This window comes from Microplitis demolitor, chromosome 2 (assembly GCF_026212275.2).
Source record: "Microplitis demolitor isolate Queensland-Clemson2020A chromosome 2, iyMicDemo2.1a, whole genome shotgun sequence".
Lineage (NCBI taxonomy): Eukaryota > Metazoa > Arthropoda > Insecta > Hymenoptera > Braconidae > Microplitis > Microplitis demolitor.
Window position 1 is genome coordinate 3,519,234 of NC_068546.1, and position 126,196 is coordinate 3,645,429.

General features: G+C 26.9%; 12 protein-coding genes and 1 long non-coding RNA gene across 20 annotated transcripts in view; 7 read left to right on the forward strand and 6 right to left on the reverse strand.

The window, feature by feature from the left end:
• Nucleotides 1-2,530: 2,530 nt before the first annotated feature.
• On the forward strand, nt 2,531-6,839 carry LOC103579982 (ankyrin-2). The gene is made up of 3 exons (XM_008561564.2): nt 2,531-2,617; nt 3,931-4,023; nt 4,217-6,839. The coding sequence occupies exon 3, from the start codon at nt 4,316-4,318 to the stop codon at nt 6,446-6,448; it is 2,133 nt and encodes a 710-aa protein (XP_008559786.1). The 5' UTR covers nt 2,531-2,617; nt 3,931-4,023; nt 4,217-4,315; the 3' UTR covers nt 6,449-6,839.
• Nucleotides 6,840-8,624: 1,785 nt separating this feature from the next.
• Nucleotides 8,625-10,955, forward strand: LOC103579984 (aristaless homeobox protein-like). Its single transcript, XM_008561565.1, has 3 exons — nt 8,625-8,832; nt 9,423-9,631; nt 10,593-10,955. The coding sequence occupies exons 1-3, from the start codon at nt 8,625-8,627 to the stop codon at nt 10,953-10,955; spliced, it is 780 nt and encodes a 259-aa protein (XP_008559787.1).
• Nucleotides 10,956-12,359: 1,404 nt separating this feature from the next.
• LOC103579985 (cullin-2) lies at nt 12,360-18,784 on the reverse strand. Of its 3 annotated transcripts, none has more exons than XM_014439711.2 (4): nt 18,402-18,784; nt 17,430-17,575; nt 14,037-16,041; nt 12,360-12,971 (listed from the first exon to the last, which is right to left on the reverse strand). In XM_014439711.2, the coding sequence occupies exons 2-4, from the start codon at nt 17,546-17,548 to the stop codon at nt 12,840-12,842; spliced, it is 2,256 nt and encodes a 751-aa protein (XP_014295197.1). In that variant the 5' UTR covers nt 17,549-17,575; nt 18,402-18,784; the 3' UTR covers nt 12,360-12,839. The 3 variants fall into 3 exon arrangements, with proteins under 3 accessions (XP_014295197.1, XP_014295196.1, XP_014295198.1); XM_014439710.2 differs by having other exon boundaries at nt 18,329-18,783; XM_014439712.2 differs by lacking the exon at nt 18,402-18,784 and adding an exon at nt 18,156-18,227.
• Nucleotides 18,785-19,704: 920 nt separating this feature from the next.
• Nucleotides 19,705-22,326, forward strand: LOC103579986 (proteasome subunit beta type-3). Its single transcript, XM_008561567.1, has 3 exons — nt 19,705-19,811; nt 20,065-20,630; nt 22,194-22,326. Exons 1-3 carry the CDS (start codon nt 19,809-19,811, stop codon nt 22,240-22,242), a joined length of 618 nt encoding a protein of 205 aa, XP_008559789.1. The 5' UTR covers nt 19,705-19,808; the 3' UTR covers nt 22,243-22,326.
• Nucleotides 22,327-26,212: 3,886 nt separating this feature from the next.
• On the forward strand, nt 26,213-27,259 carry LOC103579987 (uncharacterized). The gene is made up of 2 exons (XM_008561569.1): nt 26,213-26,382; nt 26,485-27,259. The coding sequence occupies exons 1-2, from the start codon at nt 26,328-26,330 to the stop codon at nt 27,174-27,176; spliced, it is 747 nt and encodes a 248-aa protein (XP_008559791.1). The 5' UTR covers nt 26,213-26,327; the 3' UTR covers nt 27,177-27,259.
• Nucleotides 27,260-27,350: 91 nt separating this feature from the next.
• On the reverse strand, nt 27,351-35,321 carry LOC103579988 (facilitated trehalose transporter Tret1). The gene is made up of 3 exons (XM_008561570.3): nt 34,995-35,321; nt 30,913-31,211; nt 27,351-29,851 (listed from the first exon to the last, which is right to left on the reverse strand). The coding sequence occupies exons 1-3, from the start codon at nt 35,000-35,002 to the stop codon at nt 28,554-28,556; spliced, it is 1,605 nt and encodes a 534-aa protein (XP_008559792.1). The 5' UTR covers nt 35,003-35,321; the 3' UTR covers nt 27,351-28,553.
• A 7,158-nt stretch (nt 35,322-42,479) lies between these two features.
• On the forward strand, nt 42,480-50,502 carry LOC103579989 (carotenoid isomerooxygenase). Its single transcript, XM_008561572.3, has 8 exons — nt 42,480-42,864; nt 45,214-45,458; nt 46,169-46,315; nt 46,399-46,691; nt 47,750-47,958; nt 48,157-48,750; nt 48,836-48,934; nt 50,213-50,502. Exons 1-8 carry the CDS (start codon nt 42,733-42,735, stop codon nt 50,384-50,386), a joined length of 1,893 nt encoding a protein of 630 aa, XP_008559794.1. The 5' UTR covers nt 42,480-42,732; the 3' UTR covers nt 50,387-50,502.
• LOC103579991 (chloride channel protein 2) lies at nt 50,494-82,630 on the reverse strand. Of its 3 annotated transcripts, XM_008561574.3 has the most exons (9): nt 68,773-69,151; nt 68,601-68,685; nt 62,049-62,334; nt 59,913-61,043; nt 58,117-58,347; nt 56,581-56,804; nt 56,000-56,503; nt 53,947-54,174; nt 50,494-53,182 (listed from the first exon to the last, which is right to left on the reverse strand). In XM_008561574.3, the coding sequence occupies exons 1-9, from the start codon at nt 68,943-68,945 to the stop codon at nt 52,994-52,996; spliced, it is 3,051 nt and encodes a 1,016-aa protein (XP_008559796.1). In that variant the 5' UTR covers nt 68,946-69,151; the 3' UTR covers nt 50,494-52,993. The 3 variants fall into 3 exon arrangements, with proteins under 3 accessions (XP_008559796.1, XP_053592875.1, XP_008559797.1); XM_053736900.1 differs by lacking the exons at nt 68,601-68,685; nt 68,773-69,151 and adding an exon at nt 82,405-82,630 and having other exon boundaries at nt 50,500-53,182; XM_008561575.2 differs by lacking the exon at nt 68,601-68,685 and having other exon boundaries at nt 50,500-53,182; nt 68,773-68,846.
• Nucleotides 71,801-76,251, reverse strand: LOC103579990 (uncharacterized oxidoreductase YjmC). Its single transcript, XM_008561573.3, has 2 exons — nt 75,385-76,251; nt 71,801-74,527 (listed from the first exon to the last, which is right to left on the reverse strand). The coding sequence occupies exons 1-2, from the start codon at nt 75,730-75,732 to the stop codon at nt 73,673-73,675; spliced, it is 1,203 nt and encodes a 400-aa protein (XP_008559795.1). The 5' UTR covers nt 75,733-76,251; the 3' UTR covers nt 71,801-73,672.
• A 9,285-nt stretch (nt 82,631-91,915) lies between the features above and the next one.
• Nucleotides 91,916-95,341, reverse strand: LOC103579994 (vesicle-associated membrane protein 2). The gene is made up of 3 exons (XM_008561579.3): nt 95,173-95,341; nt 94,544-94,872; nt 91,916-92,069 (listed from the first exon to the last, which is right to left on the reverse strand). Exons 2-3 carry the CDS (start codon nt 94,854-94,856, stop codon nt 92,020-92,022), a joined length of 363 nt encoding a protein of 120 aa, XP_008559801.1. The 5' UTR covers nt 94,857-94,872; nt 95,173-95,341; the 3' UTR covers nt 91,916-92,019.
• LOC103579993 (vesicle-associated membrane protein 2) lies at nt 94,830-108,891 on the forward strand. 2 transcript variants are annotated; one of them, XM_008561576.2, is made up of 5 exons: nt 94,830-94,910; nt 101,071-101,282; nt 101,366-101,445; nt 101,514-101,565; nt 108,442-108,891. In XM_008561576.2, exons 1-5 carry the CDS (start codon nt 94,900-94,902, stop codon nt 108,624-108,626), a joined length of 540 nt encoding a protein of 179 aa, XP_008559798.1. In that variant the 5' UTR covers nt 94,830-94,899; the 3' UTR covers nt 108,627-108,891. The 2 variants fall into 2 exon arrangements, with proteins under 2 accessions (XP_008559798.1, XP_008559799.1); XM_008561577.3 differs by lacking the exon at nt 94,830-94,910 and adding an exon at nt 97,847-98,145 and having other exon boundaries at nt 108,442-108,888.
• A 1,699-nt stretch (nt 108,892-110,590) lies between these two features.
• LOC103579995 (transmembrane ascorbate-dependent reductase CYB561) lies at nt 110,591-113,598 on the forward strand. 2 transcript variants are annotated; one of them, XM_008561581.2, is made up of 4 exons: nt 110,591-110,789; nt 111,282-111,497; nt 112,166-112,374; nt 113,062-113,598. In XM_008561581.2, exons 2-4 carry the CDS (start codon nt 111,284-111,286, stop codon nt 113,377-113,379), a joined length of 741 nt encoding a protein of 246 aa, XP_008559803.1. In that variant the 5' UTR covers nt 110,591-110,789; nt 111,282-111,283; the 3' UTR covers nt 113,380-113,598. The 2 variants fall into 2 exon arrangements, with proteins under 2 accessions (XP_008559803.1, XP_008559804.2); XM_008561582.2 differs by lacking the exon at nt 110,591-110,789 and adding an exon at nt 110,979-111,148.
• A 12,170-nt stretch (nt 113,599-125,768) lies between these two features.
• Nucleotides 125,769-126,196, reverse strand: part of LOC128668981 (uncharacterized) — a 1,942-nt gene continuing 1,514 nt past the window's right edge. For both annotated transcript variants that reach the window (XR_008404532.1, XR_008404531.1), the window contains one exon: nt 125,769-126,196. This exon is cut by the window's right edge and continues 35 nt beyond it. This is a non-coding gene — a long non-coding RNA (uncharacterized LOC128668981).

The following is a 126,196-nucleotide window of genomic DNA, read 5'->3' on the forward strand; positions in this document are numbered from 1 at the left end:
GACATCGTAAAGCAGTCATTCCGACTTAAATGCTGTCTGGATTAGCTTCAATTTCCGGTAAAAAAAAATTTTTAAAATTAAACTTCAAGATAAAGATTATATTCTCATAATTTGAAATTAAAAATTCTAAATTTATTACAGTTATGATGAAAATGAGTTATACAAAGTTGCAGTAAATTATAATTTATAAATTTTCTACGAACAATGTTCTTATCAATTTTCTTATAAACTCAATAGATGATAATTTAAAGCAGTAATTTAATAATAAATCCTTGAATGTTAATTTTTCTGCTCTTTTTATCTTTAACTTGTATAATTTAAATTTTTATTTATTAATAAATAGTAAACTTTTATTGGACGGATCAAAGTGTCAAGGGATCAAGATTTCGCAACAAAATCAGCGTTTTATATTTTTAGTTGCTGTAAAATTTAAAAAATGCACAAGTCGCGGAAGGTCATGACAGATTGCACTCATTATAAATTAAATGGGAGCTTATTTAAAGTTCAGTACTGTCTTGCAACGTTGATACATTACTTTAAGGTATCACTATCAATTTTTAAATTTAAAATTTCTAAAATAAAATATTTGTAATTTTATTTATTCAGTTTGAATTTAAACTCAAATAACTTTCAAACTTTTTAGTAAAAGAATTTGAAATTTTTCGTAGGAAATTTTATTCTTCATAAAATTATTTCAGTGCATTTTTGACGTTTCTTTAATAGTTGACTCAGAAATTTAAATTTAAATACCAAAAATATCAAATTGGTAGAAATTACTAGTATTCAAATATTTTGGCGTTTAAATTTAAATTGCGGTGAAAATAATAGAGATACGATAAAAATACTTTCAATGAATTTTATTGGAAATTGAATTTTCTACAAAAAAGACCTTAGTAATTTTTCACATAAACTTGATAGTTGAGCCAGAATATTAAATTTAAATAATTATTCTATTTTGCAGAGAAAAAAAATAAAAATGTCAAAAGTAATATTATTATTATCAATGTTATTATTTATTGGCATCTATATCAATACAGTTGAAGGATGCCAAGACGGCTGGGTAAGTAGTCATCATAATACAGTAAATAAAAAATTTCTAACTTTAAACTTTGACCAGTAATTTAAAATTTCAATAAAACCGACAATTAAATTTAATTTTTTTAATTTAAAAAAATTTTTCTTGTCGGAAATTTAATTTCCTACAAAATGTCTCTTGAAAATTCAGACCATAAGTCGGATATTCAAATAACTGCCTGTTATTTTTAAAACTCGCGAAATTATAATATTTTTCTTTTCACTTTTGGCCCCATACTTTTGAATTTAAAATTTACGATCTTGCAGACAGATTTTTTTTTGTAGGGATTTTAATTTTCAATAAAATTTTTTCTTGATTTTATAGATAAAAAATTAAAAAATTTTTACTTAAAAATGAAAAATTTTAATCGATTAATAAAATTAATTTTTGTTTTTTTATTCTAGTGCCATCCTAGTCAAGGTTACAAGTGTTGCAAGGGTTATTCATGTGATTCATACTATTTTCAAGGTACTTGTCAAAATAGTGAATATTTTGACTCACCAAGACGTTAACAAAAAGTATGGAAAACAATTAATCCTGCGGATCAGCTTTGAAATTTTCCGCTGTCAATTGTTATACTCAAAAACCCATATACCAGACTCTAAAATCGAGTCCCATTCTCTACACACTATACATCACCTTAATAAACACTTTCGACAAAGGTCTAATAATTCCGAATGATTCCTCGGAGCTCAAAACATTTACATTTATTGAAAATTCAAAAATCAATCAGTTTCAAAAATCCAACTAAAGTCAATTATTTTTTTTTATTACTAATTTTCATACGAAAAGTTAAAAAATAATTAGTAAATAAAATATGAGTACATTTTTTTCTTATTAATATTTATAAGAATTTAAAATATAGAATAAATAGGTTCGATTAAACTGTAATGTAAATAGATAATTAATATAAATATTTAAAATAAATAAACGCTATGTAATATTATATTTATTAAATCTCGCACATTTGCAACTATCCCTTATCTATAATCTTAATTTAAAGAATCAAGATTTTGCATTAAAATCAGTGTTCCGTAATTTTTTGTCGCGATACAATTTGAAAAATGCGCGGGTTGTGGAAAGTCAACAAATATGTGACAGCCTATATCTATTCATGTTTGTTAAATTTGATTACCATAATAGTGGTTTGCTTTTCAGCTGACTGCACTATTCAGAAAATCTCATAGAATCTAATAGATTCTCGTAAATCCCATAAAAATTTTATAAGAATGAAAGTAGTTCGAATTCGCAAGAATAAGAAGTGAGAAAATATCGTCTGAAAAATTATAGTTGTCCTGAAGAAAGCTTGGGATTTGTTCTTACCAATTATTATAATATTCTGAAAACGATATTCTGCGCATGCGCAAAAAAGTGGTAGGGCAAAATCCCAAACTTTCGTTAGGTCTATACTGTAAATATTTTTTGTAAATATATATTCTGTTTAAATTTTACGATGAACTCTCTAAAAATGATTATTTTCTTCGAAAAAACTCTAAATCACTCATAAAGCGGACGAATTTTCTGGATAATTAGATATTACTGGTGAGCATAATTTTTTGATTATTACACTGTAATGTCATATATCAACACTAGAATATTTAGAATTAATTAATTTAATTATATTTGTTATAAAATAATTTTTAACAGTACTTTTCTTATAAGTTGTGTGCATTTTTTTTTTTTTTTTACGTTTAAACATAATACTGCAAAGTTTAAATTTTTGTGTTAAATTCAACAGATTGCATTTGTGTTAATCTTTAACACAAATTTTATGTTAAATAATTGAACATATAAAATTTGTTGTTTTGACAGAAAATTAGTGTAAATTTAATACTCCTCGTGTTAAGGAGTTACGCTACCGGACCTTTTTCTCACACAAAAAAATAAACGGGACTGTCTTTGTTGCACTCGTAGAGTAAATGAGAATTTTAAAACAATTTTTTTCGGAGACGAATTAGAATTTTTGAAAATACGAAATTTCTAACCCTTTGTTAAGGTTTGAAAAAACGCTAAAGACTCTTTATTTGAGGTTTTCAATGTTTGTCCGTGAATGAAATTGGTTTGAAAATCAGTTACCGTTAACCCTTGAGATAAGCTATTAAATACAAGCATACAACCTAACCAATTCAAGTATACTAATCTAACCTTAGTACAACTTATGTAATTTGAACACACACCCTAATAGCCACTTTAGCTTAAAATTGACAGTAATTTGACAATTAAAATTACCGAAATTCGTCAGCAAAAGTTGGAAAGAAAAATTTGCGGTTGATTTTTCCTTAATTTAGGAGTAACTTATGTTACTAGAAAAAAACCTAATAAAAGTTTCTTGGATTTTTTCGTTAAATGTCCGTCAACTTCGGGCTTTTCCGTTTTCGATGAAAATATGTATACAACTTTGCAGTGAATTTGCATTCTAATTCGGGTTGTAAATTTACGTTAAATTCACTAGCAAGTTGCTTACGAATTGTCATCAAAAACGGAAAAATCTCAAGTTGACGGACATTTGACAAAAAATTTCAGGAAACTTTTGTCAAGTAAATTTTTGCTAACCAAACTGTGCTATTAGGGTACAGTAAAATTAATTCATAAAAAATAAATTTATTAACTCAGGAATATGAGAAGGAATGAAAATAATAACAAATGTAATTGCAAATTTGAATAATTACTTGAAATATAGAGAAGTCACAAAAAAAATTCGTTGATAAAAATGTCTTTCAAATTCTGAGTTCTATTAAATATAATATATTGAAAAAGTCAAACAAATTTTATGTTATATGTTAGTCAGGTTATAGGTACAAATATTGTTGAAAATTTAAAGTAAGATTTTTTTTTACTATTTCTTGTAAATACAGAATAAGATAAACTTCAAAATTTATTTTTTCTTCGGAACAACTGTTGACCGCACACGTGAACTATACCATTTTCAAAATCATTACATATTACTGGTAAGCATTCATTTTAATTACTACATTGTAATTTAATGTCAAATTACACAATTATAATAGCGTTTTGAGTTTGCATTATAAATTTGGCAATTTTAACTCATATTTTTGAGTAAAGTTCCCTATATTTGTTTCTATGTGCAAATGCAGTATTATTAATGCTAAATAACTATTTATATTATTTGCTTTATTTTAGCTTGTTAGGTTATTTGAAAAGAAAGGCAAATTTTCGAAACCGACTATCCAGGCCGGCCAAGTTACAGTTGTAATAACTGTGGAAGAGAAAGGCAAAAAAATGGATAATAGTGATGTATTTATTGATAGCACAAGTAAAACACCATTACATGTCGCAATAGATGAGGACGACATAGAACGAGTTAAAAATCTAGTAAATAGTGGGGTCTGTGTAAACACCACTTTTGAAAATGGAACTACACCGTTAGCGCTAGCGATACAAAACAATAGAAATGAGATTGTTAAATATTTGATAGATGAAGGTGCTGATGTAAATGGTGTTTGTGACCATGAAACACCCCTGATTCTGGCTATTAAAACGCATGGGAATAAAATGATTCAGCCTATGAGTATAGACTCGCTTACAGATTTTTGTGAAAGAAGCAATGAAATAATCGATTATCTGATTGATAAAGATGCTGATGTAAATATTTCTTATAAAAATGAATCGCCATTATGTCTGGCTTTTATTCATTGGGGTCGGGATGAATTGGTACAAAATCTAATAGATAAAGGTGCTGATGTAAATTTTGTTTATAAAAATAAAACACCTTTAATTCTGGCGATTAAATACTGTAGAAATAACATTGCTAAATATTTAATAGATAGAGGTGCTGAGATAAACTTTGTTTGTGACCATAAGACGCCCCTATTCGTCGCTATTCAAAATTGGCAAAATGAACTTGCTAAATATCTGATAGATAAAGGTGCTGATGTTAATATTGTTTGTACAAATAAATCGACATTATATTTGGCTATACATTACCGTGCAACTGAATTACCTGAATATTCAATAGATCAAAATTCGGATGCAAATTTTATACCGGAAAATTTCATGATGAGATATGCCTGGAGAAAGAAATTTCCAAAGAAGCTACCGCTATTACATCTAGCAATTGAGAAGGGAGATAAAGAAATAGATAAATATTTAATAGATAGAGGTATTGATGTCAACGATGTTTGTATAAAAATATCGCCTTTATTTGAAGCCATTATGACAGGAAAAATGGAAATAGCCAGATATTTAATAGATGAAAATAATAACGTAGATTTTATTTCAAACGATTCAACGCTATTACGTTTAGCCAGCAAGAGAGAAGGCGATGAAATAGAGGAACATTTAATAGATAAAGGTACCGATGTAATAGCGAAATATTTAATAGATAAAAGTGCCGATGTAAATAGTCTTTATCAAAGTGAATCACCATTATATCGAGCTATTTCTCTCGGTCAAACCGATTTAGTTATATATTTAATAGATAGAGATGCTGACATAAACGCAATTTCGATGAACTCAACGCCACTACATTTAGCTATTCATAGAGGAGACTATATACAAACGCAATATTTAGTAGATAAAGGTGCCAATGTCAATCGTGTTTGTGACGATACATCACCATTATATTTAGCTATTGATAAGTATGAAACGGAATTAGCTAAATATTTAATTGATAATGGAGCTGATGTCAACGGCATTTTCAACAATAGACGAGCGCTTGGTATTAATTATACTGATGAAATTACTGAATATTTACTTATAGCTGGTTTTGATGTCAATGCAAAAGATGAGCATGGAAATGTTGCTGCTGATTATTTCAATTACTCTAATCGATTTACTACTGATACTGTTAAAAGACATCTTGTCAAATTGATTGCTGCTAATTTTTATATATGTCAAAAAAATAAGATGTCCGTTACTCATGAAAAATATGATTCATTACGTGATTCATGTGCAAAAGAAGTTGAATTGATGAAACAGAATTCATTTAGAGTACGTACTCTAACGTATTATGAGTTACTGCGTAATCCGCTTCATAAATCTGCTTTGAAACTAAAACGTTTGTTTCAATATGATCATGAAACAGAATACATATCGTCCGACTCAAATATTTTATTACAGATTCCGTCTTATGAAAATATTATTCAGTACCGTATGGACAGAGCAGTAGAAAGAGCTGAATTATTGGTTCAAGTTGATTACTTCGTTAATTATCTTTCTCAAGATTTATTATTAGCTCCAGAAGTTATAAGAGAAGTTCTTCAATATTTAACAAATAGGGACCTAAAATTACTTTGTAATTTCTCTAAGATGTATTACCAGTTCGACTGCCCAATTTCAAAATACAGTAAGAGACATATTTTTCCAAAACGATTTCTTAGTAATTTTAGTTACAGTAGAATCTTGAGGACATGATTCGATGTATATTTCAAAAATTTTATTTTTATCAGTTACTGTGTTGTGAAATTGGGCAGCCGTATTCTCTAGTAATTTATTCCCAATATTTGATCCTTAACTAGTTTTTTATTTTGATAGCTAATTTTAAAATGAAAAACGAAAATAAAAAGAAAACTAAGCTTTAAAATTTGTTTAAACAAACTCTTGTGAATAAAAAAAATTATTACTGGATCAAAATATAATGCTGACTAGATCCCTGATTAAGAAAAATGATATAATCTATGCTAAGTATATGTCTATATATTAATCGATTTAAATTGTTTTAAATCATTCCAAATTGTTTTGAATCATTTCAAATTATTTTTTTAAATCAGGGATGTTAGTATAATTGTAATACAAATGTATATATTTTAAAACTGTTTTCGCTATATGAATAAAGAATTAATATCGAATTGGGATGATATATTATTTTCATTGTTAAACAATTTATATTTAATTAAATTTCTATAGTATTGATATAAATATATAAAATTATTGATTAGAAAATATTAAAAAATTCTCAAAAGAAAAGTAATTGCAAAATTTAGTAACTCAGGTTAGACTTCTCTAATTTTAATCGTAAAATAATCGAAAGAAATCTATTATTTTCTAATTTAAATCTGATCAAGTTTAAATTGGAGTTTTTTGTCAGGGTTATCTTATTGCAATTTTTTCAAATATAAGATTTTCAGGTAAGAATTTATTGGAATTATTTTCAAGCAACATTAGTTTCTTGATCATTATAAGCCAAAAACTAATAAGAGACATTAAAAAGTGTAAACTTTGTACATATTTTGATTATCAACATTCAATAAAATGTAAATTGTTAATTTCTTAACTCGATGAAATTAATTCGATAGTTTTTTTTTTTTTTATCACATTTAATCATTTTTGCCATATCACTGATAGTTCGATTCCAATTTTCGGCTTAAATATTTAAAGTTTTTAAACTCCATTAAAAATTAATCGTTTCATAATTTGAAAAGTCCAAATAATTATGAATATATATATAAATTTCGCGCCAAAAGATGTCGATATAATTTTATAAAATTACTGACATAAAAATTTTTAAATATTTTGAGATTAGATACTGAATTTTTTTGTATCAACGAAAGACATCAGCCCTCTGATAAATCCTCAAAATTTAATGTTTTTTGTATCTTTCATCGTGGTTGAGACATTTTAGAAAAAAAAATATATTAGACGACTAATAAAAAAAATTTGACCGTGTGTAGATTTTTTTTAAAGAACCCCATGATTAGACAATTATCGAAATCAATAAGTTTGCGAATTAATGATAAGATTTGTCTTATTAAACTTCAATACTAATAAAAATAAACAAAATTTCTGAGAGTAAATTGGTAAGACTTTAACAAACAATTAAATTTGAATCATATTTCATAAATTTGGTACCAATACTCGGTTATTACTCAGTGACTGCAGGTTGTTCGTATTTATTTTTTCATATCCTTGTCATAAGTATACAATTAATAAAAAATTCAATAAAATCTCAGAATTTACTGATTTCAATTAAAAGTAATAAGCGGCAAATTTTTTTTTGTACTTCCAAAATTTTCAATATGTAAATAAATAATAAAAATCCACGATAACACAATTCATATCGATTTGTCAGCACTGATAAGGTTTCAGGGCAGCCCCTGGACACATCATGAAGCCTATTTGTAAGAACTTCTAGACTCAGTGTGTCATATCAACCCCCCGTGTTCCCCTCGCGTTTTTTTACACTGTCCGTAGTACAGGTGAGAAAGGTAAGCGTAAAATAAATAAAAAAAAAAGTAAAAGAGAAAACGTAAGTTAGAAAGAAATAATAAATATTCACTCTCATAGGGAGAGGCCGACAAAATGTATATGAAGAAAAAAGAAGAAAAAAAATTTACCGAGCATTTGAACGATGGCTACGAGTAGTGCGTTACCAACTCGTCATTCAATTACTTATAACTATTTACTTTCGGGTATTTTAATTTAATTAGTCACGTTTTTGCACTTGAGTTATTGTTCTTATAATTCATTTTTTTGTTAATAAGCGAGGGTAATTTTTATTTAAATTAATTACCGGTTGAAAACCGGTAGTAAAAATTGAAAAACGGATCATCAAGAGCAAGATAGTAGTCTCGGAGAAGACTTTTTTCCGGCGATGGACCTCAAGGCTGAAGATGATGAGAATGTCGTCGAAACACGTGAACTTTATTTAGTAAACGCAAATAATCCGCGAGATTCTTTAGTGTCGACGGACGTTATTGTCAGTGATAACGGTAATGAAGACATTAATAATGACTTGACATCGAGTACTATCGCGGGTCTGATGGCTGGACAATCGGCCGTTTGTTTCCCCACTAAATTCAGTAAGTTGATAATAATATTGTATTTAATTTATTGCTTATTGTATTAGCTTTTATTTTATTTTGTTTTTCTTCATAAACTATACGTCAGACGTGTAGGTGGTTTTAAAACCGTCTAACTTGTTATGTTTTATCTAATTAACTAACTTTCTCCTTTACCTCTCGGCTTGATGGTACCCCAAGTTGCTGACACTACCCCACTCAAATTACGTATAACGTAATTTAGGGATTCAATTAAATTATTGTTAAATACATTAACTTATTGAGAAGACGTTGGATGTTTTTTTTTTTTTTTATTTTACTTAAACTTCAATGCTTTGACCAAAGAATTTTTTTACTGTTCGTACGTCAGCGGGTGCGTGTGATTAATTTTTTTTTTTAAATTTGTAAAGTAGTGGTGTAAAAATAATTCGTAAAAAAAGTGGAAATTTGAAAATTTTTTTTAATTTTAAATAAAGGAAATTTTTTTGTGAGTTTAAAATTTTTTTTTTACACACAAGTAATTTGTTTGTCGAATTAAAAATTTTTGTTAATTTTTTTTTGGATATTGAATAAAAAATCAAATTGAACTAATATTTTTTTTTACATTAAAGCATATGATTTTTCGCCGAGTCCTGGTAGTGAAGAACGTCATCAAATAACAATTGGCGTTGGGAAAAGAAAACAACGAAGATATCGTACAACATTTACAAATTTTCAATTAGAAGAACTAGAGCGCGCATTTCAAAAAACACATTATCCAGATGTTTTTTTTCGAGAAGAACTTGCATTGAGAATACAATTAACTGAAGCTAGAGTTCAGGTAAATAATTAAATCCATACTTGTTACTTATCTTTATTTTTACTTCTTACACAGTAAAAAATGAATCGTCAAAGTGTAAAAAAAAGCGTATGTTAAAATTCTGAGTGTTGAATTTTCAACACTTTTGTGTGTTAATTTAACATACAATATTTATCTTGTTTCAACTGTCATAATCGATTGATTTATTAACACACAAAAATGATATTTTATACGAAAGTAACACTTTTTATATGTTACTGTGAAATCATTACACAAAATATGTTAAAAATAATCTCGATCGAAACAAAAGAATTCTCGGATAATTTCAAGTAAAAAGTTAACACTATTGCCCCGGTTGTTTTTCTGGGGGGGAAGTACGACGTGCTACCCATCGTGTAGCCACACTATTGTAATGATCGGCTGGCATTATTCATTATTCATTTCATTTTATAATTTTATTGGATTAATTTTAAGAACATTTTAAGAAAATAATAATAAATGATTGTATGTATATATATATTGAATAATACATGATATTATTATTTTTTATTATTTTTACTAATATTATCGTTATTTTTAATATTTCACTGCTGAAGAATCAATTATCTACAGTTGTTTCATTGATTTTATCTTTACATTAAATAATGTAAAAAATACTTTTGAGAAGTATCCATCAGCACAAAAGCGTATGTCAAATTCAACACTCTTCGAGGGTTGCAAATAACATATGAGTGTGTTAAAACTGAAGGTTACGTTTTCGAAAATTTTGACACTCATGACGTGTTACTTTTAACATACACGAGTGTAACATTTTCAAAACAAACGACGTACGTTGAAATAACATATAAATAAGTGTCAATCGATCGTTTTACACACGAAAGTGTCAATTTTGACGAATCCTTTTTTACTGTAGTTTCAAACGTTTGCTTTATAGTACAGTGTGGGTATTAATATAATTAATTGATTGATAAAATATCAATAGGTATGGTTTCAAAATCGTCGAGCTAAATGGCGCAAACAAGAGAAACAATGCAAAGTTGGTATGTCATCACATATAACGGAAACTTGTCAAGAAGTACAGCAACATCATCAACAGGCACATCATCATCACCATCACCATCATCACCACCAGCAGCCACAGGGCACTGATCAGTTATTGTTGGAAGCTCCACTAGGTAGTCCTCCGCCAATTTATTTGGGTATGGAGTGGGCGGGTTTTTCTCCATTTACAAATGTCACCACAACATCACCGCTCATTATTAATGGGTTAAATAAACCACCAGAAAATGATGATAACCCGCTTTTAGATCCTGATTTATTGCAACTAAAAACACCGCGATCATAAGTGCACTTTTTTTTACTTATTAATAATTTTATTTATTTATTTATTTAAAATAGTTTAATCGTTGATATTGAGGTTTAAGTAGAACTAAGACTCAAGTCAAAATAATTTTATTTTAAGAAATTTGTTTAGTGTACAAAAGAAGGTGAGATATAATAGAGCACTACGTAAATTTTAAAAAATGACATAATTTGTGTACAAAAGTATCAGGTTTCAGAAAAAAAATTATTTAAATTTATTAAAAATTTGCGGTAAGGCCAGAAATTTTTTTTTTTGTATTTCAAGAGCTTTCGGTTATTGAAAATAAAAAAATTAATATTTTTATCTAAAAGCATTTAATAAAGAAATTATTCTTTTTAAAATGACTCAATAAATTATAATAAAAATAAAAATATTTTATGTAACTCATGCTGAAAAATACGCCGTTAACTGACTATAGAGCCTCATAAAATTTTCTATTAAAATACAGTCCTTTCTGATTGGTCAAAAGAGTGGCTTAATATATATTAAAACACTGATTTTTATATTAAACCACTAAATTTTAGTGAAATAGGCCGAGTATATCCCTACTCAATAATTCAAGCCAATGACTTATCTATCACTTTTATCTCTTATGACGTCACTTTGAAGTTGGCTGCCTTATTAACATGACCAAAATCTCTAGACTGCACATGCGCATTTGATTAATCAGTTCACGCATGTGTAGATCAAGGCAACGTCAGCTGAATTTTATAACCTTACATATCTCTATTAATTGATACAACATAACACTAAAGATTACTTTTTTTTATTGAGTTAAGTTTTTTTAAGTGAATAGTACTAAACAAAGTATTCAATTTCCGGAAGTATAAATCTTTTTTAATAATAATAAAGTTAATTATTTTCATAACTCTGACTGCATGACGCTGACTTTAGACATTCAATGGCGTTTTTCTTCGTGCATTCATTACATAAACTATTGTATACATCTAGTGACATCGAGTATTATACTCTCGTGTGTTGGCAACACTCGTGCCACAAAACTCACACTCGAGTATAATACCGATTTCACTAGATGTATAAGATACTATTTATTACTTAACGATAAAAATAGTATATTACACACCAAGGGAACAAAGTATGACGTTTAAAACCCCGTGTATAATTGCCTAGAGCCAAAGACGAGTAGGATGGCGCATGCGCTGATTTTTATAATTTGTTTTCTTATAAAAGAAAAAAAAAACTTTCTTCCTTCTAAACAGGGCAGGAATTTAAACTTTCGGTGCAAATATGGTGAGAAATATTAAAAAATTTTCTCTTCACTGGCTCCGTAATACGTCACCTTCTTCTATATAAATAATAATAATAAAATAATATAAATATAAATATATAATAGATAAACAAATAGAATAAAATAGTAACGTTTTCTTTATTTCAATGTGCATATATTACATTTTTTAAATTGTTTATTTTATTTTAATTATTTATTATAATTAATTAATTAATCAACCGATTAATCAATTAAATATTGTTAACCAATCAATTTGTAATATAAAATTAATTAATTAACATTAACTTTATTTGTCTCCTTTCACACATTAACTTACGAACAATCAAGCAATTTGAAGTACTCCTTAAATGTTATTATTAATTTTTTTTTTTTTTTTTATAATCACGAAGAAGAAACTGATTATTTCCCTGAACTTTCGTTATCTTTATAGGATTTTAATGAATGGCAGGAGTGTGTGATGATATTATCCAAATTAAAAATTTTTTACAAAAAAAAAAAAAATATATAATAAAATAAAAATAAAATTAATAACAGATGAGAAGAAATAAATTTTACCGAAAATGATTTGAGATGCATAATAAATACCAATTTACTTTAAATAAAAAAATAATCCATTATTATGCAACGTATGAATATTCATCGGCACTATTTTGCGTACGTTCGATGTATTGTTTGTCAATAAGTGCTTCAATACATTTTTTAATCATGCTAATTGTTGGAGCGAATGTTACTTTTGATTGCCCTAGTACCTGAAATAATAAAATTTTATTATTTATTAATCATTTAGTGTTCATTAATCAAAAAGATACCGCGTTATAGATCTCATAATAGTCCAGATTAAAAAAAAAAAAAAAAAGTGGGTGCGTGTTTATGTACGCGCGGTAAAAATTATACTTCTTTGACGTGACTAAAAAAATTTCGTAATGAATTCTAATAATATATGTAGAGAAATGTTCATACTTTTTATTAAAATTAGAAAAAAATTTTAAAATCATAAAAATGACAGCAATTTATTATTAGATAACTCAGTCAAACCCTTTTTCTTTTAATTTTTATACTCAACCCTCAAAGCCAAGCTAACGACAGTCTACTGACATCACAATTATCATAATTGTAACAACATCTTACAATAATATAATTCTTGATTAAACGTTAATTTGTGACCAAAAATTTAATGGCGAACTCTGGTCGAGAAATTTGTAACGATCATTTCGCATTCAAACAGGCTCGTCATTTAGAACCTTCTTATGACTGAACCTCAACATGACGGTCATTTCACATTACTAGCTACGATCAAATTGACAACAACTTCCGGCTTTTGTAACTGTTGACTACAAATTGTTACCGACTTTCCCAGAAACTTGACGACAATCTATTGTCACAGCCTGTCATCTTTCTGAGAGAATTGACAGCAACTTTCTGTCAACTAATAAAATGCTAATTTTTGCTATCAACTTTCTCAGAAAGTTGGCAACCAGTTGCCGTTAACTTACGAAAATCTAGATTTATGCGGTCAATTTGATGAAAAGTTGTTGCAGTAAGTTGTCGCTAGCTTGACCATCAGGGTATACAAAAAATTCAATTATCTTAGACGGCCAACTTTATGCTGTCAAATTTTCGTTCTCGGCGCGCGCGCACCCGTTATTTAAAATGTAACTCTCAACGCGCCAAAAAAAGTATAATTTAAAAAAATACGTACAGTCGAGTCGCGTTATAAGTCCTATTAGTATCTCTCTCATATTAACGTGAGTCTGGTTAAAAGAAAAAGATACAAGTCGGACTTATAACGCGACTCGACTGTATTAAAAATTTACCTCTTGAACCAGCTGATTATGTCTCAGCATTTTCCGACTCTTCAAAATCCTCACAATAGCCGCTTGTATATATAATTTACGATCATCATCAACACTTCGTCTCGTAGCTTCCATTTCCGCGGGTACGTCTTTCTGCAATGCGCCAGTAACCCGGAACTTGGTGCGTTTATTGTAATACTCTAAATTTAAAGTCAACACAGTATCTTCCTCGAGCTCTCCCTCGTCCCCAGATCTTTTAAGGATCTTGCAGTCGACCAAACTCGCCGCATGTTTTACCAATTGATCATGAGACAATCTCAGTGATGCCGCAGCTTCGCGACAGGGCATAGAATCGCATTGTTCGAACAACAGCAGCAATGCCATCTGGTAAGTCTGCACCGTAACTAAGTACGGCTTCTTTAAGTAATTAAATTTTAATTCACCCTGGCATAGCGGATGAAGCCACGTTAATTTACGTCCGCTAAATTGGGCATGATAAAAGCTTTCGAAAGCCTGAATCGACCTTTCTAGTTGCTGCGGAACATGGAAAGGTCCTAAGGAAGCGGGCAAACTGAGCGGCCAAGCACCAGCCTGTAGCACGTAGACAACAAAGCCGATTCCCAGTTGATTTTCGGCATTGCGTTCGCGTAAACTCGTAGTAAATTTAGTATTGAGATCCATCGACACCGACATGTCAGTGAACATACGATGTAATTTATTTGTAAATTCGTAACCACACGTTTGTTTCAATCTATCAATCATCGTTTCTTCAGCGTCCATCGACTGGGACTGCTGGTGAATCAATCTCTTGGCTAGCATACGGGCGTAGAATTTTTGAAATACGTCTTTGTCATCGACGTATTTAAATACAATTATAGATTTGGCTAATTTGTCATCGATCTCCGACTCCGAGATACCTTTCGCTGACTTTTTTAATAAAGAATCGCAGTACTTGGCTAGTAGTTCAGGTGCACGGGCTGGTTGACGTTCGGGACGATGATTTACTGCCGCTGAACAAGCTTTGTCTAGAGCAGCAATGAATGCTTGGTCGCGTTTGAAAACTTCTTCGATCATCGCTGAATATTTTGAGTGAACGTCAAGCATTCCCTCGACGAATTGTATGTGAATTGTATCACCCTGCAGGTGTCCTATGGCATTCAAGCCCTGCTGGGTTATATGCTGGGTAAGTTTTTGTATCACTGGGGTCAGAGCACCGGGAAGAGGACGCAGAAGAGGATACAGAAGCGACAAATTACGTCGGTGCTCTTGTTCTACCATCGACTCAGCTTCTGTATGGAGCCAGGTAACGTGCGCTGCGATCATTTTTTCTTCACAGCACTGGCGGACTTTGCTCACGGAGCTGTGGTGTAAAAATTTACGGGCACGGAGTTCTTCTTGGCCTAGTCTCCAGGTAACGCGTTCCATGTAAACGGTAACGTCGGCTTTCTGAAGATACTCCGCAGCTTCGCGGACAAAAAATTCACCTGAAGCTTCAAGGAACGGAGTCTCGAAAATCTCTTGGTACATATTCAGCTCTCCTTTCATTTTGTACGCCTCCACGCTGACAAATGATTGTATCACTCCGCATATTACGTCAGATGTTGTCAACTCTGCTTTGCCAATTCTGTCCGCGTGGATGCCCTCCAAGAGCAGCGTCACCAGGGACTTACGTAAGGGGGTTATCATTTTCTTCTTCCAGATATCGAGACCCAGTTCGCCGATCTCCATTTGCTCTTGATACTCGGGGGAGTTCGTTGAAGACGAGCCGTAGATTATTTCAGCCTCAGTCAACTTTTGCTTCTTTATGTGCTGCTGGTTTAAATACAAGTAGAGACGATGGAGGTAATTTATTCCTTGCGAGTATTCGTTCCAGGCTTTGTGGTAAGCTTGCAGTAGTCCTGTCTCTCCTTGACTTTTCACTTCGGTCAGGATTTCCGACACGTGGATTTCGAGAAATCTTTTTGTTTCATTGTATAGACGGTCTGCTAATGGCTCTGGATACGCAACGCACAGCGAGTACACGTCGCTGTTAATAAATGTAAAGATATTATTGATATTAATTTGTGGTACTGTAATATCGTAAAAATTATTTTGATGAGTTTGCTAGAGTTTTAGTTTATGCAGAGAATTATTTTGTTTTAAGTCTAAAGCAGGATAAAAATATGATGAAGTTAGCAGACAATTAACAATATTGGGGTTTTTTTTTTAATTGATTACGAAAAAAAAAAAAAAAACTAAAAATATGCACATGTAGAAAATTAAAGAAATGGTAGGTACAATTTTTTAAAATATTTTTTTTTTATAATTTATGGTTTTTAAAAAAATTAAATTATTGGATGTCGGCTAATTTCAGTACTGTATAAAAATCTGTAAATTATTTTATTTTTTAGCTCTTATACAGAAAAAAAGGATTTCTCGGCTCAAGAAAATTTCCGTTTTTATTCCACAGTGCAAAAAATTTCTTAGGACAAGTAAAAAATTTTAGCGCCAAAAAATATTTTTTTCTGTGTATTTTTAAAAAGTAAAAATTTCAAGTTAAATTAATTTTTCTTTGTTATGTGTCGAAAATTTTCAATTGTTCTGTTAAAAATACGTATAAAAAAATATTTTATCCTGGGATATTTAGTCTAGTGATATTTTATGCTTACCTATCTAATGAATTTTAAATCTTAATCTTCAGTAATTTAAACTGGTAAAGTTAAAATTTTTAAATTTTAACTTGAAATATTTATTGACAAATTATTCATCTTTTTTCAGGCAATTTATGTTTGTAAAAGTTAAAAAAATTTTAATTAAAATATAAATAATTATCTAAAGTAAATTTATAAGCAAAATTTTTGTCTTTATTCAGAAAATTTATAAGCTGTCAACTTCTTGAAAAAATTTTAAATTAAAAGTCCATGGAGAACCAAATTTTCAAGTTCATTTTTCCAAAGGTCATTAATGAGGACACTCTTAGGAATTGCCGCCTTCCCCTTTTTTTTAAATATCTCCCACAACTTTGAATAATAACCATTAAATTCATTACTAATTAATTAATTAATTAAAATATTTTTGTCCTATTTTACAACTAAACGTCAGTAAATTAATAATCGTAAGTTTACTGATGCTGTCAATTTTTTGTCAGCTTGTCAGCAACTCAACTTTTACTGTTCTGATCCTATAAATTTAAAATTTTGTCTGCTAATTTACTGCTCTGGAAATTTAATCAAAAAATCACCGAAGTTCAAATTTAAATTCAAACTTTCTGTTCAGTCTCGAATTTTTTTCACTGACTTGCAACTTTAAAAAAAATTACTACACGTTTCTTTTTTAAAAAATCGTTCTTAAGTTCCAGTGAATTAAATTTGGTAAATTTTTTAACAAACTCATCAATTTTTAAATTGATCTAAAAAATTATCATTAAATTCATACCTAAAGCGATCGTTCCAAGTTGATCTCGGTACATCACCTAGTGTAATAACACCTTTTACAGTTTCTTGTAAAACTCCCCACGTTTGCTTGAAATCAACTTTCCTCGGTTTCAAAGACATCTTTATTTTTTTGTTTATCAATTCCAACTGAAACAAAATTACAATAAATAAATATAATTGCAAATGTAGCAGACAAAATTTTTTAATTACATATAAAAAAAATTAAATAATTAAAATAATAAAATTTTAAAAAATGTATGTACTGTATTTTAAATTTTCTACCCATGCATTTTTTTAATTTTTAATTTATTATTTAAATTTTTAAAAATTATCAGAAGCCCGCTAATTTTACTATCGATGAATAAATTAATTAATTAATAATTAAAATTTGTAACCTTCAATTTTTTTAAAATTATAAATTAATATTAATAAATGTTATTTTTTTTTAACTTGACTTGGCATTGAAGAAATTGGCAACAATCCAAATCTTCAATTTTATACAAATCATCGTGTTATTTAATTCAAATAATAAATAATTATTTAAATAATTAATCAAACAAATAAATAATTAAATTAATTAATAAACTAAATATTTAATTGCAAAAAAAAATTACAGAGATGTTTTTTCTTTTAAAATTTTATTTAAATAATTTTTTATAATTAATAATAATAATTGATGTAAAAAAAAAGTAATTAAAAAATGAATAAATAATAAATGAGAATTGACCTCGTGTTTAAAAAATAACCAGCTGATGACTCAATTTACTGGAAAATGAATAAATTTAAAAATATTTATCGTGATATTTAAATAATTAAATTAATTACAACAAATAAAATAAAATAAAGTAAAAATTTAGAAAGTTCTGGAGTAAAAATGTTAATAAGATGACATGTACTTACAATTAAAATAAAAAATGAACAAAATCAATTTCTTAATCTTTAAAAATCACTTATAAATCCTTCGACTACGTACCACTTATTTATCAAATAACAACACATTACTTATTAGAAATAAACTTAACATTTGTAACCATATTTTCTAACTCACATGCATTATAAATATATATACATATACATATAGATATAATACAATCAAATTTTTTTTTGCTATCAGTTAAAAATTTTTAATAGAAAGAACGATCGAGTTTACTTTTTATTTTGATAATTATTTTTTTACGAGGACTGTTAATATACTTTTGTTTTAGGAAATGTTATTTATTGTTGTTATTATTTGTTGTTAATTATTACTTTTACTGTGAAATTGTTTAGATATTACTTTACTTAGTGTTTATTATTTATTATTATTTTATTTATTTTTTTTTTTTTACGTAAAAAACACGATTCTGATACAACCTTTAGTGCGAGAGTTGTCTTACGTTAGAAATGGGAAATAACATGCTGCCATTTTTTGTTGAGATGATAAGAGAGGAATTTATTTTATGTAGAGATGATAGGAAATTTTTCAAAATTAAAAAATTATATATAAGGTTGTTAAGGCGTGGCGCGCAGTTTCATGGCAAGGGCGCGCGGTAAAATTTTGAATTTCGCGCTGTATGAAAAATAGTAAGTCGCATTCATTTTCTTTAAACAAATTAATATTTCGATTATTCTGTCACTAATTATACTAAATGTCACTGAATATATACCTATATTATTTATATCGCGTTACTAATTCCAAAACTATATATTTTTATATTCACTTTTGGTTTTAGGGAACTTCTCAAAAGAGTAATTATTTTCTGTAAATGTTATTTCGATGTGTTTTGCATTCTAAAATTCCTTTTCGATAATATTTTGTTTCGTAATTTTTTGCTGTTACAAATTTTAAATTTCATACTTTATGAGTGTGAATGTAGCAGACGTCAGACGAATTTGAAATTATAAATAAATAGAGTAAATAATTTTAAAAAATGTACTTGTGAATTTTTCAATTTTTTAAATGCGCAATTCTTTTAAATTTTATTTTATCAATTATTAACTCTGTTTATTAATCATTTTAAATTTGTCTGATGTCTGCTACATTCAAACTCATTTATACTTTTACTTTATTCATCACTATTTCTTTTCGACGAGCTAGTCTACTCGACATCTTGTCACAATTCGAATATTTTGCATCAAACAAATGCTTTTGGACATACCCCCCTCAGATCATTTCAAATTAGATTTCAAAATCAGGCGGGATATTTGAAAAATAAAATACTTTTAGCTTCTCTAGCGGCAATATTCAAATTCCATTTACTTTAGCGCCACTCTTGGTAAATTTTTGAACTTGAAAGCTTCAACACAAACCTAACAAGTCACTCCTGTTGCTCCTGTCTTGCTACAGTGATTTTTAACAAAATAAAAAAACAATTTAATAATATAAATACGTATAGAAAAAATGGTAATTTAAAAATTATTTGATATTTTCATTTTTTTAAATTATTAATCTATATAATTACTCATAATTACTTTTAATTGATCATTGTAATAAGTAAAATAAGTTTCTAGGTTATACATTATGATGATTGTCAATGACACTGCATGTTTATAATATTTTGCTTTCGTTAAATTCATCTTAATTAATAATTAGTCAGTTAATTAGTTAAAAAAACTATAATTAAATTTATTGCTTCAATAATTTTCTTATTTTTTAGAGTATCTTAGCGTACAATGGAGGCGCAATAATCGCAATGAAGGGAAAAAATTGCGTAGCGATAGCCGCTGATCGTAGATTTGGTATCCAAGCGCAGACGATAACGTGCGATTTTGAAAAAATATTTGAAATGGGGCCACATTTATTTGTTGGAATTCCTGGACTGGCAACTGACGTGCAAACAGTAAAAGAACGTTTGCGTTTCCGTTTAAATTTATATGAACTTAAAGAGAACCGGCGCATGCATCCCAAGACATTTGCGTCCGTAGTCTCTAATTTGTTGTACGAAAAACGCTTTGGTTCGTATTTCGTTGAGCCGATTATCGTTGGACTGGACCCGGAGACATTCGAGCCATACATTTGTAATATGGATTTGATTGGTTGTCTCAATGAGCCCGAGGATTTCGTCGTCGGTGGAACTTGCGAGGAACAGTTGTACGGAATGTGCGAAACTGTCTATGAACCGGACCTTGAACCAGAGGATTTATTTGAAACCATCAGCCAGGCTCTGGTAAACGCTTGCGATCGTGATGCTATTTCTGGTTGGGGTGCTATCGTTCATATTATGTAAGTTATTTTATTATTATTTTAAGAAATTTTAAACTTCAGAGTTTAATTTTTTACTTTAAAAGGTTCTTCCCATTTATTATCTCCCGCCATTATTTAAAAATCACAATCCAAGTTTAAATATGATCACAATTTTTTTTTTAAATTTTATTTAAAAAATAATTCTGAAGAGATGTTAATATATCAAGAGTCTAGATATATATGAGTACATTTATAAAATCCTCTTTATATTAAATATCTTTCTCATTGTCGTTGTGTTGGATTTTTTGTCAGTACATAAGTATGCTTAGTATGTAAATTATAATATACATATGAGATGTAGAGATGCACTGGGTTTCCTATTATATTAAATAAAAAAAAATAAACCACTTAATTTAATGCGACTTGCTAAAAAAACATTACATCTGCTTAACTAATTATAGTGTTTTATTTATTACATCACTTAGTTAGATTATATCTTAAAAATAGAGACAGTCGAAATAATAACTAATTCGTTTGGTTTTTTTTTAATTTTAATGTTTGTATGAAATAGTTTTTTTTTTTTTTCAATTTTCATTTAACAACTAGATAACATTGGATATCTTTTCAAGCTTTACAATTTACACGCACCCAAGTGTTGTTATTTTTTAAATTTAAAACTTTAGAGTTTATTTTTTTAAAAGAGTTTTAAAAATTTTACTCACTCAATTTAAATAAATGACCTAGTTTATTTATTAACAATAAAAAACTTGGGGAAATAAATATTTAAGAATATATAAAAAAAGTCATTATTATTATAATTATTAATAAGTCAATTGATAAATGTAATTTATTATTTTTTTAAATAATTTTTACTGAGCTAAATAATATTAAAAACTAGGTTGTTGAAATGAAAGTAGAAGTAGGCCATTTAACGCGATTGTCTAATTTATAATTTAAAAAATATTTTATTTTTGAATGTTAGCTCGCGGAAATGGAAAAGAAAGAAAAGAAAAGATGAGATTTAAAGTAAAGAGAAACAAAAGACAATTGTTTTAAAAATTTTTATTTTCATCTAAAGGCTTCATTTTGATTTATTTATACACTATTTTATTAAATTGGCAAATAAAAAGATTTATTAAATAAAATAATTAAGAAAAAAATCTTAAATATGCCATTAAGTAAATTTCATAAAACATTTTTACACTAAAATAAAAATCCCACAGCAAATATTAATAATAATTCGCTTACATAATAAATTATTAATTATGTATAAGTTAATTATTATAATTAAAGATTAATAGATTAAAATATACAAAATAATTAAATTCAATTCTGTTTTTATTATCTTACGTTAATATTTTTTTTATGTTTATTGTAATTATTAATAATTTATTTAATTGCCATAAAAGTTCAAATTTTTCTACACTTAAAAATGACATAAAAAAAAATACTATTATTTATACTAATTAATTTATTCAAAAAAGTTTCTATTTATTAATTATCTTTATCTACTCCGCAGTATTTCAATAAATATTAAAAATGTCTTTACTCAAATTGATAAAAATAAGTCAAATAAAATTTATTATTTTTTTTTTTTTTCAGTGAAAAGGACAAGGTCACTACCCGAACAATTAAAACTCGTATGGATTAAATAAAATTAAGGATTGAATTAAAGTAAATGATAATTCATGTCAACAATTACGCATTTTTTCATAAATAAAAATTATTAAAATTATCAATTATTATTATTATTTATTAACAATAATTGCAATTTATATCAAATAATTTTTTTATTATTAAAAAAATAATCAGTCATAATTTGAGTATAAAATCTAATATATTTATAAATTTTTTTAAAAACTGGAAAATTTTTCAGTTTAATTTTACATGAAGAATTTTTTAATCCCACAATAAAAAACTAATTATTTTTAACATTGGTATTATAAATAAAAATAATTATCGAAATAAAATTAATTTTTAATACACCACGTTGTTAAAACAAACTAAAAAGTATAAAATAATATTTCTCAGTTTCATTAAAATTTAAAACCACATACAAATTCCGAACTTCTTACAGATAGTCCTGAAAATTTATAATTGTGAATTTTTAATAGTTATGAAAATACTTGTAAGATTTAAAACGAAAAACGTGGGGCGCATGCAATATATAACTATAAGAAGTGTAGAGAAGAGCTGTCAATGAAAAAACTTACAAATCAGTCCATATTATTTGCAATGCATTAAAATTGTTCGTTAAACTATTAATGCATCAATTATCTGTTGCATGCGCCCCATGTTTTTCGTTTTAAATCTTACAAATATTTTCATAACTATTAAAAATTCACAATTATAAATTTTCAGGACTATCTGAAGAAGTTCGGAATTTGTATGTGGTTTTAAATCTTAATGAGATTGAGAAATATTATTTTATACTTTTTAGTTCGTTTTAAAAACGTGGTATATTAAAATTTTTTTTTATTTCGATAATCATTTTCTGCTTTTTAGTATTGTGTGAGTGAAATTTTGAAATCGATTTTAAAGGCCTGGATAAGATAATGACGGAGACATGCGACGAAATTCAGGTTTATTTCAGTTTTTTTTCACTTAATCAAATCTGAAATAGAAAATTGCTATTTCTACTTACCAATACATCGAAATCATTTTTCATAAGATTTATTCTTCAAAATATTAAAACAAATCAAAGCCAGATTCTTTTTAGCTAAAAATTTTGAATATATGACTCTATTCATGGTGCTGGAGGTCCTAGTCGTCACATTCTTTCCATCTCCTTCATTGTATTTTCATTACACGGTGTTTGTTTATCTGTTATCCAGTTGTGAGCTATGTTCAAGAATATAACTCATCCAGAAATTAGTTTTAAATTAATTATAAAAAATTCGTACTGAACAGACAAACAAACGAATATGAATTTTTTATTCGATTTTTTTTCATTTGTTTTTGTTTTTTTTTTTTTTTTTCATTTTTTTCTTCCTCTTCTAGTGCTTCTCCTTCTCATTTTAAAATAATTTTTTTTTCATTTTCTTGCATTGTTATCTAATCTTGAGCTTTGTTCCAAATTTAAAGTCTCTAGCTCATCAAGAAATTACTTTAAAATCAATTACAAAATTCCACCCGAACAGACATACATAAAAGCGAGTTAATAAAAACGTGGTAAAATAATTACTGTTTTTTTCCATCGACTGGATCATTACACAATAATATTTTTTTTATTTAAAAAATATATCTACTTTTGCTGATGAATTTTTTTTACAAAAAATCAAGGTGTTTTATTGCAGTGTAATGCGTTATTTTATATCAATAAAATTCCCAATTGAATACATCGATTGTGTATGACCTTTAAATTATTTTTTTACAACGCAGTACCGGGATTTTTTTTTCAATTATTTTACAGTTATTACGTAATTAGTAATAACTCTAAAATAAGAGATAATCAGCTCTTATTATCTTAATAATTTCTTAATTTTTTTTAGTATCGGTATATTTTTTTTCATAAATACTCAAAGTTTGATGATAAAAAAATTATTGAGTTAAATTTTTTCAAACACAGCCGAAATGATGAATAATTTATTAAAATCTGGGCTCATTTATTTAATTATTGGGCTGATTATTTTAAGCGTCTCAACGGAAATGATTAAAACTTGTACTCAAATCGGCCAACATGTAAGTTATAATTAAATTAATTTAAATAATAATGAAAGGAGTTTATAATGTGATGATACTACAAGAAATTAGTAAAGTACTTTTTAAAAAATTAACGTTTATTTAAATTTTCAAAATAATTTTAAATATTCGCGGTTTAAAATGTCACCTCAAAAATTAATTTAAAGAAAGATTTTTTTTTCCTATTAATTTTTGAGTGATCCGAAGTATTGGTGGTAAAACAGGCTGTTAGAAAAATTAAAGGAAGAAAAAAAAATTTTAATTTTAATCCAAATTGATTAATTTTTTTTTTGTAAATAAAAATCTCAATAAATCGTATGATAGATTTTTAAAAATGAATAAAATTTAAATATTTGCAGTAACAAAAAAAATTCTGCTGTCGCGTTGTCTGCAAAAATTGTTAAAAATTGTGTCCGTTTGAAAACTATGAAACTAAATAATATTTGCTCTTAATTATTTATTTTTTTTTCTTTTTGATTTTTCTTATAAATTATTTATTTTTAATCAATAAAATTTTATTTATTTAATTTAGTGTTTAAACAGTGCTGACTGTTGTACTAAACAATGTTTACATGGTAGATATCTTGGTATGAGTTATTGTATTTCGTTAAGACAAAAAAGTATTCCATCGACTCTTGCTGTAAAAAACTACACAGCTTGTCTACAGAATCATAGATCGGTATATTTATTGATCAATAATTAAAACAGTTTTACTGATAATTAGTTTACTTAAAAAATATTCGAGACAATGAATTACTAAATCTACTGCTTTTATTTCAGTGTTCGTTTCGTAGCGAATGTTGTTCAAAAATTTGTTTTAAGATCCCAGGAAATTTAAAAGGAATCTGCGTTCGATAATTCCAATAAAAATTGAACAATTAACTATACAGTAATTTTTTTTTCAATTATATTTTTCGTCACCTTTAATTGACAGTTTCACCAAAAAAATTTGATTAAAAACACCAAATAAATAATTTTCCAAGTTTCAAAAATAAAAACATAAATTTTCTTCTTTTTTGCTTCGCCGTTTTCCAATAAATAAAATAAATAATAATTACCTATGAAGTAACGCAGAGCTGTCGAACAAATGATCAAATGAGTAATCACCGACTTTGAGATTACCTGGGCCATTTCTCAATAAAGTTCCTTTCAGCCATTTAGGAACTACACCATATGTTTTCCCATTAATTGGCTCAATAACTTCTTTCTCACAAGACCTCATCCAAATAGACGTGTCACAATTAGGGTAATAATTTACTTCATCTTTATTATTAATATTATTGTTTATGTCTTTTTTTTCTGTCTGCAATTTCGATAATTTCGGAGTTAAATATATTACAATAATATTCGATTTTTCCAACGGAATATTATCAACCGAAAGTGATTTTTTAAAAAACATTTTATAACTTTATTTAAAAATATTAAAAAATTATTTTTATTTAAATTTAAACTCAATCACTGTCTTCGTCGATCAACAATCGATTTTCAACATTCGAACTTATTAGCGGTTTTAAAATACTAGTTAAAATATTACGTATCCTTCTTTGTGTTAAGTCCATATTTGTTTGTTTTTTTTTTTTTTTTTTTTTTCGTTTATTTATTCGTTGATTCCGACAATTGTTTATGGGAATGTTGATTTCCCATGATCCTGAAGTTAGCAGACAATTAAAAATTTTTTGATTTTTTTTCTAACTGTTTAAATTTAAAAAAACAAAAATAAAAATACGCACATGTAAAAAATTTGAAAAACTAAAGGTGCAATTTTTTAAAATAATTTTTTTTTATAATTTTTCGTTTTAAAAAAAATTCTAAAATTTATTAGACGTCAGCTAATTTCAGTATCTTAAATTTTGCCACTTACATTTAAATTTGAATAAATTTCGCGCCATAAGTTACTGCGACTTGCGCGCTGCAAGTAATTTCCCTAAATTTTATTTTATTCCTCCTCCATCGCTCATGTGGTCCAGTGTTACTAGCAAACCATCATAACAAACCACAAATTACCTGTCCTTTAATTAGTAATTAAACAATAAATTAAATGACCACAACATAATCATGGTGACCGCAACACTTTGCCGATCTTTTCACCGTCTAAACATCACAGCAACGAGTAAGTACTCAATTACTTTTGAAACAATAATTTTATTACGCGGAAAAAAAATCATAACCTCAATCCACAGAAGTAATTAATTATCTGTATTGTAATTATCAGGTGTTTTAATACCTAAGCCAAATTATTCAACTCTAAATCACCAGACGATCAATGGAAATAAATTCGTAGCCATTTCTTTGCTCGAATCATCAAAATCACCATCAGCTTTAGGGCTTAAGTGTGAACCGAATTTGCGATTGTCTGCATTACCGACATCCACTATTGATTTGAATGTTCCCATTGGCGGGTTAATTCAAAAAATAATTGATAGTCCCTCTATAAATAATAATATTAATAATAATAATAATGAAATAATTGATCCGTTAAAAATAAGAATTCAAATCGAAGACAAAGTGGCGCCAAAATTATTTGAACTGCCAGCGGTAAATGAAAATTTAAAAATAGAAAAACAAGCGGCTCGTTTAGTAGTAATACGTCGGCGTAAAATGCGTCGTCATAAATTACGTAAATTACGTAAGAGAATGAAGTTTGTGTTTCGTAAACAAAAACACCGACGTGTTTTACGTAAAGAAAAAGCATTTCATGCTGAATTATTAGCGAAAATAGATGAAGCCAATAAATTTGACGCTAAAGAATACGTTGCGTCGCGTTTAAAAATTCTCGATCATGTTCGTATTCCTACAAGATGGAAAGGGGAAATTTTACCTGAAGATATGATCCGTCAGTTTATGAAAGAAGAAGAGGAGAGACGTCTTAAAGTTTTGAATCGACCTCGTCTCAAATTGGATTGATTTATTTACGTTATTTATTGTATTTTTTTTTTAAATTTGTATTTAAATGGACATGTTAATAAATACAAAATTGTTTAACAATATATTTATTATATTTTTAAATCGCTATAAATAACTTCTTTACAAATAAATTAATTTTAAGTCTTATCAGTATTAATATTTACAAGGATTATTATTTATATTATTTAATACATTTATTGGCACGGTTAATTTTTTAAAAACTCATTTTACTTTTAAAGTATAGCACCTTGACTTGTCTATGGAATACTTCGAAGAGCATTTTGTGTTAAGATTTTTTTGTTTTGTTATTTAATTTTAGATTTACATATCACAATTATTAAAATATTATGTTTTTTAATTACTTATGAAAGACTATGATAGTACGAAAATAATTCATTTATAAGCTAACTATTAACTTATTTACTTAAGCAAAATTTTAAGTCGATATTTTCAATTTTTTTATCGATATCAGTTCTTTCAATTTCGATTTCATTTATCTTTAATAACTCGAATTTTTAAAATCGATACATCAAAATATATACTTTGAATTTTTATTCGATATGTCGATATTAATATTTCGAATTTTTGAAATCGATCTATAGAAATCTATACTCTGAAATGATATTCGATACATCAATATTAACATTTTAAATTTTTGAAATCGATTTATCGAAATCCATACCTTGAAATTTTATTCGATACATCCATGTTAATATTTCGAATTTTTGAAATCGATCTATCGAAGTCTATACCCTGAAATATTATTCGATGCATCAATATTAACATTTTGAATTTTTAAAACTGATCTATCGAAATCTATACCTTTAAATTTTGTTCGATTTATCGATATTAATAATTTGAATTTTTACAATCGATTTATCGAAATCGATATCTTGAAATTTTATTCGATGTATCGATATTAATATTTCGAACTTTAATAATCGATCAATTAATATTTATAATTTTTATATAGAATTTTTTAAATCGATTTACAGAAATCGATACCTTGAACTCAGATTCAAATTTAAAAATCGATTTATCACAATCGATTATTTGAAATTACAATCAATCTATCGACATCAGTGCTGCAAAATTTGATTCGATGTATCGAAATCGATATCTCAAATTTTTCAAATCAATAACCATAAATCGATTAAAATAATTTAATATCGTATTTTCGAAATCGATGGATCGTAATCAATTTCAAAAATTTTTTTCAATGCTTCAAAATTAGTGTTTATTTCAAAATCGATAGATCGTAATCGATTTAATATAAAAAAATAAAACTTAAAATTTTCCACATCGATATTTATCGATATTAGACACTTCGATATTTTCAAACAAATTATACAAAATTTTGACATAAATTTATATAGTTTATCGAGGCAATATTTCTCCTTTTTGTATCCGCAAGTTTTTTTCTTGTTTTTTCATGAATAGTCGCCCCGTTTTCAAAGTCGAATTTCTTCCCGAAAAATAATCCTCTATTTCCTGCAATGATTTGTTTTTCGTTTCCGGCAGGCATATATAAAAGTAAATGGTCCCAAACAATGAAATGAAACCGTACAATAAAAATGTACCGTGTTCAGTTATAGAGGCACGTAAAAATGGGAATGTTTTTACAACCATAAATACAAAGCAATGAGCAGACATTGTTGTAAACCCCCCAATAATTCCTCTAACTTGTACCGGATAAACTTCGCCAATCATAACCCAGGGTATAACAAGAAATCCAATAGTACAAGCAATTGTATACGCAAAAATACAAACTACCGGTACCCATGTCAATGTAGCAGGAATATGATTTATTTTCCAGTAACTATTAACCCACATATAACTTCCCAATCCAATCATCGATAGTCCGCATCCTATTGATGACACCATTGTCAGCGGCCTTCTGCCACATTTTCGACACAAAATACATGCCACTATTGTTGAGAAGAATCTGACGACTCCCAAAATAGTCGTGGCTAAATATTTATTAATAGTGGTACCGGATTTTTGGAAAATATCAACCGCATAGAAGGTCATGGCGTTTGTTCCTGACCACTGATAGATCAGAAAGTAAAAAAACAGCAGAGCAAACGGCTTGAGTGCATTTGGCTGAAGGATTGCGTGCAAAATTTCTTTGGGATTTGTCAGACGTTTGAGATTATTTTTATTTGAAAAGTTAATAAGCGTGTCCATTTCTTTATTGAGATTATAAGAACTTCCGCGAAAGTGTTCTAATGCTTTTCGCGCTTTTTCGGGTTTGTTTCTTGAAATTAAGTATGAAGGCGTTTCGGGAAATATGAACATTAGTACTAAAGCAGATGCTGGAATTAAACTACTTATGGCAGCGCAAATTTTCCAACTGGCCACTCCACCCATTGCGTATTCTAACATGACACCTGTACTGACTCCAACACTTGAAAGAGCTGTCAACATTCCCCGTAAATGGGGCTGAGTCACTTCGCTGGTGTACACACGTGCTGGTGCACCAACCATCCCTGATCCCAATCCAGTGAAGAATCTTCCGGCATATATCATCTCAATATTGGTGGCAAAAGTTATCAGGAGCCAGCCCAATAACGCGGGAATTTCGGTTATTATCAAGGAACGCTTTCTGCCTAATTGGTCCATCAAGTAACCGGATAGTAGGCATCCTATTGGTGTTCCTATTGATGACATACTTGCTGAAAGCAGAACGTTGGGTTATAACCTTTGGTTTATCAAATAGTCTAATATAGTCGTCTGTAAAAAAATGGGCTTTTCTTCCACTATTTGGCTATGATCAAGTTTATAAATTTGCACTAACGCATATGCGTAGTAATGACTTAACTGTAGAAAGATGGTGGAAGAAAAGATCATTCTTCTACGAACTTAACTGTATGTTAACTACTTTTAAGTACAACACATCATAACATACATCAAATTTAAAATGAATGTTAACACTCCCGCCCAGGATCATTCCGTAATGATACTCGGGTTAAATGTGCAGAGGTCTGCGTGGTAAAATGTGTAATGTACGTAAAAAAAAAATAGAATACATTTTTCGGTTAGGATTTAACCGAATTGACTACGAACACGAAAAAACTGATACTATTAAACCATCAGTGTGAAATGTATACATTTAATGACAGCGCCACCAAAAAAGTTGACCGGATCTTTTCATGGATATATGTATACACAGTACAAACTTATTTCTATAGTAGTGTACGTAAGCGAATGTAGCCAATATAATATAGGTTCATGGGAAATTTGAATTGTTAACATTAAGGAGAGAATCTTGTTAAATTTAGAGCAAGAGAGAGAGTAACTCACGGAGATTATGTACATGAAATTGATTGAATAATGCTATGAAGCAGGAAAGTATGTGTTAATGCTCAAATATGGGAATATATACGTGAAGCGTTTCACACTTTTGTAGTATGAGGAAGAAGAATTAGGATAGGAGGGGATTAGGCAGGATAAGGAAAGAACCTTCTCAATGAAAAGTTTATAAATAAATTTAGAAAAATATGGATAGTCCGAACTGGGACTGGGACTCGAACCTAAACCACGTCGGTTATGCCGAGTGCTCTTCCAGTTGAGCTATCCGAGCCTTTGCCATAGTCCGTTCAATTTATCTATCCATTGAGCTACACCGTCCATCTTACAATAGCATTTTTGAACTAAATAAATAATGCTGTTATGCGGGAAAGTACGCGTTCATGCAAACACCTACGGGAATATATACGTGATAACAAGAACTTACCAATCCAAGATTCTTGGGTGTCGTCAATTGGCATTGTACTGTTGACGTCTCGTAATTGTGAAATGGCTATTGCTGAGAATCCAAAAGCCATTCCGGTGTTGACTGTCCCCAGTTGAGCTACCAAAGCGGCAAGTATTTGTCTTGTGGCGCTTCCGTGTGATAAATGCGGATTTTCTGGTTCTATATGACCATTTTGGGGCAGCGAAGTTGCTGATTTATCCATTATAAAAGACCCTTGGATTTTTGGTTGGATTTTTGGATCCACCATCAAGACTTCTTTTTCTTTTGGATCGGATTTGCTGAAAAATTAATGATTCTTATTTGTCCTCTTTTCAAATTTGGAAAATACGTCAATTTTTGATATTCCTTCAATTACCCGAATTATTGCGCTTCAGGAAAATCGCGTCAGAACAAAACATGAAAATTCTCTCATCGTAGTTTGCGCAAAATTTACATAAACAAATTTCCGAGTGATAACAAATACCCGGGGTAAAATGGAACGTTAATAATTTGCTTGAAAAATATTATCATAAAAAATAAAGCTTTTGTGAACTTTGAAGTAAGACTGAATATTTGGGATAAACTGGGACATTTAAAAAATGTGAACAAATAATTTATCTCTTAAAAATTTTGTATTTATTCAGCAAATATATATTTTGATAAAAAAAATTATTGCAATAAAATTTATTTTCTCAAATTTGTAGGCTAGTTCAAGACTTTACACAATAGCATTTAAAATAATTAGCTGAATTACGTGCCGCAGTGGTTACAAATATATTCTTGCAAATAATCGTCACCACAAATACCTGCATGAGAATTATAAGCCCACTCATCACAAATTTGACATTGAGCCCATGATTCAGCTGATTCTCAACAAACTTCACAAAAAGACAATGACAATTATTATAATAAATTTACTATTGTCATCGCAGAATCTTTACTAAGGCTTTTGTGTCCCGCCTTCCATAAGAATTTTTTTTTTTTTTTCAAAATTAAAAAGTTATACAAAACAGATAAAAGCCGAAGATTGTTAAGAATAAAAATATTCCGTCTCCCTTCTAAAATATTTTGATTTACATTCATTATATCCATTGTAAATATAAAATATGCATAACACAAATTAAAAATTTAAATGAATAATTGCCGCGTAAATATGATAATTTGATCCGCGATTAAACTCAATAAAATTCATGTTTAAATAATCTTTAAAACAGAGTAGCGTACCAACAAATAATGATCTTGTTTGTTTCAATTATAGCTCTACTATCAATTATATCATACGTTATAAAACGTTATCAATACTTTTATTATGAATAACAACTTACGTCTTTAAAAAATAAAAAAAACCAAAATAAAACAAATAAACGTAAAAAAATAGTATTGAAATTGTCATCAGTCATTACATAAATAATAAAACAAAATATTAAACAAGTATTAGATTTCAAGGATACGTGACCAAAGCGTTTGAGTAGTTGCCCAAACGTAGCTAATAATAGTTGACCTCATCTATTTAAGACTAAACATAATAAATATATGAATTGGATTAATTGTATTAATTAAATAAGATAAAACAGAGTAATTTTTTCTTATATTTATTTTTTTAAACAAATATAATTTGAGTTGAATAAACGGTAATACTCTTAATATATTGTTAAATGTTAGTTCATTGTTCAATGGCTTATTCACAGCCATTATAAACGTTCAAACAAAGAACTTTAGAGATAATTAAGAAAACGGTTACTATATTGTTTAATAAAAGACTAGTTGTCATAAAGTAGGAAGGTTTTCATAAATATAATCTATTTTATAATAATTTCTTTTTATTACCCCAAAGATGATTCATAATTTATCACATACCAAGTATACTATATACGACGTACAAACGTTATGCACACTGAAAAAATATTGTCGAAGAAATATAATTTTTAAATTGATGACTACTCAAAATCGGTTATTTTTTTGGCGGGTCTCTGAATGCATTCAAAAAGTCAATTGGTGGAAATGGAAAATAGAGTGAAAACTAAGTACAGTAATTGAGAACACGCATTTAGATTGGAAAATTCTGTCAATTCCGGAAATCGTTGAATAAATATAAATTGGCATTTGTGAATATTCTATTTTGTGGTGAAAAGTGTACTGGTAATTCAAAAAAATTGATCAAATTTCCATTGTAAATTAGTAAGTGTTAACTATTTTTCTAATTTTTACTCATTCGCTTTTAGAGAGTTTGAAAACATTATATTTTATTTTTGGCATTGATTATATAATTGGAAATTATGAGTTTTGTATATTTTTTGTGCAATCAATGTAAGATTCAATTTAAAATTATATTTGTAATTTAAAAATTTTGGTTTTGACTCTCAAAAATTGAATTTGTGAAAGGGGCTATTTTGGGTAAATATTGTTATTAATTATGTAAAGTATGAATATTAGAATCAGTGATCGCACTAAAAACATTTTTCCGATTTTTCAGGATAATCATCATGAAATTTAATAAAATTTACTGATTTAGTATGAATATGGATTTGTTTACGTAATAAGGAAAATTAGAGCATAATCTTTAATGAAGATTTAATATGTCTATTTAAAAATATATGATCTATGTAATTAATCAAGATATTGAGTTGGATTTAAATTCAAAAAATTTTAAAAATACAGTACTAACTTTTTTTTAAAAAACCTTAATTAGTTTTTGATAATTGCGAGTTTATTAAAGTGTTGCTATGAAATTTCGCGTAATTAAAAACTAATTACACATGAAAAAAAAAATAAATTTTAATTAAAATTCAGGTTTTTAAAATAACTATCAGCTTTGAAATTAATATTATTTAAAATTAATTGACTTATGGACAATAAAAAAAAATAATTTCAATGAAATAAAATAAAATACATTGTGATTTTAATTTTCATGACATTTATCACTTGGAAATTTAAAGTTATGTAAAAATAAAGTATATAAATAAGTTAATTTATAATGATATTTATATTCTATATTTATGACTGATTAAACTCGTCAATAACTTCAAGTAATTTCCTTTAAATTTCAAGGAAAATCTTTGGCAGCGCATATATTTTTATTATCAACGAGTCCAGAAGACCCTAGAATATTTTAAACTCCAAATATCTCAATAGCCATCAAGTAAAAAAAAAAACTACAAGACACCTTTTTTGTAGATAATTCAAAGCCCTACAAAAAAGGTCTCTTGCAATTTTTCCGATAACTCAATATTTACAAAGATATTCCTAATTCGAAAATTTAAAACCCGTAAAAAGAAACTATACCATAACATAATTTCTAATTACATTTATATTTTACCCCAACTGATTTAAACTTGTCAATAACCATGTAATTTTCTTTAAACTTCCAGTAAAATATCCCCACCGCACTTTTCATTAGTAAAAAACACATAGTACTTATTTTCATTTTTCAAAATTCAAAAGAGAAAATCATGCTGATGTTTTTTCAGAATCGCCTAAATAAATTAAAATTTTTTAATCTTAAGAAATTATTGTTCAAGTAGCATTGAATGTCAATAACGTAATAATTTTTATTGATTTACTGTTCAAGAAATATTTTTGTTCTTAGTGTGGAAGTACATAAATAAATAGATATATTTTTGTCACTATGGAAATTTTTCGTGCGTAATAAAAAAATAGTCGTGTAAATTTCCACCGTTAAAAATTAATTATATTTTTTTTTTGCTTTAGTTTATTGCTCTCCAATTTACAAGGTCAAACCGGTAGTACATTTAACAAACACGTGTTCAAAAATAATTATGTTAATAACATACATAATATATATACATGTATAAAACTTTTTTTTTTTTGTTATTTAATTAGTAATCGAAATAAAATATAAAAAAAAAATAATTTATTTAAAAATAAAAATGAAACAAAAGTTCACAATTAATATAAATAGGAGTATACTCATATATTTTTTATCATTTGATAAAGTTAGTGGAATTTTTTTCTACATCTGTTCGAATATATTTTACTGAAGGACAGTTATATATCTATATATTTATATATATTCAATAATTTATTAAATAAATATCACTAATAAAATATATATAAATACTTACTCTTCCATTTTATATAATTAAATATCACAATAAAAATATATATCCAGTATAGATTTAAATAAATATATAATGACGACACAATATTAGTTTTTTTCTAGTCCGATTCATTTGTAACTAATTATTGTTTTTTTTTTATAGTCTTAACTATTTATTATTATATATTTTAAAAATAGTAATTAATTAATTTAATGATTGGTTGATTTATAATTATTTGTGTTTGAAAACTATCGTGTAATGTATCGTTGAATCGTCAAGTTGTGACTTTTATACATAAACGCACGTATTTTGCCTCTAGCGCGAACTATAAAGAAATGAAATAAAAAAAATATATGTATATATATATATATATATATATACATATATGTGTATATATATAAAAAACGTGATAAAGACGTTTTAGCCGCTATTTTATAGCAGTGGGGATAACACTACGCGTATTTCAGTGTGATCTTTACTTCATACTTTCACATTCAGAGAGCGCGATTGTTCTATTTTTAAATTTTAAATTTTGAATAATTGTTTTTATTTTTCCTATTAATTTATTATTAATTAACTCGTATTTTTTATCATTATCATGGTCAAGATTTTAATTAATTATTTATTTCAATAATTATTTTAAATAACTAAAAAATTGTGTTTTAAAATTTTTTTTATTTTTAAAATTCTTTTTCAAATTTCTGTTAATTAATTTAATTAATTATTAATGATTATACTCAAAATTCAATTTAGTTTTTCACTTTTCTTGTTTTACTATTAAAATTTTTTTTTATTTAAAAAAAATGAGCAAATTTTTTTTCATAAGATTTAAAAAATTTTTCAAATTTCAAAAAATTGATTAAATATTTCATTATAATCAAATTAAAAATTATATTAGATCATATTTTTATGGTGACTGTTTCAAATGACTTTAAAAATTAGTTTTTTTAGATATTTAAAAAAAAAAAACTTAAAATTGTTTATTATGGTCACAAAAAAAATTATTTCGTTGAATTTTGACCATAATTCTATTAAAATAAATATTTTAATCAATTAAATTGAACCATAAAAATTTTAAAAGCTTGTTTTTGAAAAGAAAAAAAAGTTTTTACTAATTTTTCAAACACAAGCTTTCAAAATTTTTATTGTTTAATTTAATTGATTAAAATATTTATTTTAATAGAATAATAGTCAAAATTCAATGAAATAATTTTTTTTGTGACCATAGTTAACAATATCGATTTTTTTTTTTCCAAATATCTAAAATAATTTTTACAAAAAAAAATTTCTATCAAATGCTTAAATTAATTGAATATTTTTTCACAATCATGTCCAAGAATTCGAGTGATAATATTTTGACCATATTAAGAAATTTCAAAATTCTATTGTTAATTTAAGAATAAAAAAAAATATTTTCTGTCACAATTTAAAAAAATTTCTAATAAATGACTTAATTAATGAATTTTTTTTATCACACGTACAATCAAGATTTAATAGATAACTTTTATTTTACGTCAATATAAAAAAACAACTTTTTTAAATTTAAAAATTCAAATAAATTTTTTTTCCCGCAATTTTTTAAAATTTTTCCTAATTAATTAAAGTATTAATTTCTACCCCTATTTGATCTTACTTTAAACAAAAAACACAATATCCTGTTTTATACTATGCACATAAACATATATATGTATATATGCATAAACATATCAACTATTTGTTTATCAGCAAGATATTATCAATAACAACTAAGACTTAGATAATACATAGAATATTAAATTATTTATTCTTATACGATATATTGATCACGCATATTGATGATGAATGCAACGTGATAGTTTTTTTTTTTTTATAACCAATGTCGAATTGACAGAATATTTATTTGTTAGTACTTACCATTTATTATAATTTATCTCTCATAAGTAACATTTTACAATAAATATCCGATCTCAAATATTTACGCTGCGTTTAAATTTTAAAAATAATTTTATTTTTTTAAAAGCCATTAATTTAGCAAACTCACCCTGACGGCCCACTTTCGGTGAACGTTTCATAATTTTTAACTGACATTTCAATAACTTTTATTACAAAAAAATTTCATTAATAAATACTTTTATATTTTTACTGTAAATAACTTTAGTAAATAAATAAATAAATTAATCAATCAATTAATTAGTTGGTTAATCAATTAATAACTATTAAAGGTTAACATCTCAAGTGCACTCGCGCAGATTCACATCAACAGTGAATACGTTAATGTAATTATCATGTTTTTATATTACACAATTATCGTAAACTGAATAATTATTTTTATTTCTAATCACCCAATATATAAATATAATACTGTTATTTTTATATTAAGTATATATTTATGTACAATTATTATTTTAATTATTTTATCTTCATATTATTGTAAGTATATCATTTTTTCATATTTATAATCGATATTTAATATTATCCTTTCTTCGATTAAATATTTAATCATCATATTAAAATTGCATCACTTTCTACCTCGTGATATCGATTACGAAACTTTCACGAGGTGTCGCGTGATTATTGCGTGTTCAGGATCGAAGGACTGGTTTTTTTTTTTTTATTTTTCTGCAAACTTGTGTTACATATTTGATGATGGAAAACAGTAAAAAGCTTCTGCTATTTTTTTTTTTAATTTTATTATCGCAAAGAGAAAGTAATGATAACTGTTCTATGGTAGCATGGTTATAAAATATCATCCCATGGTGTTATGGTAATGATTACATGGAATTATGAGGCATGCACTCATAATTTTGGGGTGGAAGGGAAAAGATTTCGTAATTATGTAAGCAACTCTTTTTATTATGGTAAGAGTTTTTATATTGTATGGTTTCTATATGAATTATAGTAATGATTACCATGGGAATAGTTCCCGTAGGCAAAAGGAAGAAAACATTCCCCTGGTATATGAGAAATATTCCCTTAATATTATGGTAATTTTTCCCATACTACTATGGTAAATTTTACCGTATATTATGATAATGATTCCATAAGTATGATAACAATTCATAAGTATGGTGATCATTACCATAATGTTATAATGGTAGCCATTCTCTAATATTAGGAATTTTTTAATGTTATGGTAATGTTTACTATAATATTATGGTAATTATTACCGTACTTTTATGACAGTAATTCCGATGAATTCAAAACTTTTCCCATTTTATAAGGTAAATATTTCGAATATTATGGGAACGTTCACCATAATTGTATGGTAATAATTACCATAATATTATAGTAATACTTATTATTATATTACGATAACGGTTACTATGCTATTATGGTAAACATTTTCTAATATTAGAAATTTTTAAATGTAATGGTAGTAATTACCATAAAATAATGGTAATTATTACTATAATATTATGATAATCATTATCGTAAATTGATGACAGTGATTCCGATAACATTAGAACTGTTCCCACTTTATATGGTAAATATTTCAAATATTATGGGAACAGTCACCATAATAGTATGGTAATAATTACCATGAAATAATGGTAATGATCACCATAATATTGTACTAATAATTATTACTATATTATGATAATAGTTACTATGCCATTATGGTAACCATTTTCTAATATTAGGAATTTCCAAATGTTATGGTAATAATTACCATAAAATAATTGTAATAATTACCATGATATTATGGTAATAATTATTATTATATTATGATAATAGTGACTATGCTATTATGGTAACCATTTTCTAATATCAGGAATTTCTAAATGTTATGGTAATGATTACCATAAAATAATGGTAAATATTACCATAATATCATAGTTATAATTATCCTAAAATTATAGTAATGATTACCACAATATTATGGTAATCGTTACTATACTACTATGGTAATCATTACTGTTCTATTATGGTCATCATTACCATAATAGTACAGTAATAATCACCATAACATTATAGCAATTGTTCCTATAGTATTAGGAATATTTACCGTAAAATATGGAAATAGTTCTCATAACACCAAAGAAACATAACCATAATATTATGAAAATAATTACCATTCCTTATTAAAAGAAACCATTTAAAACGATTAGAAAAAAAAAACTTTAAATACTTTTTAATGCTTTCGAATATTTTGAATACTTTTGAATCGCCCTTCTTATGGATAATTAGCATTACAAATCGTTTCGAATCATGCCTTTTAATCAGGGATATTATTTTGTTTCTATAATCAGTATTCCAAAAAAATCCGTTCTCATTCAATATGAGGATTATTCTCACGAAATATTGTAAGCGTTACCGTAAATTTTTCTCCGTGTACAAATGCTTATAAAAAATTAATCGACTAAAAAAATTTAAAAATAATTATTGGTACAGCGGAAAGAAGTCCCTTATTGTGGGCCATAAAAAATAAAAAAATATTTGAATCTGCGATTTCAAAATTTTTTTGAGCCAAAAGTATATGAGACAACTTGCGCATGGATAACGAATTTCTTATTAGATAAAAAAAAAAAACAATAAAAATATGTTTTTATTATCATTGAGGTAACACGTAAGTTATTAGATTGTCGAGGTCACAAATGCTAAGTGAATTAACAAATTAGTTAGTATATATAAAAGGTCATATTGATATTTTTATGTGTACTTATATCATACCAAATAATCATAATTTTTCAACAATTAGTACCTATCAATCTCTAATTAATTAATTATTTAATTAAATACTCAATTTATTTAACGGTAGTTAAATAATTATACTAATAGTAATAATTTTGTAATTTTGCAGTAAGTACTTAAAATAAAATATTAGTTCGAACAAATAAAAATAAATTTTCCAAAAATTAAAATTTCTAAAAAAAAATTCAATGTCTTTTCTTTGGCTTTTTAATTAATAAAATATGAGATTTGCATTTTTGAACTTTATTTGAACTCAAATCTTTGAATAAAATTTTATATATTTTATTTTGGATCAAAATACCCATAAAATGTCAAAATTAGACATTAACCCTAATTTTCATACAAATTTCATTGAAAATTGAACCCACCAGTAACCTGGGTCACAATTTTTTTTTTTTAAATTCGCGGTATTACAAATTGGGATTGATGAATTTTGAATTCGATCAAACTTAAAAAATTTGATCAAAGTTAATTTTTAAAATGAATTTGGTAAAAAAAAAAAATTGACCAAAATTAAAATATTTGTCTTTTAAATTCAAAGGTAAGGAAGTTTTTAATATTAAGAAATTCAAACTTAATTATAATGATCAGACTGCGTGGCGTCAATATTAATGCGTAATCATTAGAACATTACATCATTTTAAAATCACGCTATATATATATATATATATATATATATATATATATATATATATATATATATATATATATATATATATATGGAAAATAAAAACAATAATACCACTAACGATATAATCTATCGTAATTAAATTTCCCGACCGTAACCCATATAATAAAAAAGATTTCAATTGATAATTATATATTTATCTATTTTTTTTTTTTTTAATTTTCTTATTTTTTTATCCAATAAATGAACTGCAAGATACATTATATATAATACTGTCTTTATCGGTCACGAGTTTAAAATAATAAAAAAAAAAAAAGTTTAAACATTTGAACTCGTCTACGATTTTTATGCTGTATAATTTATTCATAAATAAACTATTATGTGGTAATTTAAAAAAAAAATATATAAAATAACATTAATTATTAATTTTTTTGATGAATTCGTTTATGTATTCATTTGAGGAAGTCAGTGAGATTAAATTAGAGGAGTCAAAGGTCTGCAAAATAATAAAAAGTATTGATAGCGATATCTTTTATCAATATAATACATTATATATATATATATATATATATATATATATATATATATATATTTACATACATATGTATGTGTATATATGGATGTATGAATGTATGTATGATATATATAATGATGAGTCGTCACGTGCTTTTGATCACCCGCCCTCAGTCCAAATACCTCGATGGTTTTATCATATCTGAGACATAACACGCATGTGACTTGTCATGTGATTTTCTTTAATCTTTAATCTTTTTTTTTATTAAACTTATTCTGACGTAAATATTTATTTTTAATTTTAAAAATGGGTCAATTTGCTTTATAAATCCTTCGAATTTAAAAAACAGTTTAATTTATTATTTAAAAAAAATAGATAATTTGATATATTGATTTCACAATAATTTATCGATCGATTAAAATTTCGATACATTGATTATCTGATTTGATATAAATTTTGAGAAATTATTTGTCAAAAATCGATATATCGAATTGAAATTTCGATATATCGATTTGAAATTTCGATATATCGATTTGAAATTTCGATATATCGATTTGAAATTTCGATATATCGATTTGAAAATTCGATTTATCGATTTGAAAATATTCGATATATCGATTTAAAAATTCGATATATCGATTTGAAATTTCGATATATCGATTTCAAAAATCGATGTATCGATTTAAGAATATTATAAATCGATACAACAGTTTCATATATCGAATTTGAGATGTATAAATCGATTGTAGAAAATCGATATATCGAATTAAGTTCGATGAATTAATTGAAGAGTTTGATATGTCGATTGATGAAATCGATCAATTAATTGAAATTTTAATTAATCGATTTAGAAGTTCAGTTAATCGATTAAAGAATTTAATAAATCGATTCTTACAATTTGATGTATCGATTCAAAAATTCGATATATCAATTTAAGAATATAATAATTCGATACAATAGACCCATATAGTGAACTTGAGATGAATAAATCGATTATAAGAAAATCGATTTGTCGAATTAAGTTCGATGGATCGATTTAAAAAATCGATAAATTAACTAACATTCTGAATAATCGATTTAATAATTCAGTTAATCGATTCGAGAATTCAAGAAATCGATTTTTACAATTCGATCAATCGATTAAACTTCGATATATCGATTTCAGAATATAATAAATTGATTGACTGGTCTATGTATCGAATTTAAAGTAAATAAATCGATTTTATAAAAGCGATATATCGATTTGAAATTTCGATTAATCGATTTAGAAGTTCGATATATCGATTTAGAAATTCCATATATGAATGCTGTCTTATAGATCGATTCAAAAATTTACTGTAGAAATTTTAACTTTTTTTTATTCCTATAATATTTTAATTAATCGATCTTACTTATAACTTCGATATATCGAGAATTTTTAAATTTTAATAATCTCAAGAATTTCAAGGCTGACTTATAAGGGTAATTTTCACTTTTTTTTTTTTAAATAAATTGTCATAGAATTTTATAAAAAAAATGTTTTCATGATTTTTCCAAAACAAATTTTCTCAAAAATAAAAATATAAATTCTAAAACAAAAAAAAAATCTATATTTCTTTTACTGCTCGTTATTTTTGAAATATTAAACGTATAGAAATTACGCCAAGTTAAAAATAAATTATTAAAATGAACTTGTATAAGACGCGATGACTCAACAATGTCATGACCATAAAATTTTAAGTATTACTGCTCGAGTTTATGCGAAATAAAACTATTTTCTAACCTAAGAGACGGAGCTTACAACACAATAACCGTATAAACATCTAAGCGTCCCTTAATTTTTTTTTTTAAATTAAATTATTAACGATTCTAATAATTAATTATAATCAAATTTCTACTTATCAATCGCATCACAATAAATAACTTTCATATTTTTTTATGAAATTTGTCTGTAGCAAAAAAACATTAAGATGTTTCAATTAGTGCGTATTGTTTACAAAACGCGGATCGAGTCTCTGAATTGTTTTAAAAAATCCACGAATTTTCGTGTTAACAACCGAGTGATAACGACTAAAGTTGACATTATACCCGAACTTTTTGCAGTAAGTATTTTTCTTTCAGACAATTATTTAAATAAATAATTATTTTTACTTTTTACTGATAATTTTTATCGGCAATAAAATAAAAAAAATTTATATATTTGTGTTGTTTCTCTGAATAATTTATTTGTCGTTATTTTTAAAGCAGATTTATCAATTATGTTAACAGATAAAGTAAATGTCTGTAATACTGTTTAAAATATATGAGTTTTTGAGACTCGGCAGCATTGGTTAGAACCCTTGGTTTTCTTAAAAACAACTATTATATTTGCCAAAATAACTTTTAACTTAAATAATTATGAGCCGTTTCAATATGTATCAAATATTTGCCAGCCATAATCATGCTTGATCAGACATGATGATGCTTACTCAGGAATGAACATGTCTGAATACTTGCCAGTCATGGTCATGCTTAATCAGGCATAATTGTGCTGGATCATGCATGATTATGCCAGAATATTTGCATTATAATCATGCTTAATCAGGCATGATGATGCTTACTTAGGAATAATCATGCTTGGATATTTCCCAGTCATGATCATGATTAATCAGGCATAATTGTGATGGATCATGCATGATAATGGCTGAATACTTGCCAGTCATGATCATGATTAATCAGGCATGATGATGCTTACTTAGGAATAATCATGCCTGGATATTTTCCAGCCATGGACATGATTAATCAGGCATAATTTTGCTGGATCATGCATGATAATGTCTGAATATTTGCCAGCCATGATCATACTTAATCAGACGTAACTGTGTTGGGTCATGTATGGCCATGTCTGAATATTCGCATCATGATCATGCTTGATCAGGCATAATTTTGCTAGATCATACATGATAATGTCTGAATATTTGCCAACCATGATCATACTTAATCAGACGTAACTGTGTTGGATCATTTATGACCATGTCTGAATATTCGCATCATGATCATGCTTGATCAGGCATAATTTTGCTGGATCATGCATGATAATGTCTGAATATTTGCCAGCCATGATCATACTTAATCAGACGTAATTGTGTTGGATCATGTATGGCCATGTCTGAATATTCGCATCATGATCATGCTTGATCAGGCATAATTTTGCTGGATCATGCATGATAATGTCTGAATATTTGCCAGCCATGATCATACTTAATCAGACGTAACTGTGTTGGATCATGTATGACCATGTCTGAATATTCGCATCATGATCATGCTTGATCAGGCATAATTTTGCTGGATCATGCATGATAATGTCTGATCAAGCCAATGCCATCATGCCTGATCAAGCATGATCATGATGCGAATATTCAGACATGGCCATACATGATCCAACACAGTTACGCCTAATTAAGTATGATCATGGCTGAACATATTCAGGCATGATCATGCATGATCATACCTGATGATTTTTTCTCAGGACATTTATTTTTGCTAAATGTAATTTAAGTTAAACATAATTGGAAACTCTGCATGCAAGCTATTCTGATTATAACTTGAAGGCGCTTGAGAAACGTTCTGATTGGTCCCATTAAAACCATACGGGGTTCCCATTTAAATCGAAATCTTTTGAAAACTTTATTTTATGATATTATATCGTGAAATACTATAATCTACCTATAGTAACGTAATTTTTCTGAATACCAGATAATAATAAAATTTTTAAAACCAAAATTTGATGTCTAATAAATAACTTATATATTTAACGAAGTCAACTATCAAATTTATTCCTTTTACTCATTAATATTTACAGTGATGAAAGTCAGTAGAAAATATTCATTAATAAAATTCGGCAAGTTACGGAAAAAATAATAAAAAATGTACATGTTTAATGAACACGTGTAATTAAGTAGATAAAGAGAAAAAAACTAAAAAGTTAAACACGTGAAAGAATGTAAGTATCGATTATAAGGCTTCAATTGACCACGGGGGGTAGATTATGTGATTACGTTATAGTCTGACTGAAGGTCGTGTGAATGTTCCCTTAAAAGGTCATGCTCACGGACAAATTCTAGTCATTGTAACAAAAAAATTTGTCGTGTTAACATATCTCACAAAAAATTGTTGGAGTCAACAAATAAATAAACGAAAAAAAAATAAAACAAATATGGACTTAACACAAAAAAGGATTCGTAATATTTTAACTAGTATTTTAAAACCGCTAATAAGTTCGAATGTTGAAAATCGATTGTTGATCGACGAAGACAGTGATTGAGTTTAAATTTAAATAAAAATAATGTTTTAATATTTTTAAATAAAGTTATAAAATGTTTTTTAAAAAATCACTTTCGGTTGATAATATTCCGTTGGAAAAATCGAATATTATTGTAAAATATTTAACTCCGAAATTATCGAAATTGCAGACAGAAAAAAAAGACATAAACAATAATATTAATAATAAAGATGAAGTAAATTATTACCCTAATTGTGACACGTCTATTTGGATGAGGTCTTGTGAGAAAGAAGTTATTGAGCCAATTAATGGGAAAACATATGGTGTAGTTCCTAAATGGCTGAAAGGAACTTTATTGAGAAATGGCCCAGGTAATCTCAAAGTCGGTGATTACTCATTCGATCATTTGTTCGACAGCTCTGCGTTACTTCATAGGTAATTATTATTTATTTTATTTATTGGAAAACGGCGAAGCAAAAAAGAAGAAAATTTATGTTTTTATTTTTGAAACTTGGAAAATTATTTATTTGGTGTTTTTAATTAAATTTTTTTGGTGAAACTGTCAATTAAAGGTGATGGAAAATATAATGGAGAAAAAAAATTACTGTATAGTTAATAGTTAATTATTTCAAATAAGTAATTAGCTGAAAAATCCAAAATTTTTTCGTTGGGTCCTTGTAACCCCGAAAAATTAACAATGCAGTTTCTGACTCTCTAGACCCAATTATTGACCTTAAAACTAAACCAAGTGTTGGTCGCAAATATATTTTTTAATGCAAGTTATTGCTACAATAAAAACGATTAAACAAATTTAAATGTCAGGCAGTTTAATATTTTTAATATATTTAATTTTTCACATTTAAATTTTTTTACATTAAAATGCTTAAGTTGTCTTTTGCACCCTACATTAATTTAGTTCTACATGAAATTACTAATTTTCAAATTATAATTTTTTTTTTACTGTCAGAAACTGGGCCACGGTCCATTAATTGGTAATTTTCAACACAGGTACACAAATTTAAATTAGCTTACAAAAAATTTGTGATTTTTAACTAAATTTTCAAAAAATCAATCGGAAATTTTTTTCTATTTTGCTTCGCACTTGAATAATTTTAAAAATTAGAATACAATAAAGAATTATTTAGGTTTCATATTTCGGACGGCAAAGTGACGTATCAAAGAAGATTTATCCAAACGGATGTATACAAAAAAAACCATCAAGCCAAAAGAATTGTTTTAACCGAATTCGGTACTCGGGCGGTTCCGGATCCTTGCCAAAGTATTTTCCATCGGTAAAATAAAAAACATTAATATATATTATTGTATCAAATATTTCTTTATTATTAAAATTCATAATTTCATTATTTTCTAATAGAGTTTCCGCAATTTTTAATCCAGCTGACAATGCATCAGACAATACAATGATATCAGTTTACCCGTTCGATGATGAATTTTATACATTTACGGAATTTCCAGTCGTACATAAAATAGATCCAGTTACTTTAGAGACCAAAGATAAAGTTAACTTATCTAAATATGTGGGGATTGTTAATCATACATCACATCCGCATGTCGTCAAAGATGGCACTGTTTTTAATGTTGGGTTGAGTGTTGGCCCCACAGGACCTGCCTACAGTGTTATCAAATTTCCAATTAAGAGAAAAAATGGTGTGTATACTTTTCATAAAAAAACAAAAAACAATAATAATTATTAAATATATAAGGAAATTTTTTTGAAATTAAGTGACTCGGTTTTTTGAGCTTTGTAGTATTGGACTACTCAATTTATTAATTAATTTTGTAAATAATTTATGTAAAATATAAGAAATTTGTTTTTAAATACAAACCTAAATATTTGAAAACAATAAAAATATTAATATTCAATAGGTCGGGATATTTTGCACACTTAGAGCGCGAAGCGCTGAGGGTGTATTATGAATGGGTTTTTTTCGACTATTTTACTTACACAAAAATATTTCTACACTATTTTAATTACACCGAAATGGGTAAAATTATATACTAGCATATAGAGAGTTTATTAAGGAACAATTTGAACCTAATATTAAGTCGATTCGTTATTTTATTAGTTTAAAATAAATTATTTTAACTCAAGAAACCATTGCTGTCAATTGTTACGTATGAAACTTCGTAGACACGATAACTCTCGATAGACACAATTAATCGGCCCAACTTTTTTTTTATTATCTTTGGATTTTTTATCACAAGAACCCTATGGAAAATCACTACCTAAATCCTTTTAGTTTAATTATAATTAATTAAAAACGTAAAACTGATTATTAACGAAAAATTTAGCTGCCATTTTTATTTTTACTGTTGTTATTATTTTTTTCATTTGTTCTCTCCATCAACTACTGGCGGCAGCACTAGCGTAACAGTATAGGTTTGAAAAAAAGAGCGACATCTAAGACAAAAAGGCGGGATATTTAAAAAAAATGTTAATAAAAAAATATTAAACTGAAAATAATAAATAAAAAAATCAAATTAATAATTTATTAATTGAATAAAAATTCATAAATTGATATTATAAAATAAGAGTAATGATTAAAAATAAAAAGAGTGATTGAGGTATGCACTATTAGATTTTCCAACATTTTAAATTTTTCTTTGGATAATAAAAAATTTTTTATGGAAAACTCGCTTTTAATGGCAGTGAACGGGTTTAGGGTCTTTTAATTTATAATTAATTAATAATGAATCATTTTTAGACAAATCAATGTTTGAAGAAGCCGAAATAGTTGCTAGCGTCCCAACTAGATGGCGGATGAATCCATCGTACATGCATACATTTGGGATTACCGATAACTATTATATTATTATTGAGCAGCCATTGGCTATTTCCTTTACGACGATGTTCAAGTGTCATTTGATGAACGAACCACTTTGTACTTGTCTAAAATGGCACGATAATGAAAATGTAACTATAAAATTTAATAATATTTCAAAATAAATTTTTCGACATTTTTTATCTTCTTTGTTCGAAATTTTTTTGTCCACAAAGAAAAAATTTTGCATTGTTTTCAATTAAAATTTTAAAAAGCTTGTGTTTGAAAAATTTACTAGACATATACACACATAAATATACAAACATATATATATGATTTTTTATTTTCAGACACTTATTCATATAATTTCGAGAAAAGATGGAAAATTAAAAAGAACATTTACCGCTGAAAAATTTTTTTTCTTTCACACAATAAATCAATTCGAAACACTTGATAACGATTACATTGTTCTCGATTTGTGCTGCTATAAAGACGCTAAAATGCTTGACTGCATGTACATAGATGTGATTAAAAATATGCACAAAAATCCAAATTACGCAGAATTATTTCGCGGGCGGCCTTTACGATTCGTTTTGCCAATTAGTCAACAATCTGATTCCCATTTAACGCCCGATGATAATTTAATTAAAATTAATACTGTACATCAGAGTATTAATCAACAGTTTATCGATCTTAACAACAACGACAACAACATCAACAATAAAAATAATGATAACAATAACAATAGTCAAGACACAAAAGATATTTTGAATCGTAAATCATCCGCCCATTTAATGCCCAATGGCAACATTTACGTAAAACCAGAACTATTATGTGATTTAGGATGCGAAACACCGCGATTTAATTACGACCGTTGTCTCGGCAAAGAGTATCGTTATTTTTATGCAATATCTAGTGATGTTGATCTAGATAATCCCGGAACGGTAATTTATTCCTCTTACAAATTAATTCATACTTATCTCCGTTTTATTGTTTGTTATGATCCACTGATTTTGTTTTTTTTTATAGATCATTAAAGTTGATACTGCAACTAAAACGCGTCTTACGTGGAATGAAAGAGGTCTTTACCCAAGTGAGCCGATTTTTGTTCCGGATCCTAATGGAAGAGTGCGTTTTGAAATTTTAAATTTCTTTTTTTCATAAAAAATATTTCTAATGATTTTTCTTTGGAAATTTTTAAAAATCCAATCTACATGGAAAAAATTTTTTGATAAAAATTACTCTGTAATTTCGAGTAATCCTGGGCCGTTTCAAAAAATTGGTATTTTTTGTTTCAAATTTAAATTTTTTGTTTAAATATTAACATTGCTAGACTATGTTTTACTCTATTATTCAGTAGTTTATTAAAAGTCTTATATTTAATCGATTATTGTGAATATTCCATCTTAATCTATTAACTTTTACTCCATGCGATTAATTTTTATTCCCCAATATACCATTTTTTTAAACCCATTAATTTTTGATGAAAAACTCCTTCTAACTCGAATAAATTTTCCAATCTATGGAAGTAATTTTTACTCTAAACTGCAGAGTAATATTTCAGTAGTCTCCGTTAATCTTCGGTTAATATCGGCTTCGATAAAATGTCTTTTATTTTGCTCGCGACAACTGACATGTTACGCACACAAACATAGGCTTGGAAAAAAAGACGATCTCTGTATCTCTCTATAACTTAATATTTATTTTAAAATAAAAAAAAAAATTTGTATCTTTTCTTTTTCAACACAATACGAGTAATTTTTTTTTTTTTATTCTTTTTCAAAATATTTATATTAATTAATATTCTAAGGCAATTAGATGGTTTTCAAATTTTTTATATAAATTTCAGCCTATTTATTGTAATTTTTATTGTTATTCAATATAAATTTTATAAATTGAATCATCAACTTTTTATCATAACCGACGAGTAAAAATTGAACTAGAGAGAATTCATTTAGACAGCCGCTAGGTGTAATTTTGACTCGTAAGTATGAGTAAAAATTAATCTGATTGATTTTTACTCACTGAAAGAGTAAAATTTCGTAATTCAAAAGTAAAAAGTCGTAATGGCCCAAGATTACTCGATTTAGAGTAATTTTTAGAATAAATAACATGACAATATTTATACGAAAATTTTTTCCGTGTACAGATCAGATTATTAAAAAAATATAGGGACTCATTAATTTCTAGGAAACAAAATTTTTGAATTTAAAAAATGGATTTCAGAGCTTTGCCGATTTTTGAAAATTGAATGCTGCTACATTATTATATAGATAAGATTTTTAAAAAAAATTTTTTGGTCTAAACCGGAAATAATATTTTTTATGACAGATAGATAGAGTTTGAAGTAGATGATTAATCTATTTTTAGATAATTTGATGCGTTAATAAATTAATTAATTTTTAGGATGAAGATGACGGTGTGATAGTAAGTGCTGCAGTATTTGGTAAATCGAATGAATCAGATATTTGTTTGATTGTAATTGACGCAAAAACAATGAAAGAAATCAGTAGAACTGTTTTTTCAACACCTGGGCCGGTTCCAAAATGTCTCCATGGCTGGTTTTCAATGGACAAATAATTAAAATAATGAAATAAATAAATTTCTAATTAAGTAATTATTAATACCAACTATAATTAATAATAAACTCAAATAAATATATGTAAAAAATAAAATAAATTATTATTTTTAATGTCTTTTTTTTTTTTTCATTTTTCTTAAAATTTGCATCGTTACATATCTATACAATATTTACAAAATTATATATATATGACTAATTAACAATTTTATTTAATTTATTATGTACATTTTATGCATTATCAATTTGTTCAGTTCAATTTGTTAACTAATAGGAGAGAGTCACTGCGATTGTAAAAAAAAATATAAATAATTTGTAATAATTGGTTGGATGTTAAAATGGCGACGAAGGGTTGCCATTTTGATCGCCAAAATGTAATTGTAACATGAAGTAAAATAATTGTTTGTAATGAGTAAAACTGTACTTCTTTTCATAAAGTAACCTTTTCTTTCTAAATTAACATTTAGTATATTTTATTTATGATAGTTGTAGCTGCACTATTTTATGTGTTATGAAATAGTATTGAGTCTGATCTATATCCGGAGAAATAGGTTAGATTTTTGTAGATCAATTTATTATACTTTTGAGATCGACGTAGATAGATTTATATAGATCTAGTGCGCAATCTATATGCGCATGTACAGTAAACGTGTTACAATTACAGCAGATAGTAAAATTACATTTTGGTCCTTCGAGCCATTACATTCACAAACAAATATCAACAAAAAACAATAAATCAATTAATAAAAATCTAATACTATCATTTTTTATATATTTATAAAAAATAAAACATTATATTATATAGAAAAATATGAAGACCATTCAAAAAATTTTATAATAAACAAAAGTTTTAAGAATTATTGATAGCCTATAAATTATTAGAAATTCTTCAGTTCAATGATTTACAGCAAAAAAAAAAGTATATATTTTTAAACCTTACACGGAAAAAAAAATTCTCATTAAATTTATGATAATAATATCGTAATTTGTCCTATTGATTATTGTAGTGGTGGACTATACTTTCAAAATCATAATTTTTACGATGTAGCGTTGGAAATTTCATTTAAGAAATAATACTTCAGACAAATAATACCAAGTCTTAAGCTCTCTAGTATAAATTACGATGTGAATATCGTAAAATTTTAAGAGAAATTTAAAATAAAAGAGTAAAACAATAGTCGTTCGGACGTTGGGTTCGAACCCAAGTCCTTTCGAGTGCGAAGTGTCCGACACGGACCACTCGGCCACCAAAGAGCTTACACTTTAGATGGTTTTTAAGCTCCATATAAAAAATTTGAATAAACATTTATGAGTCATCAGAGCGCCTCTTGCGAATTCCGCAGTTAATATTCAAAAATTACGATACAATATCGTAATTTTTATAGCTTACAGAGGCAGCACTGTATTTATTTTATTGAAAAGTACATAGAAAGATAAACATAGGAATAAATATAGTTTTTGAATTTGAATTTTTATTTATTTTTTTTACGATGTTAAATTGTAATTTTTGAAGTTATTTTTAACCCTAAAAGTCTTTGTTAAAATTACGATGTTAAATAGTAAAAAAATATAACCCACATAGTAAATTTCGAAATAAGATATTTTAAAATTGATGATACTTAAAGTCTAGTCCACGATTACGATATTAACATCGTAAATTTTGCTAGAATTTTCTTTCCGTGTAATACTTATTGTTACAATTGCAGCAGGTCTCTCCCGATATTTATATTTTTTCGCTGTCTAGATAATAATATAGACGTAAGATGGAATGTTCGATATTTATATATTTTTTAAAAATTGTGATTGTTAATATATATATATTGTTTTTATTTATTATTATATTTGATTATATTGGCACAACCTTGGTCACAAACTTCAAACGCTTTTTTACATATAATATTACTATAGGACGAGGTTAAGCAAAATGGAGTATGATCGCTATAAATGGACTTGTCCCTGATTATAAAAACTCCGATTAAATCCGATTGAAATTCAATGGGAAAATAATAATTTTTACGATTAACTTTCCTATTTCTGATTAACTTTCAATCGGATTCATTCGGAACTTTCCGATTAAATCCGATTAAAATTTCCTAATCGGAGTTTTTAATCAGAGCCATCTATAAATGTATTTATAGATAATACATAAATTAATTTCAATAGCTTCCATTTAAAATTTTTATCAGACTTCGGGCCACAATTTTTTAAAAAATATTAATCATTATTTTCGTTTTAACTAAACAGTCCCATTTTGCTCCGTGTTTTTTTTTCAGTATTTTTTTTTTTTCAACATAAAAAAAAATTTTAATAAAAAAAATTCGTGACCATTAAAAATAATCTCCGGCTCAATAAATATATAGTAAAATATATGGTTCAAGTAAACATAATTATTAAAAATAAATATCTAATTTGGGCTACGGAGCCTGCCGTAAAATTCTACTTAATCGAGAACAAAAATAAAAACATTACGTAATTACTCATAATGATTAAAAATAAAATAAAAAAAAAATTTTTTTTATGGTCACGTCTCAAAATTGACGAGACTATCACAATAAAATAATTATTTAAATGATAAAGATATAAACATTTCCATTAAAAAATATTTATAATTAAATATTATCAACCTTATTATGTGATTTATCATCAATGATAACGTCTATTGAATTCAAATTATCATCATCTTTGATAATCTCTGTATCAGCATCACTTTTAGTTAAACTGGATACAGATATTGTTGGATTAATATCTGCGTGCGCTGGTGGTATACCAGAGTTAGCGTCTTCGATGGCTTTCCTCAGCTAAAAAAATTCATTATTTATAAATAGTTATTCTATAGCAGATGACTGTGCTTTTAATTTAATCTCCTATGAGTAAAATTTATATTTTTAGTAGTTTATGCTACGTTTGGTCTAAGAAGCTAATAATTTGACAGTCATGTCGCGACATGAGGGTAAAGCTTATGCATTGACATGAAGACGAGCGTAGAGGTCGCTACGAGCCGTAGACCAATAAGCGACAACCACACGAGTCATATGTCAATGCACCATAACCTTGAAGCGAATGGCGCGATCAGGATTGTCATGTTCGCTTCTTAGTCCACCTGTAGGATGAATTATTTTTGCAAACCCTGCTATGAAAGTTCAATTTTCGAGAAGTCAAAAATTATAATTTTATTTTAAATCAAACTTTTCAAGGATGTTAAGTTGTCTATCGTATTCGATACATATCGCATGAGCGACAAAAAATAATGCGTTGTCGCAACGTGTGGTGGCGTTTCACTCGCTTCAAGTACAATCACGTCGTTAGTTATAGAGAGAAAAATTAAATAAAGTCACTGGTGTTGACATCTTATTACTACGTTAGTATAGTAAAGTTAAAACTGTAAAGTAATAGGCTATTTATCACACTAGTGCGGTTAAGTATAGGCGCCTAATTGAAGTTTCAAAGCAGGTGTTGCAAAAAAAAATTCAAACTTTAGTTCGGAGTGAATGCGGATTTAAATAAAATCCGTACCTTCGAATTTACTCACGATTTTTTACAGTGTAATGAGTGTTAAAATTACCTCTTTTAACGCAACGACGCCAACTAATCTACCGATGGCTGTTACGTAGGCGTGATTAACACCGACCATACTGAAAAGGCTGTGGACTTTTAGCAGTGAAGTTCTTTCTACAAGTTGAAAAGGCGCTGGGTCAATGTGACATCGTGAAAAATCGACTTCTGATGACATTTCACTTTCTTCCCATCGTTTTTGATCCTCGGGTGACATATCAATCACTCTTTCACGTGGCTGAAATAGAGTTTTAATTTAAGATCAACAAATAGAAAAAAATGACAAAAGTTGGAACAGTCGAATGTCGAAATTTCAAACGAAATTTCGAATTTTTGTTAAGCTTTTGAATTTTTGAAAAATAACCTCAATACTGAATACAATACAGGAATAAATGAATTATGGGATAAAATTAAGGGAGAAAATCTGAATTTTCTGATGACGTTTTCAGAAAATTTTAAATTTCCTGCTGATAGTTGACGATATTCGAAAGCTTCGGGGAATTATTGTTTTACTCGGTACTAATCTGTGAAAAAATTCCGATTGAATGTAAGAGGAAAATTATTAATCAGATTCCAACGGAAAATTTCTGATTTGACTGATTCAAATTTAAGATATTTAATATTTCCCAATGGATCTGATAGAAAAATTTCAATCGGAAAATAATTGAAAAAAAGTAAAATTTATTATTTTTCGATTGATCTAGTAAATTTGATTGCGTCAATTAGAATTTTTAATCTGGGAATCGATATCAAAATTCAAAATTTTCGATTTTCCGGAAATTTTTTCAAATAGTTATGAATCGGATTTGTAGCAGAAATTATTAAAATTTGAGTGCTGCTAGTAACTCATGTAAAAGTTTTAAAACTTGAGGAAATTTTTGAATTTTCCAGAACTTTTTTTGAATAGAAAACCATCAGATTAAACAAGTAGAAATGGTGGGAATATTTCAATTGTCTAAAATTTTTCGAGTTGTCATCAGTATAAAATTTCGAATTTGTCTTAAATTTCGGAGTTCGATTAGTCGAACTTTTTTTTTTTACACGGGAATCTAACAAATTAGAACATAATTTAAAAAACAATCCGAGAAAGAAATCTTAAATCGAATGTAGAAATAATATATTTTATTAGCAATAGAAAACATGGTTTTATAAATATGTTATTAATTTCTACAGAGGCATTTTATTTTACTAACCCGGCAAGTCTTCCACTTTTTTTTTTTAAGTTTACTGATGCAGAAAAAATTAAAGTGTTTATTTAGAAATAATTTATCAGTAAGCTGTTGAAAAAAATAATTCAACATGTAATAATTAATATTGAATAAAATTTTGGCAACTTTCCCGCATTTTTTATTTTTTATTGACAACTGGTCCAAAAAAAAAGAAAAAATACGAGTGTTTGTATAAAGACAATAAAAAATTAATCTTGTAAGTAATTTTCTCATTTATTTATCATTTTATAAGAACCTGGCAACTCTCCCATATTTATTTTTATATTTTTCCTTGTATAATTAAATTTATAGCTATAAAATATCATTGCGTATTTATAGAAAGTGTTCGTTAAGAAAAATAAAAAATAAATTTAATGTCAGAAATTCTCACGTTTTTATTTTTATTTCCTTCCTAATAAATAAATTCATAACAAAAAAAATATGTCTCCATTTACTAATAATTTTAAAAAAATTGGCAACTCTCCCAATAAAAAAAAAAAAAAAACCAAAATTCTCCCGCCATAAATTTTTTTTAAATTAATAACAATGGGCCTCAACTCAAAAAATAAATTATTCTCAGGACTTTTTATGGCTTTTCCTACTAGAGGACATGATATTGAACAAAAAATGTTAATATTGTCATGGGCTATTCCCAACAGGAGCAAAGTTACGGGCTACTCTTCATAAAGAATCATCTCCACCCATCTCCACCGACTCATATGGGCCTCAACTCGAAAAATAGATTATTCTCAGGACTTTTTATGGCTTTTCCTACTAGAGGACAAAGTTTTCCGATGAAAAAATTTCAATTCTTCCTCTTCCGCCTCAATTATAAAAACAAAAAATGAAACATACCAACTGGACTTTTTTTGAAGCAGCAGGACTCGGCGCTAGCATAGGAGTATGTGGAGGTATATTCGCTTCATCAACACTATCGCTGCTTGTAACATTAGTATTTCCAACTTCCGGATCAGGATCAACATCCTGAAGTGTAGCTGACTTACGAAAAATGGCTTCGAACGCCAGCCTGATTCTACTTTCTGCTCCAGTCACTGTCGTATAAGGAGTCATTGCTGGACTGACCAATGGACTGAATCCTTTAAGTGTAAAAGAGTTTGTTTTCTTGAGGATTGATTTCTTTGGCTGTGTACCAAAACACGGTGTATGATACGTATGATGGTCGGATCCATTTCCCGCGCTGGTTAAATCATTAACACTCTGACGCTGCATTTTAAGGATATCCGGCGCTGGAATAACTTCGAAACGTGATGGCCGCCTTGTACGTTCTGGATCACGTAATTTACGTTCCATTTCTTCTTTAGCGCGTTCTTCAGCTTCCTTTTGGAGTTTCTGTGCGACCTGGAATTTATTTAAAAGAAGAAGAAAAGAAACGATTATCCAACTTATTGTTCATTTTCAAAATTTTTTTTATTTACCTGAAGACGTCTTTCTCGACCAATTTGTTTTTCGATAAGTTTTATTAGTTCTAATCTTTGAATTGATCCTAATAATATCATCGAATCTGGATTATCGACTAATGGAAATCCACGTAACTTACGATTTTCTTTTAATGTTTCTTTTAACTTTTGATAACTTATTCCATGGTAAATGTATTTAACATCTCTTACCATAAAATCTTCTACATAAATATTATACATTCCTAAAAGAAGAAAAAAAAATTTATTTTGGAGATAATTCATTGTCTAGAAAATTTCTATGGGAGTCTACAGAAAATCCCATAAGCAGTCTTATGGATTCGTATGGATTCCGATGAATTTCCTTAGATTTCCATTGATTTTCTATGAAATTCCCATGGATTCCTATGAATTCCTATAGATTTTCATTGATTCCCATGAATTCCCATAGATTCCTATAGGTTCCCATGGAATCCTATGAATTTCCATAGATTTCCATAGATTCCTATAGATTCCCTTGAATTCTTATGAATTCTTATAGATTCCTATTAATTCCCATGGATTCTTATAGATTTATATTGGAAGTCATCGATATCAAAATTTTTCCTAGGAATTCTTATGGGAGTCTATGGCTTTCATTATAGATTTTTATAGAAAACTATAGAAAACCATGATATTTTTGGCTAATCCATATGATTTTCTTAGAGTATGACAGCCCTATAAAAATTTAATGCAGGAATCTACACAGAAACCCATAAAAATTTTTTTAAATCCCCAAGATGTTGCAGGTCGGATTTTTATAAATTCTTAGAAATTTCGAGAGGCTTCGCGGTTTTTTCTATAGATTTCTATGGGAATATATAAATTTTCATGATATAGATGGCCAACCCATAGGGATTCGTATGTCTAGATAACTTCTATGGATTTTTATGAATTCTAAATTTCCATAAATTTCTATAAGATCCCATGTCCTTTTCTATAAATTCCCAAATAAATCTATAAGATCTTATAGTTCCATGGTATTTTGAGTTATTTCATTGGTTGTGGCTAGATTTCTATAGATACCCATAAATTCTTATAGAAGCCTATGCCTTTGATAACTATAAAAATCTACCGAAAACCCCATAAGAATTTTTTTAAAATCCTTATGGTATTTTAAAACAGGTTCCTATAAATTCCCATAAACTTCTAAAAGATCCCATGCCCTTTTTCTTAGATCCCTACATAAATCCATAAGAACCTATGGGTTCCATGGTGTTTCAGCCATCTATTTGATCGTGGCTGAATTCCTATATACATTTTCTATGGGACCCCATAAAATCTTAAAAATTTCCCCTATGAATTCTTATGGATTTCTTTATGGTCATCCATATAAAAAAATATTCCCATGGGCTCCTATAGGAATCCAAAAATTTTCGGCTAACATGAATTTTTAGGTAGTGAAGATAATATAAAAAATATTAAAAATTACCTTGAGAATCCTATCGTAAGCGATTATGAGAAATGATAAGAATGTTAGTAAGAAGTGATAAAACAAAAAAACAACTCGATAGTTACCTGAACTTGATGGTAATAAATCTGGCAGATAAGGTAGTTTTTTAATAAGAATAATACTGTCGTATATGCTTGGCTGGAGTAATGCTGCTATTGCATTGCTTATAAGCACGGCAATCATAATAGGAACGATGTGAGTTATTTGCCCAGTCATTTCAAAAACAATAACGCTTACAGATATTGTATGAGTTACTCCCGCTGAAAATGCTGCTGCACCTACTGTTGCATACCCTCCTACACATTAATCAAAACCATTAATTTAATACTATTCATAGCTAACCTACATTAGACTTTTTAGGACATGATAGTAAAAGCTTGAGATGAACCAACTTAGACTTAAAATGGCCTGAATTGGACCTACTTACTTACAAAGGCATTAATTAGACCTACAAAGACATATATCGTGGAACGAACGAGCTCAGAATTTTTTGAACACTCTGTTGGTCCCAGGCTGCTTCTAGGTCCTATTTCACTCCTAGCCCGTATGAAAATAACATATATGGTCATAATATATGATAAATATCAGAAAGTATGTGTGGCGAATTTAACTATATTTTCTGATATATTTTTTTTTTATATTAAAAAATATAATAATCATAAAAAAATAATATAATATATATAATAATAAAATAATATAATAAAAATATAATAATATTCATCATATACGAGTATATGTTTAACATATATAAAATATATATGTCAATCATATACAAAAAATATATTTTTATCATATATAAAAATATATATTCTTGTCATATACAAAACTATAGTTTTATCATACATAAAAATATATATTTCTATCATATACGAAAAATATATTCTGATCATATATAAAAGCATATATTTATATTGTGTATGGAAAAAAAAGTTTCTTATTCGCATGACCCACTCCAATTAAATTAGATCTAAATTTTTATATACTCTTTAAATTGCAGATAAAATTCTCAAAATTAGTTCATTTGATGCGAATATATAATATACCCATACACATATATGTACACCGAATAAAATATATGCTTAAATATAACAAAGAAAATATATGGTGCCATGTATAATATAAATTATATGCTACCATATATTTCATTTCATATAAAAATTTTATATTTTTTGAATATAAAAGGAAATATATCAATACCATATTATAAAGTGAATGTAAATGTATACATGGCTTAATATAAAAAACATATAAGTTGCATATATGGAATACATATATTTACTACTATATATAATTTTATATTAAATCGGCCAAAATCTCTATATGACTTTTTATAATATACAATATAAATATATATTTTTTTGTTGCAAACATATATGATTTTATATATTTCAACCATATATTGTTTTTTCATACAGGAGGTGTCATTAATCTACTCATAAAATCGCTGGATCGCAGCAATTTTTTATTAGCCTTAGAATTTTTTAAGTCGACCCTCTGTTAGTCCCAGGCTGCCTGTGGGATCCAATCCACCCTCGGGTGTCATCAGCCCGGAGAGATGACTAGATCACTTGCATCAATTCTCCAGTACGCGAATTTCCCAATTTTACTTTTTTGTAGTATTCCTTGCAAGTCCTTCCTTCTGTTCAGTCTAGTTACGTTCGTTTCACGATTTATGTCTATCTAGGTCTAATCCATGCCTCCATAAGTCTAGCAGGTTCAATTCAAACCTATGTAAGTCTAATTAAGGTAATTTCAAGCTTTACAATAATGTCCTAAAAAGTGTAATGTAGGTTTTCAATGCTCTTTTAGGTTCAAAGTATGCCTCAGATTTCGACTCATTGTAAAAAAAAATTTTCAGTACCTGGTGTAATAGGAGTGTTGAATGCACCAATACGAACACCATTGGGAAATCCAAGTGCCATTGCTTCGCCAACAGCCCGTCCCAAAGCTGCCCCAATTTTGAACACCGGTATAAAAATACCCGAAGGTACGGGAACAGTCGAGCAAATAATTGAGAATATGAATGTGAATAAAACGTAACAAAAAAGCCCGACGAATACGTCAGAGTAAGGTGTCGACCAATGCTTTACTACACTCATTTCTTCGACACTTAACTTAGATTTAGTCCATGTGAAATTGGTAAACAAACCCTGAACTTGGTTATGCGTATTCAGTTCACCCGCCATAAATTGACCGAGTCCCAACGGGAATGATACGGATGCGACCAATAGGGACACGATACCCGGGTATAAAAAACGATTTTTCTGCAAAAACAAATTCATGCTTTTGTTTTTGCGCATAAATATTACATACTGACGGTGTAACCAAACGTAGAAAGCGCCTCCGAGCCCACTACCGACCCCAATTAAAGCGAAAATAAACAATTCTTGCGGATCAAATGGGAAATCCATCGTAAAATTAGTAGCGAACATCGCAGTTATTGTTTCTTCGCGCTGAAACCATATCGCCAGTAATCTGAACATCGTCGCCCCACATACGGCCGCGAAAAAACCTCGCCAGTAATTACGCACGGCGAAGTAAACAGTGGTTACTTCAATGCTGAACAAAACACCGCCAATGGGTGCCGCGAAACAGGAAGCGACCCCGGCTGCACAGGCAGCAGCCAACATTTCGCAGTTACGGCTCTCGTTTTCGTAAATACCCTGGAAACTTGTCACCAATTTTGATAACAGGGTTGCTACAATACTGGCTATGTGGACGAATGGACCCTCTTTCCCTAGGGGTAATCCAGATCCCAAGGTTGCTGTCAGCCCGATAACTTTGGCAACTAGTGTTCTGAAGGTCAGATACTCTTTCAAGGCAACCCCTCGTAAAATAGTCTTCATTTCGGGTATTCCTGACCCGATACTCTGTGGAGCTACGATGTGAACGAATCCCGCGCTGAAGAGGATCAAACAGACTGGTAGTGATACCCATGCTAGGAATTGTAATGCCGGGTGGGTTGTTAAGTCTTGATACAACCATATCCTGGCTGGAAAAAATTTTTCATTAGAAAATTTGGTTAATTCGCAGAAAAGTCAAGGATTTTTTCGTGGCTTTCTTAGGGTCAGTGGGGATATTTCTGCATGTCTAGTTGGTTTTCATTTGTAATTTGTCTGTTGAAAAAAAGTTCAGTGTTTGCTATGGTGAACTTTAAAACGCGACGAATGAAGAATTTTTTGTGTTTCTTTTTTAACTCATAAACCTTTTTAGGCTTTTTCCGAAGCGCTCAATTTTGAAAATTTTATTTGTCTATGAAACTTTCAGAAAAGACCGATGGTATTTTTTTCCGTGAAAATTTTTTGAAGCCTTATTTTTTTAAAGTTTTGTTTCCCATGAAAAAATTTCTAGGGGAAGGGGAAGCAAAATGGGCCTCCAAAATTTAAGGGGTCCATTTTGCCCCCAAATCATTCGAGGCACTCAAAATTTCAAATGGCCCCCCCTTTTCCTATTAAGGGAGAGTGGGGCAAAATGGACCCCTGGGGGCAAAATGGGCTATTTATATTACACATAAGCCCTTATTTCTTAAGGGGCCCATTTTGCCCCCATCCCTTCCCCTATCCGGGAATATATGCCAGCAAAATATGACATTATGAATTTGTCTATATTTATATTTTTTTGTACGGGTTGTTCTTAAAAAATTCACAAAAAGTTTTTAGTCAATTACTTTTTTTTTTTTTAACTTCAGTTCATAAAAAGTTCGTCATTAGGTCAAGCTTCGAATAGACTTTGGAAATTCGTTTTTAACAAAAATTTTGTGTGTTTTTAAAATCACATTTGTTTTTTTTTTTTAAATTGGCTCAATTCCAAATTTTTTTTTTCATTGAATCAAAAAAAAAAGTCTAATGAAATTTCAATAAAAATTGAAGTTCAAAATTTTTCTGAAAAATCGGATCGAAATTAAAAAATTTTCAATTTTCAAACTTATATTCATAAACTCAAATTTTTAGACTAAATTTCTTTTCAAATTGAAATATTAAAAAAAAAAAGTACTAACCGTTATTACACATTGAGATTCCACGATCCATCGCATAACTAATTAGTGCCATAATAATTCCCAGCAATGCCAAAAAAACCCAGTCTTCACCCAACCTCGCTCCAGTATGTTTCCAAATGCATGCCAGCAACGCGACAGCTTTTCGACATAACGGGCCACGTCTTGATTTGCGTAAGTCTTCAGCTCTAACTTTATCCAGTTTTCTACGTGCTTTTTCGTGTGATTTAAGTTTTCGTGCTTCTTCTTTTGCAAATTCACCCAAATCTTTCGTATAGCGACCATACATCTAAACACAACATCAAAAAACATGTCATAAAAAATTCAAATTCAAATTTCCCGCGGTTTCATTAGTTCGAAGCTTACTCGGCAGCCGGGGAAGAACCCAACTAGTTCACGGTTCCATAGCTGTCATTCCCATTCCATAAAGTAGACAAACAATGCAAATTAATAAAACAATAAATAGACAAAACAAAGTACAAACAATGTTAATTTATTATGATTTTTAAATAAATTCAAATTATTTTAGTCATTTAGATTTATTTTAATACTTTTTTCTTACAATTAACTTACAATATAGTCATCATTGCAGACGAAATAAGCTCTGTTCAGAAGACTGGCCGGCATAAATACAATATAAATAAATAAACTTATTGTTTTAAACATTCAAGTAACAGAGGAATTCATTATTTGTTAATTTTAATAAACTTTTTTTTTGTTTTTATTATTAAATACATTTGCGATTATTTTTTTATTTTTACCCACTTGTTGAAGTCAAAAAAAACGAGTCAAGGTAACAGATGTTTAATGATATCGAAATTGTTGTGATGGTAGTTAAACGGTAACTGAAGAGGAGGATTTAGTTGGTCTTTGAGCATTTGAATTTGTCGAAATTTGGCAAGAGTCAGCAATTATTATTTTTAGATTTTAGCTACTGGTAGTCATCGGTACTGAGTTTTTACACTACACCTCTTACCTATTGTTTACATAAATATATTAACAGACAATTGTCAGACATAAACTATTTATGTTACCACTTATAACTGTCAATGTTAAAAAAAAAATTTATTTGATGTTTAATCGTTTGTTTGTGATTTTCGGAGGACAATTTACTGATGTCATTTTATAAATTTTTTTTTGAGCATTTTTAATTAATTGTTAATTTTTCTTACCAATATTTTACAAAAACAAAAAAACGTGTGGCTTAATGGGAGTACTACATTAGACTGGGGTCAAATGCTGGCTGTTAATCATTTGGCAACCTCGACATTGAAGTTGTCTGCCTATACGATCTTTGTCGAGAAGCTCTTTTGCCAAAAATAACTATTTTTATTAAAATCCATGTCTCGTTTGTATTTTATTTGTTTTATCAACAATAAAAAAGAAGGTAATTCTATTAAAAATTTTTTTATATTTTTAAGTAATTTGAATTTTATTTTTGGGGTAAAAAAAAATTTAGGGAACGAATTAAAATTTTTTTTCAGGAAATTTATTGAGGGCGAAAGTAACTTTAGTCTATAGTTCGCTTAAAAGTAAATTTGAAGCTGAACTTATGCAGATACGAAAAAATGTACAAAGAGTAATTTGTAGGGAATTAAATTTCCTACAAAAAAGTTATCTATAGATTTTTTTGTCAGATTGATAGTTCATGAGTTATTTTGATTTTAATTTCAAAACTGGATTTTAAAAAAATCTATGGATTTAATTTTGTGTATTTAACTTTGGATTGAAATATCTTTTGAACTATTCGATGTATGGGAAAAATTAAAGAAATCTTTTTTGTAGAGAATTTAATTTCCTACAAAATCATTTCAGTACATTTAAGCCGTTTCTGCAATAGTTTATCGGTAATTTCAATTTGAAAACCAGAAACTATTAAAAAATAATTTTTTTCAATTCACTGATTCCAAATTTAAAAATCAAAATTTGGACTTAAGTATTCTAGATACAGTAAAAATATATCGGACAAAATTTTTATAGAATTAAATTCTTTACAAATAACATTCTTACAAATTTTTACATAAACCCCATGGTTTACCGAATAAATAAAAAGGGAAAATTCTATATTTAGTAGAATATAAAAAATTATGTTTAGCCTTCACTAATTTTTTCATCATCTCAACCAATTACTAAGTATATATAAAATATATGAACATATAAATAGCAATAAAAAAAATATATTTTATTTTTCGATGTAATTTTTACTAATTTAATTCGAGACATTCAATTGACGTCAACAATGACCACGTCCTACTGGGCAATGGTTTGCTAGTCCAATTTTAGTGATTGGACCTACATAATTAGACACCATTGTCTATTATTATCGAACAAATATCTTTAAATAAAACCAATAAGATTGAAAAATAAAAAATAAATAAAAAAAAAAAATTTATTTAAGTAAAAGAATGCAATTGCATGATCGCGTATTGTCGATTGATGCACGATAGGTTTTTTTTTTAAACCTTATAACATTGTTTTGATATATATATAGTCTGGTCACGCATATATATCTTATGCATAACAAGTTCTATTATCAACACATATATATAAGCGTCATGCGCATAATCATTGAATTGTCAACCGCGGCGTTTGTATTTCTATTAAATTTTATAAAAGATTTCTCTTCTTGTAAAGTGCAATTGCATTTAATTTTTTCTGTTATTAAAATTTTATTTTTTTTTTTTTCAAGAGTTTACTGCTGTGTGATTTATGATCCTGAAGTTAGTAGACAATTTAAAGAAAACAATTTTCGATTTTTTTTTTTACATATCAAATACAAAAAAAAAAAAAAATATGAACATATAGAAAATTTTTTTAATATTTTTTTTTTATAATTTATCATTTTTCCAAAAATTACTAGACGTCGGCTGATTTCAGTATATATATATATATATATATGTATATATATATATATATATATATATATATACTCAATTGGATCAGGTATCATGAGTAATGAGATTTACATATATTTAGTATTTAAAATTATATTGTTATAAATCTTTTTTCTTAATTAGTACTTTTCTATAGATTTAGAAGGTTATCCCTACTCTTTAAAAGGTAGTTTTTTAGTCAAGGTCATGCTTGTATGCCCACGCGATTTTTCAATGGATTTAATGTAAGTGACCGATTCACTTAATTTTTTATGATTATTATTATATAAGTCGATCATTTGTTAATTTTTTTGTAACGTTTTAAGCGGGCTCAAAAAAAAATTTTTAAATTTCGCGGTCTTCAAAAAGTGAAGATTAATTATGTTTTTTTAAATTTCGCGGTATAAAAATTATAAATTCAAAATTTTTTGTTAGTCTGCGGTCTGTGAAAATAAAAGTTTTTTTTGAATTCGCGATTTGAAAAATGATAAATTTTTTGTTGACTAAATAAAATTATAAATCAGCAGTTTTTAAAATAATTTTGATTTTAAAATGAAAAAAAAAATTTAACGAAAATTTATTTCCTAAGAAAAAATTTTTTGAAATTTTACTTATTTAAAGAAATAGTTTTACAAATTTTTTTGTAATTTTTGATAGGAAATTGTTATTGAAAATTAAAAAATTACAAAATAAAATTTATTTTTAGACTAATTGGAAAAATATTTAAAAATCATGAGATTAATTAAAATAATTGCTGTAGTTTTAATAAATATTGCATCCATGTAGTTGACTTGAATTAAATTGATGCCATAAAAGTAAAAATTTATTTTAATTTAGAATGGCAAGTTTTATTAATAAGATGTTATCTCTATGACTAAATAATTTTCACAGTACAGAATAGAAGATAACCTTGGCCTGGGTTTTTTTTTATAAATCCAGAAAAAGTCAAAATTTTGCGGTTCAAGAAAAAAAATTTGTCCGTTCAAGAAATTCGCTCCCAAAAAATTTTAAAAAAGTTTGACATGTAGGAGTTACAAATTTTAGATAGAGTAGGACTTCCAGAAGACGGTAACACGACTTTATCTCTCTGGACAAAATCTCCCTAGGACAAAATCTCCCCATGATAAAATTTCTAAATTTATTTTTATTAGCCCAATCCCTGATGGTCATACTATCAACTCAAAAATTTGACGATCAGTGATTTTGATTAACTTCATAGTAAGTTTACGTCAAGTTGTTGCAATTGACGATGATGTCAAATTTGGTCTAGAAATTTCTCATGATTATTATAAGATCTCTGGAGAACAAAATCTGTTGGACACGATCTCTTTAAACGAGGTCTTATAATGATCTATGTAATTATAATGATTTCTACACTTACGACTTGAATCGTATTCATGTTTTTTTTTTACATTTTATATGTATATCATAAATAAATAGAATGTTACACATGTATGAAATCAGGGGAAATTCCCAGCCCAAATTTGGCACCATCGTCAATTGCAAGAACTTGACATAAACTTACTATGAAGTTAATCAAAATCACTGAACGTCAAATTTTTGAAGTGATAAGTATGACCATTAGAGATTGGACTGATAAAAATAATTTTAGAAATTTTATCATGGGAGATTTCCTCTGGGGAAATATGGTGGAACCCCAGAAGACTTGCCCAAAATAACCAAAGCCTTCAAGCATACACCGGACATCTTAATTTTGATTCGGGTCACCGTCTAAGAAATCCTATAGAAAATCTAGACTCAGCTTCCTGAGCTCAAAAAGAGCGGGAAGTTTTTTCTTTGTATTTTTAGAAGTTTGAAAAAATAGGTCATTAATTTCACGTTTTGAAGTTTTGAAAAAGCTCTCTTTTTTAAAGATTTTTTTTTTTATAGAGAAGTGTAGGGTTTAAAAACATTCTCATTTGACTCAAAATTTGTTTACATAAAGTTCAAAATCAACTTTATTTTTTACTATTAAAATTTGTCTCAAATTCAAAACTTCTACATAACGAATTTTTTGAAACTTTTTGGAACGGATTTTATTCACCCAAGTTGCAAAAAAAATTCTTAAGCCAAAGAATGATTTTTTGCTGTTATGATTATAATTTAAAAAAAAAATAAGAAATCACCCGATTTAGAAATTTTTTATAATTTACTTAGTTTAAAATATTTAAATTTATTGTTTAATTTTTTTTTTCTGCGAAAGATAAAAATAAATAATTTGTAAGATTTTTCAAGGATTTAAATTATTATTATTTTGGTATCATTTTTCATTGGAATAAATTGTTGTGATTAATCGAGTAAATGATCCTTGACATTGGGTAATTACTTATTTTTTTATTTATTAAAGAAGGTTGTAATTAAATGTAGATTTTTATCGACTTATTTTTACAAAACAATAAAATTTAATTAATAACTAAACTTCAATACGAATTAGTTTAAGCAAAGATAAGACAGACCTCCAAACAAAATATAAAAATTTAAAAAAATATATTGAATGGTAATGACGTAATTAATAATTATAAAAATTACCCACATAAAATTAAAAATCAAACTATTTGCGAATTTATTTAAAATAAATTTTTAAACTGAATTCATTGGGAAAAATAAAATAAATTATTTTTTTTTAATTTTCATTTTCTGTTCGAATCGCGATTAAGAGATGAAAGATTATTTTTAACAAATAGTATACTTTATCTTTAACACCGTGAATCAATCACAAGATAAATTGAAGATCTATTAATAATTGAATATAATTATTTTTGTGATAAATTATTTATCGGAATGTTAATTGATTTCTATTTTATGCTCCTCTTTATCTACTTTCTATAATAATAAATGAGGTGACATTTTTTTAGCCTACTAATCCCGATAACTCAAAAATATTTCTACATAAAACTAATATCCAGATTAAGAACATCGACAGTTCTATTGAAAAATTTCTAGTTTATAAGAACAGTAATTTCTTTGGCGCATTCACTTTTTATGAAGAATCAAAAATTTGTCCATTTTTCCCAACAAATATGTCAAGTTTAATTTGAAAATACAAGATTATAATGTAATCTATCATCCTCGGCTTTTTTCCGTTCAAAGCTTCGATCGTACTTTTATTAATTTTAAAATTAAAATTTAAAACTTCTCAAAAATGCAATTTTTCAAAATAAATTCGAACCCTATCCAGAAGACAATTTTGAACTTAAAATATCTCGATAACTATTCAGCTTTTGAAAAAAATATATAAGACTTTTTTTGTAGAGAATTTTTAGCTCTACAAAAAAGGTCTCTTATTATTTGTCGGATAACTCAATATTTACTTAGATATTTCCAAAAAACCAATAACACTTTTTATTTTTGATAATTTTTGAATTTCCCGCGGAAAATTTTGAACTTTATTCACTAAAACAAGTATATTTTTAAAGTTTAAATTTTTCCATCAATTCTATATCAAATTACATTTATTTCCGCATAGTTTTCCACAAAATTTACTTCAAAATATTTTAAATTATGTCTAATTTTATACAAAAAGTCGTTTTTTCATTTTTTTGGTCATAATTATTTTCTGTTCCATATCTACAGCAGATTAAAAACGTCGGGTTCTAGAAACTTTCTACACATTAATTCGTGCCGCCATTGAAAATAAAAAAAAACATGCACATGCAATTGAAAATAAAAAAAAAACCCTTACAATAGTATTAAGATAATCAAAGGGGTCAAATTCCGGTTGGTCATCTTCTTTCGGCGGCGGACAAGGGTAGAAAGCTTGCGAAGGTCTACCAAAAAATTTAAATAAAAATAATGTTTATAAAGTAAACCAAAAAAAAAAAAAAAACTGTCTTTCATTATTAAATTTCCAATACCTGTTGGGTCTATTAGACCGACTGTCTTTTAATTTAGCCATCAATCGAGTAAAATCTTCCCATTCCTTATCGACATCCTCTTCATTGCCATCCAAGACAGCTGGATCCGGATGATGATGTCGATGTCTATGGTGATTTTCATCACAATCCTTTTTATTCACTGAATTAGCCATTTTTATTTGTCAATTTAAATAAAGAAAGTTCAAAATATTTAATTATTGATTATTATTATTTTTATTTCATTAATTACACATAATTACAAATTATATTTATTGATTATTATAGAAAAATTTTTTATTACAAATATAAGTGTATCACACCATCGTCGATGGTGAACTGAGTCACGATACTCCGTCACGAGTCACCACAGCTTCAATTTATAAACTCATTAGACTGACACATTATCAAATGAGAGGTAGAAACAACGACGATATCAAATTATTTTTATTATTTTTTTTTATCGATTAGAAAATTTGAAATTTTGGTTTTTTTTTTTTTCGCTGCTATTATTGTTATTTTTTTTTTTTAATGAGAGATTATGGATGTTATGATTATGAGGTGGAGTGGAAGACAGTGATAAAAATAAAATTAGTGAATTATTTGAATTGTGCTGCAGACTGTACTAAGTAATGGGCTACTTCCCTCTCTGAAGAGAGAAACTGAGGTATAGAAGGGGTCTTTCGTAGGAAGCTCGTCGACTCAAAGTCACAAGTTATCTCTATGCTCTTTTATCATTAGGTCAAAATTGTCCTCGTGATTTAATTTATGTTGACTTTTTTTTTTTTAACGAAAATAATTGGAAATTATGGTTGGAATTTTTTAGGAATTGTGATGTAAGTATTTATTTTTTATGCTGGGTAATTTTTGGGCAGAATTTTGACAGCGGGGAAAAATTAGTTAGGAAATTTTTGGAAAGTTTTTTTTTTTTGGTTGGAGGTTTGAGGAAATGACGATAAGTTTTTGAATTTTGGTTTGGGTCGTTGGTTCATAGAAACTTTTTTGTGGGAAATTTAATTGGCGCGAGAAGAGGTCTTTTGATTTTTTTGATATTATGGATACTTTGGGTAGTGAGTGTATTTTGAGAAATTAAAGATAGACTTGCCAGTTTTGTAACAAATGTGAATTTTGGATACTGTAATTTTTTGTATGCGAAAATAATTTGTCATAAAAATTTTAGACAATAATGATAAAAAAATGTGTATTGGAAAAACAAATAAAATTGAAAGCTTTTTTAAATAAAAATAAATAATTTATTTTAAGGATTTTTCTTTAGACAACAAAAACTCTCACGTGAACGTTAAAAAATAGTCTGATGACATACTCTAGTATTAAAAGTTAATTATGAATAAATAAAAAAATGTATATTTTATAAATTGCGCCATGCTGAAAATTTGTGAACAAAATATTTAGATTCAATTAACTAAGAATGTTTATTGAAATAAGAAAAAAAAATAATTATTAATTATTGCAATTAAAGTGTAGGAATATTAATTTTAAATTGAGAAAGTTGTAAATTTGTTTAAAAAAATAAATAAAATTGTTTAAAGTTTTTAGCTTACCCTTTTTAGTGTCTGAAAATAACTTAAAAAAAAAAAATGTATTGCGTATTGTTGTCAGATTATTGTTTGTCATAAACCTGGGACTAGCTTCGAAAAAAAAACATAAAAAAAAATCCATTGTTAAAGTTAATTTTTTTTTTTAGTTACACAGACAGACACATAACAATAATTTGGGCCATTACTTATCATTTGTTACTAATATGTTATATTATAAATAATTTTAAGTCTTTTTCCACTCGAAAAAACTCATTGAATTTTAAAAAAATGAGGGCCCTATATTGTTATTGATAAATATAGCAATAGTACACCAGCAAACCTAGAGAGAGGAGTAACACAGATCCTATTAAATATTTACCTCAGGATAAATAATAAATAAAATATAAATATATAAAAAATAGACACAGATGACAGACAGACAGATTAGATAGTTTTCAAATAAATCCGGTAATAGGTAAAACAATCCTACAACAGACAATCACCAAATAATATCTTTTGGAAGCCTTCGATAATTTAAATAATCAAAAATAATTACGTAAAGTCCAACAACAAAAAAATAAATAAAACATTTTTTATGGGGGAGACAATTTGTTTTTTTTTCTCTACCTGCACTCACTCATACATTTATTTTTCTTCTGGCTATTCATCTCAGCGTGTTTACATGACGTTCGCTAATAAAAAAAAAGATAAAATAATTCATGATATCCAATTTTCATAATCATTTTTATCGAATTATTTTTACATGGGACGAAACTTTTTGTACTTTTAATTTTTCTTCGAACGTAATTATTTTTTTCGTAAAAGCCTTCAATGCTTCCAATAATCAAAAATCACTATACAAAAAACATTAAATAAAATATCAACAACTCACCTCATCACTGCTCGCGAAGCAAAAAAAAGACATGTTAAAAAAATAAAAAAATTCATTCGAACTCCGCAAGATATCACTGCTAACTGGAATAAAAACAAAATTAATCCCTTATTAATCGCGATTTTTTTTCTTCTCTATTTACGCCAATAAATTTTTGATTGTTTATATTAGTCTCGTGTCGTAGATAAGTTGAGTACTGCAATTGTTAATGAGCCGAGAGTACTGAGATAAAAATGTTAAGTAAATTTAAATGTTGACCGAAATCAAATATTTAGATTTTTTAAAATTCAAATAAATTACGTGTAATATAAAATAAAGGAAAAATTAATGAATAAATTGTTGTAATAAGACGCAAGATATTAAAAACGGAAGTCCCATGGGTTCCATGACCTTTAAGATAATCAGGGATAAGCGAGAAAAGGGAGAGTGAATGAAAGCCCATTAAATTATTTCATATGAGTCACGTTACCACATGATTGATTCTTTTCCATTTACAGTAATTGAACTTCCTTCTTCATACATTTTTACTTTTTTAATCTCATTAAATTACGTTCCAAGTGTTTAAATTTCAAGGAAAAAAAATTAATAAATTTATCGAATGTTTATTCAAAATATTCATATATTCTTCATATTTTTGTTTGATTACATATTTTTTAAATATTACTATGACCTTCAAATTATCACTATCTTTTAATTATTTACGCTTTTATTGTCTTACTCTTATGTATATATTTATCTTTACATATTTGTCTTGTATGTTTTTAGTTTTAAACTTTATGTAAATTTTGTAACTAGATTATCAGCTAGTTGTGTTTTCATATACTACGCGTTAAATATATATTGGAAATATAAAAATATATTTTTAATAATACACTTGACAGCTAAAATAAACATTATTTTTATTTATGATTAAAATATATAAAGGAAATCTTGGGAAATCCAAGTGCACACCTCAGTCACTCATGATAATTATTAATATTTTATTTTTTCATTAATTATTGTTTAACTTTTAACTAATTAATTGATTTTTTTTACTTTTATTTTTTCAGTTAAAATTTTTTTAAATATCCCGCCTTTTTTTCTTAGATGCCGCTTTTTATTTTTTAATTCTACTGTCACTAGTGCTGCTGCCAGTAGTTGGTGGAGGAAAAAAAAAATAAAAAATGGCAACTTAATTTTTATGAATTACCGGTTTTAAGTTTTTCATTAATTACAATTAAACAAAAAGGATGTAGATAGTGATTTTTCATGGGGCTCTTGCGACAAAAGATATAAAGCTATTAAAAAAAGATTATACCAATTTATTATATTTTTCGAAAGTTATTGTGGTTCCGAAAATGCGTACATGATAATTAACAGCACTTTTTTGGATTAGAATAATTTATTTTAAATCAATGGAGTAATGAATCGACTCAATACCGGATCGGAATTATTACTTAATAAATTATCTTGGTACTAATTTACAATTTAACTCATTTTAATGCAATCAAACGGGTGTAGAGATGATGAACGTGAATTAATGGAGGTGTACAACTATAACTTTGAATTTTTTTTTCGAAATTTTGAGTCTATTATAAGCCTTGAGTTATTTTTGCAAACTCATTTTATCTGAATTTCTGCGTAATCTATTGTCAAAAAAAAAGTATATAGAAAATATTATAAAATTAATTTTTGAATTAACATTAATTTTTATAAAAATAGTTTATGATTTTTTCGAGATGTACCAAAAAATGACTTTTTCAATTTCTTCATAATTCCACAAAACATTTTTTCTACACTTGGTCTGAAAGTTTAATTTTTGAGCGTTAGATGGCGTTCCGTAAGAAGCCGATTACCGGAGACCTACCTTACCGGCCTAGTGAAGTGAGCACTTTGCGACCTTCACTTTAAAACCAAGCGTCCAGTTCAAATTAACGTTCTTTCCAAACAACATTAAAACATAAGCAAACTATAGATATTCAACAACGTAAAATGTGTTTTTTCCATGTTTAGAAAATCTCATAAATTCCTATAGAAATTTTTTGAAAATGGTTTCAATTCGGTTTTAAAGTGCGCACTGTACATTTTTTATTTAAACGACAATAGGAAAAAATAAACTGAAAAAAAATAAATTCTAATTTTTGTAGACCATTACAACTGTCGGTAAACGGCCATTTTGTGGTCAACTAACATAAATATTCATTTGGTGTCCATTTTACCTCATTTCCCTGTAAATTTAATTAAAAATAATTTAAATTTGCTAATTTATATCTAAATCCCCGATTTAATTAAATCAGACTAAAATTATCTACATGGAGAGAAATGTGAAGTAAATCTTCCTATACAGCATAATAAAGGTTACATTACTCTATAGTTTGTATAAGCAGTTACATAAGAGCGCCGTGACACAAATTATAGAGTAATGTGACCTTTACTATGTTGCATAGACATATTTACTTGTCATTTCTCTCCGTGTACTTCAATAAATAATAAATCAATCATAATTTTTTTTTTTAATAAATTCCATCCGTCCAATATCTAAACGATCTGCAATATCATTGCAAATTTTAATTTGATTTTTATGATACTCAATTCCACCAGAATTGTCAACTTTAGCCATAGCTTTTCTCTCCATATCCCCAGCAACTAAGACACTATCACTTTCTTCATTAACCGGCAGCGCCCTCAGCTGACCCAGAAGGTGACTCAAACGATTTTCTGCCCCGGATCCAAAAGCTCTCGGATCGATGGCCATAAAACAGTGGCCCAAATTAGCAGTTCTATTGCTGTCTTTCCAACTTCTGATGTTCGGACCATAAAAGCTTCCGCTTAAAATTCCACAGAGCAACTCGACCATCACTCCAAGTCCATAACCTTTGTAACCAGAGTGCTCTTCAGCGCCACCCAGTGGCATTAATTTAGAACTTTCTATGGCTTCAGCAGAGTCTGTTGTTATCTTTCCATCTCTACCCAATGCCCATCCACGGGGAATACTTTGTTCTTTGTTTAATGCCACTTCTATTTTACCCAATGCTACTGCAGTGGTCGCCATGTCAAGTACGAACTCGTCATTGTGCCCGCGCATCCCAATAGATAGCGGGTTAGTGCCAAGTGCGGCAGCTGTCGCTCTTGTTGGGACCATGAGGGGACTTGAATTCGTACAACTGAATCCTATAAGATTTTTCTCCATTGCCATTAAAGTGTAGTAGCCACAAATTCCGTAGTGATTTGATCCTCGGGTTGATACCATACCGATTCCGTATTTTTCGGCCTTTTTTATCGCCAGTTCCATACTGAATTTACCGATCACTTGACCCAGGCCGTTCTTACCATCAACTAATGCTATTGCCTGCATAAATAATGATTTATAAATTTGCGCATAAAATTTAAAAATATATGATCTATGTGATTAATCAAGATATTGAGTTGGATTTAAATTCAAAAATTTTTAAAATACAGTACTAACTTTTTTTTAAAAAACCTTAATTAGTTTTTGATAATTGCGAGTTTATTAAAGTCTTGCTATGAAATTTTGCGTATTTAAAAACTAATTACACATGAAAAAAAATAATTTTTAATTAAAATTCAGGTTTTTAAAATAACTATCAGTTTTAAAATTAATATTATTTAAAATTAATTGACTTATGGACAATAAAAAAAAATAATTTAAATGAAATAAAATAAAATACATTGTGATTTTAATTTTCATGACATTTATCACTTGGAAATTTAAAGTTATGTAAAAATAAAGTATATAAATAAGTTAATTTATAATGATATTTATATTTTATATTTATGACTGATTGAACTTGTCAATAACTTTAAGTAATTTCCTTTAAATTTCAAGGAAAATCTTTGACAGCACATATATTTTTATTATCAACGAGTTCAGAAGACCCTAGAATATTTTAAACTCCAAATATCTCAATAACTATCGAGTTTATAAAAAAACTACAAGACATCTTTTTTGTAGATAATTCAAAGCCCTACAAAAAAGGTCTCTTGCAATTTTTCCGATAACTCAATATTTACAAAGATATTCCTAAAAATCTAAAATCCCATAAAAATGGAGTATACAGCAATATAATTTCTAATCACATTTATGTTTTACCCTGATTTAAACTCTTCAATAACTTCAATTTCCTTTAAATTTCTTCCTCAATATCTCAAATAATCAAACAAACAATTAAAAAAAAAAAAAATAACCTGAAAATCATTAACAATTTGCGGCTTGACAGTCGGACTGGTGAGTTTGTTTTCAATATCATTGATATACATCTGCAAGCGATTCATTCCATGACTAAAGTGTCCGCGGTAATCGGCGGTCATCAAATGATGTGCGACGACTTGAGCGTCCTCTTGAATGGCGCCTACTTTATGCATACTCTCACCGATAAACCGGATGACCTCTTGCTTGGGTATAACAAGGTCGTCGACTTGTAAGTGTTCGTTATTATTACCCGTACATTTCGTAATTCTCCGTTGATACACAATTGACGATTGTTTCAACAAACTTTTTGATATTTTTCTAACTCGCGTAGTTATCATCGCCATCGCAAATGTCGCACTATTATTAATTACAATATTTATCCACTAAGAATTACAACAGTTATTGTTTTAAAAACAATATTTTGTTTGTCACTTGGTAACTAGTATCACTAAATAAAATTAATAAACTTGATAGAGCTATCAAACTGTTGACTCAAGACTTATAAGTGTTGAGAGAAAAAAAATATATATATACGTATGTATATAAGACGTGAACAACTCTCGCGTAGATAACATTTATATATAATGAATCCCACTTTGTACTGTGGGATATAACATACAACGTATCGTTTGGTTATAAAATAACTAATAAACGACGTATGACACAAGCATTGGGTTTTAAAATTTAAAAAGTATCTCTTTATTGGTGGGAGTTGTCCCTAAGGTCACTTATTGAGGTCACAAAGGACGTAAGGGAATTATACAGCTGCTGTATTTTACTATTATTATTATTTTTATATTTGGGCTCAATGTAATTTTAAAAGTTTTTAGAGTTTCGTAATTTTGTTCGAGTGTGTAATAGTGAGGCACGATAGAAATATTGCGTAGTATAAGAAATTTTTAATATGACACTTTCTTATAAATATATTTATTTATTGAGGAAATGATACTTTTATTCAGGGATTTTTTTTAATTAAATCAGCGCTAGTTATTGTTGGAATTTATGTTGAGTATATTTGTATATTTAGTAATAGGTTTATATAACGAGGCGGGAAAATTTGAATTTGAATATTGCCGCGGATTTTTTTTTATTTAATTTTTTTGAAACATGGGAATGTAATTATTGTATTTAAAATTTTTTTGAAAGAAACTTCTTGAGGATTTTTTTTTTAAAATATGAAGAAAATTATTTTTGAGAATATACAATTTTTTTGTAATCAAATATGAAAAATTTTAACGAATGCAATTATGAACTTTTTTTTTTTAATGAGCTGTCAAAATCTAAACTCGTGATAGTAAATGACGTCACGGCATGCAAAAATACCTGGCCGCCGAATTTTCAAATTTAGAAAAGTTTCCCGCGTAAAAAAAAAAAAATAAAAATTCTAGTTCTCTCTTATAAATGAAATTTGACGCATTTCTAGATATGATGATGAGAAAAAAAACCATGAATAATTTCTAGGCTAGCGCGCATGCGCCATTCTTTCCGCGAACAGAGGAAAAAAATTTAAATTTTCAGTTACAGATCTGCTGAAAAATAGTTTACACATTACGAAGGAAGAGAGGGCGTTCCAATCTGCGTATTTGCCATTCTTACCTTCGGCTCTGGTAGACAATTACGAACGTGGGTTAGAATGACCTATTTTTCTCTCTCGATGTGTAATATACTATTTATAAATTATTTTTAAATTTGAAAATACAAGATAATAAATATGTCGCGTTACTAATTTCAAAATTAGCCTTTTCGGTTTTGGTCACTAATTTTGAAACCAACAGGGCACATAATTTTTTTTTTTTAGCCAATCGTTTTTTAAGCCTATTTTGTACCTATAATTGAAAAAAAAAACTTTTGGCTCTCAAAATTTTTTTTCCAATTTTTAGCTTGAGAATAAGTCTACAATATAATTGGCAATAAAAAAATTGTGTCCTATTGGTTTTAAACTTAGTGACCAAAGCCAATAGAACGTATAAAAATATGTCTTTTTGGAATTAGTGACGCGATATGTTGACTAAAATAGTATATTACATACCGAGAGAGCAATTTAGGACATTCCAGTGCTGATTGAGACGTTCTACTTTCCTCCATAACATTTATACTATTTTTCACCAGATCTGTACATAAAAGTTGAAAATTTTTGCCTTTGTTCACGGAACGAATGACGCATGCGCTAATTTTTATCATAGGAGAAAAATACGACTTTCTTTCCTCCTAACAGGGCAGGAATTTGAACTTTAGGTGTACGTATGGTAAAAACTTTATCCTAAATATTTATGTGACTTTTTTTTAAATGTAGGAAATTTAGCAGTTTAAATTCTCCTGAAAATCTGAATCTGCCCGCCATCACTAAATTCCACAGTTTCACTTTCCTTAGATATTTATTAATATTTAAGCAAATTCGTTTTTGCAAATGATTTTACAAAAATTTTTATAACAAAAATCCATTCAATCATTTCGTCTCATTACAGGTATCGCAAGTATATATAAATTGTATTTTATACTTTTGCAAGCGAGCGCGTCTTCTGCCACTAAGCCACCTAGCGGCGCTTCCAAAAACCAACTTCCCTAATGCGCCGATTAACAAGCGAATAAAAATTTTAAAAAATGCATACACTAAAAATTTATTATTTACTAAAAAAAAATTCCATACACGGAGAGAAAATTATGGTAACTGTTCCTAGCACGTTTATGAAATATCATCCCATACCGTTATGGTAATGATTACTTGGGATTATGGGATATAGACTCATACTTTCTGGGAAAAGTTTCCAAAAGTATGGGAACAATTCCTATCATTATGGTAACAGTTTCCATATCGCATGTGAAAGAATCATGGTAATGATTACCATACTCATAGGAATTTTTCCACAAGTAAATAGTAACCGATCCTATAACCACATTGTAATGGTTCCTAAGTGTGTATGGGAATAAGCCCTATATATTATGGTAACTATTCCTATAATATTATGGCAAACATAACCATCATATTATGGTAATGGTTACCATACTATTATGGTAACTATTCCCATAATATTATGGTAATCGTTACCATAATATTATGGTAACCGTTATCATAATATTATGGTAACCGTTACCATAATAGTATGGGAATGGTTATCATAATATCAAGGTAATAATTCCCATAATATTTAGAAATTATAATAATTTTTTTTTGTAAAAAGCGTTTTTTTTGTATATTACAAAATTTTAAGTATACAAAAAAAACGCTTATTACAAAAAAAAAATTTATTATAATTTCTAAATATTTTGGTAACCATTACAATAATATTATGGTAACCATTCCCATGATATTATGGTAACCATTCCCATACTATTATGGTAATAATTCCCATACATTATGGTAATCGTTGTCATAATATTATGGTAATCATTACTATACTATTATGGTAACCATTATCATAGTTACATGGTAACGATTACCATGATTCCATAGGAACTATTCCGATACCATATGGGAATTATACCCATAATTATAGGAATGATTACCATAATATATATGGGTGCCGTTCCTATAATCAACATTTTAAAAAAACCGGTTACTATGCAGTATGGGAAGTATTCCCATAATATATTGTAATTTTTACCATAATTTTCTCTCCGTGTCGGTTATTTTTTTCCCAAATGAAATATTTGAATAAAAATGAATTTTTTCTGTGAATTCAGAATAACCTGTTTGGCAAATACTAAAAAAAATAAAAAAAACATGACAAGAATCAGATAAAATTAAGAAGATATTTAAAATAGATTAAACGATAATTTTGTTACGATAATTAAATGATAGATTGTTAAATCAAGTGTGTGGGTGCTAAGTGACTCGTGCTAATCGATGATAACACATTTTATTACGTCATTTGTCACACACGTGAGACAAACGTGGTACACATATTTGAAGGACTTGTTTATATTTATTTACTTATTATATGTTCATCCATCAAAACTCTTCACTTTTAATTATCATCGCATTAATGAATAAATAAATTCATCATTTTTTGTTCTTTTTTTTACGACACTAATAGACTTTTTTATTACCGATATTAAAACGTCACACCTCCATTTTTTTTATTTTTAATGAAAACTGACACCTGTGTCGTGATTTTCTTAAAGAAATCCGATAGTTTCTCATAATATTTTAAACACGATCAGATTTCCTGCATCCGTAATTTTCATAATACTGTTTATTTACACTCTTTAAAGCATAAACACATGACTAATTAGTATATTTACTGGGTTATAATTTTTAATGGCCGAATAAATTGATTTATCAATTAACCATAAATTATAATGAGTGAAATTTTGTGAAATTATAATTTTGTAAGTAAAATTTATATTTAAGAAATATAATGTTCTAAATAAAATTTCAAATGAGTTTGATATAAATAAAATATTTATGTCAGTTTATCAGTTCTTATCAATGGAGTCAATGTTGCCGTAGGATGCCTAGTATACTTATAAGTTCCCCAGCAAATTCAGTCAGACTGAAAATTTTTTATAACAATACTGATAATTAGCGTGAAATTCGAATTTTTTACTATTAGTAAACTGTACTTAACGAAAATGTAAATTTTAGATATATGGAGGTAAAAATATACGAAAGTTTTTACGTAAAGAAAAGTGAACTGCAGTTGCAAGTATCATTTGATTTAAGAAAATAAACAGAAATGAAAATTTTTCGCCGCAAGAATTTTTACTAATTCCACATACGTTTTTGCTCTCTAAAAACGAATTAGTAAAAATCACATGACATTCACTACTTTTCACTTGGCAGTGAATAATCACTTATTGCCAGTGAAAAGTATGACACTATTTAAATTAGTGACATACTTTTTACTAGTAAACAGTGAAAAGTCACTATTTTCACAATTTTAAATTTCAGAATGTGAATTATGAATTGAAAACGTAAATTTTCTTAGAGCGAGAAAAAATTTTCTTAGGGCAAGAAAATAATTATTAAGTCAAGAGTTATTATTAATTATTAGACTACCCGTGAAAAATGAATCATAAATGGCCATGCATGGCCGTATATGGCTCATATAGGAAGCATATATGGCCATACATGAACTGTGAAAAATTCCCATTAAATTTTACTATGGGTGCATTATAACCCCGGACCATAAGAAAATTGATACAAAATGTACAAGGGTCCCATAGTAAACGTATGCGCATAGGTCCCAATTGTGTCGTCTGCGCATACCATTTACTATGGGACACTTGTAAATTTTGTACCAGTTTTCTTATGGTCCGGTGTTACAATACGCCCATAGTAAAATTTGTTGGAAATTTTTCACAGTGTGGGCATACAAACTTTTTTAATACAGACATGCATGGCCATACATGGTCTTGTATGGTTCATGTATGGCCATGCATGACTATATTAAAAAAGTAGGTATGTCCATGCATGACCATACATGCTCCATGTATGGTCATGCATGGCCATGTATGATTCATTTTTCACAGGCAATATTAATTGATTCAAGTAAATATTTATGGGTTCAAGTCAATCTTAATTGGTTTAAGAAAATATTAATTGATTTAAGTAAAAATTTCTTGGGTTAAGTTAACATGACTTGACCCAAGTACATATCAATTGATCTAAGAAAATATTAATTGACTTAAGAAAATAATAATTGATTCAGTTAAAAATTTCTTGGATTAACAATGACTTGAGTCAAGTAAATTTTCATTAATTCAAGAAAATATTAATTGATTCAAGTAAAAATTTCTTGGGTTAAGTTAACATGACTTGACCCAAGTACATATCAATTGATCTAAGAAAATATTAATTGACTTAAGAAAATAATAATTGATTCAGTTAAAAATTTATTGGATTAACAATGACTTGAGTCAAGTAAATTTTCATTAATTCAAGAAAATATTATTTGATTCAAGTAAAAATTTCTTGGGTTAAGTTAACATGACTTGACCCAAGTACATATCAATTGATCTAAGAAAATATTAATTGACTTAAGAAAATAATAATTGATTCAGTTAAAAATTTATTGGATTAACAATGACTTGAGTCAAGTAAATTTTCATTAATTCAAGAAAATATTAATTGATTCAAGTAAAAATTTCTTGGGTTAAGTTAACATGACTTGACCCAAGTACATATCAATTGACCTAAGAAAATATTAATTGACTTAAGAAAATAATAATTGATTCAGTTAAAAATTTATTGGATTAACAATGACTGGAGTCAAGTAAATTTTCATTAATTCAAGAAAATATTAATTGATTCAAGTAAAAATTTCTTGGGTTAAGTTAACATGACTTGACCCAAGTACATATTAATTGACCTAAGAAAATATTAATTGACTTAAGAAAATAATAATTGATTCAGTTAAATATTTATTGGATTAACAATGACTTGAGTCAAGTAAATTTTCATTAATTCAAGAAAATATTATTTGATTTAAGAAAATAACTGACTTAAGTAAATATGATCATACGACAGCCGTAGTTGATATTTGCACATTTTCTTGAATCAAGTAAATTATAATCCCCTCTTAAATAAATTAAATAAACATACATTTGATCAAACAAACATTTACTTAATTCAAGTTATCCTCCATTAAATAAATGATTTATTTAAACCCACAATTTATTTTTCTCCGCCTATTGAACCAATACTAAACATTGTTAAAAATTAGTCTCGAACCGCTATAAAAATAATAAAATAAAAATGCTTTTCGCATAAAAGGCATGTATAAGATCATTCAAATTTTTTATCAATATAAAATGAGTATAAATTTATATTTTTATCTCATGATTTTGTTATTTTCGCGGTAAAATATTTAAAGTTTACCTTGTTTGCTTACTAATTAAGTCGAAACAAACAAGGAAAATAATAGTGGTATTATTGAGTCATCTAGAGTTTTTATATATTATATTTTACAAAATTATATATGATTTAAAATTAATTCCTTTTTTCCTGCCGAGTAAGCTTCGAAATTCAAATAATTACTTGTTAATAATAAATAATAATAATAATAATAACTTACTAATGTATCTTGATAACCCCAAGTGTGACGATCATGTTTAGCCATTAAATTTGGTGCCATTTTTATAAACTTTTTAATTTACTTATTTTATAAAAAATATAAATTAATTTATTTTTTAAAATTCTTTATTTAATTAAAAATTTCAAAATATTAATTTTATCTTTAGTGACTTAATTATTCAAAATTTATTAAACTTAAATCAAATATTTAAAAAATCACATGATTAAAAAAAAAAAAAAAAATTATTGCCTATCGATATTATCGTGATTGCTTAATATATATTAACATATATATTATGCAAGTCAATTTGAACAAACACTAAAAAAAAAATTTATGTGAAACCTTATCAAATCTTGTAATACATAAAATGATTTCTCGTAATATAAAATAATATCATTATTATACTTCTTTACTTAATCACTTTAATCACAAAATCATTAATAAACTTAACACAGAAAAATATTTTTTTAAAAATTAATTTTTAAAATTAACAATTTAAGATTTTAAGTATCGGCAAATAAATAAATTTAAAATCACAGATAAAAAATAATTTAATATCGATTAATTAAAAAAAAAAATAATTAGCGCACATTGACGCTCAGAGCGTCTCGACGTACGTCGACGTCTGCACGGCGTAACGGTCGTGAGTCAACTGATAGGTAAACTGTGATTTCATTATATTACATTAGTAGTTTACTTGGATGATAAAAAAAAATTGAATTATTTTTTTATTGTATTGATACATTTTTTTTTTTTTTTATAACAATTCTATTGTCATTTTATGCAAATACTATTTTTGTTATATATTATCTTTATTATCGAAACCTCAATTATAATCATGTGATTTTATTTTTTATTTTTTCTAATGAATTCTTTTGACCGCTAGACAATCGCAAGAAATTGTTTGCGATTGTTAAGGAAAATTCAAAAGATTCATCACGAGGTTTTTTCTTACAAAGAAATCTTGGAGGAAAAAAATATAAAATATTTTTTGCTTGAGCGTAAAATTAATTTTTTTTAAATCAAACGCTTAGTTAATAATTTTTATTGAATTTTGATTAGATTTTTTTGTTACTGATTTATTGAACAATTTTTAGTTGAAGGAAAAAAATTGTTTTCTGTGAGTTGTGTGCTTAATCATATAAATAAGAGTTTGAAGTGTAAAAATACTATTGTGACTTTAATAATTGTTATGAATTTTAAAAATAGATGTTCCAGATGTCAAAATGTCTCAAATAAATTTCTGAGCGCTTTGTTATTCTTTCAAATAGTAATTTTTTAAATTTGTTTCGTTTCTCTGCATGAGCTTACTTCGTTTTTTAAATATTAGGGCTGACATTTGAGATTTTTTAAGTTATAAATTAAAATTTGAAATTGTAGAACCTAAAAAAAATATATGAATATTAGACTGATTCAAAAAAATCGACTTTTTTTTCTCAAAATCTCTTATTAAATAGCTGCAGGAAGAAGAAATAAGATGCTTTTTAAAAGATAAGCTCTTAAGGAGGTTCAACCGAATCTAATGTAAAAAGGATTTTCGAACTATAAGATTTAAAACTTAGTATACATGTAAAGAAGTACTTTATCTATGTATTCTTAAAATTTGAATTGATCCACCGTCTAGTTTTTTAGAAAAAAAGATTTAAAAATGACGTTTTTAAAGTTCTTATACACAGGCTCTTATGGCGGACGAGCTCCCGTCATGACTTGTTCGATTTTTTTCATTATTAACTTCCCAAGTTTAAGAAATAAAAAACCACATGCCATAAACTTGAATATTTTTGGAATATGATAAGATTTTAACAATATAGTGTTACCGTTGTAATTATTTAAATAATTAAAGTTAAACTTTATTATTTAATCTCGTTCATCGACAGAGATACATATTATTGAGGGTTTGGCAACGTCGCGGAAGCAGCTGAGAGAAAAAACAAAGATAGAAATACATTAATAAGAGAGACGAGATTATAAATAAATTTTTCCCGCTTTAATTTGAATATCGATGTGTAAGAAGTTAGAACGCGCTGTTGCCAAATCTTTTTATTAAATCATATGAGTCAAAAATAATCAAGTCATTTCATTACTTTCTTTAATTAAATAAGTAATAATTATTAATTTATGAATTGGTTGTGTTATTATAAATGAAAATAATGAATTTTCATAGCTATTAGGAGGATTTAGCAAAAAAAAAAAAAATTCAAACACTACTTTGACTCACTAGTTTCGGTCGAACCTCCTTAATATTATTATTTAGAGGTCATTTTCTATTTCCTATTCAAATAGCATGGAAAAAAAAATTTTGAGTTTGGAATTTCATACCTCAATGGTTGATTGTACAGATAAGTTCAGGATGTATTTTTGTAGGATATTGAATGTTCTACAAGAAAAGTCTTTTATCATTTTTTAATAAATCCATTTGTTCAAAAGTTATTGGAGCTCGAACTCAAGTTAGAGTAAATTTCGATATCTTTTTACTTTTCCGGCGGAACTATCAGACTTATGAAAAAATGTCTTGGAATCTTTTTTGTAGACAATTTTATTTCCTAAAAATTGTCATTGATAAATTTTTTTCAAATTCTGCATTGTTTTCTAGTTATTTTTATTTAAATGTAAAGCTCTTAAAAAAAGTTGTGTTCTGATCGATTTCAAGAGCTTGACATTAAAATGGAAATAACTAGAAAACAATGCGGAATTTTGAAAAATTTTATTAGAGATAATTTGTAAAGGATGAAATTGTCTATAAAAAAGATTCTATAACATTTTGTAATATGTCTAATAGTTTTGCCGGAAAAGTAAGAAGATCTCGAAATTTATTATAAATTTCACTACAAACTCCAATAACTTTTAAGCAGATGGATTTATCAAAAAATGATGATAATTTCCTACAATAAACCATCCCAAACTTATCTGTATAATGAGACATAAAATTCAAAATTTAAAATTTTGTTTTTCATCTTAATTAAATGGGAAATCAAAAATCACGAAGCGCCACCTCTTAATATTAAAATTAAGAGCTTATCTTTTAAAAGCCATCTTATTTCACCTCTCTGCAACTATTTAATAGGGAGTTCCAAGAAAAACAAATAGTCGATTTTTTTGAAACAGTCTTACATATAAATTTTTTTAAATTCGAAAAACATCAAAATTTGTTAATTAGTTTTAGGCCGTGCTCAAATTACATAACAAATTCAACGGCCTAAGTACCCTCGTGTTTCACGCCAATTTGTTGCAAAGAAATTCTAGCTATGAAATAGAAGTCCCATTATCCATTCACTTCTCATTGCAGTGAAATTATACCACTCAGTATAAATCTTCGATTTTTAAAGCGGGAAGTTTAAAATTTTGATAAATTTCTTCGAAAGATATTTCAATTTTTCAATCACTATTTTTATGACTGTCTTTTAAAATAACTTAATATGTTGGGGTAATACATTAGAGACCAAATTTGTTTCCAAAGCCAGTGTGCAGGATCAGAAATTCAGATTTTTTATTTGAATAATGATTTTGTCTGTACAATATTTGAATTATTATATATTTAAGGATATTTGCATACACCAGACTGGTAAGAAAGTCTTTTATTTTTACAAAGTTGAAGACAACAGTCATTGTGATGATAACACTGGAAAGAAAAAAAAATTGAATTAAAGTTATTTGATAAAAAAAAAGTAATTTAATTACCTTTCCTCCATCTTTGATACATTGTCGTTGATTTTCAATTTTGGTTGGTTTCAATTGATTATTAGAACCTCCTGGTATCAAAACGCAACTACTAAACCCCATATTTTCAATAGAAAAAAACTCACCTGTGCAGCATTCCCAATCTTCTTCACACTATTTATTCAAATTTGAACAAATAAACAATTTCATTAGTATTAATCATACTCTTATATCACCTACATTGAAATTACAAGTTTTAATACCTATTTACACAGGAAAATTGAGCACGACTGGTTCCTACCCTCGCGGTTTTGATTCACCCTGGAAATACCCCGGAAACACGATGGAATCACGGTGGATCCACGGCGGTTACACGGTGTACCCACCGTGATTCCACGTACACCGCGTAATCACCGTGGATACACTGTGGAATCTCGGTGAATACACCGTGGAATCAGGGTGGGTACACCGTGTTACCATCGTGGAAACACCATGTAACCACCGTGTATACACGGTGATAAAATGGCACAAACCCACCCTGGATCCACCGTGATTCCACCGTGTTTCCACTCCCAGAGTGTTTCCAGGCTGATTTAAAACCGTCAGGGTACCCTAGCGCATCCCAATTACGGTAAATTACCACATTCACCATAGATCACTGCAGCTTACTGTAATTTTGACGTAAATTACGGTAAATTGCCACATTTTTACTGTAAAATACCGGATTTTACGGGAATTCGCCCCGATAACGTAAATTATGGCAATTTACGGTAAACTGCTGCAGTGTTACCGGTAAAAAACACCATTTTCCCTGTAAAATACTGCAGTGTTGCCGCAAATTTTACGGTTATCCGCCGCAATTTTACCTATTTGGTATTTGGAAAAGTTTCGGTATATCGAGTTTCGGTTTTCTTCATAAGGACGGAACAAGTTTTAAATTAGATTTGTTGTATTTCGGAAAGCCTCATTCGTCCCGAATTGGTATTTTGGCATGCCGCACTGGAATTCTAGTCGGGCGCTGGTTTGGCATACCAGACTTCAGCAAGTCTTTGGTAACCACCATAAGGCAGCCGTATCAATTTCCGAAGATACGCCAAAGTTAACTTTTCCATTCACTTTCCTAATAACTACCTTATTTGGCATACCGAAATTCGGCATGCATTTGGTCATTACTATTAAATATCAGTCCGGAATTCCAAAAGTATTCCGAACTAACGCCATACAACAGCTCTTCCTAAGAACAACCAAGTTTGGAATATTTTTGGCATTTCGAGCTTTAGTTTTCCTCATGCAAATATCATAAGATTTAAATTCGGCTTGCCGTATTTTGGAAAGCCTCATTCGGTCCGAATTGGTCTTTCGATAAGCCTAATAACTGGAGATTCTAGTAGGGATGATGAATATTATATTTTTTAATATAAAAGAAAATATATCAGAAAATATAGTTAAATTCGCCACATATATTTTCTGATATTTATTATATATTTTGACCATATATGTTATTTTCATACGGGAAGACTCTGGCACCAGAATCTTTCTCAAGCATGTGTTACTTGGGGTCTTACACTTATAGCTTAATAGTATTAGTATTTTTGTGCACTCGGCCAAAACTATTGTGCAATTTAATTAATACCAACAATACAGTTTGTGCAAACACAGTTTGCATCTAACGATCGGATTAACAACACTTCCTGCCACGAATCCGATTAATAATAAAAGTAATATTTTTATCAACATCTTGTAAGTCAATATAATAATTCTTGTATGTTAGAATCAACTCCACTGAATGATTTTTTAAAATTGTGTTACTAAAATAAGTATATAAAAAATTGAAATAATCTCTATCTTTGGAAAAAAGGCGTTATCTTATTTAAAAATAAAGTTTATTGTCATCGGATGTAAAACAAATAATTGTTTTTTTATTTAATGTCATAAAATAAAAATAACTCAATGACGTTTTGAAAAATTTATTTGAACTTAATTTGTAGCTGATTAATAAAAAAAAAATGTATTAAAATTAACAAAGTTTTTAACAGTACAGGGATAATATCTATTTTTATTTTATACCTCTGCGGCATATTTTAGTAATAATTATTTTTAATCATTTTTTACAAACTGAAGACATGTAATAACGATCCCCTTTAATACATCTTTTGGAACAACAATCTTTGTGACGGGAGCACTATAAAAAAGTACATATATTAGTATTAGAAATAATGTATTGTAATTGAAGTATAATAAAATTAATTACTTTATAATTTTCTTTAATACACTGTTTTGCATGAAGACTTCTTGGTGTTGTAGTATAATAACCTTCAGGGACGGAAATACAACTACTTATACCAATATTTCCAATAGCATAACACACATTGGAACAACATTGCGAATCATCATTATTGCACTATGGATATAAATCGTATTATGATAAATAAATAGATTTATTAAGCGCATGCGCGGTTATCCTGTTTTATCGTAGCTGTAAAACGAACCCTAAATGGCTGTTTATCGACTGGCGTACTATAATAAGTGAGAAGGTAATGCAGATTTCTAGATTTTCCACCAGCGTGACATAATGAACTCATAATGACACTCAGGACACTATGATTGGATATTTTTCCTTACATATATTCTACTATTACGATTAGCGCCAACAAGGAGTTGGCGCGAAATAATATTAGAATGTCATACAATGATATTTTTAATAATTTTTATTTAGTTCGTACTATATATTAATTTATAGTAAAGTTTTTACAGAATATTTTTACGGCAACACTATTAATATCTAATAAGTGCAAATTAACACTCTATTGTTAAATGACCACTGTGACTTCGATTTACAGGTTTGATAAATCAGGATAACGAGACATGCATTGAATAGAGTCATGTGGGGTAAGTGTGTACTGTAGGTAAGTGTAGGCACACTTGTCCCACATGGCTCTAAAGTATAATGCGTAACACGTGAACTAAACCATAATCAGTAAAATAGAATATCTTTAGCAGTCGTCTACGGCTCGTACTAAAGTCATTGCGCTGCCCTGGTGGAAATTTTTCGGACTCATCTGAAAAAGTCTTTAGAACTAGAACTGAGTTTCTCAGACAAAAGTCCGAATAATTTCCACCAGGGTGAACAAATAATTGCTGACTTAGTCCACTCGTTACGCAATGTACTATTATATCGCATTAGTATTTCCAAAAAGACTTACATTTTTATACGCCCTTTTGGCTTTAGAAAGCTTCCGAAAGCCAAAAGGGCAAATAAAAATATGTCTCTTCGGAATTAGTAGCGCAATATATTATAAATAATTTTTTTAATAAAATACATACCATCGAACCAACTGGTTTGCAATCTTGTCTTATTCTACTCCTGACGATATGTCCTCCGACAAATCCAATCAATAATAACAATAATAAATTTTTGAACATTTTGTTAATCTAGTAAATGAGACACGTAGGTTAAACTGTAGGTAATTAATTTCAAACCGTTTTACTTGTATTTATATAAAAAGAGTAATGTAGATAATGTATTAAAGTTTCCTGATTTTAATTACAAACTTTTATGTAATAAATGTTATTTATAAAAATCGGGAAGTTTGTAATTATTATAAACTCGTTTTATTTATTTTAAAATTATATAGCGCTGTAATTTTAATTTTAGAAAACGGTTAATTATGCGGGCCAGCCCGAAACTTCCCACTTTTTTCGATGTCAAGAAATTTAATAATTTTATTGGTTATAGGTTATCTGGCTCTTCATAGAAGAAATTATTATTTTATGCTGAAGTAAAGAACTGGCTAAAAAATTATAGGAGTTAGAGGAGTTATGGGTTCCAATGGATTCCATGAATATAGATGAAGGAAACTATGGAATCCCATACACGGGCAAGGAGAAGTGATTATTGGTTGAAGTCTATGATGTCATAATACGCTGGAGCATATTGGCTATCTGACGGAAGTTCAAATAAACATGTTTAAAAAATTACTGTGGGTTAATGGTGCGAAATGACCATGATTTTTTTTCCATAAGATCTAGACAAATTGACTGATAATGGTACACGAGAGAAGAGAATAGTAATAATTACTAATCTGCATGGTAACAAGACGGTTTTTTAACCAAATGATGTATTGTCAACACATGATAAGTAACTAATGACTTTTATTAGTATGGAGCAGTAGGTTTACTATAGTAGAGATTTTTTAGGTACATACATAAAATTTGAGTCTAGAGGATTCCTATAGTCGGAACTATAGATCACAACCACATATACATGACCACAAGATAGATAACCCATCGGTCTGTCGAAGACAACCATCGAAATTTCAAACTCGGAATAAGTTTATCTGCCGAATAACAAATTCTTGTTTATCCCTCCCATGAAGAAATCGGCCGTAAGGCTGGAAATCCAGACGTGTAAGACGTGAAATGCAGATTTTTGAGGAAGACTTTTCTGAAAATGCTACTCCCTGATTAAAAATTCTGATTGATACTCAATCGGATTTCTATCAAATTCAATCAAAAACAAACATTCAATCAGAATTACTCAGGAATGTTCCGAATGTCCGATTCAATTTCAATCTGAGTTTTAAATCAGGGTATGGTCAGTGCAAAGGTTAAAACATAACCTTTATTATAAAGGTTTTTTTCATTGGTCAATTTACTTGAAAGTTGTAAGTGGTCAGAATGACGCCATCTTTAAAATCGGTGTGACGATTATTCGTCCCAAGACAATTCATCTGTTGACAACTCTACCCCGGCAATTCGTCCCTCGCGATTATTCATCCCTACGACAATTCATACTTTTAGAAATAATCTATATATTATTATTCCTTATCACTATCATTTTCCTGAAAAATGAGCATTCGATAATGAGCGGAATTCTTGGCTTATATTTTTTTTTTTTATTATTTTTTATTTTTTAGATAACTAATTGTTGTGAATGTTGTATATTTTAGGGATGTATTGTCGAGGATGAATTGTCTTGGGACGAAAACGCAGTGGACCTTAAAATCAACAGTATATTTTTCTGACATTAAAATATTAATTCCCTAATAAAACCTGATTTTCGGAAATCGGACTAAAAACTGAAATTTAAAAAAATTGTATTTTTTTTTAGTGAGAAGATAAAAAATATCAATAAATAAATTTATGAACTTCTTTATAAAGACATAAAAGCAAATAAATAAAAGTACTATTACATAAGTATCTAAAAAAAAAAAAAAAATAATAAATTAAATTGCAGAGAAAAATATTGAAATTGCAATATTATTAAAGTAAAATACAATAATTTTATCATCAATAAGATTAAGTATAAAAATATATATAGATAAAGCCAAGTTGAAAGTCTGAAGAGGAAAAAAACATTAAATAATGAAGATAATAAATTAAATATTAAATTTTTTTTTATAATCTGCTTGCACTTAATCATTATTTTCTTTTTCTATAAATAGTCAATTGAATTAAATATTTGAACCATATCCGGTTTTAAATGAATTTTTATTAAAAAATGAGGGACCAAAAAATTTTATCAGCCTTGAAAGTTTTCTGGAGAAAAAAAATATGTTAATTTATAAAAATATATCAGTATAGTTGATATATAATTACGAATTAATTTATGAGGTTTAAAATTATATTATAAATAGTAAGTAAATAAAGAAATGCATTTTTGTATATTAAATATTATTATTAATTTATAAACATTATACAATACAATCCATCATATTTTAACCAATACAATAATAATAATGATAAAAAAAAATAAAGAGTAAGTAAATTAATGCATTAATAAAATACACAATTATAATTAATTACTATTTTTATACTAATGATTAAAAGTAATAATATAATACTATAATAATAATTATTTAATTATATTATTGTTTTTATTACTTTCATTTCATAATAAACCCATATATAACGACATAGGATATAAAAATAGTTTACTGGTTTTTTAAAAATCTGTTGTTAATGACTTTCTTTAGGTTCAGGTGCGTCGGAACTTGGTAATGATGATACTGAAATTAAAATAAAATAATTATTATTTTATTGATTAAGAAAAAATTAAAAGGTTTTAGTGCAGAGGTAAAATAAAGCTTCATTGTTGTAAAATAAAAATTGCGGCTTATTTATAAGATTTAGGTCAAAAATAGTGAGGGCCTTTTTTATAGACAATTAAATTTCGTACAAAATTGTATTGATACATTTTTTTTTTATCTTCCATATTTTAGCCGGAATTTGTATTTGAATTTACAGGTTAAAAATTTTTTAGAACAATTTTAGATCATAGTCCCTAAAAAATATTAAATCATTTTTAAAGCTGTGTTTTTTTTGCTAAAGATAAAAATTAACCAATAAATCGTCTATTATTTAATAAAAACTTAATTGAATAATTTTCAAGTCTGATAAACGGATAATTTCATTTTTTTTTCAGCATTGACACGCGATTGCAGAAAAATAAAATTTTTTATTGCCTGATTATTTAAGCAATAGGTTATTTAATAGAGTTTGAAAAATTGATAATTCTACTCTCAAGACCGATAAACTCAAAATTTATTATTATTTTTGCATTGACACACTAATTCAGAACATTCAATTTTGCCTGCATTGACGCAGTACTTTTAATAAATTAAATATATAAATTAAGAGAGTAAATAATTGATAAAGCTAATTACTTCTATTATTTTCAAGTCAAATTAATTTTTTTTCCGCATCGACACTAATTTACAGTATCGCATTATTTCTGCATTGACACATTAATTAAAAAAAACTCATTGAACAAATTAAGAGCGTAAATAAGTAACGAAATTATTTGTAAATGTAATTACTGAAATATTAATCTTTGTTCTGTATTAATACACCAGTGCATTCAATTTTTCCTGCATTGATACGTTATTTTTTAAAAATTAGATAAATAAATTAAGAGCGTAAATAAATAATAAAGATAGTAATAGTAATTTGTGTTGTTAAAGAAATCACAGCTTTCCTGGTCTACTTAATTAACTTTTTAGATTGTATTCATCCCATGAGTGACTGCATGTGGTCTAATAATTTCAGTAGGCACTGCAATACCATATATGAATCGAATAGAATCAAAACCTTAAAATGTTATTATTAAAATGGTTTCACCCCGAATATACAGTGAAAGCTCTATAACTGGGAACCGAATAAGTGAGAAACCTCTATAACTGAGACTTTTTGTCAGGGCACGGCACCTTCACAACAAAAAACTTCTTTACGTGATACTGAGGACCGTCTCTAACGGATAACTTTTTTTTTAACCTATTAATTATTTACTTTCATAGTCGAAGCTATTTATTTTACTAAAAAGACAAAATTTCTTTCGTATGCGTACATCAACGTGTATTAGGTACTCGTCACGGAAAGTTATTTCATACATACTAAAATAACGCAGCTTTTAAGCTAATTTTGATATCAGTAAATAAAGTATTATTATTTTACTCTATATACATTAATTGTATGTATTTCACTTTTATTTATTATACTGATCTTGCTTATCTGATTGTCTCTTTATAACTGAGAAACCTCGATAAGTGAGAAAAAAATCTTGGTCCCTTCGAGTCTCACTTATCCAGGTCTCACTATACTTGCTGGGCTCATCAGTAAAGTTGATACGAGTATATTCTACTTTAGACCATTTGAATGATGTTAAAAAAAAAATTGACGATAAATCCTTTCTATAATAATGTTTAAAAGTATTCTAAGCTTGCTGTCATATTTCAGAAGAATCTCAAGAGTTTCAGTAAATTCACCATCAAGTAGTAGTAATTACTAGCAAGGGTATTACTGGAAAATTAATTTTTTTCTCAGTATCAATACAATTATTCAGTGTATTAAATTTATTCCATGACATATTATTTTTAAAAAAGTAGATTAAGAAATTAAGAGTGTCAATGAACAGTAAAAGTACTTATAGTAAATATTTGCATGTGTAATGAATAAAAACTAACTTTTGTACTGCATTGACACCCTAATTAAAATCGGTGCCGCGCGTATTGGGCCCAAGACAATTCATCCCCGACAATTCCACTCTTTTTTATATTAAAGAATTCCATATCATTCGTGAAAAAAGGGCGCTATTTTTCACACCTTTTTCTGTGTATTTTCTTGTAATTGCACACATAAAAAATTCGTGAAAAAAGAGCACTTTGTTTCACACTTATTTATGTGTATGTATATTTTTGCAGTTATGCACATGCATAAAATACATGAAATCGTATCCACGATTATTATATTTTTTTTATCCGTGTTAAAAATGAATAAAAATTATGCTGTTTACATTACGAATGTATTTTTGCGAATATTTGGAATATTAAAATTACGAGATAAATTGTCGGGGATGAGTTGTCAGGGGATGAATTGTCGGGTATAAATTGTCTTGGGCCTAAACGTCGTGAACTTTGACACCTTAATTAAAATCATAACTTCCCTACACCAAAACCTCTGTAAAAAATATATTTTTAAAACTTACCAATTATAATAATCAGTATAATTGTGCAAATAATACCAATGATAATCATCATTTTCAAATTTTTCCACCAATATTTCCGTTTCAATTTACCAGCTTGCTGTTCAAATTGTGCAGCACCTTGTTGCAACGCATCTGCGCGATTATCAAGCTCTGACAGTTTTTGATCTCTTTCCAAAACTTTTTCAACATTTACTTTCATGATATCAACAACTTCATTGACTTTAGCCTGAGTTTGTTGCAATTTTTTACTCGAAATTGATTGCGTTGTCCTGTTGCCCAGGTCAGCGTCTCCAGAATATCCACCGCCGTCCATATTGATACTTTTACAACTAAAATAATAATAATCATCATAATAAATGTCATATGAGTAAGTCATTATATTTTTAATTAACAATTTAGCGTACACGCCCTTAACCTCTAATTCAATTTAAATTTAATTCCCGCTAAAAAAATTACTTATTATTTTAAATAAAAATTATTATTAGTAAAAATAAATGATTATTTTTTGTGTAACTAATTAATCATTTTTAATGCATGATAAGTAATGATAATAATTATTATTGTTATTAAAATTACAATGGCGACAGTAACAAAAATATAAATATAAAAAAATAAAACTATTTACTTACTTTGGAAATTTAGATTTAGAAAAAAAAATAAATTTGTCTAATTAATGACAGGGAATTTGTAAATTAAATTAAAGACCAAAAATAAAATAAAATAAAATAATAAATAAAAATTAACAGACGACACGTCAAGTCTAAGGATAACGGATTTACTTTTAAAGATGGCGTAATTTATGGATGACGTCAGTTTCGATCATTACACGATGATTTAAGGCTTGACGTCAATAATCATGATTATTGTTGTTATTAGAGTAAACAATTTTTTTTTTTTGCACAAAAAATTATTTAAGTCAGTGATTAAAGATTATTATAATTTAATTTTAATGTTTTTTTTTATTTAAGAATCTTTGATTTTTTACAATTTGAATTTTAAATAAAAAGAGCGCGAAATTTAAATTTAATTTTTTTTATTGGAATTATTTTTCGAGATTAAAGACTTTATTTTTTAATTGTTTATGATTTAGGCGGTAATTAGTTTTTTTTTTTTGGTTATTTTTTATTTTGAGAGGTTCGATTTGAAAATTATACTTTTCGCGCCATCTGGGGATTTTTTAAAAATTAAGTTGAGAATAGAGTTTTCTATATTACTAGCTGGTAAATAAGATGAATGTGATTTTGAAAATAAATAAATACTGGGAATATTTGAAAAAAAAAAAAACCTAACATTTTCAAAATGTAATTTTTAACTGTACAAAAATATATATTTCCGACATTTCTAAATTATTTAGTAGAGATCATTTTTATGCAAAGAATACCTCAAATGATTTTTTCAAAAAATTTACTAATTACACTTTTAAAAATCGGGAGTAAATTCAGAGTAAATACAGATTTTGTTTCATTCCAAATTGACTCCATGACTCAAAGTTCCGGAGTTTAAAAAAAGTCAGTCTGCATATGGGGTAAATAGAGAATTTTTTTTTTCATCGGAGTGACATGGATTTCATTTCAATCTAAATTCACCCCAACCCGGAGTTTTAATGTTGAAGTAAACTCTCTTCTGGAGTTAATTTCACTCCGAAAGCATATAATAAGTAAAAAAAAATCAACCGCTCTGCATTTAATTCGAGATTTACTCTAAATTTAATCCTCGTTCATTTCGAAATTTTTTTAAAGTGCAGAGATAACTGTAGGAAATAAATGTATAGCTCGAACTAGTGCGCACGCATGTAATACCGCCATTTTGTCAAGCAGCTGACGCCATTTCACTGCTCTTAGATTTAAATTTCGTAACGATATTTTTAATTCTATCAAATGAATTTTATGTTTTTGCAGCAATGGAATATTTTGTCCAAAAATATTATTTTATATTTTGTCAAATTTTAGAATTGATTTTCTAGGAAAACTATTAGAGATACGATCAAAATGTAAATAAACAATCTTGTAGGAAATTGAATTCTCTACAAAAAAGGTATTCGTAATTTTTCACGTAAATTGCATATTTCTAATGTTATAATTATGTTGTTAAATTTTATTCCAAATATATAATCCTATACTTCTTTCCGTCACTTTAATTTAGTATTCTGCCAAAACTATCAAAGATACTATAAAAATACACATAAACAATTTTGTAGAGAATTAAATTTTCTATAAAAAAGATTCTTATCATTTATCACATAAATGTAATAGTTTCAACGCCAGAAGTAATCAAAGTAAAAAATCATTTATAAAAAATATTAATCAACTTTTTAATTGATTTTTGATAATTACTAAATAAATTTTTTTTTATTTTTAACAACCGTATTGTAAAATATAAATTACAATAATCAATTCATCACTGTACGTAATCAATGATCGTTAAAAATGACCGTCATCCATTTCCATAAAATTTTGTTTCCATTTTAGAAAAAGTCAAAATTTTTTTCTAAACTTTTCATGAAACCTCCAATTTTAAATTAATTTTTTTAAAATTTTCATCCATTGATTTAACTCTTTAATTTAAAAAAAATTCAACCTTTCTATATCAATTAAAAAAAAAAAAGTCTTATGAAATAAAACCCAAAATAAATTTTTTTCATAAAAAAAATTCGAAAAATAATAAAAAAAAAAACTTTCACTAAAAATCTTCAAACCAAATAATTTTTCAGAAATTCAATTTAAATATTCGAATAAAAATATATATTTTAACAAAAAAAAAAATCAAAAATTCTATTAAAAATATTTTTTTTCTTAAAAATAAAAAAATAAAAAACTTACCTTGTGACATTTTGATAATCGATTTAAAGTACATCTCACTGCAAAAAATCATTTTATCAATCCTGATAAAATTAATAATTTACCCAAAATTTCCAACTCAAAATTTTTCATAAAAAAAAAAAATATCGAATCAATCAGGTTTTAACTGTTAGTCTTAAAACTAAACTGTCGAGTACAAAATCTATAGATAATATATATAAATATATAGATATACATATATACATATATATAAATAAATATATAACATGTACCCTAAAATATAAGGATTTTACACATAAGGGTGTCGAGTGTAGGCGGGTCAGATTTTATTGACCCATTTTTAACGCAAGCGCAACAAATGGCAATAGCGCGCAAACTCTTTCATACCTACGTAACATTTAATCCTCGAGTTATCGAATACCCTCGAATACGAACGTCACGATTATTTTAAAATAAAATACTCATATAACAAATAAACATATCGTTTATTATAAATAATTTTATAAAATAAATTTAAAAAAATAAATAAACAGATAAATTACATCATTAATTTCAAATAAATAAATCTAAAAATCTATTTTTCTTACTTGATATTAACAATTCGATATATTCTGATATATCGTTAGTGATTCAATTCTCGATTCTTGACATAAAATTTATCAATAACCGGCCACCAAACCCAAGTCATCGGCAGTTTCGTCAAAATCCTACGGGTTTAACGTTTACGTCTTTCAATAATTAGTCGTTTTTCTTATTAATATATATTTTATTAAATATATATCAAGTTATATTTTAAATAAATATGTAAGTACCTTTTATATATATATATATATATATATATATATATATATATATATACATAAATATTTTTTTATTTTTTCGTAGGAAAAAATTTTCTTGAGAAAAATAAAATTTCAGTGGGAAATTTAAAAAAAATTTAGAATATGAATTTTTTAAAATTATTGATTTGCTGTAAAAGGACAAGTGAGGACTAATTGATAATTAAAGTGATTTATTATTTAAATAAGCAGTAAAAAATTTTTTATTCAAAGACGCAATTGTCTAGTGTCTGGACAATCGATTCGATTGCATACTTTCCTGGCTACTGCAACTTTTTAATAAAAGTCAATGCAGCTCTAGAGTCTTAAGTCAATTAGAGTAGAAAAATTTATATATTTATGTGAAAATTTATATATTCTTTTATGAGAAGTTTTCATATTTAAATTTACAAAAAAAAAAAAAAAAAAGACAAAAAAAGTTTCCATTTGTTCTATATTTAGATAATCGATTATCATATAAAAATATATTTGAATTAATTGTAGAAAAGAAAAAAATATTGAATTATTTTTTAAAATTTTTGATTTTGTGATTTGGAAAAATATTTTATTTATTTTTTGAGAAGTTTGAAATTTTTTCATTTAATGAGAAATAAAATTGCGGAAGTAAAATAATTATAAATAAATAAATAAATAATGAAATAAAAATAAATAGGAGGAGCTCGAGGTTAACCCGCGCCGTTGACCTTTTGCTCGGCCCCATCTCCGACCTTTTACTTTGTGCCCCAAGGCACCATAGGAAGTACTGATATTTCTTATTAGATTAAATAACTTGCTCTTTAATGTTATTAATTATATTGATTATAAATTATCCTTGAGAAAAATTATTATTTTTTTTTGTTACTTTTTTTGCGGTAAAAATTTACCAATTTTACTTTTAAATTTGAAAAATTTTTTTGTAAGAAAAATTTATTTAAAATTTTGGGAAGTATAAAAAAAGGATCAAATTTTTTAAAACTCAAAATTTTATTTTTGGTTAAAAATAAAAAATTTTCAAAAATGTGAAACAAAAAAATAAATTATTAGAAGTTACGATTCCGGTTAGCAGACAAAAATTTTTGGATTTATTTTTTAACGGCTCAATTTAAAAAAAAAAATAAAAATAAAAAATACACATGGAGAAAATTAAAAAAACTATGGGTGCAATTTTTTGAAATATTTTTTTTTTTATTTCTAAATCGTTTTTCAAAAATTTAATAATTATTAGACGTAGGCTAATATCAATATCATATTAGAAGTTACAATAATTATAGGAAAGACATTTTTTTAAAACTAATGCATAAGTTAAATTGTAAAAAAATGTATTGGGTCAATTTAAGCTCCATTAAACCAGATTTTTCATCCAAGTTAACTCTAACCGCTGGAAAAGTAGATTTTAATTGCTATCGTAGTTTAAGTCCCTGATTGGATTTCATTTCAATTATTGCTTGAGTTAGTTCTTTAACTTCTATTAAAGTTTATTTAAGGTAATTTCTGCTTCCATGGAGGTTATATTCAATTTTATGGTTGATTTTCAGTCATGTGAAAGTCAATTCAAATTTCTTCAGTTAATTTTCATTATTAATGGAATTAATTATAATTTCTACTGACTTTGATTTTGACTCCTATAGAAAAGTCTATTTTCTCTTTTATTGGAATTGATTCGTGATCCTATTGAAGTATTTTTAGAACATCTATTGAAGTTAACTTTTTTTTTTTATTGGAGTTACTCCTATTGCTTTCTATAAACTATCGAATTCAATTTTAGATACGATTAAAATTAATTTTAACTCCTATTATAATCAATTTTATCTAATCTCGAACTTAAAATAAATTCCTCTCAAAATTCATCTTAACTTTTTATGGAGTTAATTTCAACTACACTTTAACCTTTTACTCTTAATCATAATTAATTATAAGTAGGGACAAGATTTTTTTGTCTTTACTTCGAAATCAATAGTTCAAATGTTTAATATTACGGCGAAAATATTGGTCTTAAAAAAAAAGTTTTTAAACAAAAGTTGTAGGAAATTTATTTTTATAAAAAAATGTCTCTTACGATTTGTTTATACGGTCAATATTTTCATCGTAATTACAGAATTAAGATTCATAATGAATAATTCAAATTTTTGTTAATTATGAAAATCTTACTTTTGAAATTACGGTGAAAATATTGGTCGTATAAGAAAATCATAAGAAACATTTTTTTTAGAAAATCAAATTTCTTACAACTTTTGTTTAAAAAATTTTTTTATACGGTCAATATTTTCATCGTAATTACAGAATTAAGATTCATAATGAATGATTCAAATTTTTGTTATTTATGAAAATCTTAGTTTTAAAATTACAGCTTTTATATTAGTCTTAAGGAAAAATTATACGATACATTTTTTTATGAAATTACATTTTGAACAACTTTTATTTAAAAAATTTTTTTACACGGTCTGTATTGCCATCGTAATTACAAAATTTAATACTATTGTTTATTAATTGCTATTTTGAAATAAAAGCAAATAACCTAGTCCTAATTATAAATTTTATCAAAGTTAACTCCAAATACAAAAATTAATACCAACTACCGGAGTTAATTCTCATATCCTCATATATCCTTCTAGACATGTCACCACAATTAATTTTTTAAATCTCAAAGTTAACTCCAATTTCTATTAAAATTTTCAAAAAAATTAATTTTGACTCCTCATAATATTAGTCAGCAATTTGTTAAATTTTCTATCAACTAAATCAAATTTACCGGCACTAACTTCAATTACGGAGTTCGTAGTATAGTTCAACTGGACTCTAGACCTCGAGTAATTAAATTTCAAAGAGAAAAAAAAAAGAAAAATCAATTTCGGATTAAATATCCGAGTTGTGTGAATTTTGAAAATTTCTAATAAGAAATTATTTTTTAAAGGGCATCAGAAGGTGGACTTGCACCAGATGCTGCAGCGGGTGCTAATGCCGATGGCATCGTTGGTGGTCCGCGGACACCCCAACAAATTGCATCACAGAAACGTCTTCAGCAGACACAAGCTCAAGTCGATGAAGTCGTCGACATAATGAAAACTAATGTCGAGAAAGTATTAGAACGAGATCAGAAACTTTCTGAGCTTGATGATCGAGCTGGTAATTAATCTATTACTCTATTGAATTCAAAAATCTAACTGTACTTGTAGAAATAAAATGAATTATTTGTTGTCTTGTTTTAGATGCACTGCAACAAGGAGCATCACAGTTTGAACAACAGGCGGGTAAACTTAAAAGAAAATTCTGGCTACAAAATTTAAAGGTAAATTTTGAAAATTAAATGATTGATTGATTAATTTATTGTAATTCAATACTATTTTTTTTTTATAGATGATGATTATTATGGGCGTCATCGGATTGATAATATTGGCCATCATTGTTGGTAAGTAATTGAAAAAATTTTTTTTTATGAACAGCGAAAATTAAAAAAAAAATGAGTAATAAAATAATTACGTTTGAAGAAAAATTAAAAGTACAAAAGGTTTTGTCCCTTGTAAAAATAATTCGATAAAAATGATTATGAAAATTGGATATCATGAATTATTTTATCTTTTTTTTTGTTAGCGAACGTCATGTAGACACGCTGAGATGAATAGCCAGAAGAAAAATAAATGTATGAGTGAGTGCAGGTAGAGAAAAAAAAACAAATTGTCTCCCCCATGAAAAATGTTTTATTTATTTTTTTGTTGTTGGATTTTACGTAATTATTTTTGATTATTTAAATTATCGAAGGCTTCCAAAAGATATTATTTGGTGATTGTCTGTTGTAGGATTGTTTTACCTATTACCGGATTTATTTGAAAACTATCTAATCTGTCTGTCTGTCATCTGTGTCTATTTTTTATATATTTATATTTTATTTATTATTTATCCTGAGGTAAATATTTAATAGGATCTGTGTTACTCCTCTCTCTAGGTTTGCTGGTGTACTATTGCTATATTTATCAATAACAATATAGGGCCCTCATTTTTTTAAAATTCAATGAGTTTTTTCGAGTGGAAAAAGACTTAAAATTATTTATAATATAACATATTAGTAACAAATGATAAGTAATGGCCCAAATTATTGTTATGTGTCTGTCTGTGTAACTAAAAAAAAAAAATTAACTTTAACAATGGATTTTTTTTAATGTTTTTTTTTCGAAGCTAGTCCCAGGTTTATGACAAACAATAATCTGACAACAATACGCAATACATTTTTTTTTTTAAGTTATTTTCAGACACTAAAAAGGGTAAGCTAAAAACTTTAAACAATTTTATTTATTTTTTTAAACAAATTTACAACTTTCTCAATTTAAAATTAATATTCCTACACTTTAATTGCAATAATTAATAATTATTTTTTTTTCTTATTTCAATAAACATTCTTTGTTAATTGAATCTAAATATTTTGTTCACAAATTTTCAGCATGGCGCAATTTATAAAATATACATTTTTTTATTTATTCATAATTAACTTTTAATACTAGAGTATGTCATCAGACTATTTTTTAACGCTCACGTGAGAGTTTTTATTGTCCAAAGAAAAATCCTTAAAATAAATTATTTATTTTTATTTAAAAAAGCTTTCAATTTTATTTGTTTATCCAATACACATTTTTTTATCATTATTGTCTAAAATTTCTATGACAAATTATTTTCGCATACAAAAAATTACAGTATCCAAAATTCACATTTGTTACAAAACTGGCAAGTCTATTTTTAATTCCTCAAAATACACTCACTATCCAAAGAATCCATAATATCAAAAAATCATAAGACCTCTTCTCGCGCCAATCAAATTTCCCACAAAAAAGTTTCTATAAACCAACGACCCAAACCAAAATTCAAAAAACTTATCGTCATTTCCTCAAACCTCCAACCAAAAAAAAAAAACTTTCCAAAAATTTCCTAACTAATTTTTCACGCCGTCAAAATTTCGCCCAAAATTACCCAGCATCCAAAACACCAAAAATTTACTGACCACTCATAAACAAAGCAAACCATATTTTTTTATTTATATACAAAACAAATAAAAATTATCCATCTGGGACGATCTTCATTGCATGCGCTTAATATGCATGCACTCCAAAAAATTATTTTAAAAAAACCGCTTAAATTTTATTTAACATTGAATAAATAATATAATTAACTCCAGAAAATATTTTCCGTTTATTTATTCTATTTTATTAAATAAAATAAAATAAATTATAATATTATTTGATTTTAGCTGCGCAGAATCGATTTACGCATGTTCAAATGACCTATATATGTTTAAATATATGAATGTTAGTGACCTACTTGCATGCTATTGGTTCAACTTATTATCATTATTATTATTGTTATTATTATTATTCTTATTATTATTATCGAACTGTTGGACGCACGAGTAATATAGATGGATAATTTAAAATTTAGACATTAATGTCATGACTTTGCTACTATTATAAACTTATAAGTTCATTTAATATATATATATATATATCATATAATAGTAGTAATATTTACTATTAATGTTTGAATTTCAAATTTTTTTGCTTTAATTGTTTTATTAATTTCTTTTTTAAACTTTGTCTGACTTTACTCGTTTTCTTTCTACTTGAAGATAATCTTTTTCAAATAAATTTTACTTACAAAAAAAAAAAAAAAAAAAAATCAATAATTAATTTTTGATTACAAAAAATTAAAAATTTTTTGTAATTATTCATATTTGGGTTCAAAATTTTTAAAAATTATTAGGATAGATTTTAAATATTTTTGGCGGTAATTTTTTCAAAATTTTTAAAAGGATTTGAAAAAAAGAAATTTTGAAAAATTATTATTATCGTGAAATTTATTTATTTTTGAGAGAATAATTTATAGATGGGGTAAATGTGGGTGTCGTGATTAAAAGTACATGGGTAATAGGAAATTTTGGAGATTTAATCAGAGATCTTGATTTTTTTTTATAATTTGTAATGAATTAAATTTAAATAAATAAAAGGTTTTAAAAGAAAAAAATATTTAGAATAAATGAGAGGCAATCAATTTAAAATTTCATGTATGAGTTCGTAACTGCGGGTTGTAGAAGGTTGGTATGATTTAAAATTCTCGTCGAATACAGGCCCGTATTGAAAAGCAATATGTAGTTAATGACATATTTAAAAATATATGGTAAATATTGATTATGTTTATTACCGTATATTTTAATATTATGGAGCTCTATTTACATTTTTTTGAAACCCATAAATAATCATATTTTTTCGGTGAATTATTAAAGTTAAAATTTGAAAGACATAAATTATACGGATCTAGAATAATACTCTCATTTATTCTATACTATGCCATAATTTTTTTACTTTTACTTTTATTCCAATTTTTAAAAATTTTTTTTTAAATAAAGTAAATATGTCGTTCATAATTTTTGAAAAAAATGTAAATCTAGAAATATATATGACGATAAATTGGGAAAATTAAAAATGTTTCTAAATTTATAATTGGATTGGAAATTAAAACAAAAAGATTATCTTAAATTAAAAAATAAATTTATTTTCTAATTTTTAAATAATTCGGGAAAAAATACTGGGATGGCTATATATATATACATATATTCGACCATTAGCCGCTGTGAATCTATATTTGATAATATTAGACATGTATGAATTTTAACTTGATCCTACATGAGAAGCCATTATTAAGATCATATATGATCACATATGACCTAAAACTGAGAGGCTTTGCAAAAAAGTAGTTTTATCTGATTATATATGAACAGATATAACCATATATAATCATCAATATTCATATATAATTATATATGATCAGATATTGTTATTTTTGGTATCTATCCCATACGAAAAAATATATATGCGGGCAAACTTCATATATGGGACATATATGCCTCATATATGTCACATATATGTAATTAGCCCGCATATATATTTTTTCGTATGGGTAGTTAAATCTGAGTAATTATTATATATACACGAGAAAAAATTCATAGATATGATCATATATGATTAGGTATCAGTAGTTCGATCTGATCAGATTAAAAAATAACCATTTATGTTCATATATGATCGTATATAATCACATATGGTTACATATAAAATACACGCTCATATGTGAGCATATGAGTTCACATATGGTTACTTTTGACATCAATGGTCATATATGATCATATGAACTCATATATGGTATAATATATGGACAGATACGGCCGATTATAATCAGATATGATCATATAAGATAATTTTTTGTATCTGATATCTTGTATAAGTACGCATAATTTATAGCAAGATCACATACGGAGTTTGAGATTATATATGATCATATAAGTTCATATCATATATTAGGATTGTTCAAAAATATCATATACGATCTATCTGAGTATTTTTTCCCCAGTAATTTATTTTTTTATCTTCACTAAATACATAAATATAATAAAATATAAATATTTATATATAAAAAAAAATTATAAATTATTTTCAGGGAAAATCACCGATGGACACTACACTCAATAAATAAAATGAATTAATTGATTTTAAATAACTAAATAATAAAATAATTTTAAAAATCAAGATAAATTAATAAATTATAAAAATAAATAAATAAATAAATAAAAATATATTAAATTAGGACTATAATTAAAAAAAATCTTGTTTTTTTTTCTGTCTTAATTTTTAATTCGTTCGAATTAATTAGTCATTTTTTGTAAAGAAGTACAACGACTATTTTATTTTAAAAAATCATTTTAATTTTTTTCTAGAAAAACGATCATTTAATTATTATCCAACAAATTAATTATCAACAAAAATAAATAATTAATCATTATTTAATTACTTAAAAAAAAATTTCGCATTGTAAAAATATTATTTGGTTTAATTCCGATATAAATAATAATTCTAATATTTAAAAAAAAAAAATAATAATAATAATAATAATATTTTAGAACTCCCAATTTGTGTCTTTATAACACTCGATATATATAATTATTATTAATTAAATAATTATTATCAGTTAATAAATCAATTAATTAATTAATGATTAATATATTTAAACTGATTATTGATAAAAAAAATATTATAATTATTATAATAATAAATTTTCACGTTATCGTGATCTGTAAATAATTATAATTCCATAAAATGCATTCAATAAATTAAATAGTAATAACAATAATAATTCATTAATATTATTATTGTTATTATTTATTAGTCTGCCAATAATAAACGCATATTAAATAAATAATAATTATTATTATTATTCAATACATTATCCAGGTGTTCGTAGACTATTAGTAAAAAAAAAAAATAAATAAATAAATAAATATTGAGAAATTATATGAACAAGAAAAAAAATTATTTATGTTATATATTTATTTGCAGCTTATTATATTTTTACGATAAAGATATATGAATTTACGAACACTGCAGAATAATTGTAGGGTAAAATTTGAAGCTTAAAAATAATAGAAAAGAAATATTAATTATATTAATATTAATTAATAACAAATAATCTACAAATGTTATACATATATACATGTTAATAATAAATGAATAACAATAAATAATGATAATGATAATAAAGAAAATAAATAAATTAGAAATTTTTTTATTAATATTTTTAAATTTGTAAATTCGATGCCAGAAATCCAGGGAAGAATTTAAAAAAAAATTTATTTATAATTTTTAATTATTGAGGGGATTGAGGTAAGAAATAATTTATAAAAGATATACAATAATCTTATGCATGTTTAAAGCTAATTTGCTTGCGAAATTTCTTCAATTTATTTCTATTACGATTCGAATTTTATATAACTAGTAAAAAAAAATGTGTATGATTTTTTTCTCAATTATTTTGGGCTATAAATAGGATTTAAACCGTATCTGATGAGTATATGATCGCAGTGTATACTTTGTATCCATGCCGTACATGAATCAGATGATTTTTTTTTTATCTGAAAAATTTGGTTCATATATGAATTGTAGCTTATTCTCTGGTTATATGTCTCAGAAATAGTATATGAACCGTATATGATGATTATATGACTTATATGATTATTTTGTTTGTATGTCGCGTATGAATTGTATGAGGACAAAGTTCATATAATTTTTATTGTATATAATTTTTTCAAGACAATATTCGTGTTTGAACAATAGCTGATACGTATATGATTAATAAAGTGGATATATGGTATTTTTGTGTCATATATGAATCAGATAATAGTATGTCAAAATAATACCTTATTTACTCATTATATGATTGTGATAAATTACAAACAATGTATAATCCATTTCTGATTATTATATGACTTATATGATCATTTTGTTCATATATATGTCGCGTATAAATTATATGAAACCAAAGTTCATATAATTTTTTCAAGATAATATTCGTGTTTGAACAATATCTGATACGTACATGATTAATGAAGTAGCTTATTTGTATCAGTATGTCATATATGCATCAGATAATTTTTTTATGACAAAAAAATTCAGTTTCTATGTGAATGTCAGATGAAGTTTTTAAATGATTAAAAAAAACTGAAATTAAATTCCAAAACCATATAAATCATATATTGTCAAAGTATGTGGTTATATTAATGTAAATATCATATATGAATCAGATATGGTTAAAAATGAATTATTACCTTTCAAAATGATGTTTCGAACATATAAAAAATAAATGACATCTGATTCATATACAATTTTAATGTCATATAACATCAATATGCCAACCATAAACGCATCAGATATAGTACGCAATCCATATATTTGATTATAAAGGATATGAGTCATATATTTCATATATGGTTCCAATATATAATAACATTAATTTCTAAACATATATGATTCAAAATGCCATATACGCACATACTGATCATATATGCATCAGATATGGTTAAAAATCAAACTACATCATTAAATATAATGTAAAAAAAAATTTTTTTTCACAAAGTAATAGATTTTTCTTTACTAGTTCAACTTTCTACATATATATATATATATATATATATATATATGTAATTATATTACATTAATAAAACAATGTAACTCTGCAAACAGACACATAACAATACAATAATATTTTATTTATTATCGTTATTAATAAATTATATGAACATTTACAATCTAAAATAGATTTAATAATTATATAAACAATAAAACCCAATAAACAAATTACACAATTGGACGTGTACTCATTTAAACAATGAATTTTTAATGTTGTATATAAAAACTTTAAAAAACTATTTTTATTGTTTCTTATACTAATAATAATACTGATAAATTTTTTATAGCAAAATTCATGCCGGACTCTCCACCAGCACAGCAAGCTGGGCCTGTTTATCAATACGGACCACCACCAGGTGCCCCAGTTGGTCAACCAGCCCCAGCTCCAGCTGCTGGCCCCGCGCAATCAGCCCCCGCGGCTGCTTACGTCGGTTCGCTCAATGATGGACTATTTCGACGCAGTGTCATGTAAAAAAATATTAATTACTAATAACAAATATATTATTAATTAACATGATAATAATAACACCTAAAAAAATGAGGTACTGCTTAAATTAAAAATTAAAAAAAAAAAGTACATAAATAAATAAGATATGAAAATGATGAAATTCTTTTCCTTTTTTTTTCTCAATAAAATTATAATGTAATATAATGTAATAATAACAACAATATGCAATTAGAAAAATTACTCATTATTAAATAAATAATATTCAACTTAATAAATATAAATTTAATGACAATTAAATAAAACTCGAATAATGTCTAATTAAATATTTATTAAAATAATTATTAACACTATTAATTGTTAATTAACGCATACTGGTGAATACCGTTCTGTATTATGTATATATATGAAAAATTATTAATATATATAAATATATCAAATTGGATAAAAAATTATATATATATATATATATATATATATATATATATATATGTATATATATATATATATATATATAAATTATTTGACTTTTTTTTAGATAATTAATATAAAAAAAAAATGTTTTAGAAGCTTAATTAATTCACATTGAACACAATTTAAAATTTAATTTATTTCATGAATAATTATTCGTTAGTTTATTAAAAAAAAAACTAGTTAAAATTATGTTTTGAAATAAAATATATAAATATATATTAACACTTGTGTATTCACCGCGTGACTATAATAATAAAATTTAGAAAAAAGTAATTATTGATTACAATTAAAAAAAAATTTAGTTTAAATTTTGTTTATTTATTGCTACACATGTATTATAATAATATATAATATAGTTTGTTGATAATCAATTATTATTAATGATTAATTTAAATTTATTTAAAAAAAAAAAAATTCATCTGAATAAAAGTAATTTTTAGGCCTACGTATTAAATAATTTATTGATGTTAATTATAAAGCTGGAAAATAAAAATTAATAAGATAAAATTTTGTTTTATTTTTAATTATGTATGTAAATATATAAAGAAATTATATATAATTAACTAATAATCAAGATATGTATGCATATATATGCAGACAATTATATCGTTGGCCGTAAAAAATAAATACGGAGTCTTCTTTGCCAAAATTTAATTTTAAAGAAAGCATTCATCTTTAACATTTTTTTTTGACGTCTTTATTTACTAACTGTCTTGCAAACCACTTTTTTCACTTTGATTGTATATAAATAATTTGATTCAACGCATGCGTGATTATCGCGCCTTATCATATCTGCAAAGTAAACTCTACATGGCTGCTTACTTGTCAGTGGTTAATAATTTGTCAAGAAACAAATTGTGTCCTGTCCCTGAAGATTTTCTGGTCAGAAAATTGGTGTCAATTTACTGCGATCAAGTTGATGACAACTTCTAAACAACTTTTAGTTTTGGTAACTGTTGACTACAATTTGTTACCAATTTTTCAAGAAACTTGGCGTCAATTTACTACCGCAACCTATTACCAAGTTGACTGCAAAAAGTTGTCGAAAACTCGGTCGCAACTAATTGACGTCAAATTCCTGACCAACAAGTGTTGCTATCAGAGTATAGCTTGAATTTTCTTAGACAGTTAGCGGCAATTTGCAGCTGCAATATGATGTCAATTCGCCAGAGAAAGTTTCCGTCAACTTTTCGACGATTTTTGACTTGTCTACCTATTGCATATTCAACTTGACAAGTTGTCATCAATTATTGCGCACGTCAAGTTGGCATCAAGTTGCTGCTGCAAGTTAACGTCAAGTTGCGGACAAATTGACTATCTGGGTGTCTTGAGATATTAGTTATCAATTATCTGAATTATCGGGTTTGTATAATAGAAATCTTGATATTTGAGATCTATATTATCGAGATCATTGTTATTGCGATCTGCGCAAGACACGCATGCGCTGTAAATCATTCTTTAAAAGAGAAGGGGCTCCTCCATTGATTATCGCAAGTTCTTGTTAGGAATTCGACCGTATACTATCTGACAGCAACTTACTGTACCTATTTTCAAGCCTTGAAGATAATCAATAGACGCAATAGACTCTTGCGATCGCTAAGATACGCGCATTTTTTGGTAGTTAGTAGTAGTATACCTACAACTGTTACAATGTTATAAAGTAACTAAGTACCTGTTGATCAAAATATTTAAAAATTATTTACAAAATAACTCACGGTAAACAAAATTAAACTATTTTTTTTTTTTAATTATCAATTTTCTTATTATTTAAATATCAAAAATTTTATATTTTACTTTCGCTCAGATTACTCATCTATATACATTAATTACAAACATATGTTTCTCATGAAATATATATATTTTTTCCATAAAAATTTAACTCTACTAAAATTTCATATTTTTCGATAGAATAAAATTAAAAAAATTCAAATATTTCATTTCTATTTTTAACTTAAAAAAAAATATTCCGCAGTTCTGTTTATAAATAAATTGTTTTGCTCGAGAAAATATAATTTATCCGTAATTTATATGTTTACAAATGTCTTATGATAATTACAATTATCAGTTATGTCAAGGTACAATAAATATTAATTATTATTTTATTTAAAATAAAATATTTTTTAAGTTTGAAAAATTTACTTGCCTTTTTAAATATTTTTATTTGGGATTAATTTAAATTATTTAGTGATAATAAATTAATATTTAAAGATATGGACCAAATCGGGGAACCAGCGGCTGAAAATTTGGTGGGGTTTAAATTTTTATTGGGCGTTACCGAAGTAGTCGGACTTGTTTTAATTATTTTGATGATAGTATGGACTAAAAATTTCCAAGGAGGTTTTGCATGGACTGATAATCCTACGCTCCAATTTAATTGGCATCCATTATTAATGACTATCGGCCTAGTATTTTTGTATGCTAATGGTAAGTAATTAAAAATAAAATAAATTACGAAGCATCTAAGGTTAAAAATATCAAAAATTTATTTTAAATTTCGCGCCCACTTTTTTTTAAATTTATTCATTTTACGTGCTAAGATAAAATTCAAAAAAAAAGATATTTGAAAAAATTGCACCTATAGTTTTTTTAATTTTCTACATGTGCATATTTTTAGTTTTTTTTTTTTTTAAATTGTTGAAAAAAAAATTCAAAATTTTTCATTGTCTGCTAATTTCATGATTTTTTGAATTTACTTTTTTATAAACACTTGTAACTTCTACGGATTTGAAAATAGATAAAAAAAGTCTAGAGCAATTTTGTAGAAAATTTAATGGGCTACAAAAAAGGTCCTTAAGAACAAGTAGATAAAATAGAAATTCAAAAAGTTATAACTAATTACGCTGTTAAAAAAAATGGAGTCATAAAGAGCGCTTTTTGTTATCGGAAGGTATCGCAATTATTAATTTAAATCTTGTAAGAAAAGTTGGTTATCAAGTAATTGATAAAATCAAAAATTACTAAAACAGTGATAAGCTAGAATCGCAAAAAGAATTAAAATTTCGACTTAGATAAATATGTATTCAAATAAATAAGATTCCGGGATTTAATTTCGCGCAATTGAATAACTAATTTTTTGAATAATTTTTTTTTAGGTATGCTAATTTACAGATCACAAAGAACAGTACGCAAAAGAAGACTGAAGTTATTGCATGGAGGAATTATGATTTTTACACTTGTGATGACTGTAGTTGCATTAATTGCCGTATTTGATATGCACAATTTAAAAAAACCGCCAATTCCTAACATGTATACATTGCACAGTTGGGTTGGACTCAGTAGTGTCATTCTATTTGCATGCCAAGTAAGTTATGAATATATAGAGTAGAGGTACCGCTTTTGAACACTTTAGGGCCATTTTAAGACACGCAAAATTTAAATAAAATAATTTGTAATGTACACGATGACATAATTTATTTTTAAAAATGTGTTCAAAGATACTTTTATCCCACTATTAAACTGGAAATTTCATTTTATACTTTTTCATTAATTAAAATAAAGTATTAAATGTCCAAAAATAGAGCAGTGGCTATAAATTGTTCTGCTACCCTATATAAAATTGTTTTAAAAAAAATTGAGAGATGGAAAAATTTGAAAGTTTTATTTAGATCAAAAATTGGACAAGAAATTTTATTCCATTGATAAAAATCTGGTAGAAAAATAATTTTATGGATTAAGTTAATTGCGAGAAAAGTATTTAATAGCATTTGATTTGAAAATGACTTTAAAAATTTTTCGGTTTAAAAAATTTTTCCGTCAAAATAAAAAAATTTTTGTAAGAAATCAATTTTTACCAAAAAAATTTTTTCTGACCATTTTACCCCGATGAAACAAAATCATTTTTATTTTAGAAATTATAGAGTTTGAAAACAAAACTACAAAAAAAGAAAAATTATTTTGCACTGCCCATTTTACCACAAACTTTCCAATTTAAAAAATTTTTAATTTTTTTTTGAGATTGAAAAATTTTATTTTAAAAATTAATTTTCAGTGGCTGGCAGGTTTTATTTCATTTTTATTCCCTGGTCTTCATGTATCAATACGTTCAGCATATTTACCAATCCACGTTTACTTTGGAACCGCTGGATTTGTTGGTGTCATTGCTTCCTGCTTACTCGGATTAAATGAAAAAGCTATTTTTGCATTAAGCTCAAAATATTCGCAGTTCGTACCTGAAGGAATTTTGATAAACGTCATGGGCCTACTGTTTGTAATTTTCGGAGGTCTTACTGTCTACCTAGTGTCTCATACCGGATACAAACGACAACCACGCACTGAAGATGATATTTTATTAACTGGACGTCAGTAAAAAATGTTATTATTATATTCCGTGTTGAGTGATTTTAAAGTATATGTGTGCTAAATAGTATTAAAAAAATGCTGGTGCTTGTATTTTTTATGTTCTAATATTTATTGATATATGATTCTATTAATAATATAATTAAAAATATATGTATAATTTACAAACTGAAAATCATTTTGTTTTATATATATTAGAGTGGTCTTCAAAAAAGTGATTTTAGAAATTTTTTTTGTGATTTTCATAATTTTTCACCTCCTGATGACTTATTTTTGGGTGACATCATAGACTTTCAACCAAATTTGCACCAATTTTAGAGAAATGTCTCCTATTTCAGAGTTTCGACTGAACCATGAGGTTTCAGCTCCAAAATATAGAGGGAATACGAGCCGCAGTATTGTTTTTGTGATTCGTATTATTGTTTTTGACTTCGTAACGACATAACTTTTTTTCTAGTGGGAATATCCCATTACAATATTAACGTTTTTAACTTCCCGCTCAAAAAAATTGTAAATTTTCAAAAATTCGTAAAGTTATTGGTTTCACCCCGATTCTCGAAAATCGAATTTTTAAGAGATCTTGACGTTTTGAGATCCTAGGAAGCTATTCTGACTAAATTCAAGATGATGTCCGAGTGTACGTATGTATGTAAATACTCTGTAACTTTTGAACGGATGAACCGGTTTTGATAACTTCGAAGTGTCATTTGACGCGGCTTGTTATTTACTATAAACACTGAAAATTTGAGCTTAATCGGTAGGGTACGTTCGGAGATACATCAAAAATAAAATTTTTTCAAAAATGTTTTTTTTTGAATAACTTTTAATTCGCTCTATGGACTGATTCCAAAATCTAATCAGCTCTAAAATTTAGTAAGCCGCGTCGAATGCTACCTCAACAATCAAAATGGTTTCATTCGTTCAAGAGAAACCGTTAACGAAAGAATTAAAAAAACAAAATTTTTTTTAGTATTTTGGTAATTTCTCAAAAACGACTTGATAAATCAATTTCAAAATCTGATCAGTTGTAGAACTCAATAAAACGCATCGATTGCCACCTTAAATATCTCAATCAGTTTATTCGTTCGAGATTGTTGTAGAAAAAATGGTGAAAAACGTTATTTTTCGAAAATAAAGGCATACAAAAGTATTTTCGAGCTCGAAAATTTATCCACAACTATTTTTCGAGCTCAAGGAGTTCGAAATGGGCAGGAAGTTTTGGGGCTGGCCCACAGGGTCAACCGACAGACCGATTTTTTTGTTTATTATGATGCCCTGTAGTAGACAAAACCTAAAAAAGTTTTGAATGTGACGTTCCCGTCAGGTTTCTAATTGAAAAAAAAAAAAAAAAAAAAAAAAAAAATATAATGTGCAATCCCCGATTAAGAGAAACGATTTGTAATATTAAATGCCCATAAGAAGGGTGATTCAAAAAATATTAAAAGTATTCAAAAACATAATATTATAAAGTATTTAGGGTTAGAGCACCAGTACCCAGCCCCTAACAGCTCCCTTAAGTTGGCGGGGGGAATTCGATTTTTGGCAAATTTTTTTTAGCAATTCGTTTGTTCGTCGATTGTTCGTCAATGTTCGCTATAAATAATTATTTGTTCGTTCTTTATTTTTTTTTAAATAAATTTTTAAAAATTTATTTGAAGTTAGCGGTGACTATACTCATTTTCTATCTTTTTTAATTTTTTTTCCATTTATCTTGATTTGTTTGTTAATACCCCACCAAAAATAGCGTTTGTTTGTTTGTTTTTATATTTATAATTAATTATTAAAATTTTAATTATGCCCGTTGATCTAATAGTAGTTGTGCGCATGCGCAAGTGTCTGCTCTAGGTTTAAAATTTTTTATTGTTTTCATTATTATTTATGTTTTAATTAAATTAGTAATCTTATCAAGTAATTATCAAATCCTGTTGATCATCTAGCACATCGTAAGAGTATCCAGGTATTTATCGGAGAGAAATGTCAATAAGCCACAATAAAATATGAAACGAAAGAGTCCTCAAAGAATCTTAGAAAACCACTTTTAATATTATTATTATTATCTTTATTTATTTAATATTTAATACACTCGACTAATTATTTTGTTTTATCAATATTAATTATGTATTAAAAATACTGAAAACATTTTAATGTTATTTTCATTTACTCTTTTATAATTTACCGCTCTGTTTTGTAACTTACGTGGTGTGTCACCTATTATCAAGTATTTTAACTTGCCGTTCAACTAGTATTTTTGTGTTACACAGTTGGTCTCATAAATAGTTGGTAAACCAATTACTAAATTACAAGTATCATCGAAGTCAATAATAAATAAATATAATATTGGAGCAGGTTTGTAAAATTAAACTAATAATTAATTATTTATTTAATATTAGAGTAGACTTATACAATTGAAGTTATTAATTATTCATTTGCGCAATTTTTATAAATTTATATTTTGCGTCTACATTGAGACTCAAAATAACTTAGCCTAAGAAATTTGATGAAAATTTTAATTAATATTTATTATTAAACATCATTTTATAATTAAAGATGTTTTTCTAATTTTTTTTTTTTTTTTTTTTTTTTTTTTTTTCCAAATATTAAAATTTTTTTTATTTTTCAGTTTTGAAAACAATATTTTTATACCACTTATCAAAATGGAGCTCAACTCTATAATGTTTCACCAATCGGATGTGATTCTTTCATCTAATCTCCAACATTATTTGTCCTTCATTTATATGTAAGTATATTACCATTAATTATTAGTACTGCTATTAATAATTTTTACATCATTTTATTTTTTAATTATAAATGTGTAAGTATTTATGATCTTGGCGATTCTTGGAGTAGTTCAAATGTTATTATAGAAGTCACAGTTTATTGAATTGTTAATTATTTCAAGCTGAAATTTATATTTATAATTTTACTAGCCGACCTGATAATAACAGATACAACAAAAAAAGAATTAGCGAAATCGGCCCAGCCGTTTACGCCCGATGCTGTAAACGAGGGAAATCAGGATTTATTTGCATATATAAAGATATGCATTAAGAATATTCAAACTTATGTTTGCGTATTGTTTGATTGCGATTTTTATGTATGGAAAGCGCCCAATTTTAAGTAATAAATAAAAATTTCTCTTTAAAATTACATCGTTTTTAATTTTATGATCGGAACGTTTTAATTCCGTTTTAGGCATCGTGGGAACTGATTAATTATTTTATTGTTATTAATTTCAGATTTTTTTATTTATTCGAACACCTTTTTAAGATGAATTTTCCCAGTGACAACAAGGAAAAGTTCAGCAAAATTATTAATTGGAGTTTATTGGTAAGTAGCTAGTTTTGCAAACAGTAAAAAAATTATCATTAATAATTTTTTTTTTTTTTTTGCACATAGTAAAATTAAATATTTAAATCAAATTCTATTAGAAATAATTAATTCCCAAGTAACATACACCCAACTTTAAGATGTCTTTAAAAGGATAAAGCAAATTTTCTTTTGTCTCAAAGTCACCTTTTTCGGTGTAAATACAACATGCAAATGTTAGTCCCGGAGCGAAAATTTGTGTTGTTTTTCCTGTCTTATGTCAATTAAAAAGTCGTTTAGATGACTTATTAGCTACTATTTGTAATTTTTCACTTTTTGTCGTCATTTGTGTCAAGTCTTTTAAGTAGATATTTTTTCGGTGACATAAATTTCTGATCGTTTTGTCAACATGTTGGTGCCTTATCGATGTAGCACAAAATTGCCTAAAAACTGATTCCTGATAGCCAGAGTTACTGACGAGAAAGTTGGTGTAAATGAGTTGCGAACAACTTGACGACGAGTTGTCGACAACTTTCAGCTTTTGTAACTGTATTGACTACAAGTTGTCGACAAGTCTCTTGGAAAGTTGCGATCAATTTATGGAAAGGCCAACTTGGCGGCAGGTCGCCACCCTGGCTATCAGGGATATCTTATAGATGTCACAAAGGCAAGTGTGACACTTGGGTTATTATCAGTCGATAAATTAGGTGATACAACCTATTATTTCTAAAATCTAATCCAAGGAAATATTTATTTATTAAAATATTTATTAGATGCATAGTAATCAGGCTGACGAAAACATTTTAATTCCTTTCTTTTATAAATAATTATTATATAATAATTATTTATAACAATTATTTTTACATAATAATTATTTATAATAAAATAAATATTATTTTCTACGTTGATCACTTAACTTAAATTGTGGTAAACGGATTATTTGCTTAAATATATTAACTTAAATTATTATTTTAAGTAAAAAATAAATTGATGCTGTATGGACGTCAATTAATTTTTTTTTTCTTTTCATTTCAGGTTTTATCAATCATTAACTCAATAATGCCGAGACCACTGCTTGTATCAGATGAGGACTCAATAGCTGTTATAAAAAGATATATGAGCTACTTCTGTTCAGATACCTTGCCAGCATACTCTGCTGAGGTATGGTCGAAAATGTCCAAGGAACCAGAATTTGTGGGTAAATGGAATACTGCAGCAGTTAGGACCAACATAAAAGACAATCGTAGGGGGATTTTGACTAGAGCAAGAAAAGAATGTGGATATTTTTCCCAAATAATTAAGAAAAAATTCACTTATAGTAATAATGATGATGATGACAATGACAGCAATGATAATAATGATAATGATGACAGTGATGATAATAGCGATAAGGATTATTTTAATAAACTATATGCTAAAGAGCGGGATGATGTTCCATGTTTTCATGTTGAAATTGCTAGAGGTGTTTGGGAATGTATGTATAAAAAAGACAATAGTTGTAAAAATCCTAGGTTACAGCCGAAAGTGTGGACTGACACTATTGCCTTTGAATTATGGCATCAGTTTGAACTACCGTGTGCCTTTGTATTTAAAAAAGGCACAATTCATGAAAATGGAAATTATTATGCGACATTTATTGGCAAGTGCAAAAGTAAAGTGTGCAATAATCCTATTTTTGGTTACATCGAAAACAATCCTGGGGACAAAGGTTCTGTTTTTATTAATTTTCGATGCCGGGATACTCGTTTTGAAGTTCATGATGAAGTTACAAGGCCACTGCAAGCCGAGCGAAGAAAAATGTTTAAAACTATGATCGATGCAAATGGAGTTAAGGGAACTATTTTGGAGCAAGCTAAAGATCTGTTAAAACCAGGTAGTACTCAATGTCCTGTTCTATTCAATTCTAATGTTTTATATCAAGTAAAGAAAGAATCTAAGGAAGAAAAGTTGAATGTCAAGCCAGAAGATCGGAGAGATTTGATTAAAGCTATTTATCGTATCAACGAGGACGATAATCCTGCTCATCAAAATTTTATAAAAGTTGTAATTGATACGCCTTTTTCAGTATTTTATGTTTCACCGCAACAAATCCATTGTTATAACGAATACAGGCGTCTTCACAGACACTATTCTTCTGTTTGTATTGATGCTACAGGAGGTCTTGCAAAAAAATTTCTAGACAGCAAAAATAAAACTACGAGTAGTATTTTTTTATACCAAATCGTAATTAATTTTAGTAATACTTCACAATCTGTTTATCAAATTTTATCGGAAATTCATGACACTAAGACCATCAAATTTGGACTAGAAAACTGGCTTAGTAAAGTTTCGCCTCCGACAGAAGTAGTCTGTGATGGATCTCGTGTCCTTTTAAATGCCTCCTGTTTAGCTTGCAATAATTTTTCTTTATTTGATTACGTTAATAGGTGTTTTCAACATGTCAAAAACGGTGCTTCACTTGACTCTGTAAAAACTTTTATCAGATTGGATACGGCTCATTTTATTCATGCTATAAGTGGCTGGAAATGTTGGAAATCGGTTATTCATCCAAGAATTAAATCATTTTACTTATACAGTGTTGCATTATTGATGGATTGTAATAATTTAAAAGATTTTGAAAGAATCCTTGTATTAATTTTGATTGTCTGTGGCACCGAATATGATGATTCTATTGTTGATTTTGATGGCGAAATGATAACTACAAAAGCAGCAAGGTCAGAGTTGGAAAAATTGATTGCCAAAAATGAATCTCAAGACTTTATTAATAATATTGAAGACAAAATTAAAACTATGGAGTTTGATCAAGAAAAAAATGAAACTTTACGCCGAGAGACCAATACTGATTTATTAGAAAAAGACACTACTATTTCAAGTTGGATAAATAATCTTGTCGCTTTTTCATTGAATGTTCATTCTGATGGTAGTAATGATATTAATAATTTAAACACTTTTTATGTACCTCTATTTAAAGATTCATTACTTAAAGAAGTGAGAGAGTTTCCGCTATGGACGAAAGTTTGTATTCATTACACGAGTTTACGAGCAACTTCTGCGTACATAGAGCAAGCGTTTAAAGAATTGAAAGAGTTATTAGGTAAAATGATTTCTCTCCCTGCACGTGTTGATTACTTAGTTAAAGCTCATCTTAAACTTATTGATGGTGGTGTCAAAATTTTTGAACGCGAATTGTTAAAATTCGTTAAGAATTACCATGCTAATAAGCAAAAAAATGATAAAATAAATAGTAATCCTGAAGACGAATTATGCAAAGAAGATTGCGAACCTAACGATAATTTACTCAATGAAAATTGGAATGGACAAGGATATGATATGAAGCACAACGACTGTGATTGGTTAGATTCAGATTGTCATTTATTCAATGAAGATATTCCCACCAATTTTAATACTGAGTCATTTAATTCTTCTGAAATTGATAATAATAACGTTTTAGATAATATTGATTGTAGCGCAAATGAAAATAACGAAAATTTATATCAGCCGAATTTAAATAATTTAGTTAATCTTGATCACAGTTATTGTTCCGATAATAATTCACCATTGAATGAAAACAGTTTCGATGCCGCTGTGGAAAAAAATTTAAGAATGATTAAAAAGGAAGGTAAATACTTCAAAAGTTTTCCCGAAATCAATTTAATAAACAATTTGGCGCCTTCAAACAAAAAAGAAGAATTTTTATTACAAAATGGTAATAAAAGCGGACCTGTCTTTTTTCAAAATGAATCCTGGTTTGCTTTCAATACGTGCCCATTCGACAGTATTGTTCAGTTGATTTTCTATGGATGTTTACAAAATGAAGAATTTAATAATTTTGTTAGCAATTCTTCAAATTCCACTTTTAATTTTGTTACCGATTTTATGTCAACAGGATTAAAAAAAGATATCTATGTTAAACGATTTTCTATTTTACATCCTATCTATCAAGACACTGAATGCACACAAAATCAAATGAATATTGCCAATCGTAAAACTAAAAACGTAAATCGTTGTATTAATTGTGTAGATAACGTGAATAGTTTGTGGATTAAATTATTTACAAGTGAACCAAGTGCATTCGAAAATAATTCATGTTCATCATTCGGCTGCCAAGATTATCAACGTAATATACCGGTTTTGACTGCAAATTATAATTTAATCATGGAAAAAGGGTTTAAATGTTTGCAAGAAGCATTACATTTTAAAAGCATAGCTTATAATAAATTTTGCACAAGCTGCCAAAAAAAACAAACAACCTGTAAAACGACACTTAATCGATATATTTACATTGAATTAGACGTAAAATCGGTAAATGAAAAAGATGGAACTTCATGTAAACTTGGTGAATTACCGAAGTGTTTGGATTTAAATGAAACACATTCATCAAAAAAATTTAGTTATCGGTTGGTACATCTTTATTACATCTGAAATACAAATGATTTGTTTCTATATGATTTTTTTTTTAATTATAGCTTGACAGGGGTTATTGGTTATAACTCTTTTCACTACATCACATATTGTAGAAACTTGACAGGAAATTGGCGATTCTACAATGACCAACTAGAAAAGTCTAAATTTATTAGTGAACGCACGAAAATTGTACCTCATGGGATTTTTTACACTTTATTCTCACTGTAAAAAAGAAAAATATATTTATATATTTCAGGTAATTTCTTCAAATTTCTATAATTTTCTTTTATTTGTTCGATCAATTATATTATAAGAGAAATTTTTATTGTAACACTAAAAATAATTTTTTGTTTCGGTTCACAATAAAAATTATAAATAACTATTAACAAAGTCAGCTCATATTGAATTTTGAAAACAATATAAAAACTAATAAGTGTATTAAATTTTATTTTTTTCTGTTTAAAGTTTCTATGACTAAAAAATATTTCATAACGACAAATTAAATTCAGCTCTTTTTTATAGTACACATTTAAATCATAATTACCACTCTAATATAAATTTTCTAATAACAAATTTATGCTTCAAACATTTCATTTTTTTAATTTCAAAAGTTAAAAATCCTCGGAATCGATATGTTCAAACTATTTGATATTGGTATTAAAATAATACGGTTAATTAAGTTTTGAAACTTGTTTTATCACAAATAAACCATAAAAAAATAAATTTTTTACTTTTGTTTATAAGGTAAGAGACCTAATACTCAATTAGGGAACTAGTACCCGATCACTCCATATATTTGTATATCTATATTTACTAAATTGTTCTAAATATAGATATACAAATACATGAGTGATCGGGTACTAGTTCCCTGATCGAGTATTAGGTCTCTTATCTTAGTTTAAGCCTTTTTTAAAATAAATCAATGTTTTTTTTTTCTATAATTTATTTGTCATAAAGTAGGTTACCAATTTTTAGATAACTGCTAACTCCAAAAAAAAACTTATATTAATTAAAGTATTTGATTCATACTTTGTTCGCTACCATTTAAATGAAATCTTTCTTTTAAAATTCTATTTCAATTAATAAACATATAGTCGAATTAAACTCGTTTATATTAATGGTTGCTACTTTTTTCTTCTTCTTTTCTTTTTTTTACTACATTCGTTTTAATCCAAGAACTACGTGACTATTCTTAGTATTAGGATAAAAATTAGTCTTAAATTATCATAATCTTTAAGTGTCAATCATGTAATTGAATTATTAAAGATTTTATTTTCTCTTTTTTTGCAGCTTTAGCAAGTATTTAAAAAAATGCAATAAGTGGATACAAGTGATATTGGAAATCTCTATACTTCGATTATTATTAATATTTTTGCTCAATTACATTTATGAAAACTTAGTGTTAAGGTTGTTGCCAAAAGTAATAAAAAGTCATTAAGTGTAAAATCTATTTAAGTTTTACGATTATAAAATAAATAAAATTATTATTATCATTATTATATTATGACGTAATTTTAAAATGTTTTATACTACAAGATTAATATGTTAAACAGAAAAAATAAATGTTTTATAATGTTAAACAAATAAATAAATAATTTCATTTTTTTAAATAATGAGTAAGTTTTTTAAACAGTTAATAAATAGAAATACTAAATCTCTTTTTTTTTTATTCATAAATTTGATTCATTTTAGACATCAACAAAATCGTTAAATTATTATATTTACAGGAAGCCGTAGGTCTTTGTTAATCATTTTTTTTATACAATCAAAATTATTTTTTAAGTTAAATATTACTGTTTTTGTCGTTATTTAAATAATCTATATCATGATTGTTTTTTAATTTAAATAATAATTGTTGTACAGTTAATTTGTCATGCATAAACGACGAACATCGTTTGTAGATAATAGAGGTATAGAGAACGATCCAGAGGAGATAGTATTATCTGAGCCTTCGAAGTGAAAGAAAAAACTGTCTTTTATTAGGACTAAAATAATTCAATATTTTACAGAATGATTTGTGCCAACTATTCTGTAATGTTAGAAGAAATCAAAAGTAAGATAAGACTCAATTATGAGGTACTTTTATCGGATTAGTAAAAAACAACAAGAGCCAACTATGAAACTGATGTTACTTTATTACAAATTACATTTATAATACAAAAAAAGTATATTACGGTTAGTTAAGTAGCTGATGATATGAATATAATATTTGGAAATGCTGTAAAATACAATGTTAATTTCTAACGTTTATGCAAGGTAATTGATTTATTATTAAATATAAATTAATATTACAAATTTTTATTAACTAATATATTTTCATTTTATACTCCGTTATTTGGTATACTGTTGGAACTGCAAAGAATAATATAAGGAAAAAGTTCAAGAGTTTTTAGATTTTGACGTAAATTTAGATTCAGATTATGGATCAGAATTAAAATCTCAAAATTAATTAGTATAATGAAAATTTTAGACTCAAGAAAAATACAATAAAATGAATAGTTGAAAAAATGTTTACTTGCATTAGTTAAGTGTTAACATTTATGAAAAAACCATAGATGTAAATATATATCCCGATTATTTTATCATGCACAAGCTGCTAATACAACAATCAAATGATAAATATCACCTGCTATAAATTATGTTAGTAAGTGTTAATTTAAAATTATATGCATATATAAATCTTATCGATCTAATCAATAAAGAACATTAAACTGTATTAGCTTTTGCTTTTATTCGTTTTTTATGCTGATACATTTCTGTTTTATTCTGGTTTGAATCTGGGAAAATAATCATATAAAAGTAACGACCACGTGGTAACCATAACCTATGCAGCGGATAATTTGATCATAAGTAAAAAAATAATTTGTATTAAAAAAAAAAAAAAAACACATCATTTTGATCATAATAAGTAAAAGATTTTTGCATTAATTATGTCAGTTAGAAAAAAAGACCTTCATTGATATTTTAATTTATTATCTAGCTGTCAATCAACTACTAAGAATTTCATTCAGGGTTTTTAATTACTAACATTCCTTTCTGATACTAAGTTGATTTTTAATAATTTTGAATACTTCTTGTTTAAAATTATGCATTAAAGTTTACATGAATAAACTGTTTAAGTTATAGGCGTCGTTACACTCCTGTCTAACATTTAATGTATTAATTAATTTTCATTGCACAAGTGCATGACTCAATATTTGAAAATTTCAATTAAAATAATTTTTTTATAAAAGTTTCAATAACAATAGGTACAATATCTATATAAATAGCTAAATTTTGAATTGGAAAAATATTTCATTTATTACTAAGTAAACCACGTGGCTACCATAACCAATGCGATTTCGTATTTAATTATTTAAAATTAAATAATTTCAGATTGAAATACTTGATAATTAATTAGACTATTGTGAATAAAATATTTTTACATAAATTATTTTTTTTTAAAGAATTGTGCATTCTTTGATATTTTAATGTTTCCATTGTTATCTAGTGTCTTACATTATTAAAGATAAATTAATTTTATTAATAATTAAAAATCTAATTCTTTGGAGTCGCTCGTTATTCTTACCTGGAAATTTAACTATGTAGAGCACCTATGTATATGTAAAATATATATTATAGGGGGTCTTTTGAGTGGGCTTTTGTAAATAATTTAGGTTTTTTCATTGTTATTTGTACTTCATAAAACTTCAAATACATTTTTAATGAACTGATCCACTTTCTATAAATGCAGTAAAGGTAAAAAAGATATTTTTAATTGAAAAAAAAAAAAATAAATAAATGTTTAGACCTATAAAACTATGTTATTCAAGAAATTACAACTAGTCGAATCACCTCGATATTTCGAAACCATCATGTCTTTTTGAAAAGTAAGCCATTGTAAATATTAAATTCATAGTGAATAGACCAATATAAAAAAGCATAGAATCAGTACAAACATTTGTTTATTTCAAATTTTAACGAAAAAAAAAAGATGTCAAACATAAAATTTTGTTGAAATTGATGTGGCTAAGGTGGTAACGTAAAGGAGAATTAGAAAAATAATCAATGATAGTTAGAATTTAAGTAACTAAACTTAATTTTTTTGATCAATTATTGTCGTTAGCCGCATACTAATTACTATTTATATTGCTTATCATTTTTCAATAGATAATAATCAAGTAATATAGCTGAGGATCAATGACGAAGAAACTATAAAAATTGATTATACTAAAGTCTTAAAATTTAATAACTATCACCAACACAATATGATTTGATCATCAATGACATTTTTTATACCAATAGATTTAATTTTGACGTCACGCATAATATAAAATGTGGACATTTTCATCATCTAAAATATAAGTAAATATTATTATTATAACAATAGAATGTAAATTGATATAAATTTGTATCGATAATAAATTGCAAAAAACCATTATAAGAAACCATATTATATGAATATATACATATATTTTTTTTACTGATTTACTCTAAAACAATAACATATAGTTTTAATCTTGTCCAAAAAATGTCAAATAGTTTGCACCAGTTATTGGGTGTCTTTTGTGTTTTATTTAAAGCTGTGATTCTTGTCATATTAATTGATACATAACAATGAATGAATTGGGTAGTAATTAAAAAACAAGCAAATTTAAGAAAATTTTTTCCATTAACTGTTGAAAAAATTACTATTTTTCTCAGTATAAAATTAATTAACGAAATATTGCATTTATTAAGAGTAAAAATTTTCATAAACTTAATAGATTTATTTTAGATTTTCCTAAATTTTTAGAATAATTTTACATAATTACTTTTTTTTTCTCAAGACATAACTAGAAGTGACAGACATCTAATGGTTTCTAGTTACACTAATTAAGTTAAAAAAAAAGGAATAAATGAGACATTAAAGTTATAATGACAATATGTATACTTAAAAGATTTAAAAACTTATTAAGAAACTACTTCAGTCAACCGTACACTAATAGACGACTATCAAATATGAATAGAAATCTACATATCACTCTTAAATAGAAATCTAACGATTTCTATTGTCTTTGATATCATCATTCTACATATTAATCCGAAGTTTGCTCGCTTGGAGTAACTCATCGGCTTCGGAGACAGTCAAATAGTTT

What these genes read in the sequence shown, in the direction of transcription:
- LOC103579982 (XM_008561564.2), top strand. Translation starts at nt 4,316, where the DNA reads ATGGATAATAGTGATGTATTTATTGATAGCACAAGTAAAACACCATTA.
- LOC103579984 (XM_008561565.1), top strand. Translation starts at nt 8,625, where the DNA reads ATGGACCTCAAGGCTGAAGATGATGAGAATGTCGTCGAAACACGTGAA. An exon ending in TTGTTTCCCCACTAAATTCA is followed by an intron (nt 8,833 to 9,422) that starts GTAAGTTGATAA and finishes TTTACATTAAAG; the next exon opens with CATATGATTTTTCGCCGAGT. An exon ending in TAACTGAAGCTAGAGTTCAG is followed by an intron (nt 9,632 to 10,592) that starts GTAAATAATTAA and finishes AAATATCAATAG; the next exon opens with GTATGGTTTCAAAATCGTCG.
- LOC103579985 (XM_014439711.2), bottom strand. Translation starts at nt 17,548, where the DNA reads ATGTCTTTGAAACCGAGGAAAGTTGATTTCAAGCAAACGTGGGGAGTT. An exon ending in ACTTGGAACGATCGCTTTAG is followed by an intron (nt 16,042 to 17,429) that starts GTATGAATTTAA and finishes ATTTATTAACAG; the next exon opens with CGACGTGTACTCGCTGTGCG. An exon ending in ATAATCAGCTGGTTCAAGAG is followed by an intron (nt 12,972 to 14,036) that starts GTAAATTTTTAA and finishes TTATTATTTCAG; the next exon opens with GTACTAGGGCAATCAAAAGT.
- LOC103579986 (XM_008561567.1), top strand. An exon ending in GGTGCTATCGTTCATATTAT is followed by an intron (nt 20,631 to 22,193) that starts GTAAGTTATTTT and finishes TTTTTTTTTCAG; the next exon opens with TGAAAAGGACAAGGTCACTA.
- LOC103579987 (XM_008561569.1), top strand. Translation starts at nt 26,328, where the DNA reads ATGGTGACCGCAACACTTTGCCGATCTTTTCACCGTCTAAACATCACA. An exon ending in TCTAAACATCACAGCAACGA is followed by an intron (nt 26,383 to 26,484) that starts GTAAGTACTCAA and finishes TGTAATTATCAG; the next exon opens with GTGTTTTAATACCTAAGCCA.
- LOC103579988 (XM_008561570.3), bottom strand. An exon ending in CACCCAAGAATCTTGGATTG is followed by an intron (nt 29,852 to 30,912) that starts GTAAGTTCTTGT and finishes TTCTGCTTTCAG; the next exon opens with CAAGTATGTCATCAATAGGA.
- LOC103579989 (XM_008561572.3), top strand. Translation starts at nt 42,733, where the DNA reads ATGTTTCAATTAGTGCGTATTGTTTACAAAACGCGGATCGAGTCTCTG. An exon ending in TTATACCCGAACTTTTTGCA is followed by an intron (nt 42,865 to 45,213) that starts GTAAGTATTTTT and finishes TCGAAATTGCAG; the next exon opens with ACAGAAAAAAAAGACATAAA. An exon ending in TGCCAAAGTATTTTCCATCG is followed by an intron (nt 46,316 to 46,398) that starts GTAAAATAAAAA and finishes ATTTTCTAATAG; the next exon opens with AGTTTCCGCAATTTTTAATC.
- LOC103579991 (XM_008561574.3), bottom strand. Translation starts at nt 68,945, where the DNA reads ATGGCTAATTCAGTGAATAAAAAGGATTGTGATGAAAATCACCATAGA. An exon ending in CGGTCTAATAGACCCAACAG is followed by an intron (nt 68,686 to 68,772) that starts GTATTGGAAATT and finishes ATTTTTTGGTAG; the next exon opens with ACCTTCGCAAGCTTTCTACC. An exon ending in GCGTCGTTGCGTTAAAAGAG is followed by an intron (nt 53,183 to 53,946) that starts GTAATTTTAACA and finishes GAATTTTTTTAG; the next exon opens with CTGAGGAAAGCCATCGAAGA.
- LOC103579990 (XM_008561573.3), bottom strand. Translation starts at nt 75,732, where the DNA reads ATGGCGATGATAACTACGCGAGTTAGAAAAATATCAAAAAGTTTGTTG. An exon ending in AAATTGTTAATGATTTTCAG is followed by an intron (nt 74,528 to 75,384) that starts GTTATTTTTTTT and finishes TTATTTATGCAG; the next exon opens with GCAATAGCATTAGTTGATGG.
- LOC103579994 (XM_008561579.3), bottom strand. Translation starts at nt 94,856, where the DNA reads ATGGACGGCGGTGGATATTCTGGAGACGCTGACCTGGGCAACAGGACA. An exon ending in TATACTGATTATTATAATTG is followed by an intron (nt 92,070 to 94,543) that starts GTAAGTTTTAAA and finishes TTTTAATTTCAG; the next exon opens with TATCATCATTACCAAGTTCC.
- LOC103579993 (XM_008561576.2), top strand. An exon ending in TGAGCTTGATGATCGAGCTG is followed by an intron (nt 101,283 to 101,365) that starts GTAATTAATCTA and finishes GTCTTGTTTTAG; the next exon opens with ATGCACTGCAACAAGGAGCA. An exon ending in AATATTGGCCATCATTGTTG is followed by an intron (nt 101,566 to 108,441) that starts GTAAGTAATTGA and finishes AATTTTTTATAG; the next exon opens with CAAAATTCATGCCGGACTCT.
- LOC103579995 (XM_008561582.2), top strand. Translation starts at nt 111,112, where the DNA reads ATGTCTTATGATAATTACAATTATCAGTTATGTCAAG. An exon ending in CAATTATCAGTTATGTCAAG is followed by an intron (nt 111,149 to 111,281) that starts GTACAATAAATA and finishes TAATATTTAAAG; the next exon opens with ATATGGACCAAATCGGGGAA. An exon ending in TCATTCTATTTGCATGCCAA is followed by an intron (nt 112,375 to 113,061) that starts GTAAGTTATGAA and finishes ATTAATTTTCAG; the next exon opens with TGGCTGGCAGGTTTTATTTC.